Source organism: Alligator mississippiensis, chromosome 1 (assembly GCF_030867095.1).
Source record: "Alligator mississippiensis isolate rAllMis1 chromosome 1, rAllMis1, whole genome shotgun sequence".
In the NCBI taxonomy this organism is placed as follows: domain Eukaryota; kingdom Metazoa; phylum Chordata; order Crocodylia; family Alligatoridae; genus Alligator; species Alligator mississippiensis.
This window is the reverse complement of record NC_081824.1, coordinates 180106776-180232917: the sequence shown is the minus strand read 5'-3', so window position 1 is coordinate 180232917 and position 126142 is coordinate 180106776. Positions and strand designations below refer to the sequence as shown.

Genomic DNA, 126142 nt, shown 5'->3' with positions numbered 1-126142 from the left:
GAACATGGGCCGACAGTGTGGGGATGCGGTCAAGAAGGCCAACGATACCTTGTCGTACATCCACAGGTGCATCTCAAGCAGGTCCAAGGAGGTGATCCTCCCCCTCTATGCGGCACTGGTCAGGTCACAGCTGGAGTACTGCATCCAGTTCTGGGCGCCGCTCTTCAGGAGGGATGTGGCCAATATGGAGAGGGTCCAAAGGAGGGCCACCCGCATGATCAGGGGTCAGCAGGGCAGGCCCTATGAGGAGAGGCTGAGGGACCTGAACCTGTTCAGCCTCCACAAGAGAAGGCTGAGAGGGGATCTAGTGGCAGTCTACAAACTAGTCAAGGGGGACCAGCAGGCATTGGGAGAGTCCCTGTTCCCCCAAGCAATCCCGGGAGTTACAAGAAACAACGGACTCAAGCTAGCGGAGGGTAGTTTTAGGCTAGACATTAGGAAGCGCTATTTCACTGTCTGGGTGGCTAGGACCTGGAACCAACTTCCAAAAGAAGTGGTGCTGGCTCCTACCCTGGGGGTCTCTAAGAGGAGGCTGGGTGAACATCTGGCCGGGGCTGTTTGACCCCAGTACTCTTTCCTGCCACGGCAGGGGGTCAGACTAGATGATCTTCTCAGGTCCCTTCTGACCCTACCAACTATGAAACTGAATGAAAGAGCTGTTATTTAATAACAGGAAGAAAGAAAACACTAAAATGAGAAAGTGTTATTGGATATATTATACATTCATTCTGTACCTGGGGCAAAAGCAATATATGAGCCTACGTGTATCTATGTACTGTATATGTTTCTATATATCTAGAAAGAGCATATATCCATATATATCAGCTTAATATAATCTTGTTTTGTATGCTACCACTTAAGCATGAACCTATAAAAGACACATAACTCTTTAAGGTCATCGAGCATTTGAATAGGTGAACTTTCATTTATTGTATCAAATTATGTTCCTAAAACAAAAAAAGCCAGCAACTCAGCCTGAAAAATTGCTGCCTATAATCCTGATGACACAAAGCAAATTGAAAGCTGACTTAGGTACGTGAGAATTCCCTTGGTTCAACCAATTACCGCTGTCTCCAGGTCACTGTCCAGTTACTCTGTTGTAGTTTACAGACATAAACCCCCACCCCTGCAAAAAACTGCACTTTACTGAAAGAAGCCACACATTAGTTGGACCCAGCCTGCCCAACATCTGTATAGATGGGGTGCTTCAGTGGGGCTTTCTGACACTTTTATCTAATAGCTGATTCAATCAAAAAGCACCAAAAAAAGACCCAATAAAGCACCTGATCTATACAGATATTGAGCAAGCTGGGTCCAACTAATGTGGTGCCTCTTCTGGGCATGTGCTGGGCTAGGTGCATGCTGAGTTTAAACTAAAGTGATGTTTTGGGGGATTTTTTTAACATTTGATCTGATATCAGGATGGGATCTTCCCCAGATAAGACTGATAAGGATCACTGTCAGTTTTCTTCCTTCCTCTTTGGGATGTGGTATGTTCACTTCTGAGGATCATCTGGGCATATATTACTTTACTAATTCCTGCCAAAACAGTGGCCCAGGTCATTGTCAGCACCCTCTTCCTTCTCACTCTTCTGTGGCACATTGTAGGGGTTTTTTTGTACCAAAAAGAGTACATTTGTCATTAGTGGATATTCTGTCAGGCAAATGCTTATTATACAGTCACCTGAGATCCTAGGGGACTGGATGTGATGGCCACAGAAGTCCCTTCTAGTCCTACATTCCAGTGATTATGTGAAAAGTGCAAGCGTGACTTAAGATTATCTTTGCCCATCCTTCTTCTCAGCTGCACTAAGTGAACTCTGGCCCAGAGAAAGAGCTCACCCAAAGAATCTTACAGATTTGTTGCAGCTTTTAAACAAGGATCAGATGATATTTAGTGTCTAATTCCAATGAGTCTTCTTTTATTCAGAGTTGATGATGTTTTATAAATTTGGCCTGGTGAACTCGGACCTTTTAACACTTCTGCTTCCTGAATGTCTGTTTCATGGTCTGATGCTTGCTTTGTTATTTGTAATATCATTGTAACACTAAGTCATAAATTCTTTATAAATAGTTGTCTTTCATTTAGAAACAGAAGTGATTTTTAGAGCTTTTGCTGCTGTGTGGTTTAGAAAGACACACACAGAATTCCAAGTGGATTTATGTGCAAATGGAACAAGTAAAATGTGTTTGCTTACAAGAGACCTTTTCCACTTTCCTGCATATAGACTCCTGAACAAAGACTGAACGAGTTCTAATATTCCTCTGTTAAGAAAAAGATGTTAAAGGCACAGAAGAGTCACATGTACAGGAATCCTGCATAATTACACTTGTTATAATTTTTTTTTCCATGTGTAGCATTTTCAGATATATTTTGGAATGGAGCTTTACTTTGGGGAAAAAAACAAGATTTTTTCAATGCCTTACTGACCAGTTACTGTATTAGGAGGTAATTCTTGACACCACTTCAAAAACTGCTCAGATATTGATGTGTATGGACACATTCAGACACATTGAGTACATGACTTTTCTGCACCTGCTGTTTTAGATCTTCAGCTCATGTGAGCTGTTCATCGGATGTTTAATATGCTTCTCTTTTGGTTTAAAACAGTGCTTTTTAAACTGTTGTCTGTGAACCACTACTAGACTGAGAGGTCATGGTAAGGGTCCACAGATCATACCTAGTCCCATGAACGTTTTATAGTGTTTTCAATTAAAAGTTTCTGGATAAGAGTATGTGGTGAAATTTTGAAGGTTGATAGTGATCTACTGATCCAAAAGCTCTAGGAACAACAGGTCTGAAATAGCTGGCTGGACCTATTTACATATACATGTACACTAGGCTCCTTTACATTAAATTAATCCATAATATAATCCAATTTAAGGCAATCTGACACTGAACAAGTGGTGTCACATGTCCCTTAGACAAGGGTAAATAAGAATCTGGCTCAGCATTTTCAATCCTGCAAGACTTAGTTTGTGCAGTGTACAGCAGAAGGTGCAGAATGGTTGCATTCCCAAATTGCTTCCCACTTTATTCATCTCAGTGCCACCTTCTATAGGTTCCCTCACCATTGCAGTCATGATCCTCAAGAGCTCAGAAGAATGCTTCCATGTGCTATCTCTTGCTGACAAGTTTGATGATTTACAAAAAAGTCTTCCTCAGAAGCTAAAAGCTTTCCATAAGTCCCTTCTTACCTGCCAGTTCTCCTCACTACAGTGAGTAAGTTTCAACTTTTACCAGTCTCTTGAAATTCTGATATCTTCCAGATTTTTGTCCTGCAATTGCATTCCCAGCACATTATATCTATATGTGGTATGTCTGACCATCTCCTGGTTCTTCCACTTTGCACGAGTATGCCATGTGAAGGAATTTGGGAAATGTGAGCAGAATATGCAGGAAACAGAGCAAGAACAATCAATCCACCTACCTGCCCAGCATTTTACAGCATAAAAAAAATGGCTCTCCTCGTCCCTTACTGCTGCTGTTTAGAAATCTATGGATTAAAAGCACCATACAAGACCTATGAATTATGAATTAACTGCTGTTGTTGTTATTAATCAAGAGAAGTAAGATTACAGTAGGAGCCAGATAATTTAGAGAATGGCAGCACTGCAGCGATCATTGGAGGGAGACAAAGGACAGAAACATTTGACCAGAATCAGTGCTCCACCGATTTAAAATTGAACTGTGATTGTAAAATGTGATTGACTTCTGTACCTTTATTGTTAAAGTCTGGTGAACTACTGCCAATTATTTCCTTTGAAACATAATTGGTACCACTGCCTAGCAGAGGCCCTGTTTTATCAGTCCCTGCAGCATCTTCTTTGTAATGCTATGGGAACAAATGAAGAGGAATCTAGTGTGCACCAGAGATGAATCAGTTATGTGAAGCTGACTGTGGAGTCATGGTGTGGGGAAGATGAGAAACCCAATTCAGTGAAGAGAAATGCAAATTCATAATGCATGCACCAGGCTGGAGATGTGGTATCTTTGCTAACTGGGTGCATCATGTTCACAAATTATATAGTATTTTCAGCACTTTTGTGTTGAGAGGAAGGGCAAGAGAGTTGAGCATCCTTTGGGCTTCCTTGTATCCCATGCCTTCCAGCACTATGATGCTGCCACACGTTCCTTTACTACTGTGTCTGCATTCTTTTGCCTCTCAGCAGCAGCCACATCAGTTACACAACAGGAGTCATGCCTGGAAAAAAGCCCTTCATCTAAGCAATCTGTCAAAACAAAAACACTTGTGAAGATAGACAACTGAGCTCATATGCAGAGATGACCAGAACCGAGATCCCAGATCTCAATACCCTGAAGTCCATGGATGTCTGGAACCAGACCCCCAGATCCAAGCATTCCAGATCTTCAGGGGAGTGGACTGAAATCTGGATTATAGCTGCAGGCTTGTTTCTACTCATAAATTGTTTCCTAGAGACAAAATCCTATTTTTCTGGTTCAACTGGATTGTGCACTGGATTTATACATGAATGTGGCAAATAGAATGTGTTTGCTTATGAAAGACCTACTCCACTCTCCTGCATACAAACTCCTCATTCTCCTCCAAAAAAGCCTATGTTCAGATCTGGAGCCAGATCAACCCGGGAGAGGCACATACATAATTCTCACCAACTTCAACACAAGTTATACCCTCTATATCATTTGGGTTGATTGGATGTCTGGATTATTTCTTTGTATAATAGTAAATGTGACACACTTAGTGTAGGGACAAAGTGGATGCTTGGTTAACAAAGCAGAAGAGGGGGGTGGATTGAAATTAAACAAAGAACTGTAAGTCAGAAGTGCCCCTAGTGTGCCCGCCCCTATTTTACATATTGTCAGTGCTTAATTTTGAACAGTACTAAAATATTCACCTATAAATATGTATATATTGTCCAACTAATTTATTATGCCAATTAAATGTTTGCCTAATTATTATGTGAATGAAGATTTTCATTCTGCTAGAGATCCACACACCCTGAAAATTCTCCATATTTTCCTTTCAACTTGTGTCAGGAGAGCACCAGTCTCTCTCTCTCTGTCAGGGCTTTCTGCAGCAATGGAGGAGTGAGCAGAATTTCTCCATATATTTAGTCTGCAGAGATATGGGACTCCACTGTCCAAAAGATGCTATGGACTAGATTCTGCCCCCTATATACATGCAGGGTATTATACTCAACCTCTTCTTCAAAGAAAACAACCGTGTAACTAACAATTGTATTATGTTTGCTATGTCTACATAGCAACACACCTTTGAATAAACCAAGACTAGAGACTAATCTTACAGAACATAAACCACTCCATTTAAGCAATTATAAATCACTTCTTGTCATTGGAATTTCATGTTCAAGGGACATAAACCTCCTGAATGATTCCCATATGAGTTCATTCGACAGACTTTATTATGTAGAAGGCTACACACTAACTAACAGCCTAAAATGGCTGCTCAACATTGCAGTTTTCAATTAGTTTATTTTTTAAGTAAGTTTATGACTTCCATAATTTATAGATACTATAATAAGCCATATGCCAAACTGCTGTTATCCTAAAAGAAGTTATCCTGAAAGAAATTCACATAGGTTAAAATTCTATCCCTCTAAGAGCTTCTGATCTAATTTTTAGAAAAGAAACATAGAGGTCAAGACTACGGACCAGCAATTCAATGGTGGGGGGGCTTCAGCAGCAGCCACTTCCCCACAGCACCACAGGGAAGCAACTCCCCCTACCCCCAAACTGGGCGACTCCATCCTGCAGCCTAAAAAGGCTACCGAACATGGGTCTAGATACCAAAACACACATACGCTTGTGTGGCCTCCCATATAATTACTTGGCCTTCACAAGTAAATCAGATGTTCTGTGTGCACAAATAGCAAATTAAGAGTCCGAAAGAATAATAATCTGGGTTACAATTGTGGTCCATATTTATTATTAAATTATCTACATAATTCAATAATTCTGTTTCACTGGTATTTATTATTTGAATATTAACCATGTGCTTAATATTACTTTAAAAATTAATCAGACCCTGACCTAATGGACATGCAGTCTAACTCAGAAACAGACAAAACATGCTGGAAACAAGGTAGTGTATAGAATGATAAATTAGAGGTGGATATTATTTCATTATTTTTAAAGGCCTCAGAAGAAGTAGGTGTAGAGAGATCTGAAGAAAGGGGATCTGAAGAAAGGGAATCTGAAGAGATTCTTGAATCTCTAAGTTATGATGACATTAACAACTTACTTAAGGTTCACTTTTGTTGGCTACCCTATAAAGTCACACAACCTCTTGGACTGGTGTATAACCTTATTACATATAACAGAATGTACAGTAGCGTTCTGTCTAGTGTTCATTGTATTTCTGATTATATTTTGGTTTGATTAATCTTAATTTCTTTACCATTCATTTCTTAAACAGGTCAGCAGTGAACACCAGATAGCTTGTAATCCTGTGGGTTAAACTGTGGCCCAAAGCCCTCTCAGTGGTGTAAGGACATACCATGTTAGAAAGGACTCCCAGAAACATTTCATCTGAGATGTAAAACTCTCTGAGTTCAAAGTACTGGAGCAGGGCAACTGCTGCTGTGCCCCTTAATAAAACTTGGCATGTGCTTCCCCCTGCCTCACTGAGCCAATGACACTAGCTAGTGCAGAATGGGGGAGCTGCCTGCCCTATAGCTTCCCATCCTTTTTGGGGATTCCTAATGTCACTAGTGCACAGAGAGCACAAAAAATAAAACAGTACTTTCTGCAAGCTACATATATGCTAAAAAATATGGAGGGCTTCTTGAGCCCTCTGCTACCTTATAGACCTGGTTCAGCCAAACTCAATCAGCCCTCACTTCCTAAAGAAGATATCAATATCTCCTATTGAAATTATTCTCATATTAGCTGATTTTATATGTATTAATAGGTACTAGAGAGCCCAGAAAGAAAACTATTATCTAAAAAAAGCTTTGTACACTTAAGACATATGGAACAGAAGGCACTTTGTGTCTAGCATTATAATATCTTCACTGTCATCAAGAGTACTTCTGGAATCATGCCTTTTCATATACAAAAAAAAATAAATAAATGGTTTGGTTCTAAATTGAATAAGCAACTATAACATGCATCATCCTTGACAACTGCTTTCAAAATCTCATCAGCTAATCGAATATTGAGCCTGATTCTCCTCTTCATGATACCAGTGTTACATCAGTATCACTCCACTGAAGTAAATGAAAGTTATATAGGCTTAAGAGAATGGGGCTCAGACCCTAAGTATTAATTCTATTGCTTCTCAACAGTTCTGTCCACTGGAACAAATACTTGACAATAGCACAATATAAGCAATCCCCTTTCTGAAAAGCTCACAAATAATAAGGATATTGCTTAGGGTCATACTCTGTATTTTCATACAGAGACTTAATGAATGGAATGCATGATATACTTACTAAGATAGATTGGATAAACATGGAAAAAATCTGGTGGAGCTGTCACAGACCACAATGGTTTCATGAGCTATGTAATTTGAAGAACAGATTCCTTTGTTGTGTGTCACTTACCTTTTATACATCACTGTCGCCCAGTATTTCACAAGCATTAATTCCTCACTGAAACCCACATGCAGAGATGGTTTTATATATACATATATGTATGCAGAAAAAATAAGATGAGAACTACACATTCTTATGTGGTGTCACACAATGTTCCACAGCTTTATTGCTCTTCATGACCATGTTTGGAAACAAAGGGTAAAGGATATTATTGACTTATCATGTTACAACTACATCTACTTCCCTTTCACATTTTAAAAACAGAGCTCCTCTATGTTATATATATGGCACTGGGGTGTCTGGCTAGACAGAAAGGAAACAGCCCATTCGTCAGAGTGTCTAAATCACAAGAAAAGTAACTGTCAAATGCTAAATGACCTATTACCCAAATCCTGGAGGATTTACTCGAAAAAACTGCCCATGGGCTTATCCATCACAAAAAGCTGTCATGATGTTCATTTCTAAGGCCTAGATCCTGCAATTTGATCCCCACATATGTGTTTAGCCCCATTTATTTAATGGGGCTCTCTGCATAGGATCCTCTCAAATAAATCTAATTGTATGATTAGGAGTTTAGATTGTAAGCTCGTCAGGGAAAGCATCCTATATGGGTTTGTGTTTGTGGAGGGCCTTGCACAATGGGACCATGGCTATGATTAGGGTCACTGGGCACTACTGTAATATAAGTATTACATTATATTTTAATTAGGGCTACTGAATTAAATTATTTGAAGTTGTGTTAACTGAATGTGGGTCACTTAATGGTGGGAGAAGGATGGAACTTCCTTTTTTAGGTACAAGGTTGGTATTCAATATAACATAGGTGCTGTTACTCACTCTGCCCCAAAATTGCTGCAGAACTGAGACACAATCACTTGACATCTCATGGCCTCCATTTCTACATCTGTAATAATAATCACCACATCATGAAAGTGTTGGGAGAGTTAAAGTGTTTTAAAGTGAACTGACCTGTTATTGGACCTTGTAATGTAAATACAACTGTTATATGAAACATTTAATATATACACATGTAACATGTATATTATGGAGGGTGCAGATGGCATCACCTATAGTTAAGGTTGTGTGACATTTTCCATTATCAGACTCTATTTTTATTTGCTACAACTTTGTCAGACTGTTTGGATCAAAATATTCCATCCTTAGAGTCTGCCTCCAGTTGATTGTTCTTAAATGTCAGCTAAGACAAATTTTGCCATTACTCAGAACGAAGCTAGGGCAATTGTTCTCCCTTTGTTAAAAAAAAAATCTTATATCTGTTTTGTTGAGAAGTTCTAGTGCTGGTACCAGAGATACTGGTGCTTGAGATGTGCCTTTTGCTCTCCCCATGAAAACCTTCCCAGATTGTCTAATTTATGAGCCTCTGGGAATCTCACTTTGCACAAAATATGGAGGAACTGGGATGACTGGGCCACATGGTAAGATGGGAAACTGAGTCAAAGAGGGAACTGGGATGAAGACCCAGGGGAGCGTTAGGGACTGGGACTGGTATGTGGAGCCCAAAGAAGGGGAAGCTGTGATAAGAAAAAGCAGAGTGAGGGGAGGGAACTGGGGTCAGGAAAGGGAGGAACCATGATGTGGAGCAAAAAGGAACATGGAAAAATATTACAGTAGGGACAAGCAGCTGAGAGGAGGAATACAAGGAGACAGGAACTGGAACAAGGACAGGCTGTGGGTTCTGCGGGTAGAAGAGTTTAGGTTTGGGGAGGCCTCAGGAATTGCAGTACCTGTGACCACCAGATACATTTCCCTCAGGGCCTGGAATAGAGCCCAGGATTTGAGAGTTTCATAACTCTTCTGATACCAGCATGAAGCTGTGAAACCCACTGGTAAAATATATTTCTCATCTGTCTCTAGCACACATAGAGATAGACAACCTTCTAGTGCTTGCTCACTAAACTCAAATGGCAAAGGTCTATGCTGTGGATTCAAAGGTTTAGACCCCATTAATGAAATGTGGGAGGTTTAATATGATACTATGTGATAGAATTTCTGTTTCTTTGATTTGTCTTGTTAAAAAGCTAGGACATTCAGACCAAAAGAAAAAGAAGCCTATCTTGGAAGAATTTCAAGTTGGACAATCAAGCCCTCAAAATTAGGAAAAGCCAAAACTGATGTTACTATAGCCCTCTTCAGTTTATAATTACATGATGTCATGGTATTTTTTTATCTGAGTCATTCAGAAATTCTTTGAATTTTTTATTATTAGCAGGCACTGAAAGCATGTATACAAAATGCCAGTTCCTAAAATGGAGCTGTATGAATGCAGAGAAGAGACAATCCCTCCCCTTCAGGCTTTTAATCTGGAGAATTTGGGTTCAGATTTCATAACTATGGCCTCTAACTATGGTTCCCTAATGGAACAAGCTGAGACCCTAAATTCAACCACTCCCAAGCTTTTGTTTCTCCCACCCTCTTTTTTCTACCCTTCTCTTTATTTTCTTCTCCTCTTTAAGGCTGTAGTCTAACTTTTTTGACATATTGCTCTCTTCTTACTTTCCTTTTTTTGCTAGGGTTACCATTTTTCCAGTTTCAAAAAAGAAGACGCCTGTTGCGGGGGTGGGGTGGGGGGGTGTATATGATTGTGAGGGAAGCAGTGATATGCTCGTGCCCTGCCCCTGCCCATGCTGTTGCTCCTCACTCTCAAGCCATAGCTTCCTCGCTCACGGCCCTGCTGCTGCACCTCATTCCTGACCCTACTATTGCCCCTCAACCCCGACCCAGAGTATCCCGCCTTCCTGGGCTATGCTTTTTTCCCTCACTCCCATCCCTCAACCCCCTGGCATTGCCTCCAATTGCTCACTCCCCGCTCTCCCCAGCCCCAAGCAGCTCCTTGCTGGGGCAAGCCAGGAAGTGCTGGGAAAGAAACTTTGATGCTGAGCAGAGCAAAATCCTGGACATATGTTCATATTTTAAAAAAACACCCAGATGGAGATCAGAGGACCCAAAAAGAGGACATGTTGGAAAACCTGGACATATGGTAACCCTATTTTTTGCCTCCCTCCCCAAATTTCCCCATTAACTCATACATTTCCTCTTCATCCTTGCTGCTTTCCTTCAGTTTTTTCATCCTCTCTCTTTCCTTTATTTTTTAAAAATCACTTTCATTTTCTTCCTCACTTAGAGAACCATAAGGTTTGTTGGCTGTATCCAGCCCTACTGGTGTTATTTGGCCTATATTATACATTCAGATTACCTAGGTTCTCATCTCCCTTTTTTAAGTATTTCTAGATTTCCTGGCTACAGAGACAATCTCCTAAACATGAATTGAACCAGGTGTAAATGAATGTCACAACATCTGTCTGAGTCTGCAGACAACCTGAAACAATGACTCAGAGTGAATTGCCTTGTCCCTAAAGCCCAGTTATACCCTTCAATGGTAACATTAACTATTCCACTGCTGATTATTGTAGTCGATGGAATGGAAAAAAAAGGGGCAGGAATTAAACCTTACAGAGGTGGGAACAGGAGCTGCTGCAGAAAAGGAGACAGAGGGAAAAAGTGAGAAGACAAGCAATGACAGGGAGAAAAGGAAAGAGAAACAGATGGGAAAGCTAAGAAACTAAAGCAGAAGAAGTGGTAGCTTGAAGGAGAGCATATTTCCTCAATGAGTAATACAAAATGTGAAAATACAGCAAATAAAATAAATGGAGTGACTACATAGAGGAGGCATATTTTCTTCCTTCATTCTCTTGTGCAAAACTCCCAGTGATCTCTGTGGGAAATCCAATGGAACTAAGGAAAATATGAAATTTTGAATGTATATCCCAGCTTTCAGACCACTAACAAAACATGGAATTCAGCCCCCACTTTGGCCTGACACTTCAGTGGTGTTATTTTCCTTATAACTATAACTTGCCTTTCAGGGACGTGTGCCTGTTCCAAATTAAGTTAATGGGAATTTAGCCATTAACTTCAGCAGGAGCAGAGTCAGACCCCACGTGGATTACTGTAAACTGAGTCCAGCCTTGGCAATGTGCTTGTTGAAGACCCAATTCCAATCCAGGAAGTAAGGGATATTTTACTGACAGTGTCAGTATGCTATAGAGCAATAATACTGCTGGGTTCTGGCAAACTATGGAGTATGATGATGAAAACTGCAGAATCCACAATATTATCCTACCCACAGTTTTCTACTGACCCTAATTACAGCTTTGTTGCTAAACCTTTATAATTTGATTTTTAACAACACACTAAAAACACAAGAGCTCAGCAGTTTACAGAGCAATTGCATGTAATTTGTGCAACAAATATATTCTGGCTGTACTTGGTGTTATGATAAATAATTAGAATATATTTCTACAGAATACAAATCAATTTAAGTACAGCAGAAATTAATTGCTAAACACTGAAGACTCACTGGCAGACAGATGACCCAATCCTCTAAATCAATGGATTTAGAATATGCAACACCTCACAAAATTGGGCCCTTAATTCTTCTTACTTAAAAAGCTTAAAGTTATACACTGGTGGAACATGACAGATTCACAGACTGGAGACTGATTCTCTCATTCATGGTAGATGTAATCCTCCCCTGTTCATAGGCCCAGCAAAAGGTCCAGCTACAACTTAAGAGCATGAGAGATGCCATACTGGGTCAGACCACATGTCAGTCTTTCCCAATATCCCATATCTCACAGTGGAACAAAGTGAATGTTAAGAGAGAGAGTGTTTATGCAGGCCTGTCCAGACTGATTTGTACTCTGCCCCTCTTCCTTTGCAGACTCCAGGATTTAGAGGCCTGGGAAATCCTAAATGGGAGGCTGCAGCCCTACTATCAAGTTTAACACCCACTGATATGCCTGTTGTTACATCCCTGAAGTGGTGCCCAGGCTTTATGCACAAGACAACAAAGTGCCAAGTTCCTCTTCCCTCCCCAAATTCTCTGTCCATGTTCCTCACCCTGGACATTGTCAGTTCTGGAAGCAATATGATAGTTCAGTCTTCATTGTCCTTTCACCCTTTGGCCCTTCTGTGACTGCCAAGCAAGGGACAAGCAGTGACAACAGTGGTGCAGCTTTCATTACAGTCAACACAAATGAGACTGACATTTTTTACTTTCTTCAGAGAAGCCATGAAATACCAGTATCTATTAGATAGGAACAGCTCTCAGTCACAACCAAGACAGAGTGCATTTAAACTAGCAACCTAGAGATGAAAGTCTCCCCGTCCTATTACCACTCCTTAAGTCATCCAGTCTTAGTATTTCTCCTTTTTTAATGAGGCTGATCTGCAGAAAACAGATACTGTAATTTAAAATGCAATAAAAACACTTGTAAAAAGAGAAATGTTGAGTTCTTACTATAAAAGAAGTGTTATAAAACAACTGAAGAAGGGTGCTTTGTGCTCAAAAGCTTGTCTAACATCCCTCTCAACAAAAAATCCTCACCTCCCATACATTTCTTGGACCATCACGGCTATAACAACATTCCCACCCTACTATAAAATGAACTGCCACTTGTAAAACCTGTGAATTCTTGTTCGAGTCTTGCAAAACATAAATACTGCTTTTTTATTTAAATTTTTCTCCCCACTGTGTCCCTACATCTCTCCTTCCCCTACATAGCAACAAGGTATAGCTTGAGTAGTGATTCTTATCCAGGGTCCTGTGGCACACTGGGGTGCAGTAAAATCCTTCTGAGGGTGCCACAGGGTGCCAGGCAATATTAGCACCATTAGATGCATAAACACCTACACATGATTCACAAGATATATCCAGAGATTTCAAACAGGAATCCATAGTGTAAAAAATGTTCTGACCTTTTGTGGTCTTTCTGAGTTCTTTGCAATTAAATTATTATATATAATAATTATAATTATCTATTATTTTTCTGTAGTCAAGAAACAAGTGAAAGCCACAAGCTGTCATTTTCTGAGGAGTGCCTTGAGTCTAAGAAAGGGTGCCTTGAGTGTTAAAGGAGATCTAGAGCAAAGGTATTCAATCCGTGGCCCACGGAGTCATGTCATCCGGCCTGCACGGCTCCACACAGGTCCAAAACTTGGGCAGTAGGGGAATAATGGCAGCATTAATTGCCACTCCCCAGCTAGCAAATTTATGGACCCATAGTGAGCCCTGTGGGAGGACAGCATGGCACTACGCACTAGATCAGACATATGACCCCCAACCAAGGTGGCGCAAAACTGACCTGGATGGTATAGGGCAGGATCCAGACATGTGGGGCCCAAACCTGTGTGGGATCTGGCCCATCGACCAGCCCTTTATCATGTATCTGGCCCGCAGGGCTGCAAATTTGAGCATCACTGAGCTAGAGTGATCTATCCTCTGTTCATTACCCTTCCTTGCATCCACTATCAGTGGTTTAGGAAGACCAGTGGATAAAAAACACACCGCTGGAGTTGCTGCATCTTGTTATAAAAACAAATTAAGATACAATTAGAACAATGCCAAAATTAACCTCAGAAAATTCAGACAAAAGCCAGTGAAGAGATGATTGTTTCCCAAAGAGTAAAATACCTGTGCTATTTTTATGCAAGATGCATTAACAATCACAGAATCAAAGTTTTGTTTTAAAACAGTGTCATTAAAAATATTTTCTTCAGCAAAAACATCTTTTTACATAAAAAATAATCCATCTGGAGATACTGAAAATAATATTGTCATAGTCAGTCTTACCCATTGGGACAATGATTGAGAATCTTTTTTCATACTTACTACCTATGTTTTTATCCAATCAATGGAAATCTGCATTCCCAAGCTTGACTTCAGTGGAGCTTCACTGATTGAAATTAACTTAGATTCTAGCCCAATATATGATTTTAAATCATGTTATTTGGGGGAGTCCATTCATTTGGAGGCTCAAATCCAAATGCAGTAAAAATAACTCAAGTTTATTTCTGTTATAAAGCAAACTGGCATAACTAGGGTGCGTTGACTGGGGAAGGTGCCCTGGGTGCACACTTGGAGGTGGGGTGGGGGAAATAGCTGCTGTTGCAGCAGCACAATAATGCCAGCAGTGTGGCAGCAACCATAAGTTGTCACTGCCTCTGTGTGTGACAGCTGCTCTATATGCCTGACTGTGTTGTCACAGCTCTAAAAGCAAAGAAGCATTTTGACATATTGACGTCATAAATTCTCAGGGGGAAAAAATTAAACATAAAACAAAGACAAATGATGAGAATAATGGTAAGCTTCAAATCTGTTATTGCTACCTCTCTTTTTTAATGTTGCTTTCCTCAAGCTGCACATCTACCCATCCTTTTATCTTTTCCTCCTTTCTTTTTCTACAGTCCCTCTGGAACTTCTTCCCTAACCTAGCCTATCTTTCAGATCCCTTCATACATTTACAGCTCTTCTAACTTTCTAGCTGCCTGCTAACTTCTGGATTCCTTGTGTGAATAAGACAATATTCAATGTGAGAACCTTATTGAAAGATCCTTGATAGTGAGCTCCTTGCCTTCCCTGTTCTGTACAGCTACATTTAACCAAAAAATTAAAAGCACAGAGGAACACAACCAACATTCTCATATTTTCAAATGTCCTCATTGAAATCATTTGCTGGCCAGAAATGTTACATCTTTTTGTTTTTGCTCTTGTTCATTTTCATCCTCATTCATGGTGTCTGGATGAGGTAGACAATTGTCTATTACTTTGCCCAGTCTTGCAAGTAACCTCTCATATCTTGTATAACAAACTCATACTTTTTCTCTGCATCATTTTTAATGAGTTCCATAGGCTAGCCATCACCATGTACACTGTAGAGACCTTCCCCTGCTTCTGATCTCATTCCTTCTATTTCATGTCTTAGTCCTTGGAGGTGTGGGTTTGTATTCAGTCACTGACTAAAACTTCTTCCCAGATGCTGAAATCCTACTTCTGTTATTGTATTTTCTTTCCCATTTGTCTTCATCCTTTGTGTGCTGTCAGGACTCTGCTGTTGCTCAGCTTAATGTTATTCTGGCTGAATTCCAACTCAGGTAATTATATCTAGGTCCATCTAAAATTTCCTGCTATAGTTTTATTTGAAGATGCTGTTTTTCACTTCCTATTTTAAACTGTTCCACCATGTTGCTCGTACTGCTAAATTGTGGTCTGAGTCTATCTTAGAAACAATTACATTTCTGAGTTGGGTGAATATTTACAGAAAATATTGGGGGAGGGGAGGGAACAGTTCTAAAATACAGTTTACCCCTCTTAAATAGACAGTTACCAGATATGGAAATACTGGGGGACAGAAATGTAGACTGATTGGTTCTGGGATTATTATACAACACAGCCATGCCCATGTACCATATTTTCTCATTTACGATGTGCATCCCAATTTCTACCAGCTGATTTATTTTAAATGGTGTGGATGTTATGGCACACAATACGGTAGTACTTTGCACTTCTATATCCAGTGATCTCAAAGCACTTTACAAACTGACTAGGCTAAGTCTTAAAACATGTGACATGTAGGTCACTACAGTTATTCCCACTTCATAGATAGGAAGTGGACACAAAGAGATTAAAGATCAAATTTTCAGAAGAAGCCTCTAATTTTTAGTACCTCAAATTCTGGGTGTCCAACATGAAGTAGATACATAGGCATCTATATTTGAGCACCCCAGAATTAGAGTACCCAAAGCTGGACACAACTTTTAAGGGTTGACCTTAAGCTTGACCTCAAGCCCAAACTTCCCAACCATCTACACCAGTGATTCTCAATCAGGTTGTGCCACAAAATGTTAGCACTTTTAGGTGTGCAAACACGATTCACAAGATAAACCCAGAGATTTCAAATAGAAATCCATAGTGTTAAAAACATTCTGCCTTGTTGTGGTCTTACAGAGTTTTTTGCAACAGGAAAATTGCTCTATTATTTTTCCAGAGTCAAAAAAGGAGTGGAAGGTAAGAGCTGGCATTTTATGAGAGGAGCCTTGAATCTAAAAAGGTTGAGAACCACTGATCTACACTGCAAACATCTAAGCTTCACTCTTCATAGCAACTTGTTCTGAACTTCTATATAGGAGGTTGATCTCATCCCTGCTCATCTCCAAGCTTGCCCCTCCCAACGGCATGTTTGCAATCTGTTCAGAGGTTCAGCCATAAAGCACAAAAACAGTCCTACAATTCCCAGCGACTCCTCATCTGAGGCACTTAAAAAAGTGGCTAGGCTTGCCTGTGGCAGAATAGCAGTATGACAAGAGCCTTTCCTCCCCAAAACTTAATCAGAATCAGAAAAAGTAGTCCTGGAAGGGACCTCAGCACGTTATCCAGTCCAGTGGTTCTCAGCCTTTTTTGTACCAGGACCCATTTGTAAACATAAATGGCCAGTCCCAATCCAGTGCCCCTCACTCCCAACCCAATGCCCCTGCCTCCCAGCCTCCCATTGTGTGGGTGTGTTTGGGACACAGGGGAGCCCAAGCAGCCTTGCACAGACCAGAAGTCTGTCAGCCTGTAAGGAAAAGGCCATGGTTTCCCATGTTTTTCTCCTTTAAAGGAGAATCAATTTTAAAAGTTTGTTGATCTATTTTTAGTTTGTTTACAACCCTTTCATACATTCTTATGACCCACTTTTGGGTCGCAACCCAGAGGTTGAGACATGCGTATCTAGCCCAATCCCCTGTTCAAGAGAGGCTCATTCCTGTCTAAACCATCCAGAGGCATAGCCAAACAATTCCATACCCTGGCCAGCCCTTCAATGTCCAGAACAGCTGCAGCTGCCACCATGGATATTTTTGTAGTCACTCCCTCCTCGCACAAAGGTGGAACCCAGGTTATTAAAAATTTCCAAGGATCAGACTCCACATCCTCTCTAAGAAATCTGTTTCAGTGCTTAACCACCCTCCAAGTGAGAAAGTTCTTCCTAACACACCCCCCAAATTCCCTTATTGCAATTTGAGACCATTACTTGTCCTGTCCCTGTAGACTAGTGAATAATCTATCACCATTCTCTTTATAACAACCATTACATATTTATGACTTATCAAATCCCTCCCCAGTCTTCTCCATGCTAAAATGATCCTAGTTCTTCAGTCATTTCCTTGAAAGTCAGGCTTTCTAGACACCTAACAATTTTTGTTGCTTTCTGTTGCAGAATGCTGTTACAGCTAGCAGCTTTGACACGTCTGCCACAGTGCAGGGATACATTAAGAAATGTATACATTTTTCTAAAACTCGACATGGTTTTCAGAGAAACAAAATAAAAATGTGAACTGTTTTTTTCTTAATTAATTTATTTTTGGCTACGTGACCATTCCTATTTTTTTTTAGCCAATTTTAAATAAATAAACACACACACAAAATGTGAAAATAATTATTAAAGAGCAGGAGGTGCCTGTGAAGATCAGAGGGGATAATAGGATCATGCTGTGATTCAACTGGGAAAGATCAAAGGGAGTCAGAGAGCAGCCAGGAAAGATCAGAGAAGGATGAAAGTGTCTGAGGAAAAGACTGGATGGTGTGTGGGACATTAGGGGTGGTGCTGGTCATGTTCAAAGAGCATATTAGTGGCAGGACATGTCATAGAAAGCTTCATGAGGCAGGTCTAAGGATATATGGAGCTGACCTTGAGGCAGACTTCATCTAGTCCAAGCCACATGGGCTGTTCTTTCCCATCTATATTGTACTTTTGTAGGCTATACCAAAAAAGTACACATTAGGCAGAACCCTATTTCACTTCTACAAACCCAAATGGCACTTACCCAGCTATGTAACTGCCATTTTTGGCACTTATCCACCATTTACAATCTATTCCACATGCAATGTGGGCATGCAAGTTCGGGGAGGATGCAGGGGTACATGGTTCTGTATGGATGTATGTGAGCTTAAGTCTTGAAACCATAACCTGGCAAAAAAGGGAGCAGGAGAAAAACCTGTGTGTTAGGGCATGCACCCAGGAAACAGAACACCCAGGACTAAGGCCCTGTAATAAGGTTTCCATACCTGTGGGCTTCTTCAGGCAGAATTGTGTTCCCTGCGCAGTCCTCAGCCAGCTCAGCAATAAAGAGTCTTCAAACATAAAAAGCAAACAAACAAAACTTTGTTATCTTTCCCAAACACTGGAATGGGTCCCCTGTGGCTCTGACCTTCACAGCCATCTTACCCTCCGGGTAGTTCAGTTCACCAATACTTCTTTCACATTTTCACCCCTACAAAGGCTCTGCTTCCCAGGGTTTTTAAACTCCCAGCAGTCATAGAAAATGAGGATTGGAAGGGGCCTTAGGAGGTCACCTACTCCAACCCCCTGCTCAAAGCAAGACCATCCCCAACTAGATCATCCCAGCCAAGGCTTTGTCTACCCATCTTAAAAACCTCCAAAGATGGAGATTCTACAACCTCTCTGGGTAGCCTGTTCCAATGCTTTACTATCCCCCTGGTGAGAAAGTTTTTTCCTAATATCTAACCGAAACTTCCCTTGCAGCAACTTGAGACCATTGCTTCTTGTTTTGTCATCTGCCACCACTGAGAACAATCTAGATTGGGGTGGGCAAAATACAGCCCGCAGGCTGGATCTGGCCCACCAGGCAATTTCATCTGGCCTGTGGGCACCCACCAACTAATTGTACCCCACCCAGCCCATGCTCCTGGTTCCCACACTCATGGGTGGAAGGGTCTGGTTCAGCCAGCACACGCCTTCCAGGTGGGGTTGTTGCTGCCACTGTTGCAGCCAACAGGGGACTTGCTTGGCTTCCCTGGTGCCCCACTCACTCTGGGCAACAGGCAGGGGCATGGAGCATGGGGCTGGGGCTAGAGCTGGCAACAGCATGGAGCCCAAGCCCAGGCGGGCAGTGGGAGCACAGAGCTCGGGTGGGCAGGGTGTGGGTATGAGGGAGGGTATGGGAACACTTCCCCACAAAGCGGTAGCAGCACATGGGAGCACTCAGGGCACTCATGCCTGGTGCAGACCTTGCTGCCTAGGGGCGTGCAGCTCCAGCCAGCTCTGCACATGGTGGTGAAGAGTGCAGCTTGCTCATCCCATCTCTATCACACAGGGCTCCATGTGGTGCACGTGCAGCTGCCAGCACTCGTGTGCCACCAGGTGAAGCCCCACGATGGAGCTAGCTGCATTTGCTGCCCCCTGCCATACAGGTCCTGGGACTCTGCCAGAAGTGGAAGGGAGATCTGCACCCCCCCCCCCCCCCGCTTCTCACCAGAGTCCTGGGACCTGCACAGCAAGGGGTGGCAAAGGCAGCTGGCTCTGTCACGGGGTTTCCTCGGTGATATGCAAGTGCTGGCAGCTATGTGTGGTGTGTGAAGCCCCATGCAATAGAGGCAGGCTAGGCAGGTTGCACTCCTTGTCGCCACATGCAGCACTAGTCAGAGTCGTGCGCTGCTGGGCAGCAGTGCCTGTGGGGGCCACGAGCACCCCCACCTACTCCTGTTGCTGCCTGAAGCAGGGGCTGTGCACCATGGCGGGGAGTGTGTGGGGAGTTCCCACACACCCCCACCCTTCCTCACACCCACAAATACCACACACCCTGCCCTCACAACCCCCCACGTGCCCTATTGCCCACACACACACAGCCACACCCCCTCACAACCCCCCACATCCCCACACTCCACCATACACCTCCCCATCCCAACCACACCCTATACCACCCCCTACACAGTATACAAGAGTAAGACATTATTTTTGAGGTATTATGCAATCACCTCTATACAGTATGCAAAAAACAAAATCAAGGCAAAAATATTTTTTCTAATAAAATTAAAATATGTTATAGTAGGTCTTTGACTTTTAGTATAGGATTTGGGTTTTTTTCTGGTTCCAAGATTGCAACCCTTGTGGGGAAGGGGGGAACCAAGGGGGAGGGACCTCTGATGGCAAAGGTCAGGGCTCAGGGGGCAGGACTTCCAGTCCCAAGATGGTGACTAGGGGGTAGGGCACCCATCAAGGGTTAGGGCTACACATGTGACCCTCAACAGCTCACCAAAACTCATTAAACAGCCTTCCAGCTGAAATAATTGCCTGCCCCAACCTGTTCTTTTGCCACTGTTGTCTGCTCACCTCCTCCTGAAACTGTGCTGCCAGGTGCTGACCTTACCTGTGTAGACTGAGGTAAAAAAGGCAATGAGTATTTCAGCCTTTTCTGCATCATCTGTCACTAGGTTGCCTCCCACATTCAGTAAGATACCCACACTTTCCCTGATCACCCTCTTTTGCTAACATACTTGTAGAAACCCTTATTACCCTTCACATCCCTTGCTAGCTGCAATTCCAGTTGTGCTTTGACCTTCCTGATTTCATCCCTACATGCCTGAGCAATATTCTTATACTCCTCCCTACTTTTTTCTCCAAGTTTCTACTTATTGTAAACTTCCTTTTTATGTTTTAGCTCACTGAAGAGTTCCCTGCCAAGCCAAGCTGGTCTTCTCCCATACTTGCTAGTCTTCCTATGCATCAGGATTGTTCATTCCTGAGCCCTTAGAAAGGTTTCTTTAAAGGAGTGTTTCCCAACTAGTGTGCCATGGCAAAATGGTGTGCCGTCAGAAAGTAACAGGTGTGCTGCAGAATTTTGCTGCAGTAATGAGCTACAGTGACTTCATAAGTATGGGGATAGGGAATGCCTCAACAGGTGTGCCATGGAACATTTTTATTAATGTAAGTTTGTCCTGGGCTGGAAAATACTGGGAACTGCTGTAAAGTACAGCCAGCTCTCCTGGACTCCTTTCCCACACTGACTGATGGTCCAGGGGATTCTACCCATGAGTTCCCTGAGTGAGTTGAAGTCTGCTTTTCTGAAGTCCAGGATCCTTACTTTGCTGCTCTCCATCCTTCCTTTTCCTCAGGATCCTGAACTCAATCATCTTGTGGTCACTGAGGCCCAAGTTGCCATCCCCTATACTACTTTCCCCACCCAATTCTTCCCTGTTTGTGAGCCGCAGGTCAAGAAGAGCACGGCCCCTAACTGGCCTCTCCAACACTTGCACCAGGAAGTTGTCCTGAACACTCTTCAAAAACTTGCTGGATTGCCTGTGCACTTCTGTATTTCTCTTCTAGAAGATGTCAGGATGATTGAAGCCCCCCATGAGAACCAGGGCCTGTGATCTAGAAACTGGAGCTCTGAGCAATCATATAGCTCTTTTACATAAAAAGCAACTCCTCCTCTTCTCCCCTGCCTGTCCTTCCTGAACAGTTTAAACCCATCCATGACAGTGCTCCAGTCACTTTTGATCTGCTCAGGGTCATGCCTGGCAATATCGTTGGTGCCCACATGGATGAATAGCATGTGGTAGTAATCAGGTAGCTGGACAAGTCTTGGTAATCCTTCCATGACATCTCAGAACCAGGCTCTGGGCAAGCAGCAGACCTCCTGAGACAACAGGTCAGGCTGACAGATAGATGCCTCTGTCCCCTGCAGAAAAAAGGAATCTCCAACCACCAGCACCCACTGCTTTCTCATTATCAGCCTTCTCAGCCAGGCCAGCTGACTCTCTAAGGAGACAGGCCACCCTGTTACAGTCCCCCTGACCCAGACAGGCTTTGAATTGATTCCCCAGCACAATGGCCTCACTACCATGCCACATGGTTAGGAGTTTCACAGCTCCCTTGAAGCTGAGTGAATGTACCTTGCATTTGATATACATTGGATACAATGGATAGAATGGGAGCTTCTATTGCTATTCTTTGCTTCCACTGGGAGCAAAGTTAGAACTCAGGCCCCCCTCCTACCCTAAGCAACAGCCAACAAACTGTGCTAAACACCCTCTGGCTTGTATTCTTCCTCCTAGCTTCACATAGCTAGAAAGGGTTGCCCAGGGACCTAGCCTGTGGCCCAGTGGCTAGAACATTATGTTGGGAAATTAGAACAATGTGGGTGTGTCCAGACAAGCCTGCACGTGCTTCTTGCAGCATCTCAAACCCTTTTGAGATGCTGCAAGAGTCACGTGCAGGAACTAGAAAATGCTCCCCACACTGCAAGTTTGCAGTGCAGGAGCAAAATTAGACACCTAGCTATCCAGGGGTTAAAGAAACCCACACAGAAAAAAAGCGGGGCAGGCAACCGGAGGCTGGGTCCTCTGGCTGCCAGAGCATCTCTATGGTTAGCCCTCCCCCTGGTGCTGAAGCATGCTGCCTTCTGTGGGAGCTGGACCCAGGCTCCACTGCTGGTAAGTAAGGGGTTGAGGGACTCGAGGAGGGGAGGGACCATGGGGGGAGCCCTGCCAGCCCCGCCCACTCCCCCAGCCTCTTGATTCCTGCCCTGCCCGGCCCCAACCCCCGCCTGCCCCCTGAGCCCCCCCCCCCCCCCCCATCCCTGCCCTGCCCGGCCTTAGCCCCCCGATCCCTGCCCCCCACCCCAGCATCACAGGAGAAACCCCGCCCCCCGCCCAAAAAAACCCAAACCCTGGCACTTATCAGCAATTCCAGCTGCTGTATGGATCACTGGGGCCCCCCCACTGCCCTGTGCTGCCCGGTGGGGGGCTCTACCAGGAGGCTTTGGAGCCCCACCAGTCCCTGCTCCTGGGGTAAGTAGAGGTGCTTTTTTGTTACTTTTTTTTTCTTCTTTTTTTTAAAGTTCCAGAGGCTGAGCTTGAGGGGGGGCAGCCATGAGGGGCTAGGCGTGCAAGTGGGGGACAAGGCCATTGCGGGGTCTTGAGGAGTGGGGTGGGGTGGGGCCAGGGGACAGCCATCAGGGGGGCTGCAGGAGCTGGCAGGGAAGGGGCCAAGTTGGGCAGCAATTGGGGGGACTGGGGGAGCAAACAGGAGTGGGGCATGTGGGCCCTGCTGGGGGGCTGTAGCCCCTGTGGGGGGCCATAGCCCCTGTGGGGGCAGCAAAACATATATTAATGAATTCATGAAACATGTATTTAGAATTCACTTTATTATTATGATAGAGACACCGGTAGTTTTCCAAATTGCTTTAACACTGTAGATATATCAATAAAACATTGCCCAACTGATCACTGTCTCTCTGTCTTTCACTCTCTCTCTCTCTCTATATAGTGGTCTTTGTTTTAATCATGGAGGAACATGGATTTCAGGGTATTATACAGAATGACTTTGGGATTTTTTTTATCAGGAATTTTTCAGTTTTCCAATAGGGAACATCAGAATTCCTGCTAGGGAGGCCAGTGGCAGGACCCTGCCTGCTCAGAGCTGGCACATTGGATCCAGCTGAAGGTGGTTGACCTCCTGGCCAATTGGGACCAAGAGGACATGATTTGACAGTTCAAAGCAGGCCACCACACTGAGAATAACTTCTGGGTGATAGCTGCCCAGATGGCGGGGCAGGGGCACACATGGCAGTAGTGCTGCACAAAGGCCAACGCTGCAGCCACAGCCCACTGGCAGCTGGCCCAGAGGGGCAGATGCCTCTACTGGCTGTGCAGTCCCCATCCGGTTCTGGCAGGTGTGCAGCAGCCCCCACTGCCAGACTGTTGTAGTGGGTAAAGGGTGCAGGGAACTCTCAGGGCTGATTCAGCAGTCCAGCCGGCACAAGGGGTAGTGTCCCCAGGCACCAATTGGCTGGGCCTCAGAAGCTCCTGAGAGCTAGTAGCCCTGAGCTACTTGACAGGGCAGCTTTTTATACTGCTGGGGACAGCACAGGGGATGGCCCCAGGCTCTAGCTCCCCACTGGCTGCAGATCTGGGAGGAGCCAGGCAGGATGATTTTGCCCCAAGTGGCACAATTTGCTCCACAACAAAGTGCAAGTCCAAGCACGTGTGCTGAGGCAAAAATGCCCGACTCAAATTTGCACCGCTTCTATTTGAGCTGCTGCAAGCGCACATGCTTACATGTGTAGATGCACCCCGTGGATTCAAACCCTCTTGGGTGAGGGGAGGCTGGAATCTGGGTCTCATGGTGAAGAAAATGGTGAGAAATCTTGGTATTTTGGGGTCACTGTAAAAACCCTCTTTGTCAGGGAACACCAGAAAATGCTATGGGCTTCTAAAGGTTTTGAGGAAAATTGCAAGCTTAATGGAACATTCTAAAAAGGTGCATAGTGCCCAGAAACATTAGAGAAGACCAAGAGTAGGCGAGACTGCACAGTGCAGGGAGTGACCACACAAAGGAAACAAATTGCTGGAGAAGTTGGCCCAAGTTTCATAGAAACCATGGAAAGGTTGTGAGCTCCCCTGGACACATGATGCCAGGATGAAGTTCACAAAGGAATGCAAATTTCCAGAGGAACTAAAAATCCTGAATATAAAATATGGTTGTGGACAACTGAGAGGCTGTGAGATCTGTCAGGGAACACAGAGAAAGGTCACAAGCTGCAACAACCCAGATGTCTGTTTTTTCCATTCGGCTAACAGAAGGAGGATGTCATTTGACATAGTCTGCCCGCTTCTTTCTTGGACTTGAGAACACAATCTCTTTCACTGCAGTTCTCAAAGGGATGAATGTCTCCTAATGAACTACCAACACCACATAGAAGTAAAAGGAAAAAATAGTAACTTGGCGACAAGTGAAACACCATAAGCGATAAATTATGCCTGCCTCTACATGGATGTGTTGGGGGAGAAGGCATAGGAAACCCTTCTGCCCCCTCTGTTCCTCTGCACTCAGACAGTGCGTAGGCATCATCTAACTTATATCACTTCTGTTTAAAATAAAAAACCTAGACGCAATGAAACATTGTTTAAAATGTAGTTTGCTCATACCGCTTCCAGCTCCAGACTATAAGTCATAAAGGGGATGACATGGAAAAGAGCCAACAGGTTCTTAACTTGCTGTGTTAACTGGCTTCAAAGTGACATTTCCCGAAGCTTGTGAACAGGGTCATGCCTGCAGCCCACACTTGCTGATGTGGCTGTGTTGAGTGGACCATCTGCTACATTTCTGCTTAAGACCTGCTTTACACCGCAACCCTTTCTAAGAGAACGATGCCCAGTATGAGGGCTTTCCAGCAGTACAGCATCTTCTTTTTTTCCAGCACAGCTGAACCTCAAGAAAAAGAAGTGGTCCTCAAACTATTTGGTCCTGTGGCTTGAATGAGTGCTGCGGGGCTGGTCCTGATCCAGCACGGAGTCAAAGTGTGGGGTCAGTTCATGGAGCAACCCTGTGGGCCAGCCCAGTCCCATATGCTGGATCCAATCAGAGCAATGCCCTGCACTGGCCCAGCACTGCATGCTGCATCTGGCTACATCCCAACCCCCCACACCAGGGTCACCTGGTATATGGGGCTATGTCATCTGGCCTGCAGAGCTCCCCACAGATCTGGAAATTTGGCAGCAATGGAATCATTGTAGCATTTGTTGCTGTGGGTCCCAGACATCTTCTGTTCCACCCCCATTGCCAAATTTCCAAACCTGTGAAGAGCCTCACAGGTCGGATGACATGGCTCTGCAGGCCACATTTGGCCTGTGGGCCCTAGGCCAAGCTCCAATGATCTAAATCTGCAATTTGATACCAAAAAAAAACCCCACCTTTTTTTGGTGAGACTTTACTAAGAGTATCATAACAGTAAAAGGTTCCCAGATCTCTTCCTTTGTTATTGTCTTTAAGCTAAGGCTTCTATTATTGCATCAGGTTCAGGGTCAGCCTCCTTCAGGGCTTCCTCATCTCTATTGCTAACAATGGTTTCCTCACTGGGGGTATCACTAGGATTATACATACTGCCAGAAACCTCTGGCACAAAATCAGTGTCTGAGTCAGAGTAGAGAAATAATTAACCCTCATGATACTTCTCTGAGGAATGAGCAGAATACATAACAAGATTTACGGGATATTGAATTAATCCTACTCCTATGGAAAAGAGCTTCCAGACTCAGAGCTTAGCATTGCCAGTCCTGAGTGAAGAGGCTGTTGTGTCAATACAGGCAAACTTTCCACTCCATGGATGGTAATGTGTATTTTCCAGTTATTGTTGTAATTTTAACAGCAAACTGCTACCACCAGATGATTACTTCATACTGTCATGAGACCAGAGTAAATCAATCAATGTCAACAGATTCACACTCATACAAAACTGAGAAGAGCCATAGGGGTGCAAAGACAGCAAAGACTAGCTGCATCTCTTTCTCTAGGGTTTCTTCTGGTATCCCCAGGAAGCACAAAGCCATTGCAACCAGTTCCTATGGTAGCACCGCTGGGGCAGGGATTTTTTGCGGGCAGGGATTACACTATGGTAATCTGTCTCTGGATGGCCCCTCATCCCTCTTGGGCTCTACAGAGAATTTAGCTGCAGACTGTTGTTCATAAATTCCTCCTATATAAGCTTGTGATATCTGAGCTGGTTGATGTAGCCAGGACCCAATTCCAAGTCTGTAAAAATAAATGGAAGTGTATAAATTTGGTCACTGACTTCTGTGGCAGCAATGTTAGATTCACAACCCATTTTGTATTTAGTGACAAAGAAGTCAGGAATATTTGCTAAGACAGAGGAAGAATGCATCACTTAGGAAGAGAATGTCTGGACATGTATTTCAATTCTTGGCCTAGATTACCCTCTCCCATATACATTTCCAGTAAAAATCCTTGCATGGAATTTATAGGACTTTCCCACCATTCTTAACCTTCTTGTTTTAAGAAGCATTTTAAATCTCATGAAAAATGCTGGATGGAAGTACTCTGAAGAATTAATTCATCTACCAAGACAGATGAGGCTATCAAAGGCCCAGATGGACACTTGAGACTTGTGTCAAGGTCTATGCTGGAAACACTGCACAGTGGCACTGAGGAGACACTTCCAGGCATGGATCCCAGATTTCAGACATGCCAAAAACAGGCTTCTCAATTAATTTGCCTTACAGCTCCCCTGGTCAAAAACATGCTTTATACATGTAACATTTCAGGGTTTACCATGTTGTAGTCCTGAAGGTGAGGGGAAAAGAACATCAGAGTTTGAGTGTTTACAGGACTGGAAGGGGATGATAATGTTGAGAATTCTCTTTTGATTCTTATCCTTGTGTAACCCGGGTATACCCAAGGGTGTGCCCTATTCTCAATTGAATGGGATGGGTAGGCAGGAGGGGGTGCTGTGAGAGGGATGCCAGAATTTCAAGCAGATCCCTCTTTCCTCTATAGAGTTAGCCCAAGCCTAAATTTCTTAACTATATACAATTGATTAAGTTATAACATACATAAACATAAAACTAAATATCATATACATATATTTACACAGTGAACACTAACCAATAACCAAGGTCAAACCCTAAATAACACTATTTACAACATCATAATACAACATTTCAATTACAAAATATAAGGCACAAACATGAACAATCTTAATAACATTTATTTCTCAATATAGTCCCTGACCCATGGCAAGAGATAGTCCTCCTTCCAATGGGGTCCCTTGTGGGGTGTGCAGGAAGCACCAGGGGCCCCTCCACTTAGGGCCTTGACTAGGCAGGGGGGAGGGGGGACTGCTCACCCAGCCCCTTCTCTGGGTTTGCCCACCCCAAATGTCTTTCCCCTGTGGGACTCAAGGGCCCAATAGCTCACACTCCCTCAGGTGGCAGTGGTCAGGGCACAGCTTGATGAGGTCTCCTCTGCTGGAGCGCCTCTCCAGGCCTCTCCTGCGATGCTGGGCTCCTCCCCACCCTGTGCCCCGCTCTGGGAACCAAGGGCTCAGCTCATCTCAGCTGCTGCACCACCCCTGCTGACTCCTGGGCACTGGACCTCACGCTGCAGCACAATTCCCCCATGCCTTGGCTCAGCACTGAGGGCTCTCTTAGGACAGGCCGGGCCCTTCAGGCTCTGGCCGGCCATCCTCATGCCAGGTGGCTAACCCAAGCAGCCTCCACTGCTCCCTGGCTCCCAAGGCTCGGGCCTGTGCACTGCCCTGCACACCGTGGGACCTGGCCGCTTGCTGGGAGATGAGACCGGAGCCGCCCCACTGCAGCCCCAGGGCCTTTGCCCCGTGCGCTGCCCCACGCACTGTGTGGCCCGCTGGCCCTGCCGGGGTTGCAGGCTCAAGCCACCACTTGCAGCTTCCAAAGCCTGGGCTCTGTGGACCGAACCACGTACAGTGATGGGCCCGAGCAGTCTCACACTGCTCTCAGGGCCAGATCTCCGCACACGGTTCCTGTGTACCATCAACAGCCTGAGCGGTCTTGCACTGCTTCCAAGGCTGCTCCTTCAGGGGCAGCTTCAGGAGCCTTGGGCCTATCGCCCGTTGGAGGACAGCTCCCCAGCTTTTCCTGGCTCCGCTCTTCTTGAGTCCCTCGCTGCGTCTCCCCTTGCGCTGGGCACGCAGCTCCTTTATATGCTCCAGAGCTCCGTCCCTGAGGTCTTCCAGACCTGACAGTCCGCAGTATTCAATCAAGTCCAAGGGAGCTCTTCTCCCCCGCCCCTCAGGAAAGGGGCACGACTTTAATTTCTCTTGCTGCCTCCTGATTGGTGGATGGGCTCCACCAATGAAAACAGCAAGATCTCAAGCCTCGGACTCAACCCAAGCTCTGAAAGGTGAGCCTGCTACACTTGTAATCATGAACTCCACGTGCCCCCAAAGGCTAGGGGAACACGGCAAGCTCCTGCAGGTGGCGGCCGGGGGAGTGGGGGAAGGGGCGTTGAGCGCTGGCCAGTGGTGATCAGGGACCACCCGCAGATGCCTCTGACGGTGTCGGCTGTGTCGGGGAGAGGTTGCAAGTGGCGTCTGCCCACCAGTGCCGCTGGCAGTGTTGCCAGTGCTTTTTGCAAGGGGTGCACCACCAAGCTCAGGGGGTGCACGTGCACCCCTTATGGGTCGCCAATGCTTGTAATGGTAAGTCTGCACTCTTATCTGCACAAGCATTCTGTCAAAAACAAATACCTCTTCAGCACTCCAACTTGCTATACAGAAATGTACAGTATGTGAATACGGGACAGCTCTTCTGCACCATGAATTCTACCTAAATGCTGGTGTCCTGAACGTTTTATTGATTTAGAAACTAATACAGTTCAATCCCCAACTGTGGATGCAGTTATACTGGCACTCAAGATATACCAGTAAAGTACTGGTAAAACTCTATTTTACACTAGGGGCTTGTATCACTTTAAATACAATAGCATAAAAAAGTGGGAAAAACAACCCCAAGTCTAAGCTCCTATCAGATAACACTTTCTTTTTCATTTAAAGAATGACATAAGCATGGCTGGCTTTTGCCAATGCAGGGTTCTGCAAAATCAGCATAAAATATACCTGGGAGAAAAAAATACATGCAAGAGTGAGAGAGGTGGTAGAAATTATGAAAGCTACAGCAAAATATGTAATTTTCCTTTTGCTGAATATTGTAAAATCGATTGCATAATTCTTCACTACTTGTAAATATGTATTATTATTTTAAATGAATTTAATACAAATATGTAACAGAGATAGGCCGTATGAAATTCTATATTGTATTTTCTTGCAAACAACACACCCCTGAATAAGATATGCACCTTGTTTTCAAAGGCAGAATGAAGAAGAAAAAGATATATTTTTTTAAAATACTGGTAAGAACAGTATTTACCCTGGGAAAACACAGGCAGCTGCAGTATGAAGAAACAGAACATGTCACTGCTCTGTTAAACCCCTAACCACAGGCTGGGCAGGTGCTGCTGGCTGAGCCAAAGTGCCAACTCTTCTCCTCTTCTCAAAGTGAGCTGGGTAAGCAGCCAGCAGTGCCTACCAAGTCAGCAGAGGGACCAATCCTAGCCCCAGCACCTGCTGAATCAGTAGCAGCTGCCCCCCGCAAAGCATGGTGCAGCCCTACTTTCTTTTTCCCCAGCAGAGGTTCATGCAGCAGAAGCTGCTATTATCATATTTCCTCACTTAAAGCACACACCTCAATTTCCAGCAGCTTAGTTTTGGGGAAATAAGTATGTCATCTGCCAAAAAAATGGTATTAAAGTTTACAAAATCAGGAAGTAAATGAAATCATGCAGGGACAAGGAAACCAGATTGCTTTTGCTTATCCTTTTTAAACTAATTAAGAACCAATCTTCTTTAAGTTTTTAAATATTTTTAATGTGAAATCTACAAGTAGTTAATGTTAACAGGCTTTTGCTTCTTCCAAAATTATATAACTGCTGCTTCATGTGCTGATGACCAACTACTCTTCTTTTCCCTACAGGCCAATCCTAAAATTGCTATGATACACTTATAAGTCTCTATGGCCAGAGTAATGACAATATAGATTCTACTCACTAACATATGTCTCTTGCATGATGGCATATTGCTTTGAATAAATCATTATGCTGATGGGATCAAAATGAGCACAGTTACCATTTAACAGAAAAGGACATGTCTTCCTACCAGACAGAAACATATGGACTAATGGGAACATTTTTAGAGCAATGCCCAGAAAATGAACAGGCAACTTCTGTTCAGGCCAGTCTGATAAAAACATAAGTAAAGAGAGATCTTTTGCTATTTCAATGACTATTCAACATACATCAGTAACTCTTTTTAATTGAATGCATGCAAAATTAGCTCATCAAATGACAATGTTTCTAGTGTTTATAGCAGAGGACAGGCAGTTAAAAGCTCTAATTTTTGTACTTAATATTACAGCTGGCTTTTTGGGTTACTGACATTTAACCTACTGGTACTGTATTTTCATCATTTGCCAAATGGTTAGAGCAATACTTAATTACGTTGTAAGACCATTGAGTTTTAATTACCTAGTTAATTAATATTAAGTGCTTAAAGAGCTTCATATGAAAGGTATTCTGAAAGTGAAAAAACAGCACATATGCGTTCAATAATTATTAATTAATATTTCTTTCATTACCCTGCCCAAGCAGCATCTTAGTGTGTTCAAGGGCCCTGCTGCCTGGTATTTTTGCAGTGTAGACATGGTTTCAGAAGTCCCCAATGGTCAAGACCTCTTTGCCAGCCAGAACATTTTCTTGAGTCTCTGGAGTCATACGAAAACCCCCCAGGCCACTACCACCAGCCTGCTGCTCTTTACATCACCCCCGGCAACAGCAGAGACACTGACAGTAGGGGTTTGCGAAGCTTTGGTCACCGATTCAGTGGCTGAATCATCAAATCTGAATCGAATCGGGAGACCCATTAAAACCTCCAAATCGATTTGAAGCATCCAAATCGATTCAGAAAAGATTCGGAAAAGATTCAGCAACTCAGTGATTCAGAAGGCAGTCTTGTGGGGAAACAAAAACTGAGGCGGCGTTGGGGGGAATACTGCTCTGATATTGACAGCTGTAGCTGGCCAGTGACTGTGATCTTTCCCTGAGTTCCCTTCCAATTACAGTGCTCTGGGGGAGGGATGTAGAAACAGCATATAAGGCTGTGTGCGAACTCATCTGTGTGCCTTTTGTGAGCTGTCTATCTGGAAGCAACAGGGTGTCAAAGATACTGGCTCCCTAGTCAGTCTCTTGCTAGTCTCTCATCTTGGAAAGGATTGAATATACCTTACTAATTACCCTCGCCTAGAATCCCTCTACTCATCCCTATCCAATCCATTATTTTCAACTTATTCTTCCCCCCAAATCCTCTTATTTGTTGTTATTTTTCCCCCCACCCTTTTTAAAAAGAAAGCTGTGTTTTCCCTGACAGTGTGTCATCCATCGCTGTGCAGGAAAGCACATATATTACACACACACACACACACACACACACTACATACAAGATGTATTACACACACACATTTTCCACCACAGCAAACATTATGAAGCATGCTGAGCAAACATTATGAAGCGTGCTGGACAGGCAGGTGCCAGGTCTTCTGGCAGGGAAGGGAGAGGGGCTAGAGGTGGTAAGGAGAGAGCTGCAAGTTCCCCCCCTCCCCAAACATAGTCTTCTGCTGCCAGTGGAAGCAAGGAGGTGGGAGCAGTACCTGTCCCTGCACCTGGACCACCTCCACTAACACCAGAAGTAGCCACCAGCACCAGCATGACAGTCTTCTCCACCCCAATTTCAGCTCCCAGTGTTAGCCTCCCAGTGCCAGAGGAGGAACTAGATCTGGAAGCAGAGGAGCTGAGTGCCATAGCTAAGGAAGTTCTGGGGAAGAAGGGAGAATCTGAGTTTGTGCTCCACACCTCTCAAAGTTCCCCTAAAGGCAGATCTCTTCTAGTAGGCACTTCAGAGGAGGTTGTGGGGGCAGGTGGCTCAGCTTCCCCTGTTGTTGTGCCTCTGCCTGGTGAGGAGGGGGATAGGCCAGGATCCCCATCCTCAACCCAGAAGTGGGGGGTAATGTAATGTGGGATCATTTTGAGGTGGCTGATGATCCCAGGTATGCTACCTGCCAGCACAGCTGAAGTCAAATCAGCCAGGGCAAGCATCACAGCGATGCTGCTGCATCTCAGGAGGCAGCACCCCCTTGCCCTCGTTCCTCCTCAGCCTGGCACCAGTGGGAGCATGCCCAAAAAGAAGCCCCCCTTTTGCTCCAAAGTCCCCATTCCTATGAAGCAGAGGCAGGCCACCCTGGAGCAGTGGGAGAAAGCTGCAGACAAAGTGGGGCATGTTGCAAGGGTGAGCAAGGTCACCCAGAGCTTTGGGGAGATGCTTTCTCTGGACTGACATCCCTTCTCTTTTGTTGAGCATCCAGGGTTCAGGCAGCTCATGGTGCTCATGGCCGCATCCTACTGAGTGCCTGCACACATCACCTTTAGCAGGACGGTGGTGTCCTCCCTGCATGAGGCATGCAGGGAGTATTTGAGGGAGGAGCTGCACAAGGCAGGTCCGCAGGTAGCTTTACACTTTACCTTGGACATCTGGAGCAGCTGGGGTGAAGATCATGCCTACCTCTCCCTCACAGGGCACTGGTGTAATCAGTCAGGGTGTTGGTGGGCTCTCCTTCAAGCAGAGGTGATGGATAAGTCCCACATGGCAAGGGAGATGATGGTGGCCATGAACCACATGGTGCAGGGGTGGCTCATTGGGCAGGCCGAGCTCACTCGGGGGGGTCATGGTCACTGACAATGGGGCCAATATGGTCAAGGCAGTCCGTGATGCTAACTTTGTTGGCATCCACTGTGCAGCACACAAGTTCCACCTCATAGTCAGGGATGCCTTGGAGGCGGACAGGGCTCCTGGTGATGGTGCTGTCACTACCACTACCAGCCAGCTCATTTCAAAATGCAGGAAGGGGGCGGGCTACTTCCATTAGAGCATTGAGGGGGCCAAGATGCTGTGGGACAAACAGGCAGAGCTGAGCATTCTGCAGCACAAAAACATGCAGGATGTGGATACTCGGTGGAGCTCCACATACCTGATGCTGAAAAGGCTGGTCAAGCAACAGAAGCCCATACATGAGATGGCTTTAGTCAGGGAGATTGGGATCAGCGGCCTTCTTAACAGTACAGAGTTGGTTACCATCTCCCAGATCTTGTTGGTCCTCAAACCATTCCTCAAGGCCACTGAGAGCCTCAGTGCTGGTGATGCCCTCCTCAGTCAAGTGATCCCTGTAGTGAAGGAGCTTGAGAATCAAATGGAGAAGTTCCAGGGGATTGATGTTCCTGGCTGGAGAAAGCTACTTTTCCCAGAGGTGCAGGCACTGGTGAAGAGGCCGAAGGAGGGCATGAAGAAATGGCTAGATCCACTGCGGTCCAGTATGGTCCACGTGCTGGCAGGCATGTGTGACCCAAGGGTGAAGGGGAGCACCTGCAGCAGCAAAACCCTCAATCACTGGATGGAGGTGGTAGTGAACAGAATTAGGGCGGCAGAAGGGCAGAGGCAGGGGGATGTGGAAAAAGGGGCTCCACTTTCCTGTTCCAGCACTCCAAGCACCAACCAATCTCCTCCACCACAGCCACTGCCAATGTGGGCCAAGGACATGACTTTAATGTTGGGGTCCAGAGGCACCAGACCCTGCCATCTGGCAGGTAGTGTAGAGGCCTTGGTGGCTTCCTATCTTGCCGAGGATGTAGAGCCACTGCAACACGACCTCTTGGCCTATTGGGTAATCCACAGTCAGATGTGGCCAGATCTGGCCACAGCTGCCCAGGAACACCTGTCCTGTCCACTGACCAGTGTTCCAAGTGAGAGGGTGTTCAGCATTGCTGGGGATGTTGTGACATCTCACTGCACCTCCTTGGATCCTGGTTTGGTGGTGCAGCTGGTGTTCCTGAAGGTGAACCTCCTGCTGCTGGAGTTCCCCAAGCGCCACATGCAGACAGGGTGAGTGCCACCCTCCTCATTCCACACCTATTTCCTTTCTTTAGTTGCTTTCACAACCATTTAATGTCCCACTCTCAGAGCTGGAAGCTGCAGTTTAGTTTTTCACCAACCAGAAGGGGAAGAACATCTCCCTGCTGAGCTTCCATGCCAGGATGAACTTGGAGGTATGGGCTGTGGCTATTAGGAAGGAGAAGGCCTCAGGTCCTGAGGATGACCTAAAACTGCACCCTGCCAGGGTAGGGAGGCCTGGTGGGGCTGCCGGTGGTGCGGCAGCCCCAGGAAATGCCAGGACCATGAATCTCCCTGGTGAAAGGCAGTTAAAGGGTGCCTGAAAACCTCCAGCCGCCATACGCACACACAGTCCTGAGCAGGGGGAGCCTGGTTGGGGAAAGCCATCTGCGAGGTATGGGCTGCAGTGTAGGGAAAGTATGGAGCTGCAGAATGGATCTCAACTCTAGACATCAGGGGCCTAAATGGACAGTCTTCCGCCTGGGTAACATCTGAATCAGTTTTCCATCAGGCAGTTTATAGTGTGTCATAAATCCAATGTCTATATTGAGTCCCTGATTTTTTATATTCAGTAAATTTACGAAGTGAAGTTTGTAGGCTTGTCTACAAAAAGTGTTTTGTAAATTCTCTTTGAGGATCAGGACTGAGAGATTGGAGAGAGTGCTTTTCTTATGAGAAATGTGCCCCCCCTGGTAATTGCGTGTTCTTGTCTTTAATAGATGTCCTGTGTGCATTCATTCTGCTGTGCAGTTGTTGTTTGGTCTCGCCTACATATTTTCCTACAGGGTATTTGGTGGATGAGATATGTGTTTCTGGAGGTGCAGCTGTAAGATCCAGGAATGGTGATTGTTCTGTTGTGGGGTATAGTAATTGTGGTGGTGGTGAAGATATGTTGGCAGGTTTTGTATTTCTTGTCATGGCATGGTCTAGATCCATTCGGTGTGTTTTGGGCTGTAGAAAGTTTGATTCTGGTGATGAGGTTAGTGAGGTTCGGTATTTGTTTGAATTTACAAAACACTTTTCACAGACAAGCCTATGAACTTCACTTCATCAATCTCCTAGATACTAAAACTCATGGACTAAATATAGACATTGGATTTATGACACACTATACCTTGCCTGATATCTGACTCCCCAGGTACCTCTCCATGTTTACCTGCTACATTCCCCCGCCCCCAGCCTGTCTCTTGCCACCTGATGCCTCAATTTACATTTTCCCTGACTGGCTTTCTTGCCTGCAGCCCAGGCTTTGGCTTCTTTACTATTCATTCCATCCAGGAAGAGTACACACACACCAACTGCAGATGCTTCCTCAGCCTGATGAAGGGTTTTTAAACCTGAAAGCTTGCTAAGATATATTTCTCCAACTATTCAGTTGGTCTAATAAAAGATATCAGATTGATCCAAAGAACCTTATCTGCCTGTGTCCTTAAACCAACACGGCTACAACCTACACCCCTTAACATACACAAGTGATACAAGCTTTGCTTTCAAGAGTTTGAGGGGCACTTCCACAGAAACCCCTGCACCTATCTCCTTGAAACTTGGCAGGCTTCATGCCCTCAGAAAGGGCTATCATCCCTGCTGTTTTCATCTGAATCCACAAAAATATGACAAAGTTATAGGTATTTTAGTGATTCCCCATTATACTCTATGGCAAAATCTCTGAATCGGCACCGAATCGCTGAATCCAATTTGGCCAAATTGAAATCGGGACAGTGACTTGAATCACTAAATCGAATCACTGTTCCTCTGAATCAGCCGAATCCAAAATCTGAATCAAAAAATTTGAATCGAATATTTGCCACTTCGCAAAGGCCTAACGGACAGTAACAGTGAGCAGGCATGCTGCCTGGATTATCCATTTGTGCATGCAAACGTGTGATCAGTCAGCATTTGTTTAGGTTGCTGAACTTCAGCAGCCTTCAGTGAACTTGTCGCACCCCAGCAGCTGCCTGGGACCATCTACAGCCCATATGGTTTCCCTATACTGTGGGCATGCCAAACTACAAAGGCACAGTTTCAAGTTACAGCTAACTACTTATGACAGCAATGCACCTTCAGGACATTAGCAGGCAAAAGAAAAGAAATAGCATTTTTCTCTGCCATTGTAAAGAGCAGGTGAAGCAGGCCTTCCTCATCCAGAAGTTCTCCCACCACTACTGATTATCGTCCCCTCTCCACAGCATAGTCCTCTACCACCAGTCCATGCTTCTTGCATCTACAACCAGTAGTCCATAGAATAAAGACTATCACAGGGCATGCCATACTTCCCCATCTCCTGGATGTCTTTGTTTTTGGGTGTCTCCCTACCCTCCTGTGACAGGCTGCATAAGTAATGGAACTGTTCATCTTAGCATTTTGGTGCTGTCCCTGATGGCTAAGGACTTCCAGTAAAGTGCCTAGTTGGTGGCAGGAAGCCAGGTACAGCACTGAGATCTGGTGATTGCTGGGGTGTAGCAAGTCCATACTGTTGCTCTTACTGTTTGAAAAGGACCCATCTCCATTCTACAAAGAGGTCACCAGATGAATCTTGGGATTTTATGCAGCTGATCCATAGAAGGGACCTTGGGATGCCAGCACTCTGCAGCTGGCACAGGGCATGGCAAGCTGTGCCTTGGGTACATCCTCATACACAATAACAAACTAATCTTGCTTGCTAGTTTTGTAGAGCTGCCATGGTGCAATTTGCTCCACATTGATGCCTTGAGCTTCACCTCTCATGGCTTTCCTGTTGTCTTAAGGCCCCTCTAGATGTTCAAGTAAAGGCATGATAGGATCTGATGCATGATCCACTGTATCATGCATCCTGCCACACTGCACATGCATGGCAGGAGGTGCAATTGTGGGATCAGCATCAGTCCTATCACTTTTTAATGCTGGTGCAAGAGAAGCCCAGGATCACCATCCCAGGCTCCCCCTGCTCAGGCAAGTAGCAAGCACTCAAAGCTGTCAGTCCTGTAGCTGACCAGACTTGAAGCTGTGGCAGCACCCCATGGCTGCCAGGGTGGGGAGTCCCACACCTGACAGGACTCCTGGCCCTGGCAGTGCCCCACAGTTGCCAGAATGGGGAGTCCTGCAGCTTCAGACTCTCAGTCCTGGCAGCACCCAGTGGGCTTCCCCCACCCCAGGCTCCCCCTGCACCAGCAAGTTGCAAGCTCCCACAATTGCAAGTCCTATGGCTGACCAGACTCACAGCCATGGCAGCACCCCACAGCTGCTAGGGTAGGGAGTCCGCAGCTGCTGGATTCTTGGTCCTGGCAAGTTGTGGGGGGGTACTCTCAGGGCTGAAAGTCCCTTCAGCTGCAGGGTTTCCAGCCCCAGTGGCGCATGGTGCACCCCTGTGGCTGGAAGGATGCAAATTAAAGCTGGATAAAAATCAGCTATAAAATTATTACACATTTTCCAGCTCTAACTTTACAGCTGGATAGACCTTTTTATGGTGTGATAGTTACTTTGCACATGTAGCTCATCTAAATGACTTGTGTAATACATGTAACATGTAGAGGGAGCCTTAGAGTGCACACATGAGGGAAGAAAGGCTAATCATGACTTGCAGACAGCTTACCAAGTCAAAGGGAGGCTTGCTATTATCCTTATTAGGACCAGGCCTGACTCTGTCATAAACAGAAGTTAAACTGTGTCCATGAACCATGATACATTTTCTGTAATAATTACCTTGTACAAACTTGCCTATGAGCACCTAATTTTTCAGAAGCTGCAAAAGGATACATGAGGCAAGGTTCAAGTTTTACTTTTGTCTCTTTTACACCTATACAGCTTCACTGCAAGATCAGGATTAGTCCCACCAGACCAAACTCTGCTCTTAATTACAATATTGTAAATACAAAAATCACGCCATTGAAATCAATGTGTCTCTGCATTTACAATGATGTAATTGAGAGCAGAGTTGGGCCTATTGTTTCCAGTCACATCCATAATTTAACAACATAATGTACAATGTTTTATGCAGAACTTTTTCTAGCCAGAAGGACTGGCCTGCTTTGCAGTGTTCTACAATGATAGATAAGAGCATTAAGTTCCATTCCTAAAATCAGAAGTCTACCCAGTGGACTGTTTATGTAGAAAGTAAAAAATCTGTTAGCACAGGGAAACAAGACACCTGAATCTTAAGCCAGAGAAACACGTAAACATGAAAAGCAGGTAAACAAATGCCTAATCCATTAACTTCAGTAGAAGTTGCCGACACTCATCATCTATTAGAATTAGACCCTAAGATAGAATGTAAGAATTTTTTTCTATTGTTTTTTTAATATATAATTTATGAAAAAGAAGGTACTAGACAGAAAACAAAAAGTACCATGTGGAATCCAGATGCATAAATGTAATTATATGGAGCAGAACTTGCAGTGGCAATGTATGTCAGATCTTGCTTAGAGAGAGATCATTAATCATGCACATGCAGGTTCAAAGAAAGGAAAGGGCCCCAGAGAAGTCCGCAAGTGAGACCCAATTCACCACACCAGTGCTTATATTATTCCTGTACAGGTTTTCATGGCACTAGATCCAAGGAGAAAAAAAATATTATCAGAAGTGGGCTAATGGAATATAACTCAGACATATCAGATGAAGCTAGGGAAAACTGAAACTTTATACAGTGCTAGAAGAGTAATACAGAATTTGTGGAATGGTTTCAGAAAAGAAAAAAGCTCAAAAAAAGAAAATGAGGACGACAGAAAACATAAATCTCTGTATTATTTTATTTTTAAATAGAGATTATTCATTTATTCTCAAACACTTGATTATTATTGGCTCAAAACCAGACATCTCTCGCACAGATAGATGAATTTTCAGTCTATAATATGCTGTGCTAAACAAGCAACCTACTGAAAAGTCTTGAGGATTCCTACCTACCTACCTTGTTCTGGGACGTGCTTGCAAAATTTGGTTTTGGACACAGTTAAACATATAATTTCAAACCAAACAGCTGCAAAGATCAAAGGTATACTTCAATCATGGCAAGAAAATACTCTGGCTTCCAATCAGGATTAAAACAGCAGAGTGAAATGACAGATTACCTAGTACCCATCATTACCCAAGATCAACTTTTCAGAAATAACCTCTGCTTTTAGGTGCTAAGCTTCAGCTGCTGGACCTCATTTTCAGAGAAAATAAACTCACATATACCACTGATTTCAACTGTGAAAACTAGCCCTGTGATTAATTTATGATAGGTTGTAAACTGTAGGGTGGATGTTAAAAACTGAGACTGGAAAAAAAAAAAATCAATGGACACTTTTGAAAATGTTGCCCCAAATCTGATGGGTAATTGCACCACAGAACATTATCTATTTTAAGTTCTGCTTTCTTCAGCTTGGCTCCTTGTGTAGCCATTTACATCTCTTTGGTGGGGGTCAAGTACTCTTAAATCAAAAGAAAAGAGATACACAATTACAGCCACTTTTCAGAGTTGTAAATAAATACACAGCATAGTAAAGAATCAGACTCTCTGTGATGGATTCGCTAGTCCGCTAAGGCCACTCACCCAATCCCTTCAATTCACACTGAAGCACTTCTGAAAGTCAGACCTAAGGTTTTCTGAGGTGGGGTCCTCAAAAGCTGAGCTATCCAAAAGTCTATGGGTATCCACTTGAAAGATTTTGGTGGAAGAATGTTCAGGTCCCAGGTTAAGGCTCAGCATGCCCTACATGTCCCAGTCTGCAGGTAGGCTCCTGACCCAAAACTTCACCTGAGCTCAGACTTCTCTGAGCTCATCCCCAGCATCTGCTCTCAAGCCTGAGAACTGCCCCTGGGGACAAGCACAGAATCACTTCAGTAGCAAGCTTCAGGGTCTGGAATGTAAGAGCAGACATGCATGGGCAGAGCATACCCAACCTGGTCTTTGTCAGGACCTGCCACTGCAGCATTATAGACAAGCTTGTTACTGCTTATTGCCTCTCTGCGAGCTCTACCAGAAGTTGAACTATCAGTATCACATAGCAGCAGCTTACTGAAGTCAAGTACAAAAAACCACTGCAGGCTTTTCTCCTGTTAGGTCCCATAGTAGCAATTATTTTCTGGCTCAGAGAAATTCACTCAAATATCTTCTTCCATACCACACACCTCATTCTCTCTCCTTTTCCACAACATCTCCTCTTTCCCCTCTCCTTCCTTTTGTGGTTAACAAAACCATTACTAAAATTTCCCCATGTTGCTGGTGGAAACTGGTGCTGCTCTGCATAATTCATCCTCTCCTATGCAGACCTGCCTCCTTAACTGCTTTTCTACTTGTTTACTTCACCACATGATGGAGGTTTGTTCATTGCAGTATAAGTAATCCGAAACAACCGCTTCCATTGTGATTCAGATCTGGGACTTCTGGGTTTTAAGTGCATCCCCCTAAGGCAGATAATAGAAAGCTGCTATTTTGCTTGCTTGTTATAATAGGGCAATTATATAAGCTTTATAACATCAACAGGACTAATGGAGCAATCTGATTGGTTATGATCTCAACCTGTGCAATTATGGGGCAACCACCACAGATCAATGCACTCAAGAAAATGAAATAAAAATATGGAGCAGGGAGAAAAAATATGCATATTTTTTCCTAATTTTCTTTTCAATTTATTTTTAATCAGTTTAAAATTATTCTAGGGGAAGGAAAAAACAGGATTCCCTAGGATGGTTATAATTTCATAGCCTCTAGTCCCTTGCTGAAATCAGCAGCTTCAACTTCGTTTTCAGCCTCAGCCACAACGTCTGTTGTGAGTCAAGTCTTTGAAATAGCTGCGGCTGGGACTTGAAGCATTTCTCAGCTAAACAGAGAAACCAGTGATTTTTTGTTTAAAGATGTTTCTGTTCTGCACACAGCTGAGTTCCAACTTAATGAGAGGCCTTTCAGCCTGGGGAACTAGAAATAGATTCAGCTTTAAAAGAAATTCATTTCCCGTTCACAGGGTTTACATAATATTCATGACTATGTTTATTGGCTCACAGTGCAATGTGGGCTTAAATCTGAATTAGAACCACCCCTATGGCTTGGACAATCCATCTCTCCTCGGGGGTTTACTCTTCCACTAACCCCATCTCCCTGCACCAGGCCTCACCCCTTGTGGCCCTAATTCTTAATATCTTCCCCTCTATTGATGACCGTGGAGGTCAGCATCACCTGGAGAGATTCCTTCTGCCCCAGAGCACCGCTTCCCCCTTCATTTAGAAAACTTGGCTTCTGAGGCTGGGTTTACACTCAAACCAAGCCCCAGGGCTGTGAGTTCTCGCATTGGCCTGCACTGTGGAGGGATGTGCATCCAGAATGGCAGCAGCCGGGGACAGCTTGGCTGGAGGCTGTGCCCAACCCCCTGCTCAAGTCCAGGTCCCTGCCCAAACCATCCCACACATTGAAATGAAAGCTGGATAAAAAACAGCTTTCTAGAGTTGTTAGACACTTTTAAGCACTAACTATGGAGCTGGTTGGCTCTTTTCATAGCCGGAGAGCCCTTTTTATCATGTGATAATTACTTATGTCATTACTTGTAATAATTACTTATGCAACTGGTGTCAATCTATTATGCAATTCACTAGTTACTTGCATAACAGACCAACTGCAGATGCTTCCTCAACCTGAGGAAGGGTATTTATACCTGAAAGCTTGCACAGAAAAATTTTTCCAACTATTTGAGTTGGTCTAATAAAAGATATCGCATACGCCCCAAGAACTGCATAACAGACATAACATGTAGCAGGGGCCTCACCCCAGGCAGATGCCTGGCTGGCTTGCACTCAGGGACACCTGCCCTCCTCTCTGCATGCCCTCTGAAATGCCACCACAGCCAGAGCTGTTGCTGGTGCTGGCACCAACAGCTGCCGCACCTCACCTGGCTGCCCACCAGGGATGCTACCGGGCCTTCAAACAAATAATGACAGCAAAACACTGCATGTGGGCTCCCTCTCCCAGATCTATCGGTATCAGAGCTGCCAGGCTGCCCTGGCTTCATGTGCCTGAACTGGCATTACCCCTGTGATCCCCTGATTCCAGTAGCTAGGGCCTTACACAGCACTAGAGTCACATGGGGAAGCAGAGGCGCCCTAAACAGGCGCGACCCCAAACAGGAGCCCTAAGGCGGCGGAGAGGGGGTGCCCCTAAGCCCCAACCGGGGCTCGAACCTGCGTTCTGATTGGCTGCTGCAGGAGCCAGCCAATCAGGTGCCCCGGGCTCCCTCCGGAGAAAGCATCCCTAGGCCCGCAGCAGCGATGGGTGACCGCCCCGCCCGGCCTGCGAGGGGCGCTGTGAGCTCGCAGCCAGAGCGGCGCTCCGGCCCCGCCGGATGGATGCATCTTCTTCCCCAACTGCCGGTCTGCGCTGGCGGGGAGGTGTGGGAAGAACCTTTAAATAACGCGCTCTGCGATTGGACCTACCTTTGCAGGAGCACCAATAGGACGGCGCCTTACTGAACTCGCCCGGTGGTGCCTTGGTGAGGGGGCAGCGCGGCGTTGCGGGGTCGTCATGCCGCACTACCAGACCTGGGAGGAGTTCACGCGCGCCGCTGAGAAGCTCTACCTCGCCGACCCCATGAAGGTCCGGGCGTCTACGGGGCGGGGGGCGCCAGGTCCTGCGGGGGGGAGGAGAGGCCCCAGCCCCAGTTCCAGCTCTACATGGGCCAACAACCACAGATCAACGCAGTAAAGAAAATGAAATTTAAAAAAAATGGAGCAGGGAAGAAAATCTTGGTTATCTTCCCCCACTCTTTTCAGTTTATTTTTGAATCGGTTGGAAATTATTCTAGGAGGGGGGAAAAAACCAGGATTCCCTAGGATGGTTTTAACTTTATAGTCTCTAGTCCATTGCTGAAATCAGCAGCTTTCTTCACTTTCAGCCTCAGAGTCAAGCCTTTGCAATAGCTGTGACTGGGACTTGCAGCATTTTTCAGCGAAAGGGAGAAAACGGGGATCTTTTGTTCCTATTTGTTTTTTGTTTAATGGTGTTTCTGTTCTGCGTGCAGCAACTCTGCTGTTCCAACTTAATGAGGGGTCTTCCAGCCCAGGGAACTTGAAATAGATTCAGCTTTAAAATACATTAATTTCCTGTTCACAAGGGTTTACATAACCTCCTGGGCTCTTAGTTTTTCTCCCCCTCCTCCCCACCATGAGTTCTCTTCTAACAGTCCCCTTTGCTGGAGGGTGGCATGTGGCACTAACGTGGCAAGGCAAGGTGGTGACGTTCCCTCATAAGTAGGTCTGGCTCTGTGACGTCGGTTGGCCTAGTACCTAGTGCTGTGGCTCCCAGGTTTTCAAGATGTGCCCCCCTCAATGTGTTTGAATTTGGTGACACCCAGTTGAGATCCCACCATTGTGCTGCCCTGGCTTCCCTCTTCGTTCCTTGCCCCGGGAATGCCAGGGCCGAATGGAACCACCCTGTGTGCTTCATGGGAGAAGGGCTGGAGTAGGAGTGTCCGTGTTAGAGTTGCCTGATAAACCTAAAGCAGGTGTGAGCCCTTGTTCTTGCTATAGCCCTTCTTGGTTTGGCGTCTTGTGCTCGTACTAGAAACAGATGTATAGAACAGTTCCGCCAATCCGCTTTGCCTCTTTCCAGGACAAGCATGCAGAGTTGGCTTGGGAAGGGCTGTGACAAGATCAGCCCCCCCCCACAGTCTGGTTCTGGAGGAGGTACGTTGGGGTTTCACTTGGTTGCTACAGCAGTGGCATTTGTGCCATGGCACCGCGCAGGGGTCTTGTATAGTGAGCCTGGAGTGGTGCTCTGGCACCTGGGTTCAGAACCCAGTGTGTAGTATGAACTTGGGACCATAACCAATCCATCTGGTCTCAGAGATGTCTTCTGTGCTTGGCCTGTTTAAATGTCTGGTAGCTTTCTTGCATCTGATTTCAGTAACACATTTGAAAACTGCATTTTGTTTGTGGTAGGTTCAGGGGTAAGTATATTGGTATTGGGACAAATCTGCAAGCCTTGTGAATTGTTAAAAAGGTGTTTGATTAGTGACTTGTGTGTGTTTGTCTGGTAGCCCTTTTTTCTAGTCTTTTTATTCCGTTACTGTGTAGTAGACCGACTTGCAAAGCTTCATCACGAAAGCGAGCATTTATTAAGCTTCTAAGTTACCTTGTGCGCATCTACTGTGTTTAGAATAGCTTACCTCTCCAACTGATGAAGTAAGGGGGTTCAGTGTAGCAGACAGAAAACCTTTAAGGGGTCAGTTACTAGGTGTAATTGCTTCATCTCAATGAGCTGGTATCAAAAGCTTTTTATGCTGAAGTTGGTTTGTGGGGAAAAGTTTCACCTGTTTCTGTCGTGACTGATGGGTTCAGAAAAGGACGGTGCTGTGTTTGCTTACTTGACAAAATAGCTGTACAGTAAGAACTGATGTAGGCATTCATTCAGATGGTGAAAATGTTCAGGGTTTTGTTGAAATTACTTCTGGTACCTTGTATATGATTAAAGGCCAGGATGGGTGGTAATTTGCTTTCCCCCTTAAAAACTTAAAGCTGCATGATAACAGCTGACTTCTCTGTTTATAGCATTTATTCAAGAGAATGACTGCATATGTGAGAGTATTTGCTAAAAAAAAAATTAAAAAAAATCTTCCATTGCACTAGGTAACCTAAGTGTGTGCTATGCACTGATGTAAATTATGCCAGCATCTGGACTGAACAAACTAACAGCTTTTCTGGAGTGTCTATTTGAAGTAGGTGCTGTTCAAGTGTTTGCCACTGTGGTAGGGAATGGATAGTTACTATAGGCCAGAGGTTCCCAACCACCAGGCCATGACCTGGTGGCAGGCCACGAAGGGTTGGCTGCCGGGTTGTGGCACGAGATTTAATCACTGCTAGCAACAGTTCTATGCCCAGGCCACGTCCACACTGTGCTGATTGGCTGGGTGAGAATGTCTTTACTTGGCCGATGACTGTGACATTAGCTTTTGAAATTAGACTGCAGTAACTGTGGCTAGTCACTTCTGAATTGGCAAGACTGCTGTAGCTACTGGTTTGTCTCCTTGTATCCTCGGCATCTAGCTAGCTAACGTTAGCCAGCTAGTGATGTGTATGTATGGTTTTTAGTTATTGTCTCCAACTTCATTGATGATGTTCTTTGCAAACCACACCCCACTAAAAATTAAATTGTTTCTATACCCCATCCGCCAAAATTCTTTGAGCGAGTTTGCCAGTCCATAGTATAAAAAATGTTGGGAACCACTGCTAGAGGCAAGCAAGCTAACAGCTGCTGCATACCTACAACACTTACACTACTTACGCACGAAGTGGACGACACTTCATTCAACATCTATAACTAGCTTAACCCAAGCCCAGGCCTAAAATTAACCAAGTTTAAAAAAAAATGCATTAGTGCAAGGCAAGCTGATGTAAACTTCTTGAAGTTCATGGGTTCTTGGATTATTACAGCCCCCCCCTCCCCCCGAAAAAAACCAACAAAAAACCCCAAAAACAACCACTTCAGGGATTGTGATAAAAACAGGTGCTTCCTAGTTTAAAAGGTCGTCTTCTCTCCCTTACTTCTAATAGTCACGATTTACAAAATTTGCCAGGCACCTATTAGCTAGAAATTGATGCTGGGAAACATTACAGAGACTTGGTGAGGTTCAGGTAAAACCTTACTTGAAAAATTCAGTTCATGCTTCTGCTTTTTCTGAAAGATGAGCTGCTGTGGTTCCTCTGAGAGTGTTGTCCCTGAACCCGTTGGTTGGTGTGTAAATGTCTGATAAAGCTGTTTAAAGCTACCTTACTACCCACATAAACTCTTTAGAAGCCAAGAACAATTTTCTCGCCTTCCTAAACCCTAGAACCTTCTGGCAGTCTCGAGACCTGTTCCCCCCCCTTGGCACATCTGAGATGCACCTTTATAGGTCTCTGCTACCAGCTCTCTTGTAAATGGTGGGGTGGTTTTTATGGGGGGAGGGTTTTCCTTTTTTCATAAATTCTACATTATGTGTCTGCTTGTGTAGGTGTTTAATTTGGACCATTTGGTGGTACAATATTAGCACACCTCCCTAGCAATACTTGGGGATTTTTAAAATACGATGTTTTCTTCTTTCCAAGCCAAAATAGCATGAATTAGTCATTTCTTGTGTTAACAGCAGTTCTCAACCTTTTTTGTACCAAGACCCATTTGTAAACATCAATGGCCAGTTGTGACTCGCTGCCCCCAGCCCCCTGGTGTGTGGGGAAGGGGGTATGGGGCAGGGGGGGCCCCAGGCAGCTCCTTGCAAGCTGGAACTCTGCCAGCCTGCAAGGTAAAAGCCACAGTTTCCCATGTTTTTAAGTTTGTTGATCCATTTTTAAAGTTTGTTTGCAACCTTTCATACAGTCTTGTGACCCACAAACACTGCAGGAACAGCAAGCTGAGAAAATAAGAGCTTGGTCACAAAGCTAACCAGTTCCAATTCTTGTCTCTGGAATAAATGCTACAGATAAGTTCAAATACAATCATCTATATGAAAGCTGCTGCTTTCATTTCCCCTCCCTACTTCCCCCCCACTCCCAGCTTGTTTCTATGTTCCAGTGGAATGCAGGTGTTGTGGGCAAAGGGGTGGAGACTCTTCTTGAGTAATGAGTTGGTCTCATGACAAGGAATGTTGATGAACATACCTATAAGATACACTTCTTGTATTTGGTGAGGCACCGTTGCATAGTGGGGCAACAAGCTGGTGATAACCGTGACCTGTTATAGTCTGACTGATGAAGTTTTACTGCTAGGTCTGTGTTCTATAAAGGATGAAGGTCATAAATATGCAGATCACTATCAGCAGTTCTACATTCAGTTAGAAGGGAGGCAGTTTTTTGGTCATTTGCAGGTAGAAATGCATTGTGTGGGGAGAGGTGTATGATTTGTATGTCTTGTTGTAACAGCTTTAGGGTGTTCAGTAACTGAGTCCAAGAAGATGGGAAGGTTGTATTTGGATTTAATCTGAATGCAAATGATTATTAGTGGTGATCTTATAAAAAGGGCACACTTCAATTGCTCTTTCACAAGCAGCAACAGAACGTAACGGAACTCGTCCTAGTTTAACTGCTGTCCACAGCTCTAATTTTAGGAGCTTTAAAATTATCTGTATACTTAATTTTCTCTCTGCTTGCGAAAACAACTATCAGCAGGGGTGTTGGAATAGTCTGCTTACAGACTCTAGCTCAATTACATTGACTTGTTTGGAAGGATTTCTTAACTATAGTGGCTAGAAATTAACTTGTTAAACACAAGATTAGATATTGTAGATATTGTTAGTGGCATAAGACTGGGTTGGGTTGAGCTGAACTTTCCAGTACTCACCATAGCCAGTAGCAAGCTTTGATTCAGCTTTTCAGTTTACTTTTAAGCAGGGAAAGGTTTGAATAGGTGATTTCCAGTGATCAAAGTATATCTTTGATATACAACCCTGCTAACTGTTTTAAGGTTTTTTGCCCACTTTCAGTCAGCTCGTTGTAAAACTTTCTGCTGTGTCAAATCATTTTTTCTCTGAAGGTGCCACAGAGGATACTGCTGTGGTGTATTGTGATACGAAGTTTTATGTTAATTTGGATAGTTGAATTCAAAGCTTTCTCTGTTCTTTTGCTTTCTTTCCAGTCACCTTGACTCTAGATTTCACACCACCTGAAAAATCTCCTGTATGGACACATCCTGACTGGGATTGGGGTGTGTTTGAGTGGGGAGGGAAAGGCAAGGATTGTAAAGAAATTATTTTTCTTTGTTATTCTCTGATCTAAAACATGAATGATTTTTCTTCTTTTTTTCTGTCCTAAACTAGTCCCACAATGATACTCACATAATTCTTCCCCCTCTCCCATGGAATATAGCAAAAACATGGTTGATTCCTAGTCTTTCTTCTCAGGCTTCCCCATCCTATCAGGAACAGTCTTGCCTATCATAGCCTCTCATGGCCAGATCCAAAACAATTCCTAACTCGTTATTAGATATTTAATGGCAGTTTCTTCTGCCTCATTTGGATGTGACAACATGTTTTTACTCTTATCCAGCGAAATGGATTGTGGTGTGACCAAATAATATGTTTGAAAGCCGTAAACTTAATAGGATAACAGATGGGTTAGGCTTCCATCTTTTTACGAGACTGTGTCTAACTGTTATAAAAGCACACCCACAACCTTTTCATAGATTCATAGATGTTAGGGTCAGAAGGGACCTCAATAGATCGAGTCCAACCCCCTGCATAGGCAGGGGAAGAGTGCTGGGTTTAGATGACCCCAGCTGGATGCCTATCTAACCTCCTCTTGAAGACCCCCAGGGTAGGGGAGAACCCCCAGGGTAGGGGAGAGCCACCACCTCCCTTGGGAGCCCATTCCAGACCTTGGCCACTCTAACTGTGAAGAAGTTCTTCCTAATGTCTAGTCTAAATCTGCTCTCTGCTAGCTTGTAGCCATTATTTCTTGTAACCCCTGGGGGCGCCTCGGTGAATAAAACCTCACCAGTTCCCTTCTGTGCCCCCGTGATGAACTTATAGGCAGCCACAAGGTTGCCTCTCAACCTTCTCTTGCAGAGGCTAAAAAGGTCCGGTTTCTCTAGTCTCTCCTCGTAGGGCTCAGCCTGCAAGCCCTTAACCATATGAGTGGCCCTTCTCTAGACCCTCTCCAGGTTATCCACATCTCTCTTGAAGTGCGGTGCCCAGAATTGCATGCAGTACTCCAACTGTGGTCTGACCAGCGCCCAATAGAAGGGAAGTATCACCTGCTTGGATCTATTCGTCATGTATCTGCTGATGCACGATAAAGTGCTGTTAGCTTTTCTGATGGCTGCGTCAGTGCCAACTCATGTTCATCTTGGAGTCCACTAGGACTCTGAGATCCCTTTCTGCTTCCGTGCTACCAAGCAGGTCATTCTCTAGGCAGTAGGTATGCTGGACGTTTTTCCTCCCTAGGTGCAGCACTTTGCATTTCTCCTTGTTGAATTGCATTCTGTTGTTTTCTGCCCATCTGTCCAACCTGTCCAGGTCTGCTTGTAGCTGCTCCCTGCCCTCCAGCGTGTCCACTTCTCCCCACAGTTTTGTGTCATCTGCAAACTTGGACAGAGTACACTTCACTCCCTTGTCCAAGTCGCTGATGAAGACATTGAAGAGTATCGGTCCAAGGACCGAGCCCTGCGGGACCCCACTGCCCACACCCTTCCAGGTCAAAACTGACCCATCCACTACGACTCTGAGTGCGACCCTCTAGCCAATTCGCCACCCACCGGACTGTGTAGTCGTCCAAGTCACAGCCTCTTAACTGTCACATTTTGTCACATTTTTGATTGTCCACAGTGTAGGCAAGTTTTAATTATTCTGATAGTGCATGGAAATGAAAGAAATGGATCATAAATGAACAAATTAAATTCCATGGTGAAACTTTATGTACAAGTTATTGAAACCAGTAATATGTAAAAACAAGGCATTGTAGTTCAGAAAAACTTGGTATAAATATTCAGATGTCTGTATATAATTACTAAAAATGTCTTTGTCATTTCAGGTGCGTGTGGTTCTTAAATATCGCCACTGTGATGGAAACCTTTGTATCAAAGTAACAGATGATGTTGTTGTAAGTAAGGAGCATTTGTGACCTTGGCTTAATAATGCAGGCTTTTTTAAGACAAATGATGTCATGTAACCTGACTGACAGTAGAAACCACTTTTGGGAATCTTGCTTAATTTTGTAGGATTAGCTGTAACTTCTCAAGTCATCACAGTACTTAAATTAGTCTGTGCGCTTCTGATGCTGATGTAATGCCCAACTCTGTTCTCACTGAATCTAATAGTTCATAACAGTTCCAAAGGAATTTACTGGATTTTTTTTAAATTATAAATACACTTGCTCCCATAAAAAATTCTTTATTTTGCTTATATAAAAAACTTGAGCAAACACAAGAGAGAGTTTGCTACTTTACTTTGGAAAATTTGCTAAAATAGACTCAATTTATACTAGCCAAAAAGTATTTTGTTCCAGTATCTTATACTGGCTCAATGAGTAACATAATCTGTACTGAAAAAAGCTTTTATACTGGTGCAGATGTAGTTATACTAAGCCTTCTGCCAGCATAAAAATGATGCAAAAGATCACACCCAAAATTATGTGGAATTTTTTTGTTGATATATCAATATACAAGTTCCTTCTGTCACAACCCAAAGGGGTGATTTTTGTTTTTGTGTGCGCTTTGGCACCACTGAATTATTTTGCCGCCGTTTGAAGCTTTCTTTGCAGGGTGCATTTCTTCTTTGCAGCATAGAAATGCACGTTGCAAGGAGTTCCCGCCATTTGTATTTAAATTTGTGCCCCACTATTGGTCAGTTCTAAATTATTCCTACGTGGCGGCTAGCGATTGGCTTGCTACCCATATAAGAGGCTTGAGTGGTTTCCGCCCAAGTTGGAGGACTCCACGACCATCAGGAGGAGGAGACTTCGCGGCTCGTGAAGATCTCTAAGCGCTGCGGAGCCTATTGGACCCAGCGTAAGTCTTAAGAAGGCAACAGGGGTCTGATCAGCCTCTAGCCTCTCCCCGTTGCCGAGCGCAATCCTCGACGTATCCCTCTTCCCTGCGCGCAAACAAGGATCCACGGAGCCTCGACAACTCCGTGAGAGTGAGAGTTTCGTCCGAGTCCTCAAACGGGGTTTTAAGCGAAGCTTTACCTGGGAAACTTTCCAGCCTACACCGTGACCATCTACGGTGTAAGTAAACAATCTTGAATCGACCACTAAGTGTCCGTGCCTAATTCTAGCGTGTCGCCTGCTTTCTCCAACCCAGTGTGTCCGGGCTGCTGGCCACAGCCCGCAGTGCGAAAAAAGGGCCCCGGATCGCTCCCGGCCCGCACACCTTCCAACCCTATTTCATTTATGATGGGAAGGAGAAAAGGTGCTGTATGTTGAACCAGAAGGGTACTTGCAATGCAATATTTTTTTGCTAGTTGCATATAACATTATCAGGGATCCTGGTTTTCTTTGTTTTAAAAATACCAAATTCTCTGATGATAAATACAAATCCTCTGATTTTAAAAAAGCCCAAATCTGCATTTTTTTTTTTTCTGATTGTGTGTGTATATATGAATAAAAAGTATATATGCCGAATCAGTTGAACACAATGTTGTTATTAATGTAGTTACAATTTGGAAGCATATCCGTAACTCAAGCATAATAAATTCTAAATACCAAATATCTGTATATTTTGGTGTTTGATTTTTGTGGGTTTTTTCTGTCATGGAAAATCAGAGCTCCCACTGTCCCCTTCACTCACCAGGACAAGGGTCCAGGTGTGGCTATCCTGTTCTACCACCTACCTCACCCGACCAGCCCCTTGCTGAACAGTCCTGATATGCCTGTGCCCTGCCTATTCCAGTGCCTCTCACTCCCAACCCACAGCCCCCACTCCCACCCCTGCCGGTACCCCTCAGTCTTGACCCATTGCTCCCAGGCCCCAGCCTCCCAGTGTGGGAGGAAGGGGAGGGGGGCAGCACAGGTGATTTAGAGGAGAGGTGGGGGGAGGCACATTTCCCTCACCTGAGATTTCTGTGCCCACAGCAGGACTGCGGCAGGATGGACTAGCTCTGAGCAGGAGCTGCTTCCATGGCCTAGCAGGCAGAACCTGGCATGGGAGGGGGTGCTGTGCTGCCAAGGTGATTTTTCCCTCCCCCTCCCCACCCCTCATAGACTTACCTGGAGGGAGCTGCTCTCCACCAGCCTGCCTAGCTGCCATATGCATGTATGTGGTGCATGCATGTGGCATCCCCTGTGTCCTCCCTGCAGCCCCTTGGAGGCTGGAAATCTGCCAGCCTGCAGGGGAAAACCTGCTGTTTCCTGCATTTTTCTCCTCTAAAGGAGAATATCCACATTTTTCCACAGCAAACAGTAACGTTCAGGGATCTGGGTTGTCTATCTGATCTGTGCAGATCAGTCGGAAGGGGTAGCCAGTGCTGCTGAGTCTAGGCTGTAGAGAAGTAATTCACCATCCTTGGGTGAAACTTTCAGTCCTTCCTTTCTACTGAATACAGACACTTCAGTGACAGTAAGGCTTTAGGAGGAGGCAAAATCTGCTTCTTGTAACTAAGTCACAGTGAGTAACTTTACTAAGTTAAGTTTTCCTACTGTTGACTTGGCAGAGCTGGTATAACAGGGGAAAAAGGAAACAGGCTTGTGTTCTCTTGAGTGTCTGAGTTGGGTGTAGGTGTTTTTTAAGTTTTACATGAGTTTAAGGCTGGTAAAGCTGCTGTGTTGACAGCCCTGGAGACTGAAGCTTTCCATCTTTAAGTGAGAGAACAAATCTGCATAGCTAGGTAATTCCTGTGCTTTTGCTGCTCAGTTAGAGGTAACTAATCATTTTTGGCATCTAGTCAGATTTTTCTGCCAGTTTATTTTCTGTGTCAGATAGGGTCTCTAAATCTTCAAGCTGCTACTTAAGCAAACAAAAGCATTGATGTTTTCCCACTCTTTGTACCTAAAATCAGTACTTTAAATTCAGGTTTGCCATAAAGAAAAATCTTTGTCCAGTATGTAGTAGTCATAAGATAGCAAGCTGGTGATGCTTACAGTGACTAAGGAATGGTCATTGCACTGTACCTGTCCTGTCCCCTCCCACCCCAAGTCAGCTGCGCTGCTGCAAGCAGTAACAGAAGCTGGTGGGTAGGGGTGCAGGTGCAGTCTGGTGGGGATGGGAAACTGTTTGATGCATCATGCTGCTCCACCCCCCTCACCTGACTGACTGTGATTCTGGGACGCTCGTTTTAATTTTCACCAACTAGTAAAGCCAGCCTTCGAGATCTGGGCAAACCAGGATGTATTGTCACTTTAGTTACGTTTGTCTTGACTATTTGGTATAAAAGTTGTGGGGAAGATGTTCCGTTAACCTTAAGAAGGTGTCATAGTCTCATTCTTCAGTATGGCCCCAGGGAGCAGTACCTCTTGAATGTGTGGTTTATCTATGGGCAAGAATCCAAAATTCACTTTACCTTTAAATCAGTGGCCACAAAGTATAAAAAAGATCTAAAAGGGAAATAGCTTTAGGCTTAGTCTGCTTCAAATTTTTTAACTATCCTATTTAAAAAGAAAGTATCTTGGTGGATTTTTTGTTGTCATTTTCCAGGCTAGCCTTTACTGTATTCAAAATGCTGCATATTAGTGGGAAACTTTCTTTAAGTATAAATTATTTAACTCTTTTCAAAATAGAAGGCAGCACTGCTGGAAGGAACTTGCAGTGCAAATGCAGATACAGGAAGACCCAGAGAAAGATCTTTTAACAGTAACTTGTTGTAATAGTTAGAAGCTTGAATGTGTAAAAGCTTTATGTTGCCCCCTTAAAGTGTGGGGTGGATACAGTACAAATAGCACTGATAAGGAACTTGAAACTTTTCAGGGTATAGCTTAAACTTTGTTCCAAATGCATGAATTTGTATTAAAACTAAATGTCAGAAAATAAGTTTGAATGGTCACAAACTACTTCAAGATCGTTTCAGGCTGGACAAAAGGAAGAATTTCTTTACTGTCCGAGCCCCCAAGGTCTGGAACAGCCTGCCATCGGAGGTGGTTCAAGCGCCTTCATTAAACACCTTCAAGATGAAACTGGATGCTTATCTTGCTGGGATCCTATGACCCCAGCTGACTTCCTGCCCTTTGGGCAGGGGGCTGGACTCGACGATCTTCCAAGGCCCCTTCCAGCCCTAATGTCTATGAAATCTATGAAGTTTGAAATAAAACCTGATATTCGGTAACTTTTTTTTTTTTTGACAGTGTCTGCTATATAGAACAGACCAGGCTCAAGATGTAAAGAAGATAGAGAAATTCCACAGTCAGCTGATGCGACTTATGGTAGCTAAGGAATCCCGCAGTGCTGCTATGGAAACGGACTGAATTGCTTTGAATGCTCTGGTCATATTTCACAGGAAGAAAATATCACTTGGATTTGAGCACACATTGGGACAGGAGGTGCTTTGTGATGAAGTGAACTGCTGAAAAGTGAAGCATTTCCTCCTCTTCCCCCCCCCCCCCCCCAATTCCACTTCAGATAACTAGGAAAATAAATGCTTTCAATTGAAAGCCTTTATTTATTGGAAAGTGAGCAAGAAAACATCTTCCATGGAAAAATATTCTTACAGGTTAAGTATGTTAAACAATACTTGTGCATTTTGTTTTATAAATCTACAGTGCTCTAATTGAAGTCGAGACAAAGCCCCTTTAGAAAATCAAAGTATAGCTTTTATGTAGTTCTTGTTTAGGTTTCTTTTTGTGTTCATATTCCATGGTGATGTATTCTCACAGTGAGAAGACTGATAATCTGACCAACTAATACTGTAACATGGGAACTGGTCTAATGAACCATGACAACTAATATGTTGTATTTCTGAAATAAGGCTTTTTTTAAACAAAGATATTAATATTGCCAAATGTATATTGAAACTAGCTAGCAAATTATTCTATGTAAGGTTTCTAGAATTTAATGCTATGTCTTGGTCAAGTTGTACACTTCAGCTTGCACATAACTATAGATCACCACTTAAACAAATACAGATATGAATTTGAAAGATCAACACAATGAAGTCCGCTCAGTAGCATGTGTAAGTTGGAAGCTTCCAATTAAGTTGTTAGCGGGCAAGAGCATGCATAAACTAGCACTGAGTATGCAACTGATCTTCCTTTTTGTCTCCAGAGTTGAAGCTGTCTAGCAGGTAGGGTATGGAAGCTACTGTCCATGACTGTATGGTTCTGTGGATAAATTACATCAGTATCCAGGGTTCTGTTTAGCAACTCACTAATGCTAGTAACTTAAATGATTGTGAAGCTTGTAAAAACTGATCTTTCTGGATGTGAGTAGGTTTGGTGAACACTTCCTTAAACATTGGTGCACGAAATAGGTGGATGATACTTGCATGGCTTAGACACACTGGCTATTGCTACCTTTCATGGTAGAAGGATATATTCACCCCTTTCAACAGCTTCCTGTTTGAACACCAAACAGTCACTGTCAGGATGCTAGCATTGGATGGATACTGTTATGAATTGAACTTCATTTTTAAAATGCTGAGCTGACCTCTGTGTATACTGCCCTTGTAAAAGTTTTTTTCCTGTGCTATTTTGGCTTGACCTAAACCTGTAAAAGCAAAGGAAGGGCCATACAGTGCTTTGATTTTTTTTATAACATTGAGTGTTGTTATTGTAAATATTGTACTTGAATACCAGTTACCTGCTGTAGCTCATACAAAAAATGAGGTTTTTAACATTACTAGTAACATCAGTACTTGGATGGAATAGAATTCAGATGTTTGCCAAAGGCTAGAAAAATAATCGACTCTTGGATATTGCATAAAATGTTATTATTTCAGATGGAAGATATTTTTGCATGGTGAATTGCTAGTTGCTATCTTAAGTGCTGGCTTGTGAGCTTTGAGGTCAGCAAAATAAAATACTCTGATCAAGATAATGGTTTCAATGAAGCCTTATTCCTTAAATGTCATGCATGTTGAATGTATTTAGTCCTCTTCAAATATAGACTGTGTCTAATCCAGTCCTGCCCTTCTCTGCCTGCTGCTTACATTTTTTTTTTTTTCAAATGAGGGGTGTATTGATGAGGAGGCTGTGCATCATAAGTTTAAATTACTCTTTGTTTCTGAAGTATGAAAGACAATGGTGTAAAGTGCTTTAAACTTGAACAGAAACTAATCTCCACTTGTTACTATAGCTGAGCATTTTTTTTAGCTAGTCCATTTGCTTTTAAAATGGCTTGCATTCCTAATGTACCAGGGGTCAGCAGCATTTTTGGGCAGAGTGCCAAAAAACACCCGCAGCCTCAACTTGTAAAATGCTAGGATGCCAGGGGCAGATGGCCGGCAAGATGCAAGGAGCCTGATCCTTGTTGTGGCAGCGCTGCCCCTGCCCCTTCCTTGAGGTGTGCATGCCAAGCAAAATGCCATTGCGTGCTGTGTTCTGGCACATGTGCTGGGGGTTGCCTACCCCTGTAATATATCTTCTAATATAAATATTATTTTTGCACTAAAGCACAAGTCTTGTATTAAATGGCCAAAATGGAACTATTGCCTGTCATGGCACCAGAGGTAAAGATGACTCCTATTTCAATAAGATATGGGACTGAGTGGATTACTGTATTATATGGGCCCCTTCGTATGCTGTAAGGAATAAAACCTGGACTTGCAGAGAGACACAAATCTCTGAAGAGTGGCTTTTTTTTCCCAGAAAGTTTGACTAGACTAGCTGTCTTTCTATACTGAGGAGGACAAATTTATGTTCTGTCTTCTGGCAAACTAGTTATAGGGGAAAGGTGAAGAGCACAAGCTTCACCCAGAAATCATTCCTGCTGCACCATTAAGTAGATGGTGAAGATAACATTACTGTGCATTCACATGTTTTACCTTCTTTGGTGTAATGTAGTTAAATTTACTTGCTGGCTGTATGCGACTGTTGTGGCAGCACCAATAAGAAACCTAATATTGGGTTTCTGTTTGGCTTAAAAAAAAAAAAAGTCCCCTTTCTTTCAGATTCCTTAACTCTAAGCCAGTGGTTCTCAATCAGGAAGCTGCAACACCCTGGGGTGCTGTGAGATTCTTTCAAAGGTGCTGCCACATACCATGCTATGTTAGCACTGTTAGGTGTACAAATATGACTTACAAAGTAAACTCAGATTTCAAATGGGAATTTATGCTGGCAAAACATTTTGACTTGTACCTCTAAGTTCTTTCAAGTGCTGTTGCTTCCACCCCCCCACCCCCTGGCTTGTCTATGATGAATGAAAACTGAGCTAGGTTGAGAACCACCAAGTTAGGCTATACATTTGAAAATTTCTTTACCATCCTTCCCCTGGTCTATCTACCTCCTGGAAGAGAGTCCTGGGCATAATAGTAAATCTGAAACTATCAATGAAATATGCATGGGAGCTTGCAATGTTACTGCTGTTTCTTACATGAAATCTAACTTGTGCTTTCTTAATTCTTTAGATTCCCTTTTTGAGTGTACTCTCAATTCCTCAAAATTAGAGGTTTAAACACTTATGCATTTGATTTTCTTACTTTATCTTTGTGCCTGCATGAATCTGTTTTTGTTCTTTTCTGTGGCTTTTCAACAAGTAGCAGTTACATGGTAAGCACTTGTCTTTAAAGATGCACCTCAAGTGCAGGTAAATACTTAACTGAAATGGAGAAGCAAGGTTGGAGCTGTCTGGGAAGTACCAATATAACATGTTCATGAGTGCCAAAGTCCTAATAGCCTTGGCACTTTTGGAAACAATTTAGCTTCTAAGGCATTTAAGTTTGTTTGTTTGCTTTTGTTTTTGAAGATTCTTTTTTTTCATTAAAGAATAAAATTAAGCCTCACTTTCTAACTACTTAAGTGTGTTGAGTTGTTAGTTGGTGCTTAGTTCAAGTGGTATGGAAGGAGACCTTCAGAATAGCAATAGGGTGTGTGCTAAGGGCTGCTCAGTCCTTGTTACCAAATTAATGGGCTTTGGTGCATGTAAAGTGGGCATAAGTAAGTGGGGTTTATTTCCTTGGTAAGGAAGATTTTTTTATTTATTTTTTTTTAACTATGGCAGTTTCCAGGAATGGTCTCAATTGTAAGAGGAAGGTTTTCTTCTTTTTTAAGCCAGTCGCTTGAACCAACTTCCTACTCCTGTTGTCCTTGTAGGAACACTGTTCAAGTCTATCCTTGACGGAGTTGTCAAGATGGAGTCCTTGTCTCCTAGCTGAACGTTTACTGTAATTCACTTGATCCGGTATCTTTTTACTCAAGTAAACTTACTGGGGTAGGGGTGAATTTTGCCTTAACAAGGTCTGCAAGATTGGACCTTTAACTGTTTGCCTCTCCTGCTTTTCCCTTTTCTAACTTCACATCTTTTATTTTCCATATTTGAAAAAAAGAAACAATGCTGTCTAGCTTTATATCAGAAAGCACTTTAACAGAGTCAGTATCATTATGTCTGAACAGCCAGATAATACATTTAGTCACCATTTTGTGTCTGGTAATTCTCATCTGAGGACTTTTCTTTACAAAACTGCATTTTATGCCCCAGCTGTCTAGGTGGGTCTCTGTCTAGCCAAACGTCTACAAACCTGTCTAGGTTAACTAGGCTTTGAACAATGCCATGGCATACATGAACAAAACAATGGCATTCCTCAGCAGTATTAAAGGAATGAGATATTACATGACTTGTAAATGAATTTCATTGTTGGAATAAGGCTTTAAAAAATCCCTTCTGTTTGGACACTGGCAGTCTACACAGTGTAGAAGATCTGTTGGAGGTACCAGAGAGAATATCAGCCAGGATAAAAGGAAGCTACAGTGGGGAATGAGAAAGCAGCCCTCTGTACAGAAGTCAGGGCTGAGTGCCAACAGGCAAAGAATTGATTAACTGATCCAGGGTGCAAGCCTTATTTCTTGCACCTTGGTGGCAGCCGGCCTTCAGAGAAAGCTGTGCTAGTTTGCGCTGCTGATCTAAAGGATGTTAACTCAATTTACCATGAGGTTACACTCACCCTGCCCCTCTGGGCCTAATCCAGACCATGGTGGTAGCAATCATGGGTATTAACAGCCATGGCTTGCCTCCCTGCCAGTGATGTGCATGGCCAATGAGATTCTGTGTCCCAGATTTTGGCGGGCCCTGCCCCTGCTTGCCTTTCCTCCAAATCCACAAGCCCTGAGAGCTATGCAACACAGCTCCATGGGTTGGATCTGCCTGGCAAACCCCAGGTTTGATTCCCCTGACTTGCATGAGAAATAGTTAAATGTTCTATATCTTACCTTGCCCTAACCCTGGTACCTTCAAGTGAAAATCCATTCTCATCTGTATTATGGCACTCCAGCAGGATTTAAAATTTTTTTGGTTGCTAACAGGGCTTCATTTTCTTCCTAGTAATGATGATACCATAGTATTTCAAAATCAGAGTTAGTTATTCAATGGACTAGTAAAAATGGAATGTTCACCATGCCTTGTTTGTTATATCCAGTTTTATAAATCCCCTTACTGTAGTATCTGATGTTTTGCAATGTAATGGACTAAATGCCATCAAGAGAACATGATCTTAAATTAGATAATCTAAAGCTAATGTCTGGTGGGAATGAAGCCAAGAACAATTTAGTCATTAAATGCTTGTAGTATTCATTATCCTAGTGCAAGTACAGACCCTGTTGTTGAATGTGTAATTCTTATTTCTGGTGTTCCCTTGTGGCTATTTTAATTTTTTTTTTGTCTACATGTTCAGTTATGGGAAGCTGACCCACATGAAGAAAGTGCATTTGCTTTCTGCTGTGCTAGAGATGTCTGTAGCCACTGAAGGCAGCTCCTGTGAAAGGGCCCTAACTTTTACTAGAGAAGAAGACTGGACTGTTTGGATCATTTAGATTTTTTTTCATTTGTCACTGGAAGTTGTGGATTTGGGGTGTAAATGCAATATTTGCCTATTTATTCATTTTAACTGAATTTCTCTCTCAAGACTGACAGAAATGCTGGTATTATTTTATAGCATTGTTAATTTTTTTTTTTTAAGAAACAAACAAACACTTTCTGCAGAAATTGAGGGCATTTTGGAGATATTCTACATTGTATGCATTGCACCCGTCTCTTTTTTTGAGATTATACTAAGCCATTTTCTTGCTAAAATGTAAACAAAACTAGTACTGAGGACTTTTTTAAATCTATTGCACAGTGTTTGCATCTTATGCAACTACAAGGGCATCTGCATTCGAGAATACTTGCAAATGACTGCTGAGAGCAGAATCTTGCTGGCTACCAAAAATATAAAAAAGTATTGCTTATAGCACCATTTCTCAGGCTAGCCTGGATATGGGTCTCTCCTCTTGAAATGTATCAAACACATTTTACCTAGTTGATAATAGTTTCCCTAGTAGGGATGGAAAAGTAGTTAAGGAAAAGATGTTAAAATGATAGTAGTGCCCATGTGTAAATGTGGCCATATGTAGCTTGGTTTTGCCATTATGAAGCCGGGATCTAGGGGTGCTTGTAGATGTGCAGGGATGCTGCTCTGGTGCACTGTAATTATGCTGTGTTGGAACAGATGTGATTAATCGAGTCTGTGGGAGTATGCTAATTACACCCCCAGGAAATTACTCACAGAAAAATTCAAAATTATGCGCCGAGTCCTGAGGACTGTATGTGGCAGTATGGAGCCAACCTGGCCTGGCCCACTGGTGTGCACTTTCAAACCAAACCAGGCTGGCTCCATGCCAGTGCATGGGGGCTCGCAGCACTGCAGGTGGGAGCTATGCCCCATTGGGCTAGACAGTCTCTGTACTTCCACATGGGGCTTTCAGCACTCCAGCGGGAAGCTGCACACGGAGGCACGGAGTCATGTACCATTGAGCTGACCTGGCTCCATGCCTCCACATGTGGCTTCCCACTTGAGTGCTAGAAGCCCCATGTGGAGGCATGGAATCAGTTGGCCCAGCCTGATGGCATATGGCTCCTGCCTGCAGTGCCACAAGGTCCACATGCTGGCATGGAGTCAGCTCAGTCTGGGTTGAAGGTGTGTGCCAGCAGTTTGGCTGGGCTGGCCCTGTATCGCCATATGCAGCCCCTGGGACTCAGCTGGAGCTGTACACTGCTGGTGGGGCTCTGCCTGCTGTGACCATGAGCACCCTTAGGTCCTACTGCTGCCACCACTGGCAGCAGGGGCTCTGCACCATGGGGGCAGGAGGGGGCATGTGGCGGGGGGCCCACCCCTACCTCTTTGCTCCCCTCCCCACTCACCAGTTGTCCAGTTGCACATCACTGTGCTCCGTGTTTCCACATGGTGCCCCCAGCTGGCGTGCCAAGAGCCCCACAGAAGTGGGGCACAGAACCTGCCTGGGTTAAATTATGCAATTATGCACAGTCATACATTTTATGTACAATATTGTATAGGTGCATAACTCCTTGGGGTGTAGCTAATTAGCGTGCTCCAGCAGCCTCTGCGCCTCTTATTCAGTGTCCCTGTGCTTCAAAATGGCAGCGTGGGCACTTGAACTAAAGTTTGTCAAATGAGGTTTAGTTAAAGTGCCCCCACTGCCATTTTGAAGCACAGGATGCTGAATACACGAGATGCTGCAGGCACTTTAATTAGAGCAGCTCTCAGAGCCACTCTTAATAAAGTATTACCTCTTTTCCTCCCCCCAGCATATGTAAAGATACCCTAAAAGGCTTGTTAGGTCTTGAAATTTCATAATCTTCCTAGCACAGCTGTTTACAGACCTGATGTTTATGAGTGACCTCCTGTGGTTTAAGTGCTTGCCATCTATTGTTCCAATGAACTTCGCTTTAGCAAGGCTAAATACTGGTTAAGTCTGAACTGTTTTGATCTCTGTCTCTTTAGTGAGATTATGAATGTCTCTTAATATGGCGTAGACTTGAAACTTTCAAGTATGTCTCCATGCAGTGCTCTTATAGCCATTTTATATCTCCCCAAACCCACTGTTTCTGGAAATCGGACACTACAACTTTGGAAAGGTTTGCAACATCACTAGAGTAGATTCAGTTTTATAATTAATATTTTGTGATTCATATGCATGCACTGTACTGTTTGTGTTTAAAATGTACCAATTCAGTTAGGAATAGTTTGTTCCTTTCAGGTGGATATACAGTGGAGTCGCATCTTACGCAGGGGTTAGGTTCTAAAGTCAGCACGTAAGGTGAAAATCGCGTGTAGTCAAAATTACCCTTGAAAATCCCTTAAATTGCCCATACTGGGGGGTCGTCAAGGACTTGATGTTGATCCAGGAGACGATGGGCCAGGCTTGGGTGACAGAGCAAGTCATAGACAAAGTGGTTGGCTCTGGTTCAGCTCAAGAAGTTGATTGCGTAGGCTCATCTGCTGCTGGTTGTTTTTTCTTGAAAAACATGGTGATTGGCAACTGTCACTGTTGTCTCTTGAGCTGCTCAAACATTTCTTGGTCTCAAATTGTCCGTAATACTACATGCGATTTTGAGGCTTCGTTCCATGGAGGGATTGTATTCAGAAATTAAATCATTCAAGTGTTTCGCTGCTTGGAACACTTCAGCAAATTTATGCAGATTCCAACTTGCTGGCTCTTCCTGTTCGTCGTTGTTGTCATCTTCGTCTTCTGTAGACGATTTTATCAGTTCCTCTAACTCTTCGTTAGTCACCGTTTCTCTATGGCCCTCAATTCTTCAATTTCTTCCTCGAGGATGTCGACAAAGCCATCACCACCCACTTGCCTGGCCACCTGAACAATGCATTTCACTTCTTTGTCAATGGTCGGGAAACCCTTAATCATTCGCATATTCTTTCCATAGGTTTCGCCAACATGCATTGACTGTTTCAGGCTTGATTGCATCCATTGCCTGTTTAATATATGTGATGCAATTGGCAGTGTTGAAGGACTTCCAACACTCCATCACATTAAGATTGGGATCAGCATCCATAGCGCTACGTATCCATGAAAACATAAGCCTTGTGTACATGGCCTTGAAACAGCGAATCACGCCTTGGTCGAGAGGTTGGAGGTGGTATTGGGGGGGAGAAAGATGACTTCAATGTCATTATGCACAAACCAGAGTGCCTCAGGGTGGCAAGGAGCATTGTCTATGATCAGCAACGCTTTAAAGTCAAGTCCTTTCTCTTCGAGGTACCGCTTGACCTCCGGAATGAAACACTTGTGGAACCAGTCCAGAAATAATGTTGCCATCACCCAAGCCTTTTTATTTGATTGCCAGAACACAGGCAAGAGATTTTTTTGTTCTTGCCTTTTAGGGTATGCGGATTTGCAGCCCTGTGGAGCAAGCCCAGCTTTATTAAATGCCCAGCTGCATTGCCACAAAACAACACAGTCACATGGTCTTTAGCTGCTTTGAAGCCAGGGGCTTGTCTTTCTGATTTTGAAATGTAAGTGCAGTTGGGCATTTTTTTTTTTTTTCCAGAAGAGCCCAGTCTTGTCAGCATTAAAAACTTCTTCCGGAAGATAGCCCTTTTCTTGTATGACTTTCTTTAATTGTTTGGGGTAGGCTTTTGCTGCCTGTTCATCGGCAGATGCAGCTTCAACAGTAGTCTGCACATTTTTGAGGTTGAAGCGGTTCCTAAAACTGTTAAGCCAACCTTGGCTGGCTTTGAATTCCTTCTCATCACAAGGCTGTCCTTCTTTGGCGGGAGGTTTGAACAGCGCGTAGAGGCTAAGAGCCTTTTCTCGCAACATGTTGCCATTGGTAGGCACATGTTTATGGTTCATGTCTTCCAGCCATAAGTTTAATGCCTTTTCAGTCTTCACTAAAGTCTTATCACGCGCTTGGCTCGTCACCTTAGCAATTATTGGAGCACTTGATGCCACAGCTTGACGAATTTCTCTCTCTCGGATCTTGATAGCACGGATGCTAGATTTGTTGCAGCCATATTTACGCGCCACGTTGGAGACTGACATACCGTCTCTCAATAAGTCCAACACAGTCAGTTTTTCCGCCAGTGTTGGAACAGATCACTGTTTCTTCGGTTGAGCACCAGATGAAGTAGTTGGCTTGCATTTGGGGCTGTGTTGTACAAAAAAATACGTATCTTTAAAGACTAGAATCACACTCAGCGTGGTGAGATGCTCACACTATGAGAGGTGGGAACTCATTGAGTGGAAGGGCGGGTGGAATCGTCTGCATTATTTTAAATTATTTTTCTTTTTTTTTTTTTGCTGAGCACGTATAGTTGAATTCGCGTAATTAAACACGTGTATGATGCGACTCCACTGTCTACGTTTTAATCACGGCCGTGTAGTCATAGAGAAGTAGGGCTGGATGGGACTTCCAGAGGTCATCTAGTCTGACTCTGTACCTGAGCCAGAATCATCCCTTCCAAACCATCCCAAGCAAATCCTTGTTTAACCTATTACTAAAACTACAGACAACCCTGTCACGCAACTATAGAGCATAGCACCTAAACCTCCCTTGGTAAAGCAGGGGGACAACAGCAGCCAATGTGCTGCTGCTGCAGAAATTGCTAAAATATGCATGAGAGATCCAAGGAAGAGGGGCATATACCTCCACCTACTATGGGAAGGTAAAATTCTGCACAATCCATACCAGTCTAACTACAGGATAAAATTCCTTCCTGACATCAAATATGGTGATTGGTCTGACCTTGAGGAAAGGGACAAGACCCTCTAGCCAGGAAACTCTGGGTTTTAGTCCCAGCAGGAGCCCTGGCCCACCCTAGTCAAAATCCCCAACCTTGGCTGCATCCAACACCCAATGCTTCTGAGGAAGATTGGGGGGGGAACCCTGACATGTAGCAATGGGGGGGGGGCAGGGGCAATCTCTTCCTGTCCCCATGTGCCAACTAGCATAGACCAGAAGCACTGGAAATGCCCATAGCATAGGCATCGCTACTCCTGGATCATCTCTGACAGATACTTATACAACCTTCTTAAACGCCTCCAATGATGGAAAGTCCATAACTTCCTGAGGGAGCCTATTCCACTGCCTTGCTGTTTTAACTGTGATGTTTTTCCTGATATCCAATCTAAACCTACTTTCCTGCAACTTCAAGCCATTGTTCTACATTCTGCTGTCTGTAGCTAGAGCAAAAAGGTGTTCTTGCTCATCTTTATGGTAGCCCTTAAGATATTTAGACTGCTATCATGTCCTCTCATGCACCTTTTCCATAAGCTGAACGTCCCTATTTCAGTCAACCTCTCCTCATATGGCTTGCCTTCCATGTCCTTGATCGTTTGTGTCCTGTTTCTGGACCCTGTCAAACTTCTCAATATTCTTTTTAAAATGTGGAGCTCAAAATTGCACACAATACTCTACATAAAAGCTAACCAGTGACGATTAAAGAGGTGCCATCTCATGCTCCTGTCAGTGGAACCCAAAACTACAATTGCTTCCTGTGCAGCTGCATTACACTGCAGACTTGTATTGAGTCTGTAGTCTACCAGGATGCCTAAATCTTTCTCCATAATGCTGCCATCCAGCCAGGTGTTGATGGCAGTAAAATCATCAATAGTTGAAAGAGCTTAGTAAGCTGAACTAGTAGTAGATGCTGGAAAGAAATAATTATGAATGTTTGGCAGACCGAAGTAGAACATGGGGACCTTGGCTGCCAAGAAAGAAAGATAGAAAAAGTTGTTACTGGCTTGCTCTGTTCAGATGCAGAACTTGGCAAAGCTGCCTGGGACAAGATAACGGGAAAGCTGTATCCATGAACAGTTGCATGTGAACGGTATGGGACCAGAAGCCTTAATGGTCAGAACACTGTGGTCAAGAGGAAAAAAAACAATTAAACAACAGGTGTGATGGGCTGGCTGGCAGTGACTTAGCCCAGGGGTTTTGAAAGAGCGAAAGATGATTGGAGGACTTGGGATTCCCTTTCCTCACCAATCGGGCCTCAGAGACTCACCCTCCATGTCCCCTGATTGGCCCTGTGGGTCACCTGGAGGGGGATAAAGGGGGCAGCACAGCTGACTCAGGGAAGAGACCAGCGAGGGACCACAAGGAAGGAGCTTCAAGGAGCTGAGCCAGCGGGGTGTGAGCTGTTGCCCCGGAAGAGCCTGAAGGAGTGGGACCGACCTGCAGGCAGCACTGGGGTCCTCAGCAGTGCAGCATGTGGCTGGCAGGGGAGGCTCCCCACTGGGCTCCAGGATCCCCTATGAGAGGCTGTGGCCAGCAGGAGATGCTCCCCAGCTCCAGCAAGATCTGAGCAGTGACCTGAGAGGTTCCCAGTTCTGCTTCCAGCTCCTCCAGTCAGAAGCCAGACAGCTTGATGTGAGGCCAGGGCTCCAGGAAGGTCAAGACCCCTAGCAGGTTGGGCTAGTATTAGCACTGGTGGCTGTGTGACAGAGTTTCTGCCTACTACTTGGGAGACCTGAGTTCAAGTCCCAGCTTTGGTGACTTGGGATAAGTGAGCTAACAAGGAGAAATTCCTCTTGCAGTAGACAGGGGCCATTGTGTTTTCTGCCCCTCTAGGTACCTAGGCCCTATATTCCTTGTAATTTGACATTTTGTATTTTGTGCCTTTTGTATTTACAGTAATACCAACCAGTATTGTTTGTTCTGCTGTTTGTGTTTTATATTTTGGTTAACCCTGCCTTTTGTCAACTGGATGAATATGTCTATGATTGTAAGTGTCTAACCTTTGTTGAATCCTGCCCCCTCAGGGCATTGTAGTGTCCCCTATACCCCCCCTGGTTTATACTGGTTATGTTCCCAGTATTGTTCCCTCATTAAAAGGTATATGGTTAAGTCCCCATTGGTGGTCTGGCTCTGCTCTATGGGGGGAGGAGAGTCCCTACACCTCCCACAGCACTTGTGTACCTGCTTTGATCCCTTTAATTGGAGAGGGGGTACCTCTTGGAGTACTGCCTGGGTTACACAGGAATCGAGTCATCGTGTGGTGTGAGCAAAAGAACAGTGATATAAAAGAGATCCTCTTAAGCAGCCAGGAGCTTCTCTGAGAATTTCCTGAACCTGCTGAAGGTGGCAACATTCCTAGCCAGACGCATCAATCCTGAGAGACCCCTAGTCAGTGGATGGTGAATTTGCCAAAGTGTTTGCTTGCTTTACTTATCATTTGCCACTCTTGTGCATCAATAAAAGCCTCCTGTTATCAAATGGAAGTGTTGTGATTGGTCATTAAAGTGGTTGTACCTGCCCATGTGAAATTCAGGCCAACAGGGTTCACCCTTTTTGTATCTGTTTTTGTTCTTCCCAAGGTGTAGTGCCTTGCATTTGTTAGCACTGAATTTTATTTAGTTAGCTCCAGCCCAACTCTCCAGTCTCAAGATCCTTCTGAATTGTGCTGTCCTCCAGTGCGTTTGCAGTCATTCCTAATATCTGCATATTTGCTCAGATTTCTGCTCCAGCAGTCAGATTTCATAGACATTAGGGACTGGAAGGGACCTCATGAGATCATCAGGTCCAGCCCCCCCGCCATAAGCAGGAAGTCAGCTGGGATCAAGTGACCCCAGCAAGAAATATATCCACCTGTTCTTTGAAAAAGTCCAGAGTAGGTGCTTGCACCACCACTGGGGGGAGTTTGTTCCGGACTCTGGACACTCGCACTGTAAAGAACTTTTTTTCTTATGTCGAGTCTAAATCGGCCTTCCTGGAGTTCATGGCCATTAGACCTTGTTATCCCTTGGGGAGCTCTGGTGAACAGCTGTTCTCCCAGGTCCTGATGTACCCCTCTTGTGTAACTGTAGGTTGCCACCAAGTCCCCCCTGAGCTTTCTCTTCTCCAGACTGAAGTATCCCAAGTCCCTCAGCCTCTCCTCATACAGCCTGCTCTCCAGGCCTTGGATCATATGAGTGGCTCCCCTCTGGACTCTCTCTAGCTTCTCCACATCCTTCCTGAAGTGGGGGCCCAATACTGGATGCAGTACTTCAGCTGCTGTCTCACCAGGGCCAAGTAAAGTGGGAGGATGGTCTTGCTTGAGATGTATTGGTGGATGCACGCTGGATTTTGGTTAGCTTTGCCAGCCACAGCATCACATTGGTGGGTCATACTCATCTTGTGGTTAATCAAGACCCCCAAGTCCCTTTCGGTCGTGGTGCTAGTGAGCATAGCACTGCTGAGCCTGTAAGCATGCTGGAGGTTCTTCCTACTGAAGTGCAGCAACTTTCACTTCTCTGCATCGAAGGCCATGTCAAATCTTTAATAAATGTATTGAGCACTGGACCAACGATAGACCCCTATTTGGATTCCCCTCAACCTCCTACCATCAAGGATCCATTTATAATTTCACTTTGCTTGCTGCTACTGAGTCACTTGTCTATCCACCTTTTATGGTAGTTTTGTCTAGTCTACACTTCTCCAGTTTATGAGAGAGTCGCATGGGACTTTGTCAAAAGCCTTACTGAAATCCAGATGCACTATATCCACAACATTTCCTTCAGCTGCTCAGCTAGTTATCTTGTCGAAGAAGGAGATCAAATTTGTTTGGCCCAATTTGTTCTTAGCAAATCCATGCTGGCTGCTTGTGATCAGCCTTTCCTTCTCCAGATGCTTGCAAATGGACTTCCTTATGATTCATGGGTATTGAGGTAGTATGGTTGGTCAGGTCCTCCTTTTTGCATGCCCTCTCTTTTTTTTTTTAAGGAAAAAAGAGGGGCACTATGTTGGCCCTTTTCTGATGCCTTGAGTACCTTGCCTGTGTCCCATGATTTTGTAAATATTATTGCCATGGGCTCCAAGAGATCCTCTGCCAGTTCCTTCAGTATTTAAGGGTGAATTTAATCAAGTCCTGTTGACTTGAATTCATTCAGACCCATTGAAAGTTCCCTGTTTCTTTTGTTATCTCATCCCTCAGCTAATTCCCTTCTTTATACAAATAATCCTTAGCTGTCTGGCTGCAGTCTAACTTTTTTGTGAAGACTGAGGTAAAGAAGTTGTCAGGCTGTTCTGCTTTCTTTACATCTTCTGTTAAGAGGTCATCCTGGCTATTTTAATAGTGAACTTGTAGCTTCCTTGGTCTTCCTTTTCTGGCTAATATTATTCACAGAACCAATTCTGATTTTCCTTATCTTGCTTTGCCATGCTTAAAAAAAACAACAAAAAAAACAAAAACTTGGATCTAATTTTGTCCCTACAAGTTCTTACTGTATCCTGGTAAGCTTCCTTGGTGACCTGTCCATCTTTCTGTTTCCTGAATGTTTTTCTTTTGCATTTGAGGCATCCTAGAAGCTTTCTGCAGCCCCATTGGTCTTTTGCTATTCTTGTGCTTCCATCTTGTCGGAATAGTTTCTTGTTGGGCTTCCAATACTGTGCCCATCAAAAGCTTCAAGACCCCCCAGGGCACTGTTACCCTTCAGTCTGTCTTCCCGTGGCATCGTGCATACTATTACCTTAAGTCAACTGAAATCTGCCTTCTTGAAATCCAGTGTCTTAAATTCTCCTGACCTCATGCTTTCCCAGTGTCAGGATCACAAACTCTACCCTATCATATCATGTTTACTTCCTCCCAAGTTTCCCATCACATTCACATCCACCAATTCTTTCCCATTGGTTAGTACAAGATCCAAGATAAATGATCTCCTAGTGTGGAGCTTTCTGTTCCAGAAATCTGAGATACACTAAGTTAAGCACTTTCTCAACATTGTCTAGCTGTATGAGTCTTCTAGCAGATATCAAGAAAACTGAAGGTTCCTATCAATAGCAACTCCTAACTTTTTGGATAATTTTATCATCTTGAAGATCCGCAACCACCTCTTCATCCTGACTTAGTGCATCTGGTAGTTCCCTAACTATGAACTATTTCACAGATTTCATGGAAATCATGTAATTGGCTGTCTACTGTGAAATAGCCATGTCCCCATAAAAAAAGAGAACCAGCTATGTTAAAAAAAACAGCAAAAAGCTGTCTCCTAGAAGGGCAGGAGGAGTGGAAAGGGAGCAAAGAAGAAAGAAAAAGCAGACTGTCCATCTCCTAAAGCGGGGGTGGGCAGGAGAGGGGGAAGAGAAAGAGGCTGGAAAAGCTCCTGTCTCTGTTTCCAGAAAAGGGGGGGGTGCAGGGGAAAACCCACCAAAAGTCCTCTTCTGAGCAACCAAAATGCTGGCTTGCATCCATAGATGCTTCTCAAGCAAATCCCGGGATGTCATTCTCCCCTTGTACTCAGCCTTAGTGAGGCCGCAGCTGGAGTACTGCGTCCAGTTTTGGGCTCCACAATTCAAAAAGGATGTGGAGAAGCTTGAGAGAGTCCAGAGAAGAGCCACGCGCATGATCAGAGGTCAGGGAAGCAGACCCTACGATGACAGGCTGAGAGCCCTGGGGCTCCTTAACCTGGAAAAGCGCAGGCTCAGGGGTGATCTGATGGCCACCTACAAGTTTATCAGGGGTGACCACCAGTATCTGGGGGAACATTTGTTCACCAGAGCGCCCCAAGGGATGACGAGGTCAAATGGTCACAAATTACTACAGGATCGTTTCAGGCTGGACATAAGGACGAATTTCTTTACTGTCTGAGCCCCCAAGGTCTGGAACAGCCTGCCACCAGAGGTTGTTCAAGTGCCTTCATTGAACACCTTCAAGATGAAACTGGATGCTCATCTTGCTGGGATCCTATGACCCCAGCTGACTTCCTGCCCTTGGGCAGGGGGCTGGACTCGATGATCTTCCGAGGTCCCTTCCAGCCCTAATGTCTATGAAATCTATGAAAGGGATGGTAAAAAGAGAGAGGGCCCCTGCCTTCTGGAGTTTGGGGGAGGGGTGTCTGCACCTGCACCTGCTGTGGGTGTGGGGGGGGGGGGGCAGCGGGAGGGTTGCCAACCCTCCCGGATTGGCTAGGAGTCTACCAGAATCAGCACCAATCACCCGGTGACTATTGAAAGCAATCTGAGAGATTTACATTACTAGAATCTGAAGCCAGAGTTGGTACAGAAATCGGAACCTGAAAACCAGCTGGGAAGCCCATGAGAAATTTTATTTATTTTTAAAGAAAATTTAGTTCTCAGGGCCAAATAGGTTCCAAATTAAGTTTCAAATTTCAACTGAACAGAGCTCGATCATTCAAATCTGTGTGGTGCTACCCCTGGCAAATATCCTGCCTCCCAGATTCATCAGTCTGGGCCTTCAGATATTCCCAAATCCATGTCAGGCATCCTATGTGCAAGCCCCAAGCCTGGAGGCCTTGGAGTTCAAATGTCCCCTAGTCTCACTTGCCCTAGCCAAAAGGAGTAAGCTAGGGGAAAAGTCTGAAAGCCATCCTCCATTGTCATAAATTGCGTAACTGAGATCCTTGTATTTGGAGGCATTTGTAGTCTTGCAGGGGTCAGCCTGCCCACAGTGCAAAGGACAGGCCTTCATCCTCTCCTCAACCTTGAATGGAAGCATATGAAAGGTCAGGAACAAGAACTTTTGCCTTTGTTCAGACAAGGAGACTGCAGTCTGAGACAGGCTTTTATGAGCTAGAGTAGGTAAGGTCTGCTGCCTGTGGCTTTGAGGGATTGGCTGCCCTGATTGCCTCACTCAACCCAGCTGGGATCAGGATACAACATTGCACTTACTGAGGTTAGCACCTGGTTCAGGGGATGACTTGTCCTGATCTCCTGGTTGGGACCGGCTGGATCCAGGGTTCTGGTCTTGCCTCATTACACAGGGCCCTCACTGCACCAAGAAGGAAGAGGAGAGTGGTGGGTGGTTGCCAACTCCTTTCTCCAGGGGACAGAAGCACCAGTTTGTCACCAATTTGGGAGGCATAATCCTCCATAACCCCTGCTCCATAGGGAACCAGTCTGGACTGTGCTAGTCAAAGGTGCCTAACCACTAGGCCAGACTGCCCATATCCCAGTTTCCTTACACCCTGCACTTCCTGCTCTCTAGACTGCTGGGTCATCTGTGTCTTGCCTGCTGATGTCCATACCTCTGCCTTTTTCCTAGCTGTTGCACTGCAGAGTGCTTGAAAGCAGTGGCTGACTTCAGTCTGCTCCTCTTGAATTCTGGGGACCCTCCCTCTTAGAATCATAGAAAATGAGGGTTGGAAGGGGACTCAGGAAGTCATCTAGTCCACCCCCCTGCTCAAAGGAGGACCATCCCCAACTAGATCATCCCAGCCAAGGCTTTGTTTAGCCAGGCCTTAAAAACCTGCAAGGGTGGAGACTCCACAACCTCTTTGGGTAACCTGTGCCAGTGCTTTACCACCTTCCTAGTGAGGTTTTTCCTGACAGTTAACCTAAACTTCCCTTGCTGCAACTTGAGGCCATTGCTCCTTGTTCTGTCATCTGCCATCACTCAGAACAGTCCAGCTCCATCCTCTTTGTTAAAAACACTTTAGGTAGTTGACGGCTGCTATTAAATCTCCTTTCTAAACTAAATAATACCAGTTCCCTCAGCCTCTCCTCAGAAGTCATGTGCCCCAACCCCTTAACCATTTTTGTTGCCCTCCACTAGATTCTCCAATTTGTCCACATCCTTTCTGTAGTAGGGGATGAGACTATTCTTCTAGTAGTCACTTCTTTCTACTTCTTTTTTCCCCTTTGGCCTCTCCAGTGCTAGCTTCTCAGGACTTCTAGCCAAGAAGTCTTCATTTTCCCTGATAGCACATAGTGTGGATGCCTGTTTCCAGCTCTTCAATTTTTTCTTGCAAGACGGACACTAGATTACATATGGTGCAGATAAAACGGCATTGACCCTCTGGGTGGAACACAAACACGGCACATCCCACAAGGAACAACTGCTGGTTCAGTCGCCATTTATGCCTCGTATGTTCCCTAGATGACACCTAGGCAGGAACAAACAAAGCAAAGAACAAAAATAAGTATGCACACCCCTACACACACAGCTCTCTGGGTCCCTCCTGCAGCAAACTCCCTTTGCTTCCTCTCTGTTCACTTCTCTTGTTGTTCACAAGGGGTTGCCTTTGTTGTGTAAACAGTTAAAAAGCATAGTTTAAATGTGGTAGAAAAGTCCACAAAGACAGTGGAGTGAGTAAAACATCAATTTGAAATTGTAAACACTACTGCAAAATGATCCATTCCTCAGTAGGTGACCTATTCAAATTAGACATGCGTCATAACCCCTTTTCTATGTTGTAGGATAAATCCATTGAATTCTAAGCCAATTATTAAGCAAAGTTGTTTGCTTTGTTTGCTATGTTCTATCTTTTGCATGGTGTGACTAGCGATTGAATTGAATCTAGACAATTGTTCTCTTTCAGGTTAAAACAGCAAATTTAGCAAGACAATTTCATTTACCTAGGATTATAGATTTCCTATCCCATCATTGTAGATGTTTACATGAGTTATGTCTCCTCTCCAAAAAAATTGTTTCTTCAGACTAATAAGAGATCTTTGGAAAGCATAAAGCCACAAAACCTGATCTCAATTTCATTTTTATTACAAGGGAAACTATCCTAGACCACATGAAAGCACTGCTGAGACTGTTAGAAGCAGATTTCAAAGGTGACTTCCTAGCCATCTTCTGCATTTTGTATTTTCTCCCCACCAACCCTGCCCCCCCAAGATATGATTATTCTTAATTTTATTTTAGAAAATCTGAGTCAAAAGCTGTTTGACTATTTCTTTGGAGCTTCTTTCCCATTTCTAGATCTCAAGCATGGAATTCAGCTTTCAAAATGCTATTAACAATGTATATAATGTAAGGTAAGCGTTGCTGAATGCAATGTTTTTAAATCCTCCTGAGCCAATGCTTCTCTAGCAAGATTCTCTTGCATAGCTGTGTTACTGTTCGTAAGTAAAAAGGGCCAAATCAGGAGCCTAAGATCTTAGGAAATGATGTACTAGATCTAATCAGTAGCCCTACAGTCTGGTGTCTCGACAGTGTTCAGTATCGTATGTTTTGGCATAAAGCTTGAACTCCCTCTCAAATGTAATTGTTGAAAACTTTTTCACCATGGGGCCTACAAAAGAAACTTCAGGGGAAATTTTGAAGGAGGGGTAATAATGTAACATCTGCAGATGGGTAAGAGGCAACTTATCCCAAGTGAAAGGAGCAGCCTGGAAGAAAGAATGTAGGTGCTTGTTTGAAAACAAATCAATTGAGTGATAGAGGTTGGAGCTGACTGGCATTAGGAGCTGACATTTTGGTGCTGGGAGATGATAGGGAGCGTGGAACTAGGCAGTGAAGGCCCCTAACAGTGAAACTTCTGCCACAGTAATTATCTGCTTCAAATAAACAGAGGTTCCATTGAATAGGGAGCTCTCCCCTGGCATCTGTTGGTGAGCAAGGGGAAATGACTGAATAGGCCATGCTCCATGTGCATTTCAGCTGTGACAAGTTTGAGCATTCTGGCTCTACTTCAGCTCAGATAGTTACATTTTGAATGTGGAAACCATTAATGAAATGCTCTCATCTCTGCTGGGTGATGAAGAGGTAAGAAAACTGCCAAATGTGTACAGAGTGTGGGGTGACCCTGCCTACACATGACAGTGTAGAATATGTGGGTCAAGGAGCCTGGATAAGATTGGAAATAAAAAGGGTCAAGTGTCAGATGGGAGGGGATCCTCTATACCCATTTGTAAACATTGGTGGCCAGTCCCAACCCAGTGTCCCTCACTCCTAACCTGCTGCCCCCCACCCCAGCATGTGGGGCAGGGGGTGGGGGGCATGGGGGACCTCAAGCAGCCCCTCGCAAGCTGGAACTCTTCCAACCTGCAAGGGAAAACCCATGGTTTCCTTCACTTTTCTCCTTTAAAGGAGAATCCATTGTTAAAATTTGTTCGTGACCCTTTCATCTATTCTTGCAACTCACTTTTGGGTTGCAACCCTTGGGTTGAGAAATGCTGTTCTTTGTTACTCACTTCTTTTAGAAACCTGAGCATGGTACCTGCAAAGCTTTTAACCAATGAACAGAGCTGAGGTGGTGCAAAAGTAGCTGTTTGGTGGTGAGAACTGAGACAGGAAGAAGCTTCAAGGCAGCAAAGCTGAGATGGATTGGAGGGCTGAGACTAGGCTGAGCTTTCAGGTTGAAACTACACATGCAGCCTTATGGGGGGGGGCAGCGGTTAGTGAGCACCCTGTTGTCCAGCACAACAGCTGCTTCGCCTGGGTAGGGACAAGAGTGACTTGGTCAAATACTGCCTGCTTTTAATTGTCGCCAAGGAACTCAGCAAAGGAAGAAAGGGGCTGACACTAGTAGAGCACCTTGTTTAGGCAGTCAGTCAGCTGTAAGGGAAACACCAGGGGGCTGTTGCCCAGACCCCTGCGTTTCCCAAGGGAGTCTTCCCTAAGAGGGAGGACCACCAGTGGAGACATTAGCATCCCAGCTTCATACCTCGGACTCAGGTCTTGGTGAACTGAGGCTCACTTCATCCAACAAAAGCTTGTGCCAGACATTATTCTTTGCAAGCTTTCAGGTATAAATACTTGTCGTGAGGCTCAGGAAGTCTCTGCAGTTGATGTGTGCTCTTCCTGGATGGAAGGAACAGTAAAGAAGCCAGAGGCTGGGCTGCATGCAAGAAAGCCAGTCGGCTAGACATTGGTATTTGATATATATGGGGGGAGGGTGTGGAGGGGTAGGGAGCTTTGCTAGTTTCAACTCACAGAGAAGGCAGGGTCCATTTGCACTTTATAGACTAAACAAAGTGGATTAATTGATTGGTCTATCTATGTGCTGAAAACAAAAAAGGATCGTTGAGGAGGGAGCTGTCTCCTGGCATCTGATAGATATATTCACCCCCATCCTGCCCTTTTTAAGGAGTACCTCTACAACCCCAGGGCTGCCCTGGGGGGACACAGGAGTAAGCTGAAACGGGAGGGAAATATGTATCAGATGCCAGGAGACGGCTTCCTCCTCAGTGGAGCCTCTATGATAGATAGAGATATGCTAGACACCCATGCACGTCTCACACGTTTTGCATGTGCATGAACATACGCCTCACACTAACTTTTCTGTCACGCACTCCTCTCTCTCTCACACGCACGCTTTTCACACACACTTTTCTCTCTCACGCACACGTCTCACACCTGCACCTCTCGCCCCCCGGTGCCGAGCCTGAGTGCACTGGTACAAGCGGGACGAGACGAGGCGCACACCGCCGGCCCCGGCCCCGGCCCCGGGGGAGCTCGTGGGCACGGCGCGGCGTGGCCGGGCGGAGCTGAGGAGCCGGCCCCTCCGCGCCCCGCCCCGCCCCGCCCCTGTCCCCGCCCGGCCGCGGCTCGGACCCTGCCCGGGCGGTGGCGATGGCGGTGCTGGCTGCGTTCCTCCGCGCCCCGAGGTAAGCAGGCTCAGCTGGGCAGAGGCTGCCCCGCCGCTCGGGGGCGCCTCCAGCCTCCTCCAGGCCTCCCTGCTGGCTCGAGGACCCCCCAGGCTGCACCTCTGCTGCTTCAGCCGCCCCTGGGGCAGCCCTGGGGTTGGGTTGAGTTGGGTTGGGGCCGCAGTCGGGTCTCTGCTCTTGCCTTGGCCTGGGCCTGAACTTCCTCCTTCACCTTGAGCCCCGCGGGTTGGCTTTCCCTTTCCTCTCCTCTTTGCTGGCAAGGGGCAGCTTCGGCCCACGCGACTTCAGTGATGCTCAGCCTGGATCCTGCAAGGCCCCGAGATCCCGTCTAGGGTACCCCTGGGCGGCTAGGTGGGCACACGCGATTCATGAAATAAACCACAGGCCGCAGGACGGGGTGGGCCGCCTGCGCCATGGCCCGACCAACTTTTAGCATGTTCATTTATGTAACCCACAAATGCGCAATTGTCATTCCAGTTAAAACTGTATAGCTAGGTTTTTTTAACGGCATAAACGTTGGTCGGGCCATGGCCCGGGTGGCCCACCCTATTCCGCGGCCTGCGAAATAAACCCACCAAACAGGGTGTCAGACCTGTTCTGACCTGCTTTCAGAGTTCTTTGCAACAGAAGACACGGTCTAGTATTTTTCCTGTGGTCAAAAAAAACCGAGTGAAAACGAAGCTGGCATTTTCCCAAGGGGCCTTGAGTCTAACAAGGGGTACCTCAAGTTGAGGAACATTGAGAACCGTTGTGCTACCTTCTCATCAACAGCAGCTTCGCATGTCTTATGCTTTTAGCATGGTAGGACAGTGTTTGGGGTTGTAACTGTCACAAAAGATTTCTGCTTGCACCTACTGTACTGTATATAACAGGGCAGTATATAATACAATAATATTGTATAGAATAGCATGTTTACTAGTCTCAGTGTTTCTAAAAGTTTACTCTTTCACAGTGAGCAACATCTTCCTACGCATGTCCTTGGTAGGCAGCTGTGTGGATAGATTCATGGGAGACAGCCAAGCATAAGATTTGGAAGTTGCACTCCTTTCCCTCCTTACAGTAGGCAAGCCAAGGAATTTCTGGGTCTGCTTTCTCTTCTCTTCGCTTCCCTGTTCTGCCTATTGTTTTGGAGAGGAGAGGGTTATGTTCAAAACTAACTCCATTTTTCCTCCAGGGATTGATTCTTGGGGTACACTGAGATGAGGGAATGGCAGAGTACAGCAGTTGCATTGAGATTAAACCCATGTCTTTCTTGTGTGCAGATTAAGTTACAAAACTGCCTTGCTCAGTATTACTGAAAGTCTGACACTCGCATGTGAGCCTCCTTGTAACTTTGATTAGTACATCACAGATCCAGGAGAGAGTGCCTTATGGTTTTTTTATTTGTTACTTAATAGCAAAAAAAGGGAGATCTGGATGCAGAAAGGAACAGGACCAGCAAGAAATTGGAATTTGATAATAACTTAGCCAACTGGTTATTCTAAGTAAATTGTATTAGAAATGTGCAGCCCCAAGCCACTCAAAACTAGGAGAAGGAATCTAAAGTATTTTTCAACATGTCTGCTACAAGCGGTTTTATCCTTCATAGGACAGGGTGCAAAACCCGACAAAAATCTGTACTCGGGATGGAGAGAAAGTATTGATTATTCAAATCTTGTTTTGAATTTTAGGTTGATAATACGGACTGGGAGGGATCATTGGTTTGTCTTTCTGCAACAATCCATACACTACAGCAAAGCTTCTGCTCCTTCTATGCTACCCTCCCTGGCAGAAACAATAAACCCTAAGAAACAGGCAGGGTATAATTAAAATTACACTTTCCCATGAGAGTTGAACATTTTTTTGCATTTTCTCAGACTTTTTTTCTTCAGCTGGCAGTGCCAAGTTATTACTAATAATGGAAAAGGTTGGGGTGAACTGGTGTCCGCAAGCATGAACAGGAACATTTCAAGCAGCCTTTTTAAGCGAGAGTAATGGAGACTGCAAGTTCCACCCAGTCCCACCCTTATTCCTGCTGGTGTGTGTTGCTGCTTGTTTGTTCTTCTTGCTCATATGATACCCATTCAGAGTTTGTCCATGTTTTCTAGTTTCAATAACATAAAAAAGAAATTAAAATCCTCTGCAGGTATGTTTAGAACAAATAGCTCCGAAAAGGAGGGTAGGAAATTAAGGCCTTTGTTCCTTTTGTAGTTGATAAACTGGGATACGAAGTTGAACTTTTTGCCTCACAGGCCATTTGCCAAACACGAAAATGGTGATGGTGACCCTTTCAAACACAGTGACCCTCACTGAGCAAACTTTTGAGGGGTGAGGGAAGAAAATCTTTTAGTGTCTAATGACCCCATTTTGTGTGTAACTGAGCAAACTGAAAAGGATGAGAATAAATGCCAGGCAAAATCCTCGAGTCTGGCTTAGTTTGTTAGAATTCAACTTGAATTTTGACTCTGCCACTTGGCAAGGAATTGAAACATAATCCTAATTGAGCACATTGTTGAACTGTTGTGTGGTGGTAGTGAAATAAACCATTTTTTCTTCTGTGTTTTCATCTGTGGCTCTGTCTGATGTAAGAAAGCAGACCTGATATTGCAGATGAGCCTGTAAGACAAGATCATTCTAAACAGGCCACGTTATGAAATTGTTCTGTTTAGCTGTAAAAGTAGACTCAGTTAATGGAGCCATATGACTCTCTATGTGGAATCATACCTCACTCCTTGAACCAAGTTTTCCTGACCAGAGTAGATGAAGTAGGAGACTTTCAAAGGCACAAATGGTAGTTAGGGGTGCAAAGAGAAGTACAGCTCCCAGCTGTAACTCAGAATGATTTTTCCAAAGCATTCTGAGTTACAGCCTTACCCCAGGCCAAACAGAAGTTCCTTGTTGGTTCCAGGGCGAGCGGAATCAAGCTACAGGCTGGGATCCTGCAGCCAGGTTCCCACAGCAATGGCCAGGGCTCTCTGCCAGTGCTCCTATTTTCAGAATGGGAGTGGGGAAAGGCAGTGGAGGGAGCTCATCCTTGGGGCTCCCCAGCTGTTGCTGAAGGGTGGGGTGGGTGAATTGGAGCCCCCACCCCACGTTGGGAGGCTGCAATACACCCACCCCACCCTCTGGGGGGGCTGAAAAAATGCCCAAACTGAACTCCCTCTGCTCCTCCCCCCCCATTCTGAAAAGAGGGCAGGCTGGGAGCCTTATATGCTGTTGGCGGCAGCAAGCAAGGACCACCTGCAGCCGCAGGCAACTGCGTCGACAGCAAGGTCGGGTGGCAACTGCTCACAAAAGCTGGAGGCAGCCAATCTCAGGGAAGGCATGTGCCCCCCCCCAGTGTGTCACCTGTGGCTATAAGTTGCTTTTTGTGGCCAGATCAGGTGAAAATTGTCACTTCCGTCTGCAATATAGAAGTCTAATCTTGACAGGAAGTCAGTGGAAGTAAAATACCTGGGCACTATTTTTGCATTTGAAAGTCAACTGTGGCTGAATTGTACAAGGACACGGATGAAAATTTTGTCAGAGCTACTATATTATGGCATATATAGTATGCTATTTAGATGAGCTCCAATGTTAGGCTTATAAGGTGTGTCCAGACTAGCATACATGTTCACTTTACAGCACCTCAGAGGCTTTTGAGGCGCCACAAAATGCATGCAGCACACATGGAAGGGTTCTCCATGCTTCATATTTGCAGTGCAGAGGCAAAATTAGATATCAGGAACTCCTGGTATCTAAAAACCCCCCCACAGCAAATAACAATGGGGCAGTGCATGTGGCTGCAGCTTTGCCACCCAAAACCAGAGTCTCGCTGGCTAGAGCCACACTGGCTGCTGGCTTGGCTCCGCACATCTGGATCACTGCCACTGTACCCCTGGGAGGCCTCCAGGATCCCAGGCAGAAATATGTTCCACTGCTGTTTATCACCGGGGAAATATATGTTCCTGCCTGTTCCCATGCATGTCTACTGCCGTATTTCCCCCTTATAAATTTGTATGCTGCAGCTTGCTTAAGCTGTAAATCTTTAAAAAGATCTATTTATTTTGAATTTCATTTATTTCTTAATGGTGGTGGCAGACAAGGTGTCGAAGTAAAGATTCGCTTTAAATATCATAAATAGTCATGGTGTTATAAGTAGAAAAGCTGTCCACCAATATGCCAAAATCCAGCATCAGCTTTACGTGTACCAAACATGTTTCAGAACATTTATTGTGTTTTATAGGGCTTTTATAATATGTAACACATCATTCAAAAACTCTAGTACTATTAATTACAAGGCAGCCCTTTTATACTGTTGGTTAGAGTATATTTTTTTCATCTTTATTAAACATATATAAACTCAACACTTTGGCAAAGCCCTAGGTTTATAATCACAAAACCTTAATATGGGGAGCACCTTGAAACAAGTTACAACTCCACAGTAAAACACGTGGTCTTTTTGACATAGTTAATTACAGTGAGTAAAGATATACTTTTAAGAGGAGTTAAGATACTTAATGATTAAAAGCTGCAGTTCTTGGAAAATCTCGCTTCAGGACTAGCAGTATTATTAAATAAGGGGCAGCATTATTCAGTAGTGTTCAGTAAATTGCAGCTTCTAGATCGTGAGGTAGCAAAGGGGTGTGAGTTAGTGGAAGCAACACATTTCACTAGGGATTTCTTGCACTACAAATGAAACATTAAAATTCCACAGGCAGGCAGGCCAGCAGTGGAACCTTATCCTTGCAGCAGAGGCACGACAGTCTGAGTCTTGGAGAGCTGCTGTTTTTCTAGACTTCCGTGTGTGATATTCCTTTAATGCGCAGATTCAGAATGAGGCCAAGAATGTTCCAATTACTGTAGGAGTCCCTAAAGAAAAGTCACTTGGAAAAGAAAGCCCCTTGCCTTTCCCAGAACAGCTTTGGCCTGTTCACAATTAATATTGAAGATGATTTTTCCCATCTGAATACTTGAAGTGAATAATTTCTGAATTAATATTCACTGAAAACCTTATTTTAATTAAAGGCACCTTAATATATGTGCATGGACTATTTACAAAAAAAGAACCCAAAACCAAAAAACTTTTACCAAAATGCTGCTTTCTACATTTAATCTAAAAACATGCTTCCCTGCTTCTGTAAGGCCTTGTCCATGCTAGAGGCGAAATCTTGATAGCAGCAAGGAGCTTGGTGAACGCTTGCTGCTAGTATGTTTAGTTTTTCTCTGTCTGCTGTGTTTCTTCCTTCCATAAAATTGTATGAAATCTAGAGATGGCCTAATCACAGGCCTAAACACCTGTGGTAAATTGCAAGGTAGTTCAAATCTGGATCTGAAGTTAGTGGTACAAAAGACAAAAAAAGTTGTAAAACATGCAAGTGTCTTAGGCCGGACTTCCTTTCTGTGAACAAGTTCCTGCATTGGGAAGTCAATTAGAACTAATCAGTCAGTACCAACTGGCATAAACTAACATTATCTCAATGTAACTGCTTCCTTTTGCTGTTTCTCATAACTACAAGTAACCTTTCCCTCAGTTTTATTTTAATCTGCAGCAGACGTGATTTTGAATTTTGTTTTAAAGAAATTTAAATGAAAACACACAGGAGGGAAACAGAATTAGTTTATCTGGGAACTTCTGAAAGGGCAGGAATATATGTGCTCTGAGGTTTCCAGGAGCAGTTAGGAAACAAATAATGGATATAGTGATGTAGGTCAGTTGTTGTGATATGTTTGAGATATGCCATGTTTGTTTTCTTTCCTGTGGGCAGAGGAGACTGTCTGTCCAACATGGAAACTAGTGGCTATGCTAGAAGATGTTCAGGGACTAGAGACACAAGTATATTCAGAGGCCTCCTAGATGAAAGTCATGAACTGCTATTGCAGTTAGGGCATACTTAAGAATCTCAGAGGACTGTGCAGTAGAGACTGAAGAACAGGAAAGATGCTTGACAATATGTGACTTCCATAGAAGGATCAGAATACATCAGGCAAAGACAAAAGTAAGCCATTACTTTCAGGCTGTCAGCACAGGTATGTGCCCACAACATCTCATTAATCATTAGAGAAAAAAGATCAGAAGTATAGGCTAGACAGCAGAGGTCACACTGCCCTATAGATGGAAGTTCTGTGACTGTTACACCCACCAGGAGGAGAGTGGCAGCAACAACTGGGGACTCAGTCCTGCTGGGGATGGAAGCATCTGTTTGTCATCTGGACCTGGAATCCCATGAAATGTGCGGCATGCACAGAGCCTGAATTCAGGACATGATGCAGAAATTTCCAAACCTTATCTGCTCCTTGGACCCCTTCCTACCCATACACATGGGTATTGATGATAATTCCAGGAGTGACTGATAAGATCAAAAGAGACTATAAGGCTTTGGGCAGGAGGATAAGGGGGCTTAGTATGCAGACGATGTTCTCATCAATTTTCCCTGTTAAAGGCCCAGGCAGTGGCCTTCGTATTGTGGAGAAGGCAGCCAAAGGCTTTGGCTTCTTTAAAAGTGGGTTGATTTTCTGTAAAAATAATTGCTGTGCAGAGATGGGTTCCCTCTGATGAAGACAGGGAAACATATATTTGAATGTTGTCTAGCTGACCGGATGAGGAGGGCTTCAAGCTAGGTCCTATGGGGATGGTGACAAACTGACCAGACAACTAGCAAAATTAATATAAATAAAGTAGGGGAAAGCATGCAAATCCTGGTAAGTAAAGAGTGCATCAGAGAACTTTTGAGTACCTTGAACAAATTAAAGTCAGCATGGCTTGATGGAATTCACCTTTGGATTCTGAAGGAACTAGGTGAAGACATCTCAGAGCCACCGCTAATAATATCTGCAAGTCATGAGTAACAGCTAAGTTCTCAGAGGACTGGAGGAGGGCTCATAGATTCATAGATGTTCATAGATTCATAGATGTTAGGGGCTGGAAGGGACCTCTCAAGATCATCAGTTCCAGCCCCCCCCCGTGCTTGGGCAGGAAAGACTGCTGGAGTCAGATGACCCCAGCAAGGTGAGTATCCAGAAGTTTTTTGAAGATATCCAGAATAGGTGATTGTACCATTTTGGGGAGAGGGCGGGGGGTCTATTCCAGACCCTGGACACTCGAGTAAAGAAGTTTTTCCTTATGTCTAATCTAAAGCGGTCTTCCATCAATTTATGACCGTTAGTCCTAGTACTCACCTGGGGAGCCCTGGTGAACATGTTCTCCCAGTCCCTGATATGCACCTTTCATATTAAGAAGGGATAGATAAAAGGAGGACCCAGGGAATTATAGGCAGGTTGATCTGACTTCAGTACTTGGAAGTTACTGGAGCAAAGTATAAAACATTTAATCTCTGAATATTTGTAGGATGAGGTTGTGATTGCTAGCAGCCAACAGGGATTTGTTTAGAATCAAATCAAATTGATTTCCTTTCTTTGACAGGATAACTGGTTTAGTGGAGAAGGAAACCATGATGGACATAATAAACCCAGACTTTACTAAGACTTTTGATACAGTTCAAGATGCTGTTCTAATAAACTGGAGAAATTACCGTTGGTGGATATGTAATGGGTCATACAACAGCAAGTGTAGAATAATTATTAATGGATCACTGTCAGAATGGCAGGTGGTATCAAGTGGGGTTCCAGAGTGGTCTGCTTTCAGTCCAATACTACTTAACTTTTTTATTAGTGATTTGGATGTAGTGAGAAGAGTATGTTGGTTAAATTTAGGGATGACACAAGACTGGGAGGGGTATCAAACACTTTGGAGGATAGCATTAAAACTGAAGTAGATCTTGAAGAACTTGACATAGAAGAGATAATTTAAAGGTGCTACTTGTAGGAAACTAAAACACATGTACAAATACAGAATGGGGGATTTGGATGCCGTTAATGGGAAAATATTATGTAAAACATTAGGTGATGGTACCACTTTACTTGATGCTGATTACACCTTGGCTGGAATATTGCATCCAGTTTTGGAACCATATTTTAAGAAGGACACAGAGATACCGGCGTGGGTCCAGAGGCAAGCAATAAAGATGATTGAAAAGCAAGCTGTATGAGGAAGTTTGAAGGAGTTAGGTACGTGGGGAGAAGATGAGACTAAGGAGGGATTTAGCAGTAGTTGAAAGGCTTTCATAAGAAGATGGAGAAATATTGTTCTCGCCACAGAAGGCAGAATATGTGGCAGTGGGTTTTAATAACTGACAAACTGATTTAAATCAGGTTTCAGGGAAAAAATCATAACTGTAAGGACAGTAGGGCAATGGAATTAGCTGTCTAGGGAAGTTGTGGAACCTCTTTTACTGGAGGCTGAATTGGCATCAGTCTTGGGATGGCTCAGGAACAGTGATTCCTGCATCTCTGCAGGGGGTTGGATTAGATGCTCCTGGAGCTTATTTCCAGCCCTGTGTTTCTATGATTATTAGCTTTTTCAGTTTGCTTTATGGAACATAACCCCATGAAACTGATGTAAAATCTTGTTCTCTGTTAAAAAGTTCAGTGTTACGCAGACATGCCAAAGTCTGTGTCAGTGAGGAACACTGTTCTGTCTCTTTTACTTCTTGCCTACATGGTAATTACTCCAATGTCATGGCTATAGATATGGCATTTAGAAATGCAGGCTTTAAATCATAGCATAACATGAGCACTTTTTCCGTTCTGTTAGCAGCAATTAAAATAGTAGAGAGAAATGTTCCTGTTATATGTTTACTTTGGCACCTCCTTTTGGTGTTGCAGCATTAGACAGAAAGTGATGATTACCATCTGTTCCCTTCCCTTGTCACCATCAAGGATTCCCTTCCTCAATGAGAGTGAAGTCTTTATAGGGAGTTGACAGTTTTCTGTCTCCTTCTTTCTCCATAGTTGCAGTTATTTTGAAAAAAAATACACTCTGGTTTCTTACTTCCATCTTCACATTTTCTTTCATGCTGCCTTTTCTGCTTGGAACCATTCTTTAAATCCTCACCCTTTTGCAAAAGTTTTCTTAGAAGTAATTCCTTCCAACAGTCCCAGTTGTATTCTTCCAAATAACATTTCCATGCCTTTCCTTAAATGCACGATTTTCCTTTGTCTTATCTTGTCTGTGTTTATATTACATTCAAACTCTGCTGTCTTTGGTGTGGAATGTGTCTTCTTCATTTAAATAGACCATAGTTCATTTGGGGTGGTGTTGGACTTGACACTGCCACAGAGGATGAAGAATGGTGTCCTCATTAAGACATAGGACTAGGGAATTTGAGAAGCCGAGGGAGTATTTTTAGTTTTACCAGACTTTCTGTTGACTTTTTTAAATCACTTGCCCGAGTTTTGAACTTACTTGCTCGAGTTCCTTGACTTCAACATCTATCAGCGCTGGGCCCTCTTCCTTAGTTTCTCTGCATGTGAAATAAGGATACTAAAATGCTTCAAATGATGTTGATGCTGAACACATTCATGGTTAATTATAAAAATGCAGATTTTTTACTATTTATTTTTGGTTGTTGGATCTCTACATCTACAGGAAGCTTCAAGGCAGTTCTTTGGAGAGGTTATTTTTGGATTGCAGAGTGTTATTTTTTTTTACTCCTAGGTTATTTTTTAAATGCATATTGTGCTTTAAAAATAGACCATTTGTTTTTAGTGGTTTCTTTCTGACCATCCAAAACTTTTAGTCATGGTCACCCACAAGCTGGATCTGGACAAAATTTTATGTTAACTTTCATGTACTGAATTGACTAGTTACATCATATTGTAAATACCAGTGCATGCATATTTAACAATTAACTGGTTTGATTTTGCAAGTCTTCTGCATATGAAAGTGAGTGGGAGACTGCTAGATAAGACATGGAGGACTGAACTCAAACTGAATTAGTTGTTTAATAGCGATTGTGTGACATGAGCACGTTAACCTTTATGTCATCTTATCTGTCTGGAATGCCAAAATTAGAGTTAATGAACAACTCCCCAACCAAGTTGCACAGAGGAGTAAATTACTTCATCTTATTAAGAAGTTGTAGAAAGGTAGTAGGTGAAAAAGTAGTAATTAATTTTTGGTTACTGGAAGATTTCTTGGAAAATTTACAGCAGGAAATCTCCTGGGAAATTAAGTAAGACTGTGGGAGATGATGATTCATAAAACCTCTATTCCTGATACAGTCCTGATCTCTGTCTACCTATTTACACTCTTGTGTAAGTAAATACATTGCCAGACTTTGCCCTCAGCAGTCATTGCGGAGGCTGCAAGACTAAGCGTAACAGAGGGCAGAACCTTGCTTGTGGTATTTGACAAATAAAAGGTATCTCAGTAATACCTTGTGCCAAACTGTGCTTTATTAGATAAATCCCACAGTGTTATTTTTTTTGTATGGAATGTGTTCTTTTGGGAGCTTTAGTTTGAAGATTACTAAGTAAAATTCCGGATATTAAAATCGGACTTGCTCCAGCACCGGTGTTTTTGGGTATTAAGCTGGTTGTTGTAAAATCATGATAAATTCTAAACAGTTTTTCCATCTTTATGCAGTATGCCAAAATGTGTCTGACTAAACTCTGGCACTGCAGACATCCTGCATTTGTGTTGCCCAAATAGAAATGTTTCAAAATAGAGATATGAATACACTCTTCAGACATGGCTTGACATCTGCCTCTAAGCTCTGGATTTCCATTATGCCAGCCGAGGAGAGAAATTAAATATTGTCCTCTTATGTCCATGCAGTCCCACAAACTTTTTTTGAAGTCAGTAGGTTGACATGGGCATAATGGTAGGCAGAATCTGGCTTGCTTAACTCTTAAGCAATTAGTCCTCTGTTTTTAGGCACAGATTCACAACAGCTAATGATTTTTGTCTACATTTGTAATCCTGAAGTATAAGTTCTAAACAGTGTTTTAAATTGTATATAATGCAAGTGATTTTTCAATTTAAGACTGAAAAATATACCATGGCGTTTATAATTAGAATATGAGCCTTTTAATAATGTTAATAGTAATGTATTAGTAATAGTAATGTCCATTTTAAGGTCTTCCCTTTGGTGATTCACTAAACTTCTGAGATACAAGGATTCCCCCTTTTCTGCTGGCTGTTTCTTCACTCTGATGGATACGCATCCTGAGTAACCTCATTCCAGGCAGCTGGGAGTCCTTCTGAAGCAAGACAATAGGTCATAGGTTACTATCTGACATTATAAAGAAACTCACTGGAAAACTAGGTCCCTGCCCAGCAGTTCTTTACACAGTAGCAACTTTCATTGGCGTCAGTGACAAAATTTCCCTTGCACAATTTTGTACAAAGGATTAAAGATTGGGGGAAGCAGACTATGTCAAAGATTAGTAGTGGAACTGCTAAACAAATGCTTTCCTGACACTGAGTTTACAAGGATTTCAAAGAGAAGATGCAAGTTGCAAGGCATATTGGAAAGAGGGTTTAAGTGTAGAGAGGAGATGGTTTGTTGCAGCTGAAAAGCGTTTCTGGGGAACTCTTGTCTTTAACAGTATTTCCAATGAACTTTAAGTTGATTGACAGCGATAGGGGGAATAGTTTGGATGGAGAGCTCTGTGTTGAGTCTTTATATTTTTAGAATAGTATTCTGTTTGGGATAAGGTACTGCAAGAAAGGCTTAATGTCAATCTGTAAGTAAAAGGCAGTTGAACATGCTCTTTTTGGTTGTTCTGTGTTAAGGCAAATGCTCTATTCATGTAGTCATTTATTTTCTTGTGTTTAAGTATTTCATAGTGCCTCAGAAATGAGTATGTTGCATATTACACATAGTCGTATCTGGGATTGCCTGAATGCACCTAATATTGTCTGATCTTGGAAGTTAAGCAGTCATGGACCTAATTAGTACTTGGATGTTATCCCAGGCACCCTAGGTACAAGCCAAAGAGTTGCAGTTAAATACTTGGCAAATATTAAACCACAGAAACTGAATGAGCAGCAAGACTTCATCTGGCCCCATCATTGCTCATGAATGAAAATAAAAAGAAATAAGCACCTGGTCTTATTAGAGTGAGATAAGCCTTTATATTTTTAGAATGGCATTCTGTTTGGGATAAGGTAGGATTAAACTATGGCTCCCCAATATTAGTTTAGAGGTTCTGTCCATCATTTATCCATTTACTTTAAAGTTTCCCCAAGGGTTAATTATTTGCCTCACTTTTGATCCTTCATGTTTTTAACAGCTTAAAAAAACAAACAAACTTCTTGTTACCAGTTCATCCCCTTCAGGCACCCTCTGTTTTAACCCATCCATACTTAGTAAACTTAGGTGATGTGATGTATGTTTCAGTGTGTTCTCAGAGCTCTACATCTGCAATGGAAAAAGGTTCTAGGGATAAGCATTACAGGTGGAATTGCATTATTGTACCTATCTCAGATTTAGTCTAGCTCTAAGAATTACTTTCAACAATCTAATTGCATCGAGTGATAAAACATTACTTACTTCAGGACTGACTGTTGGGAAGACTGTCTTGTTTAGTAAAGTACCTGGAAAAGCACAATTTAAATACAAGCAACATCTGGCTATCAGCGAAGTCTTGATCTCAGTTTAGCTTCTAGTTTAGTTGCTTGAATCAGAAGGGTTTGATATGACCTGACTACAGATGGCTTAATGAATCAGTGGTTCAGTTGAGATTAGAAACCAAGATTTTCCTTGCTTCTAGTTCTTTGTAAGGGTCACTAGACCATGTGATTGTTATAATGAGGAACATTAATGGTAATGGTTCCTAACAGTGCCACTGAATAGAGAAGAGTAAATTGGGGAAGGAGAATTAGAACAGAATGTCTTCATTCTTTACTCAGGCATGACTTACACGAGCAGTAACAAAATGAAAGCCGAAGAACACCACCACCACCACATTCTGGAACTAACGTGATATTTGTGGTCATCTTGTCATTCATTCTGCTTGACTATTTATATCCCCGTCCCTGCTCTTGTTCCATGTTCTCTATTTTAGATGGTAATCTATTTGGGACAGAATTTGTCGCTTATTCCATGTTTATCACAATAAATAGTACAGCAGTGCCCTGTTCTGAGTTGTCCCCTCCCTAAGCATTAAAGCTATAATAAATGTAAGGAACAGAATTTTGATTTTCAGAAATAAGTCTCTGAGTTGAATATGTAACATGTAATAATGTAAAACATATTACACATGTGATATGTAAAACTTAATATTTCAACTTTCTTTGGTCTGTGTATGTGCTTATTGTTTTATTTAAAGTTTAAAATTTATTTTAACATCTTTTTTTATTTTTTTCCCTAAATATTAGGTGTTTTTACTAAACAAGAGTATTGCATTTACAATATCTACAAATATGTGTTTGGTATAATTGATCTAAATGGATCATAAGCAAAAATGAATCTGAACATATTATCCAGAAGAGGTAATAAAGAGGTAATAGAGAAAAGGTAATAATTTAAGATTGTTAAGAAGAAATCCCTTTTTAAAAAGTCACAATTTAACTTTGGAAGTGATTGTCAGAAGATATTGCAACAGTGACAGATTCAAGAAGGATTAGACAAGTGCATATTATATCATGTATGTGTAAGAGACAAATTTTGATGCTTTAATAGATGCAGAAAACAGTAACTGATGAGGTAAGATGGAAAGTTCTCCTAGGGTCAAGTTATTTCATAAGTGACTATTACTAAGAATTTCAGTTCAGATTCATAAAGTACATTCAGGCATTGTGAAGAATATTTTTTCAAATGGGATTTTTTTTAAAGTAGATACTGCCTTTTTAAAAAACATACGAGGTGCATCTTGCACATGAAATTCATGCAACACGATAAACTCAGGCACAGCTTGCGCCAGAGTTTACTGCTCCTGGGCTCAGTGTTTACATGTGCACCTGGGTCTAGTACGTTGAGCTGGGGTAGCACAGCCCCAACTGGTAGGAGGTCTGGGGGTCAGCCTACCAGCCCAGAGCTGTCTACCCTGGCTCATTGTGCTGTGAAGGGGCTGGCCAAGGCACAAGGCTGCTACAGTGCAGGGCTAGTCAGCAGGCAACCCCTGCACTGTAGCATCTTCATGCCCCAGCCAGCCCCAGTCACCAACTACCTGTGCATTATGGCAGAATAAATAACTCCACCATAGGATAGTACTTGTATCGGGCAGTATTAACCTACAGCAAAGTTAATTAGTTTACTCCAACCTAATAGCTCTGCACATATAGAGGGTGATACTTTACTACAGAGCTAATTAGGCAATTCCATAATAAGTGTCTTGTGTAGATGCCCCTACTAAGGTTCTTTTCTTTTTTTAATACCTACTAGGTCTTGGGTGCTTTACCTAGTTTCTTAAATTTAGGAATATTCCTTAAAAGGAGCTTTTAAAGGTAGCAGAACAAAAACATCATTTTTGTTTAGATTGCTCAAGAAAAAGCACCATCTAGGGTATCTAAACATTATCCATTCTGAGGAATAGTTAAGTTCTGGACTGTAAATATGTTACCACAGGATAAATGAAGAGATTTCTTTCTAAAATCTGGCATAGAGCCATTTCAAGAAAATAAACATTAACTTCCCTTGAAGTTGTAATCTCCAAGGCAGCATACCAACATTGTCACGCCAAGTGACCATCAGTTTAGGAAGCTTGTACAGGCAGTCCTCGACTTACAACGTTTTGAGTTACATTTCGCACTGGCAACGTTTATAAATTGACACCCTCTTTCAACTTTATAATGTCAGTTTCAACTTTACAACGCTTGATCTGATGCAACGCCATGCCAGCAAACAAGTTTGCTCCGTCGCTCATCTCCCTGGAGAACATCTGTCCAAACTTCCTTGGACACTTTAAGAAAGCAGACAAGACTCCAGAAAAACCTGTAGCGAATACTCCTGAGAAGACTCCAGCCAAGAGTCTTTCAAAAAGTCCAACCAAGAACCTTTCAAACAGTCCAGCAAAGTCACCTCAAAGAACTCCTTCCAAATCAATATGATTGCTATTTACAATATAAATACTTTGATGTAGCTATATTACTCATTTATAATCGATCAAGTAAAAAATCCTGGGGTGTTTTTGGTGAAAATAGGGTATTGGGCCTTGGTTCAGGAACCAGTCCCCCCTTTATAACATTGTTTCTTATGAGAAAATTGGTTCCGAGTTACAGCATTTCAACTTAAGACACGGTTTTCAGGAACCAGCTGTGTCGTAAGTCCAAGGACTGCCTGTACACGTGACACCATTATCATGTACACGTGACAAAAATGTCACTTTGTGTGGCTTAATGGTGTCACGCTGTACATATGTAGGAGTTTTGGGGTTTTTTAATGAGTTTGCATTGTTGTAAATTAAACTACATCTGGATGTAGCTTAGTTTGCAACGATACATTGCAGCTATTAGTCAGCTCAGCCTCCAGCCATGGGAGAGGTGGGCAGGCTCCACGGACAAAAAGGATTGGGCCCCTTGGTGCTTCTGCCTTCAGCAGCCACCTGCTGAAAGCGAGGGGCCCATTCTTTTTTTTTTTTTTTGGTGGCGCCTACCTACCTCTCTTGCAGCTGGGGACGGTGAGCTGCTGGCAGGCCAAGTGACCTGTGAGCTGTGGGGGGTCCCGGTTATTCCCTCCATGGTGGTGGTGCCCCACCAGGGCTGCCCAGACAAGTCAGGTTGGGGGCCTGAGAGGCATCCTGAGAGGCAGGCATTTAACATGGAGTTCAATCCAAGGTCTCTTTCTCTATATTCAGACCTCTCCTTTATGTTGCATGCTGCTAACAGAGAGAGCACCTCTTTTCTTTATCCATGATCTCCCATGTTAGCTGCTTTTGTTTGGCACTGTGACTTTGATGCTATGAGTCAATAAGGAATACCTATGCAGGGGGCTGAACTTGGTTGTTTGAGCTCATGACTAGATGATAAAATACCTCTCTGTGTTTGGAATGAATTGCAAACAAATGTCCTTGATCTGGCTTTCACCTAGTAAATTCCTTAAATCCTTTCAGATGATAAACACACCCACCCACGTATACCAAAATGAAAATGAAAATAAAAATGCTAAGTATTTAAGGCTTTTGGAGAAGCAGATGGGAAGGGAGAGGTTGTTGCTTGGGAGGCGTTTGGATTCTTCTGTGATGCTGCCCATATACTTTTTTGTTGTGTGATTTTTTTGGGGGGGTAAGTTGTACTTCCTTGTGCTTTAGTTTTACTTAATAATTAATATTTACTAACCTATATCAAAGTGTTTTATAATTCTTAAACGCCCCTTTAGTTTTGGCTGGCAACAGCATTGCTCCTAGGTCAGGCAATTTGAAGAGAGGCTGCTCGCTTGGGCTGAATTGTGAGGGGACATGCTTTCCATCAGAATACGTGAAATCTCTGATCTGCTTTTTCACTTTTGCTGTAATGTGCTTTGGGCATGAGACTGGAGCAAATCTTGGTTAGGACTGAAGAACGTGCTTGTCAGAAACCAGTGCCTCTTCAAAGGGTGTAGACATATTTATGTAAGGTTCCATGAAAGTAGTTGGCTGATTTAGCCCTCTGTGTGACTGCAAGTTGTTTCTCTAGTCTCTGAGGGTTTTTAAGGAATTTAAAGTTCATTTGAAAGTAAGCTTGCAACAATTGCATATGTGCTAAGCACCTTTAAATCTTGCAGTTGTTTTCACATTTTCTCTAAATATTGTTTTACTGGGTACCTATTTTGCCAGCACAACTTGTGTACCAGCCTTTAGAAAATTTGCCTCACACCAAAAATGTCTCCTCTCATGAGAGTTTTAAAGGATGTGGATCAGTTTTAATCCTGGTATAACTGGGTAAAGTCCCATTAACTTAGATCAGGGCTGTCCAAGTGGTAGCCATCAAGCCATGTATGATCTGTGAAGGGTTAATTTGTGACTCCTGGGCCTCCCACCTGGCTGCTGCTCACCCCATCACTCCAGCTGCAGCAGTAGTCAGGGTCTCCTGGCCAGTGGCATAATAAGTGTGGTTTGTGCCCTGGGCAAGCTGTGTGGGAGAGCAGGGTGGGGAGAGTGGGGTGGTGCGCACTGCAGGAGACTTACTCAAAACAGTCCCCAGCTATGCAGCTGCCACCACCTTGTGCTCTGCCTGCCTCAGCTCTTGTTCTTAAACCAGCAGCAGCGCAGTGTCTGTGCAGCAGCTGCTGCTGCAAGAACAACGCTATGGGGCTGCCAGGACTCAGATTCTGTGGGGTGGGGGCTAGTCAGAGCCTGGTGCTAGTGCCCTTCTTGCCACCCCTAGTTACACTACTGCTACATGCTTCCCCTCCCTCCTCCAGCTTTCACATCCTGCAGTGCAGTGCAGTGCAGCACAGCCCATGGTGCCATGGGTGCCCACGACCAGGAAGCTAAGGGTGAGGCCAGGACATCTGCTGATGTACAGCCTGGGTGGCCTGTGGCTTGCAGTGGCTCAGCCGTGACTTAGATGCTGCAGTTATTGTTTTGCTCCAGGGGTGCATTTGGCTCAATATCTTCAGTGAATATTTTATTTAATCCTTACGGCACTTTCAAAGCATTTAATTAGCCAGTGCAGCCGCAGCAACAAGAAACCCTTACAGTCCTGGAAAGAGCATGGAATAGCATGCTCCATAAATGCCTGCTTCCCAGGTTTGACACACTTTCCAATTAACCAAGCTTGATGGGGCTTTGAAAGGTGACATGTATTAAAAAAATAACAGCAACGCCCCAAGCTTCTATACACATTTTTCATGTTTAGAAGAGAGCTCCGAAACATGAAATATTTAAAAGAAAACTGGGTTATTTCTGGTATTTTTACTTAAGGCATAAAAGGCTTAAAGGGGTTTAAAATGAAGTTACTTCATATTTTATGTTTAATCTCTTTAACAACAAAAAAGGCAGAACAAGCCTGAGGCCAGAGTTATATGAGACCTAGGTAGAACCAAGGTGTCAGAATCTCATAATTTAAGGAGAAGTGTTATGAACCCAAGCGTTTTTAAACTTTCTGGAGAGTCCAGAATAAACCAAAGAGGAACTGGGGGGAATCTTCTCAGTACTTCAATTTCAGTGTACTCTGCAGTGCTAGAGTGTGGTAGTAAGAGACACACAATTATCCATGCTGGTGTTCTTCCCTAGTTTATTATGTGAAAAATAAGGCATGGGCCTATGGGGCCTTTTTAATTTTTTTTAAAATCCATGAATTTTTGGAAAGAGATAGGGAGGTTCAAGAGGCTATTAGTGGGTTTTTTTAACCTGGTAGTTGTGATCAAAAGTTTTTAATATCAGTTTTATTATTCCGCCATGCCAGGACCAAATGGTTATAAAAGGTCCACAGACAAGAAAAAAAACATGTTGTAATGTAACTGGGCTGTAGCATAGATGTTCCACAAAATATACATAGGAATATTTTGACAATGTAAACTTGTCTTCCAAATTCATGTTATGCAAATATTTGCTCTTACATTCTCTCTTTCTTTGCATGCATGTGCGTGCACACACACATATTCTCAGACTGACGATCAAACAGAAGAAGAGCTTTCTTTTGGTGAAATTGTGAGTCATTATGGAGAATAGTGGACTTTCGAGATCTATATTATATTTCCATTCATTAAAAGTGGGATGTAGAACAGAAGAACCCAGAGTCTTCACAGGATAAGGTTTCTTTTTTCCCTGTGAACATGATGGTTTAGAGGCTAGCCAGGGGTATATATACCTGCAGTAAACAGTGGTGCAGGACCATGGAGATGTACCAGCTGGTTGCCATGGCTTTGATTTCAAAGGCTGCTGATTCTCTGATGAGGTATGTGGGATGGTACCTACACATCAGCTGATTGCAGAAGTGGTGTCCTTTGAAATAAAAGCTGCAGCAAACAGCTGAACAGCTCTTTCTTAATTCAGTAACCTGTTGCAAGTTAAGCATGATGTGAACTATCCCTGTACAAAAAATCCAAGTTTTACTGTATCTCCTTAACTGTGGACCCAGTTTTGAATCTAATTATAATATTTGGACTAATTTACTGTAAGCCCAATTTATGGCTGGGCCAACAAGTACCACTGAGTCCATACCATTGTTCATTTGAAATAACTGGGTGCAGTGGCCTCTTTTTGCCCAGCCAGTTAGAAGCATTTTCAGAAGTGTGTTCTTGCCTTATGTTGTCCTGTTTGGGCTTGAGTGCCATCAGGGCTTGAGGTTTTGATCAGGTAGGTTTTTTTTCAAAAGTGTCTAAATGACTTAGGTTTTTATGTCCAATTTTTTGAAGGAGCATAAATCATTTAAGTGCCCAACTCTCTTTCAAAGAGGTAGGCTTCTTGGTACTTGGGTACTGTTTTTAAAGTGACGGAGCTCTTTTACAAATGGTATACAGCAGGGGTGTCCAACCTTTTTGAATGTGGGGCCAGATCATGAACTTTTTATCATCTAGTGGGCCGGCAAGCCATATTCAAAGACCTCACAGGAAGCGGTATCATATCAGGAAGTGATGTCACATGACCTTTGACACCAATGATGTTGCAGGAAGTGACAATGAAATGGGTCTGGAAATGTGGTTTAAAATCCAAAATAAAAACAATATAAAAGCAATAATGAAATAATACCAAACACTTGACTAAAATAAAGACTTTCGCATAATGCATAATGAAAGAAGCATAATGCAAGTCAACAGATCAAATGTGGAAAAGATATCAGCCAGAGTGGAAACTAATCAAAGGTGGAGGGATGTGTCTCTGTGGGAGACACCTGCGCGGCGCTTTGCAGCCCCACCGCTCGCTGCCTTGCAGGGGGCGGGCGGGCAAGGAGGGAGCAGGGGCTCTTCGGTGCATCCAAGAGGCTGCGAGAGAGACTCGTGGCTCAGCTGGGCATGGCCACAGCAGCAGCCAGGCACAGAGCGGAGTGGGGCAGGGAGAACCGCTGCCACGCACGGGAACCCCAGTCTGGGCTCTTCCTCATCCTCCTGGCCGCAGCCTCCCCAGGATGTGCGGGAAAGGCACCATCCACTCCGCCGCTGCCCGCCTCGCTGCCTCAGCAGCCACGTGTGCCCACACCCCCCCCCCCACTCCCGCCTCGGCCTTGCGCAGCTCTGCCGCTGAGCCCCGGCCCCATGCTGCTGCCTCCGCCTGCTTTCAAGGATGCCCGGTAAGTCGTCCAGGCACCAGGGAACGTGTGTGTGCCCGGGCCCCACCGTGGGGCACTGCTCGCTGCAGGCTGCGTGTGGGAACTTTGTCTCTTCCCCAGCCCTTAGGAAGCTGCTGAGTGGCTGGGGGAGGGACACTGGGTGGGAGTGAAAGTAAACTGTTTACTTTCGTTTCCCATTGCATCACCTCGGGCCTCAGAAAATGGCTTGGCGGGCCGCATGTTGGGCAAGCCAGGTATACAGCACGTCTCCAGTCAAGTGTTCCTTAACAGCAAAGTTCTGTTCTTCTCTTACAGTCATTATGCTGCTTGAAATACTGCTGACACTGGCCTTTGGGGCAGCTGCCTACCTATACTTCTTTAGGAAGAAGGAGGAGACATTACCCATTGAAGACAGATGGTGGGGCAGCGGCCAGAAACCTGACTCCGAAGAAGATGCAACTGTTCATCCGTTTAAGGTGGAAACCACAGATGAAGAACTGAATGTAAGAAAATTTATTTTCTGAGTAGAGGGTAGGACATGGCTGAATACATGCATAATTCATTTTGGAGTGATTTCAAATGGACCCATAGCTAAAGTTAGAGAAGTGAAATAGAACTAATGAAATTTAGCCCTGATGTACAAATATTAATGGCATAAAACTTTGCTTTCATTCAAAAAGCAGTTGTGGATAAGTGAACTTCAAGATCCAGTCATAGTTTGTTTTGTTCCCAGCTGGCTGCTGTCATATTAGTAGCATGTGAATCTACTTGGTAAAGTCTGATAATCCCAGATGACAAAGCACATGCAGTGGAATTTGGTTTTGGCAATTATTCAGATCTTTGTTGCTGTGTTTGCTCCTCATTCAGACTTGTCATTTATAGAGGCCAGATTGGGACTAATGTATTTTAATTCACTCTTCAAAGGCAGGTCAGCATTTCTCACTTGTTTGAGTGCCATGTGGCCACCAGTAAAGAACATCACAATCACAATCAGGGGGAATGCTAGTTAAGGCAGGGTGCTTAATGCTAGTTAAGTGCAGTACAGATGAAACACATATATGATAGGATTTTGTAAGTGATAAAGGTTTTGTTTGTTCATGTGCCCAATGGAGCGATTGTTCAAAAATTCTGTACAAATATCTGTACCATATTCTGTACCATATCTGCATGAGCTCTTACTCCACAGTTTAAGGGTCACTTTAGCCATTATTGTGGAACTGGAAACTGTTATTGTTAATTTATTTTCACTATGAGGATTGCAAAACTGGGCTCCAACAACACGGGGTTTTTTTTCAGAATTGCCCACTTGCATGCATAGGACAGGCACATGTACTGTTAACCAGCAGTCTGCTTAGGCTCTTAAGTCACATACACACTTTTGAAAATCCCACCCTGAAGCACCAAATCTGTTACCCAAGTGTGTGGAAAAGGGAAAGGACCAGCACGAGCATGATGCAGAATGGATGTAAGCATTGAAAACAAGCTGCTTTGTGAGACCCTGCTCTTCAGCTGCTATGAAAAGTTTTCATTCTCCTCTGGTTATGGGAGCAGCAAACAGGCCCAGCTTTACCAGACAAAGACAAGAAAAATGGTGTAGAAAGCATGGCACAGATAGAACAGGAAGGGGAAAAGAGCATCAATGGGCGTAGAGTGGAACATCAGCAAAGCAGCAAATCTCACAAACAACACATGGCGATAAAGTGGGAAGTGTCCAGAATAAAACATGTTTGTGTCTATGGTATTGTCTTATTTCATCTTTTGTTTTCCTTCGGCTCCTTTCTTTTTTTGTTTGCTGTAGGACTTATTTAGAAGACTTGATCAAGCTCGATTCACGGAACCACTGGAAGACAGTTGCTTCTACTATGGCATTAACTCTGTTTATCTCAGGAAAGTGGTCTCCTACTGGAGAAATCAGTTCAACTGGAAGAAGCAAGTGGAAGTTCTTAACAAATTCCCACACTTCAAAACTAAGATAGATGGTGCGTGGTTTTTTTGTAAAGAGTTCATTTTAAATGTTACGATTGCCCTTAGCTTGAACACCCTGTTTGATTTGGTTCAGTGCTATTGATAAAGCCTATTTCTAGTGATACAGATCAGTGAAGAGTGGTTAGTTTATTCTCTTTGGTAGTCCGATTAACTTCAGGTGAGAGCATCTGTGAGTATGGATTTATAGGATTGGGTTTTGCACTTCAAGACAAAGCTGCTATGAACTATGCACTAGTAGTTTTGGTGCTCCTATCAATACTAGTAAGTCGTACACTCGGAAATCCAAACCCTGCTGCTATAGTGGTATCATCTCTAGTGAGAAATATAGGGATATTTCTTGCCACCATTTTAGCACTAATAGTATATGCAGTGAGAGCAATGCTGTGGCTGACTGCTCAGAGTTTTACAACTGTGGGTGGGTGACACCATGGTAAAAATGCTGTTGGCTGCTCTAAATAATTTTTCTCTCCAGTCAGTGTCAATGAAACTACACCACTGCCACCTATGGTAAGACATTTTCTTACATGTCTCAGTTGAAACAAGGCTAAAGAATGCCAAGCACAGTGTCCTGCTGCAGTCACACTATCTCCATTGAAACCACAGAGTGCTAAGTACAGACATGTTAAAGATTGTTGGACCTCAGTGTTCCCTGGGTTGTTCTAAAACATGCAAAATGTCAAAATTGCCCTGTGGTATCAGCCATGGATGCCATATCTTCTTCTTTGTTTACCCCTTCTTTCATCTGCAGTTTTCCAGCTATCACTACCCTCTCAATCTCAGTCTCTCAGAGACTCTGTCCCTGGGTCTGAGAAGGCCTGGAGGAGACATTCCATGGGTCCCAGCAGATTTATGGCAGAAGAGCAAGTGACTGCTACTTCAAAGGGATCATGCACTCTGTTATAACATCAGCCTCTGACCACAGAATTGTGCTTCCCTTTGTAGTATCATGGTATATTGGTAGGTGGCCAGGCTACCTCTTTTTTATTTTTAAATATACTGAAAAAATCTCTTGAAAGTGGTTGAGCTAGTGCTGAGATAGACCAGCTGCTGTCTAATGGAACCTTTGAAAAGTTTGGAGCAGAATTAGGCTTGCTTGTTCATCTGCTTTGTGGGAAGAAGTTGTAAATTCAGGGCCAAGCAAACAATCATTCTAGATTAAGGTAAATGGCTGTGAATTCAAGCTTAAAATAATGTTTACTTGAAACTATAAATGTGCACTTTTGAAAAAAAAAGAGTTGACTGTAGGAGACTTGCTGGGTTTTTTGCCAGGGTTCTGTAATGGTTGGTGTACAGAGACTTCATTTGCATGCTGACAATATATGTGGTGCTACATGAGATAAAAACAATGCTTTCTGGGCTTTCAAAAGACTTGCAGTCTAAAACAGACGCATAGAATAGGGGAGGCTGGGCACATTGAGCAGGTATACAGCAAGGAATAATTAATCCTCTTTTCCTATGAAGAATTGTTACTAGGTTGGGCAGGAGAGCATGATAAGGTAAAAACATGTAGTTGGTGCCTTCCTTGTTTGACTGTTATGATGGTTAATTAACCTTGTATTGCACTTTAAAGACCCTGAAACGTGCAGAGAATTTGAGTGTTTATATAATTCTGGTTAAAATCCAGAGTCATTAGCAATGCTGTATGAATAGATTCATTCCTCATCTCTTGCCTTTTGGTGATCAGTCTTTGCATAAGTGGGTGTGTAATTAACCAGTTTTATTTTTACAGGCATCAATGTCCATTTTCTTCATGTAAAGCCTCCCCACCTACCTGAAGGCCACTCTGCAAAGCCATTATTAATGGTTCATGGCTGGCCTGGCTCATTCTATGAGTTCTACAAAGTTATCTCTCTCTTGACGGATCCAGCGAGCCACGGCCTGAGTGATGAACATATCTTTGAGGTCATTTGTCCATCCATCCCTGGCTACGGCTTCTCAGAAGCACCACATAAACAAGGTATATTGTCTGAATGTAGTAGAAATTGTACTGACTCAGTGTTTAGCCTCCCTGTGGTGAGGAATTGGTTAAGGCTTTTCCCCTTACTCTGATCCATATGTTCTATGCAGAGCAGACAATAAAATATAATTTTCTTATAATATACTTCATCTTATACCTATAAAGCCAGGGGTATCAATCATATAGGCTGGATCCAAGGCCTGGATCTAGCCCATGGAACCACTGTATGAGACCCACTGGGCTATAGACAGGTTACCGAAAGTTTGGCTTGTGGGCAGGGGGAGTAGCCTGCTGCATAATCCAGGGCCTTTGGGCCTCAGTGTACAGGAGGGTGAGCAAGGGGTGATGCAGAATATTGCAGACCCAGCTCCAGCTCCTCAGCTGCCAGCCCTATTGCCTGTTGTGACCACTGCTGCATACTGTACTCTGGAGCCAGTATCTCGTGCCCCGTGCTCCACACTGGCACTGCGTGCTTTGTACTAGTGCCACTATATGCCCTGTGCTGGAGCTGGAGCCAGCACCACATGTCCCATGCTCTGTGCTGGAGCCAGAGCCCTGTGTTCTGTTCCACTGCAGCATGTCCAGTGCTGGTGCTGGAGCCAGTGCTGCATGCTCTGTGCTCCATGCTGGAGCTGTTGCTCTGTGTTCTGTGTCAGAACCACAGCCCTGGCATGAAACATGTCAGCAGCAGCAGCTCCAGCTCTGGCATAGGGAATGCAACACTTGACAGGAGCTAGAGCCAGAGCTATTGTCATCACCACTGCTGCTGCTGCCGCCAGAGCCACCCCATTCTCTGGGCTGGATCTGGCCCGCAAGAAGCTCCACGGTCCATATCTGGCCTGGGTCAGGAGGTGAGTTTGACACCCCTGCTGTAAAGCACATATATATCATGTGGAAACCAAAGGAAATGTGGCTGGAAACAGATGTTTTCAGTGGAGCAAGATCAGCTACATGGATTGTGTGCCATGATATGTCTATAGATTGTGTGCCATGATATGTTTATAGATGTCCCCAGCTGTCACACCTCAACTTGGTGCAAGTAGGGAAAACTCAGGTCCCTGTCCTTTGCATTTGCAGGCACCCAGCAGGTTCCCACACGCTTCCAAATGTGGAGGGGAGGACTTGCACTGGGGTCCCACATAGGGAAATCTTCTGCAGAGGGATTTCCCCACACACTTGTAAACATAGAGGAACCCTTGTATGAGAATCCCCCTCTATTAGGGCTGTGTGAAGTTTTGCCAGCCATTTGGTTTACACTGCTTCGACTAATTTTGAGGTCAAAACAGCAAAATTGAAATGAAACAAAGGGCGTCGTAACAGCCTCGAAACAAAGCGAGGCTAGTCAAAACGTTTTGAAAGTCAAAATGTTTCAACCATAGCTCTGGGGATGGGAAGTCAGTCCAGCTGGGCTGACTCCCCATCCCCCCACGCTATATTGCACCAGGAAGTCAGCCCAGCTAGCAGGTGGTTGACTCCCCACCCCCGGCATGATCTAGTGTGGGGGATGGGGAGTCAGCCCAGCTGAGCTGAATTTCTCTAGCCTGATTGTGGGGCTGGCCTGAGTTCCTTTTCCCAGCCCGATGGTTGGGCAAAATGTCAAAACAGCATCAAAACTGCCTTGCTGTTTTGACTCGAAATTAAATTTGATACAAAACACTGTTCCATCCAGACCTTGAAACTCAAGTCAGAATGGAACAGTGCTGTTTCACAAAGCTCTACCCTCTATGCTTGCAGATCTGTGCTTGCAGATTCAAGTGCCTCCCTCCATACTTGCACGCACCCTCAGGGAAATCCCTTTGTAAGAGGTTTCCCTACAAGGGTCTGCAAGCCATGTTGGTGCATATTTCTAGCAGAAGCACAGAACATGGGCTGCAAAAGCAGTGGGTGGACCTCCCCATGGGAGTCCCTGTAGAGGGATTTTCCTGCATGCTCCCCAGAGTGCATGTCTGTAAATAGGGATTTCCTGCTTGCAGACATGCATCCCAAAGCCTGAACTTTCCCCAGTTACCCAGACACATCTCCTGGAGGGATGTCTCCGAGTAAGTGGGAAGGAGAGGCAAGTGTTCCTGGGATTTGAGGGGGCCAAATCTGCCCCTCAAGCCCTTGGAGCCCTGCCCCGGGGAGGCTGGAGAGCCTTGGTAGCTTCATGCAGCCCAGACTATTCCTCCATAAGCAAACAGATATGGGTAGGGCCACAATAAAATGGCCCAACTTCATACACCACCTTATGTCATGGCCATAAATTTGAGCATTTGCGGTGCTACAGAAGTTATGGACATCTGTTTGCTTTCATTTTGTGCCGTCGTAAAAATGTTTATGGTGGCACAAAGATGACAGCTGTTTCTACCCTGCATGACTTAATGGACAGTGTCATTTTGGGACTTATACCTATATAGTCTTGGCATAGTTTAAAAAGAAAAAGAATTCTTTGTAAAAGCTAATAAGGAGGGGAATTTCTGACTTCTTAAATAAAATTGAAAACCATGAGTGGTGTGGGTTTTTAAAAAAATGTTTTAGTTTTGAATCCAAAAGCTCCATCCAAATGCTCACGAGAACCAACAAATTAAACTGATTATTCTAGAGTCTTTAGGCCAGTTGTTCTCAACCTTTTCAGACTCAAGGTGCCCCTCAGAAAAGGCTAGCTCTTGCTTTCACTCATTTCTTGACTACAGATAAATGATGGAGCAATTATTCTATTTCAAAGGACTCAGAAAGACCAGTGCAGGTTAGAATGTTTTTGACTCTATGGATTTCTACTTGGAATGCCTGAGTCTATCTTGTGAATCATGTGTAGGTGTTTACACACCTAACAATGCTAATATTGTGTGGCACACCACAGCAACTCTAAAAGTATCTGATGGCACCCCAGGATACATCATCACCCTAGTTGAGCATCACTGTTTTAGTCAAACTGTGTTACAAACAAAAAACATGCAATCATCAAAATGCTAAGATGAAAATTTAAGTCTGTTATAGTGTGAAGCAACAGAGAAATTATTTTAAAATATAACTTTTTAGCATTCCTCCACAAAATATGAAAATTGGATGATACCCTAATGTGCTTTGTGTTTAGTTTTCACGCCCTCAAGATCTGTAGTAGCATACAGATGGGGAAAGCAGAGTTAAATGACCAAGAACCAGGTATGTATTGTAGCATCTGTCAATGTAGAAATCAGAAAGGGGAAATGGCCTGCCCATAACAGTTCTCAGTATTGGAGCAACTTGTGTGCTATGCTCTGCAGCAGTGGGATCTGTCATTTATCAACTAGAGTGCACAATCCATTAAGCAGGCTTGGGAAGGATATAGGAGGAAAGAAATTTGAGAAGCTGCCCCATGATCTGAGAGTAGAGTATACGCGTGTGTGGCTTTTGCTAGCTCAGGATCATTGAGTGGCATGCAGCATCTGCATGTTGTAAAAATGATTGAAAGTTTGGCAGGTGACACACCTGAAGTTTTGGTTGGTGGCTAAGGCAGGAACATATGGTGCCCTTTGCTTTTTGCAGGATTTGATTCTGTGTGTGCTGCCTCTGTCTTCTATAAACTGATGCTCAGAATGGGATTCCATGAATTCTATGCTCAAGGAGGGGACTGGGGCTGGCTGATCTGTACTAACCTGGCTCAGATAGCTCCCAAGTGAGTATCTTGGCATAGTGCTGTATAATCAATATACAAGACTGTTTTTATTCTTTACATAGCAGACTTATGAAGGGCTCTAACCCCTGCCTTTAATTGGGTATTGTGCAATTTTCCCCTAATTTGTGGTGCATCACAGTCCTGATCTGGATCTCTGCTGATGCTCTAGTCCTGGTATTTGCTCAGGTAAAAATGGGCAGTTGTGTGGTTGTTTTGTGATGGCTGCTAGAGAGGGATGAGCTCTGGTAATAACAGAGAGATTTAGAACCCGGTCTTTAGAAAGGAGACCTGTGAGCCTCAGTCCTTTTGAAATATGCAGCTGACCAAAGGTTGTATGCAACTTGCTGCTTGAACCTACAAGGCTGTTCCAGGGGCCACTAGAGCAGGGGCAGGCAATTATTTCAGGCGGAGGGCCACTTACTGAGTTTTGGCAAGCCAGTGGGGACCATGTGACCGGCAGCCAGGGGCAAATAAGTATTGATTTTCTTAATTTGGGGGGGGGGGGGGGGGGCCGTGGGCCGGATAGAATGGCCTGGCAGGCTGCATCTAGCCCCTGAGCCGCATTTTGCCCACCCCTGCGCTAGAGTCATGTGCTACAAGAGATCTGTGTGACTGAAACTAGAGAGGTTGTGCCTAATGGGTTGTAAGTATTTTTATTCATAAAATTAATCACAAATGTCTCTTTTGTTAATTTGTATCTCATTTTTTAATGTGTTTAGCCACGTGAAGGGCCTCCACTTAAACCTGGTTTCGGTTTTGAACATGAGATTTACGCAGTTGCTGTCCATTCTGTTGGGCCGCTACTTCCCAGGACTCTTTGGATTCCAGGAGGAAGATGTCAGGCGGATGTTTCCTTTCTTGAAAAAGGGCCTGTATAAGATGTTGATGGAGTCTGGCTATGCTCACATTCAAGCTACAAAGCCCGACACTGTCGGTAATGAGACTTACCAAAAATCCCACAGTATTGTACAGTCATCCTGTTATTTGGAGGGAAAACTGTGTACTCTGAGCTGATTATTTTTATTGTACCAAAACCAAAATACATCTAAGAAAACATGCAAATAATCAATATTTTCCAGGAGAAAAATCTAGAGACTAGTTTTCAAAAACTCTGTATGGCTTGTTGTGCACATGCTGTTGTCAGGGGTGTGTACGCAGATCTAGTACCTTGACACACATGCAGCCAGCTCTGCATTGAACTGACTCCAGGTAACAATTGTTCCTGATCTTCTCTAAATGCCTTCAACCTCATTTTCAGTTTACATCAGTGGTGCTCAACCTTTTGGCCCTACAAGCCCAGATGAGTGGTGTGGGGTTGACGCACAGGTGCATTCCTGTGCACCGTTCAATCCTCTGTGCCAGATCCAGATGTGTTCTGGCTTGACCTCTGCCCTGGCTTGACCCCACACATCAGATCTGGCTGTGAAGTGACCCAGTATGCCAGCCCTGCTGCAGACCACTGATCTAGTGCACAGGGCCATGTCATCCTGCCTGCAGGGCTCCCCATGGGTCTGGAAATTTGGCTGTTGCTGCTTCTTTGTTGCCAAATTTCTGGACCTGTGGGGTGCCCCATAGGCTGTATGACACAGCTCTGCTGGCTGGATCTGGCCCATGGGTTGGAGGTTGAGCACCACTGGTTTATATAACGGGTATTTATAATGATCCAGAAAGGTATTGCTATTTCTTCTGTAGTTTCTGGAGTTGAGTCCACTTCGGTGACCACAACTCCCTTAGAGTCAATGCATAGTCTCTCAATAGAAAATGCATTAGATATTAAACTGATGTTAACTGCTCTTGGCTGTTTCAGCACATCGGGCTAGACTGGTATGTTATGATAAGTAATACCCTACAGTTTATACAGTCAATCAAATGTAATTATTCACTGATATGAATCAATTACCAACTTTCAGAAGAACTGACTGGAGGCATTGTGGAAAACAGCCAATTCTGTCATTATAACAATGGCTTATTCTTTCTGAGCTAGCTAATTCATTTAGATTGCCAGGCCACATTAGTGCGTCCATTTAGCAGTACCTTTTGTTACTGATTGGGACAACTGACTCTAAAAATCTGAATAAGGAAGTCAGTCCTGTGTAATTTAATTAAGAGACTAAAAGGTGCAAGGGAACTTTCCTTGTGCCAAGAGCATAGATTTTTCCTGTAATGCATGTTTTAAACATAGCTTCAGAAACTGCGTTTGATAGTAATAACAGCTATTATTTTGAGAATGCTACAGTGTGTAGCCAAAATGGGATTCTGACTTAGAGTCATAACACACTGTGGGAAAGCTCTGATTTACCTTCTAGGTAGCATGTTTTCTCCAGACTCTTAGTGGTATCTAATTAGCTGATTGAGGAGGAGGGGAGCTGCAGATGACAGACTGTTCAGCCCACAATTGCCAACTCTGCTCCGTTCCACTGTGCTTTGCTAGTTGATAGTTAATCATTTGTGATTTGTCAGAGTGGAACTTTCTGCCCAGGGGCCAAAGGTAATTTGATGGCGCAGAAACTGAAACTGGAGTGGTGTTGGGATTGTGGGATGGGTCCATGACGGAAAGGGGCATAGCAGAGGTAGGATTGCCTGATGAAGGTGTGGTGGGGGTAGGGCATTATCAGGAGAAGAGATAATAGAGGGACATGGCCAAGTAGAGGGACAGTGGTTGGATAGGATTTTTGCTGGGAGGGCAGGACAGGGTCAGAGTGAAGGGGTGTCTTAGCTTATGAACTCAGGAGCATGCCAGTCGAGGGCAGTGTCTTCTTTGACAGATGGCAGTTGGCAGACTGCTTTTGCAGTCATGTGGCATCCATGCTGGCACCTTACAGAATGAGAGTGTGGATCTGCAGTTATCACTGCAGACTTTGGGGAAAACTTGCACTGCTTGTTGGCTTACCACCAATGGATGGCAGCATTTCAGTATGTGTCTGGCAAATGCATTTAATTCAGTGAGAGGCAACAGTTGTTTTTTTCATTGTGAAAAAGTTTCCAGTGGGGACACTGCCTTGGTTTTGTAAGAGAGATACTTATCTACTCTGCCTACCTCATGGTGGTCTCAGTGAGAATTAATTGGTGCCTACATGGTACTTTGGACAGGGAAAGCATATATGTCAAATATTACTACTTCAACACTTGGAATTTAGGTTTTAAGCCTCAGTCACCTGATGGTTGAAACTTTGCTAGTATGATTCATGTTTTTAACCAGTGGTTGCCTTCATAATTTTATCCAAAGTGTTAAAAGCACCTTGTCTGTGTGGGTGGAACTTTTAAGTATAGGTTTGTTTGCATCAGCAGCATGCTCTTGAAGCCAAAAGCTGGGGAAATTCTGGAAGGTGGAATTATGCACATTGTAAAGCTGGAAAAGTTCAGGATCCCTTTGTCACACAGCACTGGGAAAGAATATTATGACATCCAGCATTTAAAGCCCTGGAAGCAGGTGTTGTTTCACTGGTCAAGCCAAGCGAAGCAGAAAAATAGAATGTAAATGGTAATAAGTAAACTAGCTAATCTTTGGATGGTAAAATATCAGGCAGTAGGAACACACAAGAGGTTATGTTAAAAACAATGCTATCCTTCCAACTAAATGGTATTCCTTAAAAAAAAATTGTCCTGTTGACAGAATGTGCCAAATCCTGCTCATCTCTCACAAACGGGCAAGAGGATTCAGCCCAGTAATGCTGTTCTGAAGAGGAAGTATCTTTCAAATAGTAATGGAGGCAAAAGCTTAATCTTACTAATTTACAAAAATGGTGGTAGAAATCCAATTCTTTTACAGTTTATTTGAAAAGTGCAGTATGGAAGTTAACACTGGATTTATTAGCGTGCAAATGCAATTGGCTTATGATTAGTTGGCCATAGGTTCTGACTTGTTCTGTTTGTGATAGTTTAAAAACACCTTTATCTATTCTGTGTATTATCATAGGCAGCTCTTAAGCAGCTTGAGGTGAAGAGTGGTGTATCCCCACTTTACTTTTAAATTTTCTGTTCCTTCCAGGCTGTGGCTTGAATGATTCACCTGTGGGGCTGGCTGCCTACATCTTGGAGAAGTTTTCGACATGGACCGATCCTGAATACCGGAAACTGGAGGATGGAGGACTAGAAAGGTCGCTACATCTTCATCTTTTACTCACCACTAGCCTTTGCCTAATATTCTGGATGAAGTTACTCAAACAGTGTTGTGTTTAGAAAATAATAATTTATCTGGGTTATTTGGTTTACCTGCCCTTCTGAGCAGATGCACCAATGGTCCCTTAAAGCCTAGGCAGAGAAATACTGGTAGGTGCAGAAGAAGCATACCCTCCCACTGCCTAATCCTGTACTTGTTTAGCGGGTAAACAGAGAACTTGAGTTTCAAGGATTGTTGTTTTGGCACCATGCACAAGCATTAACATCACAGGTAATAAACAGAAGCAAAGACTATCTGGAAAATTGAAGGGAGGAGAAATTATTTTATAAAAAAACACCAAAGATTTTGTCTGTATTAAGGTCTCAGGAAATATAATTTTTGATTCCATGTCATGCAGATCTTTCTTTATCCAGTGATTTACTTTAAATCACATATTGTCAGACAGTGTGTGTAGTACAAATAGGCCAATCTTGGATATGGGTAGAAATCTGTGGGAGATTCTCAAGGCACCCTGAAAGTCATTGAGCTCTGACTGGAGCTGAACCTGGGAACATGCTAGGATAAACTCTGATGAAAATTATTTGATTACATTTTTCCTGTGAATGGCAGATTTCTGTGAATGGGTATGATACGAGAAGCAGGATTTGTGAGGCGAGGCAATATCTTTTATTAAACCAACTTTATAGTTGGGAGTGATGTTAGACAAGGTTTTGGGCACAAAATATCTTTCCTCAGGTCTGGGAAAGCAGCAGCTACAGACAAAGATAAATACTAGTTATAATACTTACTTTTATCTAACACCATGATGTAAATGATAATGATCACTTAGGAAATGGGCACTAAACCTGTGAGGGCAAAGATAAATTATCAGAAGTAGTTACACACCACCTTGCTGTAGTTAAACATATATAATCTATTATGTTAATGAATAAGACCATTCAAAGGGGAAGAGGGCCATTATCACATTTGGAGCAAAGAGAAGGTAACAGAGTAGGCTATAATTAGACACAGAATCATTGTCCCTGTTGAGTCCTTGGCTTTTGGTGTCTAGTAAAGTTGTTATTTTTTGTTCTTAGGTCTGTTTTCTAAAGGTATTGTGAACAAGGACTGTGAGGTTAGGGACAGAGTGGTAGTTCTTTGAAAAGCATACTCCCACTGGTGACTGGTTATTTCTGTCCTATATCACTTTTCCATGGAAGTTCATTCTGGAACATAGTGGCTGTTTAGCAGCTTCACCCACAGTTTCCACCCAGGGCATCTGATGCAATGAACGGTACAATTGGTTTGTGATAGGCACGTTCCAGATCCAGGAATTCTGATGGCTTTCTTGTGTGGGCTGGTTTATGGGAGTGCTGGAGATGTATTGGTAGGTTTTGTGTTTGCTTAAAAAGGGTCTTGTTCTGTTGGTGTTTTGTTGATCAGAGTCTGTTGATGAGTTTGGCAAGGATGAGGGTTTGGGAAAATTTCTTTCAAGGTGGGAGCTTCTTCAAGTGTAGGTTGTAATTGTTTAATGATCTTTCTCTTTAAGTTCTGGTGTAGAGGGTAGACTAGATGATCAATCTGTAAAGTCATTGAGAGGTTTCTTTCAGTATTATACTAGGTTTGTGTTGGGGATTTGGATGGCGCATTCAAAGATGTGTACTGCATCATTTACATTCTTGGATAAAAGTTTTTAGATTGCCAGAGCATTCTCCTCAGAGCAGGTGCAGTGGTACCTGAGGGCCTGGCTGCAGACTACAGCTTCCCTGGTGTGTTTGGAATAGTCATGAGTCCTGTTGAGATAGGGGTGGTAGTCTATGGCATTTTCTATACGGCTGTTTGTAGGGTGCTATTCTGGATGTGGATCATGGCCTCTAGAAAGTTGATATTTGTGTAAAAACGTTCTGGAGAGAATCTGATGGAAGGATAGCAATTGTGGAAGGTTGTGGTGGAGATCAATAAACAGATCCTGGTGTTCAGTCAGGATGGTTATGATGTCATTTCTGTATTCTAGGTATACAAAAGGTGTGCTGATACAGTTTGTTAAAAACTGTTCAGGGTGAGTCATGAAGAAGGTGGCACACTGGGTGTGGGGGGACATCTTTCTGCCCTATGCTTTGGAGAAAGTAACCATTTTTCAAGGTAAAGCTGTTGTGCATGGGGATAAAACAGACATTTCCCAATACCTTGTAGTTGGAAATCCAGGTGTTGTTAATTATTTGGGGAAGGCTGTTGTGCCTCCATAATATATCAGATGCCAGGGTATAGGCTGGGGATAACTGGGCTGGGCAAGGATACTGTTCTCAGGGGTGGTTTATGTTGTAAATTTTGAGTGAGGAAATATGTTGGGTCTGGTATAAAACTTGTTCTTTGAGTGTTGAGTGGTCTCTTGTCAAACATCTTTCTCAACTACAATGTTGCCTCACTTCACAAACCTTGCTCCTTGCCCTGTTCCCTGGACCATCTCCTTCAAACAACAGCAGTGCGACACACTGGGGCCAAAATAAACTCTCTGGTCATGTCCACAAGAGTGTGGATGTTTAGTTACCTGGGGACAACTAGCAGAGGGACACTGTGCTGCTGCTAGTTGTTCCTGGGGAACACCTGTGCCATGTGCCCTCTAGCACATGGCAGGTTACTTCAGGTGGGGTAGGGAGGGCTGGTTCCAGCATTGGGCTGGCCGCAGCAGCGGTGATCCTGCTGCTCAGAGCCTGGCCGGCAGCGGGAGCATGGCTCTGGCTGGCCAGGCTCCAGTTTTGAGCAGCACGCGCTGCCCCTGTGTGCTGCTCTTTTTTTGGTGCAGGTTTTTTTTGTGCCCATGCAGGGCGGAGAACAGCTGAATGTGTGGTATGTGGCGCTGTAGATGTGTCTGTGGCACCACATACTGCATGGCCGCACTTGTCTGGATGCGGCCTTTGTGGTAGAGGTTAGTCAGGTGTCTGTATTTCTGTCAAAAGCTTATGATGATGTTGGAGTTGATGAAGAATAAATGGCACAAGCTGCTTTACATGATTAGTTGCTTCTATCTGCCTATGCAGGAGATGGGTTTAGATGCAGAAGGTGCTGTGAGTCCGTGGTCTCTTTTCAGGGTGTTGGATTCTATGTTTCATGTGAGGATGTTAAAATATCTCTTTAATGTTGAAACATATAAACCCTAAACAATCAGGAAGGGGAGTGCTAAAATGTTAGTAGAAGCTGGAAATGCTTGGATAAGCTGTGAGGGAGAGCTGGGAGTGGAGTAGTTTTTGAACGAACGTGGGAACATTATTGTTCATCAGCTTCTCTTGCTCTAATTTTGACAACAAGCCAAAGTGAAAAGCTTCCTAATAAGATTTGAAATGATTATCATACATGGAACGGTGTTCAACTCTCATAAGGCTATTTTTGGGTCAACCTTTTCAGGAAGTACACTCTGGATGACCTTCTCACTAACGTCATGATCTATTGGGTGTCGGGCTGCATGGTTTCTGCGATGCGTTTCTACAAGGAGAATATGGGGAAGGGGATTGGCACACAGAAACATGATAAGTAAGAGGTTTTCTTTTCTATGCTTTTTGAATTTGCAGGTGGACAGGTTAGTATGGTAGGTGGCTAAGGTGTTGGGGGTGGGGTGGGGGAGGAAGCTGCCTCACCATATGTACCCTGGTCACACACTGGCCAAATCTGCTCAGTTATTTCTGCTGTATTTCCCAAGTGTACTGTTATGCATTCTGTAAAAATACTGCAGTCCATTACATGTAGCTCAATGGGGGGTTTCTAGGACCCCGAGCATCCCAGAGTTCTCTATTCTTCCTCCCCTCTTCCCCATCAAGGGGGAGGGATAAAGCTAGCAGCTGGCTCCCTGGTGGCAAGTAACGCTTCATCTCTGCTCCCTGTGGCAGCTGTTACAGTGCCACTCTGCCAAACAACTGATTGGTGGCTGATCAGCTGTTTAGCAAAGCAGCTCTGTAATAGCTCTGTTGGGTGCAGCAGCTCTGCCAATACTCCACTCCCCCTCTCTGCCTTGGGGGGCGGGGAGATGAAAGAGCAGGCCCCTGCCTGGAGAGCACACCTTTAAGGCAATTTCACTTGCTCCAGCCAGGGGGCTGTGCAGGCACTTGAACATATGGACACACCTGTCATGCTGAGTTTTTTTTGTAGTACTACCAAGTTCCCCAGACCTTGTAGCACTACAAATTTAACATGTGTCCAAGGCCTGCTATATTTGCCAGCCTGAAGTGAAGTGACACAGCCTACAGCCTTGACCAGCCAGTTTTGTTATCCTTCTTTTCTTAACATGGAGTAAAATTTTCAGAAGGGCTTAAGCTCCTTCTTCAGTGCCTCAGTGAGATGAGAGGAACTCTACAATCCTGTCACTGCTTTGCTACAGCAGCAGTCAGGTTAGTGTTACATTAGCAAGCTTAGGTGTACTGTTAGTTCAGAGGGATCTGAACGTTTAAGTGACCATTGTGCCTTTAACACTCTCTAAATCATTCTTAGATGGGACTTGGGTGCCTGTGATATTTAGAGCCTTTTTACCCTGGGCTTATAACAAATATAAAAAAATTATAGGAACTAGAGTCTGTGTGCTAGTCAGGTCCCCTTGCCCCCACTCCAGTTGCTAATGCAGAATTGTTCTATAAAGCATATTCTTGAGTATTTTGTGCCGTCTAGGCTTAAGTGGCAGAGAGAAAGATTTCATCAGTGGGGGACTATTCCACCCACCAGCTGAGTAGACTTCACTATTGTGGCATGTTTCCTGCTATTCAGCCCAAATTGCTTTTCTACTTCCTCCTGTCATTTTTAACAAGGCCACATTAGAGCAGTCTAAACAATTCCTGTCCCCACTACTGTTTACCCCTCAGCTATGTAGAGTCTAAGCACACCTCCCACCCTCTAGTTTTCTTGGCAAGTTCCACAGACTTAGTTCTGATCTTTCCTTTCCAGCTTTTCCTTTATTATCGTGGCAGTGTTTTGAACTCTGATCAAACCTAGCCTACAAATCCTTGAGGGATTTTGTCAATGGGTACAATGTATCCGTATCTCTTTTCCCAAACCACTGCCTGCTTCCTTGTACTTGTCTGCCATGCCTTGATGGGAACAAAATAAAGGGAAGCTGACTAGCAAAACAAAATGGGAACAGCATTTTCTCAGCAAAGGAGATATGTTCTCTTCACAGGGCTATGCCTCCCTTATACCCTGCCCTTACTACACTTGTTGGATGGACCTATGATTTTCCAGTGATGTCTGAGCCACATGACTCTTGGCTTCACTAGTCATGCAACCCTACCCCAGGCCTTTCCAGCCATGAGCTTATCAGGGTACAATCACTCTTTACTCACTTATTTTCTATGTACAGTAAAAGCCACGTTATCTGGCACTTCATTAACCAGCATGCTGGTCAACCCAGCAAAAGTGAAACTGAAAGTGGGACTTCTGGTTTCGCCAAGTCCCACTTTGGGCCACAGCCCGGGGCAAAGCAGCCTGCGTGGGGCCCCCCTCCCTGTCCCCTGGCACACTGATGCCAGGGGAGGGGCAGCACGGTGCCTGTTCCCCAGCACAGACACTCACCAGACACAGCGGGAGGGCAAAGACACCTCTCAGGTAACCAGCGTAATTGATCATCTGGCACCGTATTCCCCATGGGTGCAGGATAACAAAGCTTTTGCTGTAGTCCCTTTTTCTTGGAACTTGTCAATTTTCTTGTCTACATCTCCCCCAGCCATATCTCATCCACGGCTTCCTGGGCGGTACCCTGCTAGCTGGCATCATCATCACTGGTTTATCTATTCCAGGGACAGGTTTCCCAGAGAAACCTTCATAGCCATTACCCATGTACAGTCTTACCCTGTGTCCTATGTCTGACACCGGTGGGTTGTGTGTTCAGCTCTCTTCTGCCAGCTATCCTTCACCAGCTTGCTTCCATCCTGGAGTTCGCTCTGGGCTCAGACCCAGGTTCAAGTTGCTGCAGGTCAGTTTCTCTGTGCCACTGTACAGACAGGCACTGCTCCCTTCTTGAAGACATTGCATTCATTCCCCTCTCCAGGGGTCTGCAGGCCTCAGCCCCTTTACTTTTAAATCTGCCGGGTCTCCTAGGGTCCAGTCACTTCCTGCTTCCCCATCACGTGGTTGCTGGCAGCTGGGGATTGCTGGAAGCCGAGGTTTGCCAGCACTTCCAGGCTCCCTTCTGGCCATGCTGTTAATGGCAACAGTGACCTTGCGTGACCCCCAAGCTGGATTGGGCAGGGATCCAGCTGGCCTAATAAAGGAACTGACTCCTTGCTGTGTCCAGATGAGTCTGCCGGTGACAGTGGGGTTTTCAGCGCAGCTCTGGGGTAAGAGGAGTGGTGAGCCCAGGTGTGCCTGAGAGCCCGCTTGTAACGGGGGCCAGGAGTTGGCTCCCTGTTACAGATATAATCAGATATCCACCCAGATGTTACTTTAGTTCCCCCATCCAACCCTGAGTTTTGTTTTCTCTTTCATGGTTGAAGCTCTCTCCTAATCCATCAGAGGATAAATTGCCTTATAAACACCAAGGATGTTGGGTCCTACATTTATGTAGAGAAAGAACCAGGATTCTTATGTATGTTATTTTCAGGAATTGGAATGATTTTTATCTGATGGTGGGAGCTGGATTCTGCTGATCACTTTGGCCTCAGCAGCCCCCTTTTTAGATGGGAAAATAGTTTCCTATTTCCCAGAGGACTGAATTTTACTGAATCAAAGCTCTGCAGAAACAGGTCATTACTGAAAGGTGCTGTAGAAGAACATGTGTATTCTTTCCTCTTGCAGGCTCCCAGTACGAGTACCAACAGGTGTTGCTTCTTTCCCCAATGAAATCATGCATACTCCTCGGTCTTGGGCACAGAAGAAGTATACCAATATCATCACTTTCAACTTAATGCCCCAAGGTGGTCACTTTGCAGCCTTTGAGGAGCCAGAACTTGTGGCTGCAGATATTCAACAATTCGTAGGGAAAGTGGAAAGGGAAGAATGCTGGAGAAAAATGAGGAAATAACTGCTTTTTAGGGTGCCTTGACTTTCAGCACTTTGAAGCAGGGGTTCCCAAACTGTGTACATGTACCCCTGCAGGTACACCAGACATCTCTGGGAGGTGAACGGGAAAACTTGTGTAATGGCAAATTTAATTTTCATTATAATAAATAACTGGAATGTAAGGGGTTAAAATATAGAACGTATGCTGGTAGAGGTAGGTGGGCAGCTGGTAAGTCTGGAAGACAGTACGCAATAAGAAAAAGTTTGGGAACCTCTGCTTTAAAGTAAAGCAATAAGGCCTCTGCTATAGTTTGGGTAATTTACAGCCCACCCTGAACCAACGGTGAAAGACAAGATAAAGCAATGAGGGTAGGAAATTTAGACTGGATCCTGCTCTGCCCTTAAAATCTTATGCAGTTGGACCTTGCAACTTCCCTTTGATTTGGGCCTGGCATTGAGAAGACATCTCTAAAGACAAATTGATATAAAATTAGATTAACTCTTTCTTGCACTTCAATTAGCAGCTCATGACCAGCAGCTACTGTAACTTCAGCTAGTGTTACTAGCCTGAGCTTCAGCACCGCTTGAGCTCTCATAAGCCAGTTGGCTTCAGTTTTAAAGATCATTCAACTCATGTTAGAGTTGTAGTTAGAGTAGAAATCAAGTTATAGCCCAAGTGCAGTTAAGATAAGTCCTTATAGATAGGTATTAAAGCAGATTGAGGTGTCCAGCTCTTTGCAGGACGCGGTTGATTTCCTTGCCAAAAGGTCAGACACAATATTTTAACGTGCAACTAACTGAACTGCTTGCAGCAATTAATCTTTCAATAAAGAAACACACATTAAACTTCTTCCTGGTGAATTTAAGCCTTTCTCCGAGCAGAAGAAAATTCATGCTCTGCAGGGATTTTGTTTAACCCAGCCACCAATCACTGACAAAGCTTTCATCAATACTGTATCATACCTGCTGCTATTTGCACAATACAAAAGGTCAAAGCAAAGGCAGCCTGTGGTGGAGAACTGAAGGTGTAAAGCTGTATGTTTTGCCAGTAGGCTCCACTAGTTGCAATTGAACTTCAAATGCTTATGTACTATATCCAGCTAACTAACGTGTTTTATTCCACAGCTATGTCTAATATAATTCTGTATCCTCTCAGCACTGGAAGAAATAAATAAATATCTCTTAAGCAATTAATACTTGCATGGATTAGCATTATTACTTTACAACAGTAAATGAAATGGAGGAGTTGAAATAACAAGACATTATCCTTCCGGCACGCAACATTCCTCCATCCCTGTTCTTCCAGCTGGACAGGCCTCCAGCTGGAAGAATGCAAACATCTTTGTTCAGCAGAAGAGAAAAGTCAACACTGCTCTTAAAGAAAAGTTTACATTTTAGGGCTTTGCTCAAAGCCACCTGACCTGGTATGACCGGCAAGAGAAAATTATTACTAAAGACTGAGCATTTCAGTCAGGACTATAGAAATTCTTGGGAAGCTGGCCAAAGTAAGAGGCAGCTTTTCCATGCCTGTTTGATTCCCTTTAACATGTTACTTGCATGCTAGAGCTCAGCCCCAAGGACAGCAGCTCAATTCTTGCAGTTGTTCTAAGTGGCATCTTTGTCTGGTGGGCTGCCTTTGAGCACTGGGAAGATTTCAGAATATGGAAAGGGAGGAAACCTTTTTAAAAGATCAGGCTGAGATCAGTGAGCACTGATATCTGTGCTTTGCCTCTTTTCATGAGTACAGTGTCCCCAGTTGTGTTCTCTGTCACAGAACACTTCCTGTGTTAGCTGAAATTCTAGTCTCTGAGCCTAAACAGACACAGGACATAAATAAGAATCATCCTCTTATTCCTAGAAAGTTTTTCTTCTTGCAGGGAAGGGCGATGTTTAAACTTATTCCAAGCACACTGCAGGAAAAAAGGCACTTCTCTCTGGAGAGTTGGTTCACTTGATACTAGCAGCTGTTGGCAGTTGAGTCCTTGGACTCTGGCTGCTTGTTTTTGTCTTCCTTCTTTCTCCTACCCCCACATGTAGTCTTACATTTCAGGGCATAAGGTCAGCCTGTCAACTTTATAATGCACATGCAGACATCTGCTACAGAATTAGAGAGCGCTGCTGTAAGCTAATGTAAATGAATATTTCTCCAGGGACTGCTCCATCACAGTTCAGACAAAGCAAGCAGGAGGTAAAGTTTGATATGCACTGTCTGCTAGGTCAGTTATCAGAGGTGAGTAGGTGAAAAGCTCCAAAGCTTGCTTTCCTTTTTTTGCTACAGTTTCATGTGCACAGGCCTAGCCCACAGGAAGGGAGGTAAAAGGAAGCAATTGAGCAGCCTGTTCTATGTTCTTGTGCTACAGCAGCCTTTCCAGGCCCCGTCACTATGAGAAAGCCTGGACAAAGAACTAACCAGAAAAAAATTCAATTTTTACATATGACTGATGATGATTCAGCATTCTTTGCACCGAGTAATTTGAGAATATGATAATAAAGCCAGACATGGACAAAGCGTGTGCTGCTGCAGCCTATACAACCAATCAGGGTATCATCTGTTCAGAGCAAGATCTAGGTCCACATTATCCATTTCACACGCCAGCACGTTCTGTTGTTGGACTCAGCGTAAACCCAGCAAGACAATGGAATTGACCGAACAGTCTCCTGCCAGAGTTCTGGGCACAACATTTAGGGTGTTAAATGCTTATTTAAATGAAGTATTTCTGTTAAAAGACACTTCTCTGGTTTTGATCTGTTCTCCTGTCATCTCTCTCACATCTAGATTATATATACCAACTGCCACAAGAGGCAATGACTATGCATTTAATTATCAAATGCAGAAACTCACATGGTAAAGCCTGCTTTTTTTTTTTTTAATTTACACCTACATGTTTTAAGTCTGTTAACAAATGAGATTTAATTAAGACTAGCTTATATCCCCTGCACACAAAGAAAAGAATCTACAAGTATACTGCTAATCTCTGTTACTTTGTAATAACAAGATTTATCAAACTGGAAGCAATACTAATGGTGGACTTACAAATATTTGGTTAAAATTAATATCTGCAAGGCAGTGATGAAGATGATTGTTTTATTCTCCTCCTGGACAAAAATCTAACTTAACAGATGGGTTTGATAACTTGATGTCACAACTGCTTTGGGTAATCAGAAAGATATACCCATTCTCTGCTATACCCCAGTGCTGAATAGAGGGAGTATGGGGTAACTATCATAATTGTGTTACATTCCTAAAGACTTAAAAAAAGAGGGTTTGGGTTTTTTTAGAACAACTTTAAAGTTCTTTATTAGCTAACCTTTGTACCCAGTGGATCCACTTACAAGAAACAATGGTAACATGGACCTGATTTAGTAGTAGCTCCTCTTAGAAAGAATGGGATTGGTCTCTGACCCAGCTGAGCATCTTGGCATTCTGTCACTGAAACAGGTCTTGTTCTTTGAAATTGTTCAGCTAGTCCAAGAGCTCTGCTTATTACCTGCTTGAATAGTTTCTTTACAGGCCAAATATTCGACTATAGTTTGGACATTCAGAAAGAGCAGGATCTTCACCAACCTGCTCACTTGACCCGGGAGTGTAGATTTTTAGTTACAGACCAATTTCACTAACAGGATCCCCCCACCATATGTTTCTGTTAAAAAGCCAGAGGCAGAAAAATAGCTGTTATTTTCAGCAGATTATTTTCTCTGTGAAACCAGTTGGTGGATTCTGGAGCAAAAGTAGACCCTGGGCTTTGACAAAGGAACTCTTGTTTTGTTAAATAGCTGTTTGTCCTGTAACACAAATGATCCAAGTATAGCTAAATCCACACACCATAAGGAGACCAATTTGCTGGAAGCATTTGTCAAAACATTCTTCTCTTAAGGCTACTTCAGAGATACTTGCATACCACACCAAAGAATGGACCTAGCTGACCTAAACCATATTTTCAGTCAGCTAACTATAGTTCTTAAAGATTCATTATCTTCTAAAGCACTGAAGTCCTAATGAAAATAAATGGGATATAATCTAAGTGACATGAGTGTTTGGAAACTTTTAATCTGTTTAATAACCCCCACAAAAGTATTTATTCACTGTTACTGCAACCTCAGAAAGACCATTAAACTCTCACTACATACAAGTTTGACCATTTTTTTTTGTAAGACTAAAGCTGTTTGAGAAGTCAGGACTTAGAATGTAAACCTCTTCAAATGCCAATTTGTAAATAATAAGACAACTTCTCTACTTGAAAAAAACAGAAAAGTTTAGGTGCTATTCAGGCACTACCTAGATTATGCACTGAAAAAACTGGAGTAGAGACCAGGGCTTTCACACAACGCAAACTCCTGTTAAAGTGCAAAATCAAATACGACTGTAACAATACAGTCCTGGCAAAGCAGATTCTTGTCCCCAGTGGATATAACTCACCACTCTGATTCAGCCAGTATTGTTTTGGAGGAAAGCAGGATGTAGGTTCTTATCTGTTCACAACAGATTTACATGCTCTTTTACAGCAGGCGCAATATATAAAACATATGATGATAAATACAGAAGATAGGAGTTGGGAAATAAAAAACCCTACCAGGTCAAGGACAAAAAACACTCCTAGAAATAAATCCATGCCACTTTCAGGCCAGTTTAAACACAGAAGATACTACTTATTTCACCTGCTTTAAAGATGATTTTAAATAATATTACCAAAACTATCACCCCCACCTACTTGCCCTTCCCACACATACACTTTAGGGTTAACTTTCCAATCCTAATGAAATGTGTAATCCTGAAGATGTAGTAAGGTGGTTAAAATGGTGCTTATGTTGGGGGTTGAGATTAGGCACCTTTCAAATCTGGCAGCTTTCTGCGTTCATGAGCACAAATAGCTAGAAGTGCTGAACTAACCTTTATTGTCCTGAGGCAACAGTGCATAGCACAGGGGTTCCCAATAACTTCTTCCTCTTAAGCTTCAATCAGGAGGGTGACATCTTTTGTAGCAGCAAAGGGCACTGCCTGGCTCATGATGATGTGGCAGCTGTGCCTTTGGTCCATCGTCATCATGCAAATACCACCATCTTAAGAGAGCAAATGAAAACTACTAGATTTCAAATAACACTGCCTTTCCCCAGTAAGCTGGCTATTCCAGGCCTAACCTCATGGGGAAAGGGGTTCAGTCTCCTAAAATTACTCTGTATTATTCCTGACTTGCTAAATGTTAAAATCCCTACCTTATTAAAAGGAAAGAAGAATCCATTCCTGCAGCCACTGATGAGCACAGGAGGGCCTCAGCTCCATTTTAAAGAGGAGACAGACAGAGGCTATGACTCTCTCCAGATGACATGGCATTTCAGTGGAAGATGTGGAGACAGTACATAGCCAGAGTTGGATAAACTGCTGGCGTGGGAGCCCACCCTGAGACTGAAGCAACTTCAAAGTCTTAAACTGGGTGCCAATAAGGCAAGAGGCACCCCAGCTCACTAGTCGCTTTGAAAAGCCTTAGCCCATGGCTCCTGCTTCCTGCTCCTGGATATTAAATCACTGTCCTTCACTGCCTCCTTTAGTTAATTTCTCTCTACAGTTCAGGGTGTTTTTTAAACACTTACTACAGCTGTTAATATGAAACAGATACAGATTAGTCTGCATTTGCATACTCTGTTGTCACTTCTCAGTTTAATATTACACCCCATTAGAAGGCCATTGGTTCTCCAATGAAACCATCTCCTCCTTCTGTGTCCTCAGTCACAGGGCTATACTGTATCCATCCTACTAGAAGAACAATAGGAGTTCATTTTCAGAGTCTCTGGGACACCAAGTAAAGTAGGACGAGTGAACAAGCATGCCAGGATTGGAGCTCAGATAAGTGACAGAAATGGGGATTAAACATTTAGTCAGTATTTCTCAAACAAAAACCAAGGGGCCCAGCTCCGGTAAGATTCTCCCTTCTCCAACTGCGGTGCTGGCTCAGTCCAGCCCAGTGAAACGCATTAGAGGTCACTCCTTTCACCATCCCTTGTGCTTAGGCTAATTCCCTTCCGGCTGAGCCAAGTCACACTCTGCTTCTGGCTGTCTCAGACGGCCGGAGCCGACTCGAGGTGATTTAGAAATTACTCGGTCGCTGGGTGGGCTGGTGAATGGAGAGGCAGACAAAGCCTAGTGGTTGCAAAAAACTACTTACGCCGCTTGTAGCCGCGACGCAGGTGGTCCGGTCGCTTGAACAACTATGTGAGTTGCTCCAGCTGGCAAGGCAAAGGCCAGCTAATCCGTCCACAAATTAAGCCGGCGGGGAAAGGGTACGTCGAGGATTGCGCTCGGCGATGGGGAGAAGAATCGATAGGTGATCAGTCTATTGATCAGCTCAGCCGCAAGTCAGATCTCTTTAGAGGCACTCTGCAGCGTACTCAAAGTTCTCCGACTTGGGCGGAAGTCGCACAAAATTTTAAACAGCTAGCAAGCCAATTACTAGCCGCCACGTAGGAATAATTTAGAACTGGCCAATAGCGGGACACAAATTTGCATTCAAATGGCGGGAACTCTCTTGCACCGGGGTTTTTCTGTTGCAACAAAAACCTTTGCTGTGCAAGAGGCTCTCATGTGGCGGGAAAATTCCATCGTGCTGAGGCACCAAAATCACTGGGTTGTGACACTGGCCTATGGCACTCTCTGCTTGGACAGCATGCATTAACCTTTCACCTCCCTGCTAATGGAGGGGTCTGTCCTCCAAGCAGATGTGAAACCATTTGAAAACTCAGCCTATGTTGCTTGCTGTCTCTAAACCTACATGGGTGGCTATTACTCTCTAGTGTTTCCCTTCTATGGCCCTAGGGATGAAAGGAAGTCCTTCCCTTCATTTTCTGATCCTTTCATATTGCCCCAAGTAGCCGAGACTGACAGGAGGTGAGGAAGGATTCTGATCCCTGTTTGTCAGATGAGGGAAGTTGGGCAAAATTAAACAACTTGCCTTGGGTCTTGCACTGGTTCAGCAGTGAAGCCAAGTCCTCCCCCTTTAGCCCCGGGACAACACACTTTCTTTTTTCAAATGGGTGAGTGGAAGGTTCATATTTGCTTAATGTGGCTCTTCCTGCTGGAGAGAGACAGCTACCTGACTTCTCCAAACTCCTTCTTGCTTCCCACAGGAGCAGGTTTCACTGGGAGGCTCCAGCAGATAGTGCATGTATCTGGTTAAAGTACTGCATAGATTGGGAACATCATGAAAACAGACAAATAAAAGAAACCTATTTGACTGCCTAAGCTTTTGCTTGTGTACTTATGAGGGCATATCTTCTATTTTGCTCTATAAAAGAGAGAGCTGCTAGTTCTGCTTAATAAACCACAAGATAAATTAATACCATACTTCACCTGGAAAGAAGCAACTGGGGGCTTTCCATTCCAAGAGAGCGGGAACTGAGCTGAAAAGGAAAACCTTTAGAAACAATTCACTTCCACTAAGTGCCTGGAAAACATCTGTAAGTGAAGGACAGACAGGTAGGTGGGGAGAGCTGTGTAATACTGTTGTTTTTGCACTTTCTGTGCAGCTCCAGACAATTACCAAAAAAGCCCCATGCACACAAAAAACCCACATCTGTCTTTTCCTTTCACCCCACGCAAAATTTTTACACCAAAATTACGTTGCTATGTAACCTGAAGTGAGAGAGAGAGAGAGAGATCCAGACCAGAGACAGATTTGACCTCCATGTTAAAGAGCCCAACTTCACTGGTTACTTGAAAATTTTGATCCTAAGAGCCACAGTCTCATGAAGAATCCAGGCTAGAAACACTTACCATACAACATTATAGAGCTGAGACACATTCCTCCTGTCTTTCTCTGCTGTTTCCAGTGAGATACAACATTATGATCTCATGTAGGGAAGTCAAGAAATATCAGATCTTATGGGCATATCAAAAATTCAAGACTACAGGAATCTCATTTTAGTCAGAAGAGTAAAATAGCATCACATTTTTAAATCTTCCAACAACTGTTATGCTCTGTAAACTCAGTAGCATGTACGGGATAGAGAATGGGGTGGTACCAAATTTATAGCAGAGCTTTGATTTGCACTGCTTAGTCAGGCTTCAACACCACTGGCCATCCTAAACTCACTGTAATGAAGCCTTTAAATTCCTACTGAAGCCCAACTTTGCTCAACCACATCACTGAATCATTTCTTCCTCATCTTATTTTTTTATTGACCTGTCTCCAATTTTTTGAACAGCTTTTTACAAAACTATGGCCAGCATTAATCAACAGTCACCCACTCCCCCCACTGCCGGGATCCCATACTCTCTTCCTGCAGAATCCCTTTCCGAGTGGGAGGAAAATGCTGTACATCAGCCTCAGGGAAAAGACCATGCTCTACATCTTAATTCAGAAACCATGGTGACTCACAGTCACTTTTCCCTGTGGCTTGCCTAGTAAAGTTATAGCTGCTAAATGAGGGAAGTGATTACATTTAAACTGCGAGCACCCACAATTAAAGCTATTCCAAGAACCGCAGCTTCAAAACGTAGGTATGCAGCACATAAACATGCTTACAAAGCAGTAAATTAGTCTGCAATATTAGGTGAGGAGGCATTATGACAACTGCTGATTTGGTTGCTGTAACAGAAAGGAAAGGACCAATACACAAGGAGAGAATAAGGGATACATTCTCCTTCTCCCTGATGCTGTTGTGCTCTCTGTGCTATTAAACAGCTGCTCCACTCAAAACCAGAGGAGGCAGCATTTCCAGTGGTACAGGTCAAGGTCTACGCATCACTTGTGAAAACTCTGCAGAGCCTGCAGGACTGAAAACACTAATCAATAACTTTAGACCACTGATTCCCAAGCAGGGGGATGTGACGGTCGGGGCTGCCTTCAGATCCTTTCAAGGCAGCTGCCAAGTGCCACGCAGTGTTAGCACTGCTAGGTGTGCAAACTGAGTCACAAGATAAACCCAGAGATTTTAAACTGGTTTTGACACTCTGGATTCCTTTCTGACCTGTCACGGGCTCTTCTTTGCAACAGAATTATTTTTTTGTTTTTTACTATAGAAAAATAAGAGTGAAAACTAGGAGCTGGCATTTTCCAAGGCCTTGAGTTTAATGAGGGGGCCTCAAGTCTAGAACAGTTGAGGACTACTGCACTAGAATAATGATTTCCAGTGTGGTGCTTGCAATGGACCATCCAACCTCCTAGATTCCTGGTTCATGACACACCACACACTTACACGAGTCACCATTATCACTGCTAATCAGTGCTGGCCTTTATTAAAAGGTGGCTTGTCTTATAACTTGTTTTTGTGACCCATATCACCAACAAACACCTAACAAAAGGAAGGTGCCACCCTCATTTTAAGACATAGCAAAGTTTGGTACAGAGGGATTAGGAGCTGGCTTTGCAAATGTGGCCTCTGTAAGGGGGTAGCTGAGCTATGCAGGCAGCTCCCAACAAATACCAAGCCATCTGCCTCTTACTACCATATTGCACCTGCCAGGCCACACACTGTTAATAACATTTGAAAAAGAAATAATATTTTAAAGATAAATATTAAAAATTAAAAACATTAAAATTTAATTAAAAATTAAGCAACATAAAAACAAAACAAAACATGTTTTGCCTCCCAATTAATGCTTTGACCCCAGGATCCTGCATAGAGCATGCAGGAGGCCCAATTTGTTTTTCTAGAAGGAGGTTGTTCAAAATACACAGAGGCCTCAAGCTATTTGCCAGAGTTGGGGGAAAAAATCAAATTGCTGGTTCTGCCATTTCCAAATGGGGTTACAGTTCTCTTTCTACTCTCTCCATGATCAGCACTGCAAATATATTTAGCTGCTTTAAGACTGTGAAAATCCTCATTTAAATACCATACACAAGCAACATGCTAGCTATCCTGTTGACCTAAAACCTGGGCTCGAGGTAGGAATTTCAGTCCATTCAGATCAATTATAGGCTGTACTAGAGCTTCCCCAGGGGGAGGAGGGGATGAACAACTATAGAAGAAAACAAATACCACCCCAGGAGAGGTAAAAGCTTATGGCATCAAACAAGAATCCAGATTTATTTCACTGGGAGCTGCAAGCTCCAAGTTTGAAGAGATAAGTAATGGAGACACTGATGAGGGCAAGTTAGTGTCACATACTGTGCCAGCAAATTCAGGGAGCCTCATTCTCTACATTCTGTCTGAAGGATTAGATGTTAATGCTTGGAGTCAGCAGTAGAAAGACAGCTGGTCCTGATTCACACTCTTCCCAAGGGACAACTGCTTAAGGACTGTACTGACAAGACCAAGAGAACCCAGCAACTCTGCACTTGAATGAGAGAAATTGGGAAGTTGTACTTACTGCAGCTGAGATCCTGTAGCTCTGCATACAACCCAGACCAATTTTGATGTCGGATAAGACACAAGAGCCAGGAGATGCATCTACAAGCCAGAGAATTACAGGGAGAGCGCCATCTTAAACTGACACAACAGGTCAATTTTCACTGCATCTGCCTTTACTGGCCTGTTCATTGTTATGATCTGGTGAACAGCTGTTCTTAGGCTAGGAAAAAACTTGAGCTTAGCCAACTGAAGTATGTCAAGTAAACGTTCACAGCTGTTCTGGGCAGGGGGACAAGCAGAGTCTCCTGTTAAGTCCATTCAGGATCTGACAGACAAAATATTGGTCCAGTCCCATTAGGAACCTGGGCATTCTTGCTCTGTTGGAGAGCTAGCATTATCATTAAAAGGAAAGTGTTCTTCCTGACTGAGGCCCATCAGTCACTTGCACCAAGGCTTTCTACTTGCAAAGTTTCACAGATACAGCAGGCCTGGGCCCTGTATGTCAGAGTCTGCTGCCATCAGTTGGTGCTGATAAGTAGACATGAAAAAAATCTCTCACAGAAGCCTTCTTATCCCAGCTACCTCACTTATGAGAACTTGCTGTGATAAAACTCTCCTCCCATTCTCCAAATGCGACTCCACCTTCCTAAAAAGGAGTCAGCCATAGGTGACTGACTGGCGCCTCCTGAGACTGGGGCAGCGGGGCTGGTGAGCACCCGCAGAAGTTGGCAGCGGCAGGAATGGGGCTGCTGAGCGCCCACAGAAGCCTCCGGCAGTGTTGGCAGCAGGGATTGCCCTGCCGGGGGGACACCTGCTCCCCCATGCCCCGCCTATTAGTTGCCTATGGAGTCAGCTGTCAATGCACACTGCATTTTCTTCCTTCTACAAGACGCTCAGCCTCTGCAGAGATGCACTGGGGTAAACAGAATCTCCCAGTACCCAAAGCAGGCTCTATTCTCCCATTCTGGATTCAGTGTAGCAGAATGTGTCCCTTGCCATACCCATGTGAAGTCCTGGACACAGCTGTATCAACTATAGTCACACTTGAATGTCAGGCTTTTCTGAAAAATTCACAGTCCCCAGAATGTGAATAATGACTTTGCAAGTGAGAAGGCGGGGCTGTCTGAGCTATGCAAGATGGGCAGCAAGCATCAAATCTCAGGAAATATACCTCTGGGGGGCTGAGATCAGCAAGTCCTGCTAGGCCATTTGCTTTGGTTTCCTGC

General features: G+C 43.9%; 2 protein-coding genes and 1 long non-coding RNA gene across 5 annotated transcripts; 2 read left to right on the top strand and 1 right to left on the bottom strand.

Annotated features, from left to right (window-relative positions):
• Positions 1–42952: 42952 nt before the first annotated feature.
• Positions 42953–55867, top strand: SRP9 (signal recognition particle 9). Its single transcript, XM_006278289.4, has 3 exons — positions 42953–43036; positions 49939–50007; positions 54181–55867. Exons 1-3 carry the CDS (start codon positions 42965–42967, stop codon positions 54298–54300), a joined length of 261 nt encoding a protein of 86 aa, XP_006278351.1. The 5' UTR covers positions 42953–42964; the 3' UTR covers positions 54301–55867.
• EPHX1 (epoxide hydrolase 1) lies at positions 42957–115829 on the top strand. 3 transcript variants are annotated; one of them, XM_059717413.1, is made up of 9 exons: positions 42957–43036; positions 96300–96487; positions 97783–97963; positions 99700–99927; positions 103432–103561; positions 104281–104495; positions 107550–107658; positions 111063–111188; positions 114432–115829. In XM_059717413.1, the coding sequence occupies exons 2-9, from the start codon at positions 96305–96307 to the stop codon at positions 114655–114657; spliced, it is 1398 nt and encodes a 465-aa protein (XP_059573396.1). In that variant the 5' UTR covers positions 42957–43036; positions 96300–96304; the 3' UTR covers positions 114658–115829. The 3 variants fall into 3 exon arrangements, with proteins under 3 accessions (XP_059573396.1, XP_006278350.1, XP_019338661.1); XM_006278288.4 differs by lacking the exon at positions 42957–43036 and adding an exon at positions 75943–76051; XM_019483116.2 differs by lacking the exon at positions 42957–43036 and adding an exon at positions 92002–92078.
• On the bottom strand, positions 107984–119936 carry LOC109282141 (uncharacterized). Its single transcript, XR_002089020.2, has 3 exons — positions 119847–119936; positions 119524–119693; positions 107984–108526 (listed from the first exon to the last, which is right to left on the bottom strand). It is a non-coding gene; the product is annotated as an uncharacterized LOC109282141 (long non-coding RNA).
• Between the last annotated feature and the right edge of the window lie 6206 nt (positions 119937–126142).

What these genes read in the sequence shown, in the direction of transcription:
- EPHX1 (XM_059717413.1), top strand. Translation starts at nt 96,305, where the DNA reads ATGCTGCTTGAAATACTGCTGACACTGGCCTTTGGGGCAGCTGCCTAC. An exon ending in CTGGCTCAGATAGCTCCCAA is followed by an intron (nt 103,562 to 104,280) that starts GTGAGTATCTTG and finishes TAATGTGTTTAG; the next exon opens with CCACGTGAAGGGCCTCCACT. An exon ending in TACAAAGCCCGACACTGTCG is followed by an intron (nt 104,496 to 107,549) that starts GTAATGAGACTT and finishes TGTTCCTTCCAG; the next exon opens with GCTGTGGCTTGAATGATTCA.
- SRP9 (XM_006278289.4), top strand. Translation starts at nt 42,965, where the DNA reads ATGCCGCACTACCAGACCTGGGAGGAGTTCACGCGCGCCGCTGAGAAG. An exon ending in ACCTCGCCGACCCCATGAAG is followed by an intron (nt 43,037 to 49,938) that starts GTCCGGGCGTCT and finishes TTGTCATTTCAG; the next exon opens with GTGCGTGTGGTTCTTAAATA. An exon ending in AAGTAACAGATGATGTTGTT is followed by an intron (nt 50,008 to 54,180) that starts GTAAGTAAGGAG and finishes TTTTTTTGACAG; the next exon opens with TGTCTGCTATATAGAACAGA.